At 43.1% G+C, this 144179-nt stretch overlaps 1 protein-coding gene across 2 annotated transcripts; it reads left to right on the forward strand.

Annotated features, from left to right (window-relative positions):
- The first annotated feature begins 6290 nt into the window (after positions 1-6290).
- On the forward strand, positions 6291-107469 carry SYT9 (synaptotagmin 9). 2 transcript variants are annotated; one of them, XM_066632700.1, is made up of 7 exons: positions 6291-6438; positions 61844-62189; positions 66661-67207; positions 96834-96954; positions 97918-98089; positions 99490-99619; positions 106824-107469. In XM_066632700.1, exons 1-7 carry the CDS (start codon positions 6291-6293, stop codon positions 106896-106898), a joined length of 1539 nt encoding a protein of 512 aa, XP_066488797.1. In that variant the 3' UTR covers positions 106899-107469. The 2 variants fall into 2 exon arrangements, with proteins under 2 accessions (XP_066488797.1, XP_066488788.1); XM_066632691.1 differs by lacking the exon at positions 106824-107469 and adding an exon at positions 100191-100792.
- The last annotated feature ends 36710 nt before the right edge of the window (positions 107470-144179 follow it).

The raw sequence follows: 144179 nt of genomic DNA on the forward strand, positions 1-144179 counted from the left end.
TGGCAAATTCAAGCAGAGAACAAGTATTTCTACACAAAAAGTTGGTCTTTAGCTCACAGAATTTTTGGTTAGCAGATCCCAGTAGAGCTGGCCCTTGGCCATTATTTTACTGATTTGTTTGGTTAAGGTTTTTTTTTTTTTTTTTTTTAGTTCCTTCACCAATTACCAGGCTAGACAATATAAAAATAATTTTTCTTAGGCCAGATACTCATTTCTCTGATACACCAGTGCTATGACAGCACTAACATTCAGGTGTCCAGTCTCTCTTACTCACAGACCAATCCTATCCTATGCTTTTTATTTGCATAAAAAACTGTTGCTCATGACTTGTCTTCTCAACCAAAAGGGCTCTTTGTTTAATGTTGGAAAATGTGCAGATTTTTTATGCAATAGTTAGATGCAGGCTGTCTGCATTGTTTATAGAAAATAATTGCAAGACAATTAGCTGAGCAACTGTAATGATTTTTTGACTAGAAGTACGTAGCAAGAAAACATATGGTATTTTGCTAACTGTTTATAAATATTGTAGCAAAATTGTATAGAAGAACAGTTACTCTTCTAGGAGACTTAGCAAAGAAAATTACTGAAAGTTCTTCTTTTAACTGCAACAGTGGTGTTATCAAGGCGTATTTGTTGCATTTCACAGCGTGAAATGAGATGTGGAAAAACCTAAGCATATAATGAACTGCAGCATCTCTACTAAAAACTTGAACAGTAGCTACCCAACTTTTCCCCAGCCTCATTATTATTTATTAAGAATACTTGAAGTCCTTTGACTGGAATTGTCATGACATTTGTCCAGATTTCATGAGTTACAACATGCACTCTATATTTGAGCACAAAGTTCCAAACAACATAGTCCTGGAACGTGCTGGAATCCCTAGCACGTATGCACTGCTGAAACAGAGATGCCTGCGTTGGCTCGGTCATGTCATGAGAATGGATGATGGTCGGATCCCAAAGGATCTCCTCTATGGAGAACTCGTGCAAGGAAAGCGCCCTACAGGTAGACCACAGCTGCAATACAAGGACATCTGCAAGAGGGATCTGAAGGCCTTAGGAGTGGACCTCAACAAGTGGGAAACCCTGGCCTCTGAGCGGCCCACTTGGAGGCAGGCTGTGCTGCATGGCCTTTCCCAGTTTGAAGAGACACTTGGCCAACAGTCTGAGGCTAAGAGGCAAAGAAGGAAGGCCCATAGCCAGGGAGACAGACCAGGGACAGATTGCACTTGCTCCCAGTGTGGAAGGAATTGTCACTCCTGAATTGGCCTTTTCAGCCACACTAGACGCTGTTCCAGAACCACCATCCAGAGCGTGATACCATAGTCTTTCGAGACTGAAGGTTGCCAACGCAACAGTGTTATCATCTTGATATTTTGTCCTTTGTGTATGTGTTTCTCACATACACTCATCACCGAATCCTACCTAAATCCCTGTGTGGCACCACTGTGGCTTCCTCTGCATCATGCAGGGTATTTTCAGCTGCTGGAGTTCTCCTTGGAGTAAGGGGACATTTGTCCCTTTGCCCTGGGATAAGCCCCAACAATTGATATGGGGAACTTGGACCTGCACCAGCTTGGGTGCCACCACTGTCAAACCCGCCCTCTCCCAGTCCTGTTCTACCCACCTAACCCTGCCCTCTCCCTGTTCCACCCACCCCCTGGCCCACTCAATCCCCTCCTTGCACCCCTCCAACCCCCTGCCTGGGCTTACTGCTGTGGCCTCCCTGCTGGCAGGCCTGATGCTAGTTGGTGGAGGCTGCTTTATGACAGCTGTAAATCTGCTGGCACCATGCTAGTTATACTGGTGGGGGGGGGGATAGGATCCGGTCATCATACTCTTTCTGTTTGTTTCTGCCATGCTTGGCCTGGCGTGACATGTAGGCTACAGTTTTAGGTTGTCCTGAATATAATACTTAAAAGCCTTCCCCTCTTGGCCTGCCCCTCTCGTTCCAGGCACTGAATACCCATAGATTTAAAGGCCTTTGAGTATCTGTATCTTGTGTATCTGGCTGTTTCTTGTCTCCTCTCACATCCTAGCTGGCTGCCTTGCTCCCTCCCCATCTCAGCTGCTTGGGCTGCCTCAGCCTCTGGCTAAGCATCTTGAGCCCACCCAGGCACACATTTCTATCTCCTGGAGGCTTGGCTGCTGGGCTGCAGAAGCCAGCTGAGGGAGGCTGATTTCTTGAAGAAAAGTCGATCACAAGGTACAAACTGTGATGGGTTTGTGCAACCTTCTGGTTTTAGAAGTAGGCTACCTCTAAGTGCAGTACCTCTAAGTCCCCTGCCAAGTGCAGGCGTGTGGCAACAGGATGCAGGTATCTTGTTGCCTTGCATGCTCCCAGAGGCATATGGTAGGCCCCTGTGAGATACAGGAAGCTGCACTAGATGGGCCTTTGGCCTGACCAGAGGCCTGGAAAGCTGTGAAAATATGCCCACACAAACACCCTTTGCACACCTCATCATTCAATTCAATCACTGGCTGCGAAAAGTGCAGAGATAAGGCGCATGATAACTGAAGAACTACTGAGCCTTGGCCCAATATCAGCATAAAGGAACTTTAAGCGAGCACAAGTGGAGAGTGATTAGCTAGGACAATGGCTGTTGCAAGGGTATCCTGTCTTCGTAGCCTGAGGGATTGATGGAGTCTGAAAAGTAAAAGAATAAAACACTGACCATCCTGGGCATATTTTAGCAAGGGGCAAATTGTATTGCTAGCACTGTACTTTTGTACAGTGTGAATAGCCTGTGTGGAGTTCCTTGAAGCTATTTCACAAAATGTGGGGGCACAGAATTGGATGGTGGATCCCTTTGGACATCCCTTGATGCTCAAAAGAAAAGCTTTACTCCATGTTTGCATGGTTAGGAAGCCGGGAAATACTGACCTATTTTGTTCACAGGAACAGCAACCTCATTGGCTGACGATTTTACCTCAGTTTGATTCCTTTGCATTCACCCACTCAGCAGAATAAAGCTGTGAAATCCACTCCTCTTTACAAAGGAATGTATGTCGATATCCCTTCATCTATTTGGGAGCGTATGGGCTGCCACAAAACAGCTGCAGGAGGAAAAAAAAATATGAGAGCATGAGGTGATCCAAAGATGGCACTGGGAAGAAACCAGGTGCACTGCTATGAACTGCAATCCAATGCCCTTGTGTCACTTCTAAAATACAAGATCTTGCACAGTAACTATACACCAGCGTTGCTTCCGCCAGGAACATGAAGTGAGGTGATGCTCCATGCCTTTCTCCTGGCCTGGCTGCCTGATGGCCGGCAGCCCTCAAAACAGGGTTAGCTGAATAGAGGGAGCATCTGATACCCCTACTGCCTGGATGATCTAGGTTCAATTCCCTGCTCAGCCGTGAAGCTTTCTGGGTGACCTTCAGCCAGGCACTATCTCTCAGCCCCACCTACTTCACAGGGTTGTAGTGAGGACAAAAGGAGGGGAGTAACCATGTATGGTTGTGCCTAGGTACCTGTTCCTGGAACCCCTGCAGGTCCTAAACCCATGATAAATCAAATTGATGGGTCTTGGCACCCAATCCTCTGAATGTGATTGGAGCTGTGCTCCAGATGAGTCCAGAGGGTGTTCTGAGGGCCAGGGAGACTGCATGTGGCCTCCCCGGCCCTTACAGCACTCTCCAGTTGCATTTGGAGGTTTCAGGTTGGGCCTGGTCAGGGCTTAATGTGGGCTGGGGGACTGTATTGAGTCAGATCTGTGGATGAAAAATCCGCAGATGATCAGGCACCACCTGTACACCACCCTGAGCTCCTTAGAAGAAGGGCCATATGAAAATGTGAAAAATAAATAATTTCCTGTTATCAAGCTGGATGGATTGACTTGGACCCATGACCAGCAGGGGGATTCACTCAGGTCACTGTTTCCCTTGGCGATACCAGAAAGAAAGGCAGCTTGTCTCACCACAAAGCCCAGTAAAGTTTCCCTTTGTAGGTGCAGCAGAATGCTGGCAGAAGTAACCGGCTCACTCCCAAATCAGAGTCAAGATACGCAGGTTGGGTTGTCCATTAGGAGAAGGATGCCTATTCACTGCAGGGGGCAAAAAAAATAATAATAATTAAAAATAGTTTTTAAATGAATGCAGGGTTGTTTTGTTCCTCCTCCTGTGTGCTCAGAACAAGGATGAAGGAACAGAAGCCATTTCGTTTTTCTTCTTTCTAGCTGGAAAGTTTGTGCAGGGATGTGCCCTTCCTTCCTTCCTTCTTCCTTCCTTCACACCATCCTGCTGGGGGAGAAGGAAGAGGGCAGAAGTGATGAGAATGGTAAATTATGGGCACAATCCTAACCAACTTTTCAGCACCAGCATAGCTGTGTCAGTGGGGCATGTGCTCTATCCTGTGGTTGGGGGGCAGCTGGAGTTGGGGGGCAGTTACAGAAGCCTCCTCAAGGTACGGCAATGTTTGTTTCCTTACCTCAGAGCTGCTTGCCCTTACCTTGGTGCTGGAAAATTGGTTAGGACTGTCCCTTAAAAGCATTTTCTCTCAGGGCAGGAATAATGTTAAAAGGAACTCAGGGGCATTGCTAAGAAACCAACATGCTGGTAGCTGCATAGTTTCAAAGTGGCTGTACTTTCTGCTTGCGCACCTTGCGAGGCACCCAGAATGTGCTTTGACTGAAGATGTCCCTGTCACCATTCTTTCCCCACCAGGGTGACCAGATACAATGGAGGACAGAGTGCCTATACCTTTAACCATTGTAGAGAGGAGAGAATTTTGGCAGCTTTTTCAACCCTTCCATGCTGAGCTGCACCTGCCAGAATTCCCTCTTCTGTTAAAGCCGTGATTTTCATCCTTTTTCATCTCATGGCACACTGACAAGGCACTAAAATTGTCAAGGCACACAATTAGTTTTTTTTTACCATTGACAAGGCATACCATGTAGTCTTGTGTGCTCCCTGAGGCATTTGGCGGGCCACTGTGAGATACAGAAAGCTGGACCAGATGAGCCTTTGGCCTGAGCCAGCGGGGCTGTTCTTATGCTGCTGGTAGGGGGTTCAAATCCCCCAATTACCCTACACATAAATGTCTCTCCTCAAACCTCTGTGGCGCACCTGTGGACCCTCCGTGGCACACAGGTGTGCCACGGCACCGTGGTTGAAAATGCCTGGGTTCAAGGTATAGCCACTGGGTCCCCCCATTGTATCTGGTCACCCTGGGGGGCTCCTCCCCACACATGGAAAAGGTGCAAAAGAGAGCGACTAAGATGATTACTGGGCTGGGGCACCTTCCTTATGAGGAAAGGCTACGGTGTTTGGGCCTCTTCACCCTAGAAAAGAGACGCCTGAGGGGGGACATGATTGAGACATACAAAATTATGCAGGGGATGGACAGAGTGGATAGGGAGATGCTCTTTACACTCTCACATAATACCAGAACCAGGGGACATCCACTAAAATTGAGTGTTGGGCGGGTTAGGACAGACAAAAGAAAATATTTCTTTACTCAGCGTGTGGTCGGTCTGTGGAACTCCTTGCCACAGGATGTGGTGATGGTGTCTAGCCTAGACGCCTTTAAAAGGGGATTGGACAAGTTTCTGGAGGAAAAATCCATTACAGGTTACAAGCCATGATGTGTATGCACAACCTCCTGATTTTAGAAATGGGTTATGTCAGAATGCCAGATGCAAGGGAGGGCACCAGGATGAGGTCTCTGGTTATCTGGTGTGCTCCCTGGGGCATTTGGTGGGCTGCTGTGAGATACAGGAAGCTGGACTAGATGGGCCTATGGCCTGATCCAGTGGGGCTGTTCTTACGTTCTTATGATCAGGGGGGTGAAGTGTGCTCAGAGTTCTGTGGTGGGGAGACACGTGTGGTGCTTTCTGTGTGCCTTGGAGACGAGTGTGGCTGCGGGGGAAGAGGGAATCTGACTGGGAAAGCCTGGAGGGGGCAGGCAGGCGGGGGGGGGGAGGGATGACCCTGGGAAGAGCCGAGTGCGCCGCCCTGAAGCAAAGCAGGCGCCTCTTCGCCCCCCTCCCCCCGTGGGCGCGCGGCTTCTCCAGCGCGCGCTGCTGCCGCCGCTAGAGCGCACTGTTCGGCGTGGCTGCCTAGGCGCCGAGCTTGGCGCGCAACTGGTGGGGCCGCGTCTTCCTCCCCTGGGCGGGCGGCGCTCTCCTTCGCCGGCTCCTGCACGCTGCCGAGCCCTGCCGGGGAGGGAGTGGCGAGGAGGAGCCGCGTTGCCGCCGCCGCCGCCTCTCGCCAGCATGCGGGCGGCTCCCCGGCGGCTTGGGAGGCGCGGGTGAGGACCTCTCCACTCACAAGGATGCTGGGGGGCGATGCCTGGCGGCAGGGAGGACGAGATTTGCCAGAAAGCGCTGCAGCTGCTGGCCGAGCTCTGCTCCGTCGGGGCGGTCGAGCACGAGCGCTGCCTGGAGTTCAACTACTACCTGCGGGACAGCGCCAGACCCCGCGCCACAGACTCCGGTAAGCGCCGGGCGGGGGGGGGGCAGGATGCGCGGGGAGGCCATTCCCACGGCAGAAACAAGCAGGCGCTTCTCCCTGGCTGGACCCTTTGGAGAGGTCCCTAGCATCACCGGAGCCCTGCCTCTCTCTGTGCTGGGGGGCCAGATCTTCGCCCCTCGCCGATTTCCAGCGTTGCACCAGCGCTGAGTGATGCTGGAGTTGCTGTCAGTGCAGCCAGGAAGCGTGGCAACGACCCACCACCACCCCCTCCACTTTGGGCATCACTCCTCTTGGTCTTTTGACGGGACCCGCTTCCAGCTGTGCCTGCCTTGGACGACTGACTGTCAGTGGATGCTTGATTTGAACAGAACTCACGTCCAAGTTTTGAGTGTAGGACAGAGCCCTGCAGCCTGTTTACTCACAGCCCAAGCCTGTGCATGACTGCTCAGAAGTATGTCCCATTAGAGTCAATGGGGCTTACTCCCAGGAAAGTGTGGATAGGATTGGGATCTCAGAGCAACTCGGGGGGGGGGGTTACTCCCATGTAAGCACACATGGGTTTGCAGCTGTAGGCCGATGTAAGGTCTCTGGTTTTAGATCCTGCCTGCTTTCCCATTGCTACTGTTAAGGCTTCCAAGGTTAAGAGGTCTTAACAGTAGCAATGGGAAAGCAGGCAGGATCTAAAATATACTGTGTATTCAGAGTGAACTGAATAAACATGTCTCCCATAATCGTATTGCAGGCTGAGCTACACTGTGAGATCAGGATGGTTTATTTGTTCTTTCTTAAGAGATCACATTTGAACTTCCCTCTTTATGAAAGTAACAGAGAGCTTAGGGAACTCCTGGACAACGGCCTCTGTCCTGGTCTTACATAGCCTGACTATCAAGCAGATTGATTGCAGTCAAAGTGTTAAGTAGCTGCTTTATATTTCCTAACAAGATTCTAACCAGTTTTGTTAATAGTGTTAGGCTGCAATCCTATGCACACTTTCCTGGGAGTCATTGAACAGAATGGGACTTCCTTCTGAGGAAACATGCATAGGCTTGTACTGTTAGACTGCAAACCCTATTCCTCGGATTCAGTTAGGACTGAACTGATTGTGAAAATCACAGGGCAGCAAATCTTGTTTTCTTTAAAATGTGTTTCTTCAAGAAAACAGGATTGGGTTGGGAAACTGCCTGAGCAAGAACAATGTAGGCAATGCAGTTCAATTTGTTAGTATCCCTTTTCCTTTGAATGGACAGTACTTAGACTTTGAAAAGTTATTTGCTTCCTGAGTTTAGCTAAAACCTAACTTTGGTACGTTGATCTGGCAAACATCAGGGGATTCAAGCAACATGTGCATGCTGAATTATTATACTGATAAAAGTATCTTTTCCTGCTTGAGATTATTCTTGGCCTGTGTGATCCTGAGCATATAATTTGGAAGGAAATCCCACTGATATGGAGACTTGCGGCCAAGTAAATGTGCATAAAATTGAGGGAAGGGAGGTTGAATTTTGCAGCAGATGGCTTCTGAGTTATTGTTTTCTTTAAGTACAATCCTGTTGTGGTGTTTTTAATACATTGACAAGCATGATGAGTTTCCTGCCTGTGCTTCTCTATCAGAGCAACTGAGCATACCAGCCTTTGGGAGTGATTATGGGATTTACATTGGATTATGTCTTCAGTCTAGCATCTTTGGTTTCTTATCTTTTTGATAATTTTCTGATGTAAATGCTTCTTCCTTAAAGAAGAACCTCAGTTAGGAAACTGTGTTGTTACCATTCTGCTATCTACAAAGATATTAAAACATAGATCTTTGTTTACCTCCAGGGTCCTGAATAGGATTCAGCCATTCAGGGTTCCCCCTGATATATTTACAGATTTGAATTAGCTCGAGGGAATAGTTCCCAGATGAGTAACTGGGGACCTAAGGTGCATCTGAGGTTGTGTGTGTGTGGTTGTACATTTAACCTCCGACATCTCAAAGTATACACAAGTCATCCCATACTGCTGCCCACCCAGTTGCATTGGGTGTTTGGAAGGTTAGCATGAGTTGTGGAGCCAGTACAATACAAGACACACAAAGCTTTTCTGTGCCACATTATACCTGCTTTTTCTTTGTCCAGGCCTGGGCTTCTGGCTTGGTTCTCTAGCATTAAACCATTAAGTTGGAAACTCTCAAGCAGTGCATTTTGTATTTACGTTCTTCTTGAAGCCATGTTGATAGTCTGTTCAACTTGAATATCTTTAAGAATACTTCCTAGAAAAGATGTACCATTGAACTCATTGAGATTTACTTCCAAAGAAACATATTTTGCAACAAACACATTTTACAGTGCAATCTGAGGCAAATTTCCTGAGAGGTAAGGCCAATTGGGGTATACTTCTAGGAAAGTATGTATAGGATTGTTGCCCTGGAGCCAAATTCTTAACACATTTACTTGGGAATAAGTCCCACTGAACTCTGTGGAACTTACTTCTGAGTAGTCATACCTAGGACTCTATTTATTTTCTGCATATAAGCAGAAGTGTTGAACCCAAGTCATTATGAGTTCATATGTGGTGGACTGTGCCCATTGTTCAGTGATGTTCACCTGATGTTCAGTGGCTGTTGCTCGGTACAAATCAGTCATTGCAATTGACTGTGAATATAATTTGCATGTCAAATAATTAACCTGGAAGAAAACTAAGGAAACTGGAAGAAAGCAAGAATAGAAAACTGGCCACCTTTTAGCCTTGCAAATAAGGCCACAAGTTATGCTGTTTGGGCGATACATGTTACCTTTGCCATATCTTCAGACATCTTTATTTTTTTGCATATGGAACTTGCATGTTCTGAGGTCAGCTAAAAGTCTGCAAAGGACTTTGGCCTCAAAGGAGTCCATGAGCAAAACATACTATTTATTCCAGAATTACAAGAGTTCTGTACTCATCTCTTCGTGTGCTACCAACTTTAGTAGCATCATGAGCTGTGTACTCTGAGTAATACTGATACATGACTGTTTAAAAAACCACACACACAGCCCAGTCCTAAGTAACTTTCCAGCATCGCTGCAGCTGTGCCAATGGGGTAGATGCTACATTCTGTGTTAGAGGGCAGACTTGGAGGCCTCCTCAAGGTAAGGGAACATTTGGGTCTGCGTTGCAACTGCATCAGTGCTGGAAATTTGGTTAGGATTGGGCTGATAGATTGCCAGAATGGGAGTTCTTAGACATCCTCTGAATGCATACCACAACATCTAATCGAATGTGAAGATAGCATCCCATGGACACCCACATTTGATTGAATCAAATAACTATACAAATTTCTTGTTGAATACAATCCAGTTTGTGGATTATTATGGAATTATGTAAACACTATCTTTGATAGAAGGACTGCCTAGATCAGGGGTGCTCAAACTTTCAACTTTAGGGATGCTGGACCTTTAACAAGTGTATAGTAGAGAGAATTTCAGCAGGTGCAGCTTGTCATCTGTGGGATGACAAGTTGCACCTGCTGAAATTCTCTCTTCTATACACTTGTTAAAGGTCCAGCATCCCTAAAGTTGAAAGTTTGAGCACCCCTGGCCTAGATTATTGGGGATTGTACTAGCTCCATCCTTTGAAGATACTATGAGTACCAAGAAATACTCCAAAGGGCCCTTGGCTTGTAAGGAAAATTGCAGGACGACTCACCAGGTACACTGAACATAGAATCCTTGTAAACTTTCTCAGTAAATTAGCTTAATTGATTTAGAAGTACAAACTGTGTTCATGTGTCTTAACAGCCATTCTCTTTCAACACCAGCTCTACTCCTGCATGGATAACAATTACTAACCCATAAAACCTATTCACCTATCCACACATAAAGCCTGTCAGTCATTTGTGGCAGATTAACAGCCTAGAAAGAATCAATTTTGCACATATGAATCTGTCTTACATTGTGGCAAACCATTGGTCCATTTAGCATTGTTTACTCTGACAATAGAGAAAGCAGTTCTCTAGAGTCTCAGGCTGAAGTCTTCAACTGCTACCTGAATGGAAATTGTGAGCTTTGAACCTGGGACCTTATGCCTTCAAAGCATGTTCTCTGCTACTGAGTTATGGACCCTTTCTTTTCTCCCCTTTTAAAGAAGTGTCTTCATCTGGTTTTCTGGAGACAAATCTTACTTGCCACTAGCAACCGAGTAAATGACTATTTACAGACCTACTTTCAGGAGCAATTTCCCGTGTCGGTTTCATAAGGACACAAATACATTATAGTTAGACTTACACAGATTTTCATACATGTTAATGTTCATTTTAAAAGATTTCAAGCATTTAAAGTGAGAACTTTTACATGTAAAGCTAAAAATAAGTTGACAGTTATAAAAGATTTAAACATGAATTTCACAAGTTAAACTGCAGCGCTAAATTATACTTGGTGCGACTGATGGATGACTGTCAAAAGGAATTTATAAAGTGATTGTTCCATTCTGTCTTTGTCATACCCTCATACCTTTGTCTACAATCCTCAAAGTTCTTGTTCAAATATAGTCTTATTAAGGTCCTACTGAGGATGTTGGTATGGTTTCAGTTCAGTTGCAAAATGCGTTGTGAAAAATGAGTGTGAAAGCCACTGATTTTATGAAAGCTTTTGGGATTTTTTTTTTTAAGAAATCACTTTTACAAAAATGATATTCAGGAAAAGGCTAGTGTAGAGGGTTCTAAAGTTCTCGATGCCTCTGACCTTTACTCCCCTTCCTGTCTAGCATATTGGTTAACTCTGGTAGTTAACAGAGCAGTGTGCCTTTATGCATCTATATAGCATCGCTGTCTCTGGCATGCACAATGATGCCTACTCCAGCACTGGTATAATCTTGAGCTTTTTCTTTCCATAAGCCAGTACTTTTCAAACTTTTTAGCACTGGGACCCACTTTTTAGAATGATAGTCTGTTGGAAACCACTGGAAGTGATATCATTAACCTGGAAGTGACATCATCAATTTAGGCTCAAACCTAAGCTGCGATCAGCCAAAGTTCACATTACACAGCGCACTTGTACTGTTATTTTGCATAGCTCAGAATTCAAACATTCCAGTTTGAAAGTCAAAGCAGAATGCAGACTTCGATCCTCCTCCAACCACTCAGCCCTGCCCCCTTTCCAGCATCCCATCTTCCCACCTATTCAGGGTAAACGCCCAGCAGCTCTGTACCCTGTATTTTCAGTTTTGTATTTTCAATAGTGGCTGAGCTAGGTGCTACATGATCCACTTGAAATTGGCTCATGACCCACCTAGTGGGTTCCAACCCACAGTTTGAGAAACATTGCATAAGCTGTTTTCCATCTGCTGCTAAAATGGTATATTCTGGCTATAGTATTTGAAAACACTTCATCTATATTGCTCTTTTATTTTTATTTTCGTCCAAATTCTTATCGTTTTGAGGGGTAGGTGGGATGGGGCATATAGTTACCTGCAACAAGTGTCCCATTGGAACGATAAGATGCAATACCAAGTTTATAAATAATAAACAAGATAATGTGCTTGTCCGGTAACATGAAGTGCAATAACTGTTCTCCATGACCCTCCATAACAGATGGAGAGGTGTAATCCAATCTGCACCTGGAAGTAGATGTGAAGGTGCAACTCAGTCCACATTTTGCCACTAATAGGGCAAAATAATAGTGGACTGACAATCTTCAGTTGTAATTTTGCATCTGTTTTTTGTGGACAGATGTGTTAGAAGCTGTGTTCCCTGCTTGCAAGCCAGTATTGAAAAGTGTTCATCATTAGGTGTTTGCCATCATTAGGTGTTTGCACAGAGCAGGAGCCAGCAAGGGATCCATGCACAAAGCATGCTCCACACCCAGTTTTGCTGTCAGTATTGAGGCTTAATAAGATAACATATAACTGCGGTGCAGTTGAGTGGGTCATAACATAACACTTTCCTTAATAATGGAATACATTTCTCTTTTTCAGTGAATTCTATTATTTCTTATTGTTTTATATTTGCTGCTCTGCATGAAGCAATTGTCTGCATGAAGACTGCACTCTTAACTCACTTTTCTGTGGCTGAAATATCATCCTATGAGGAATCCAGGTTAAAAGATATTCTCTTGCTGGTTGCTTTTCTGGTGATGAAGTCAAATGTCTTATCCTAGCTGAAAAACTCTATATTGAGTTTACAAAAAAGAAAGGTAGTGCTCTGTGTGGCTTTGCAGAAACCCATCAATAGGAGACAGGCCAAAGACAGCTTGATTTATTCAGACAAGCAGTCTCATTGAGTTATTAGTGGAAGGCAGTTAATGGGCTCTGAAGAATGTCTCTTCAAGTTTTTGAGGTCTAGAAGGATGGTGGTAACAGCATGGAACCAACAAAGAAAAAAAATTATTCCTAATTAGTATGGCTAACTTGACACTGACATTGTTCATATTATAGCTTAATTTGTGTAAAATGTTTGTATTAGTGAATGTGTTATTATGGGGAAGGTTCCTACAAGATGGCAAATGGTTTAGAAAAATAAAATAAATGGAAAGCAAACATTAGTTTATCCTTTTACATACTGCAAATAGTGAACATTTGCTGGAATTAATAGTTAAAGCCAGGGATCTCATCGTGTGAGATGGCTTTCATACAAGCAATCAACCCAGTTCAGTAATGTTCTATAAATACATGACCACAATGAGCAAATTGGAAAAGAATGGAGAAGCAGTTCTGTCTATCATGATAATCTACCTTTTTCTTAAAGTTGGAGAGAGTGCATAGCTAAGTATAGATGTTCTTTGATAGCCACATTACAGAGTGTGGCTTTTGGCCTTAGCAGCAAACAACGCCCCTCTATTATGGATTGACTCCAATATCTAGGGGAAGCAATATTTCATTCCTATTCCAACCACTGTCTGGGTTGAGCAGTGGTCTTCAACCTTTTTCATGTCACAACCCAAACAAATTATGAGACTGGGGACCCCACTGCCGATCCTGCCCCTTTCCAGGACCCTATCAGCCCACCTCAGTCGGTGCCAACTTCCAGCTCCTGTTGCACCATCCCAGCACTGCACTGTAACAAAATATTAGAGAGAACAAAAATTTTTCCCAAGAAGCCTAGCACTAGCAGAAGCCATTTTAGCACAGTTGCTAAGAATCTGAGCAGGATTGGGACATAATCTGCTTTGTACTTTAAGGGGTATGCTAGATTCCTTCCCCAGTGGCGTCCCTGGTGTTAGAGACAGGGGCCCCACATAGTACCAGGCAAGGCATCCCATGTCATCCTGGTGCGCTTGGAAAGCCATCTGAGCCTCTGGAGGGCCCTTTAAACAATACTTCTGGTTTTCCAGAAGTACTGCTTAAGGGCCTGTTGGAGGCTCAGAAGGCTTTCCCAGCACTCCGGAATGCCATGCAAGGCTCCAGAGTACCCTGATAAGCTAGGGGAGGGGGCACCGGTCTGGGGTGGGCGCACTCTGTGGTCATAGCCCTGGGCATGACATCACTCAGGGTCACCACTGGCCTTCCCTTTTACCTGGTTGTGCTCTAGTCCAGTGGTCTTCAACCTTTTTCATACCCTTAAGTTGCCATGGCCCCACAATGGAGGCTTCACAACACCATTGGGGTCCTGACCCAAAGGTTGAAGAACACTTTGGTCCCTCACCAAAGGCTACTGAAAAAACTCCACAGTCAGGGAATTAGAGGACATGTCCTCTCATGGATTGAGAACTGGTTGAAGACCAGGAAACAGAGTGTGGGTGTCAATGGGCAATTTTCACAATGGAGAGAAGTGAAAAGCGGTGTACCCCAAGGATCTGTCCTGGGACCGGTGCTCTTCAACCTCTTCATAAATGACCTGGAGACAGGGTTGAGCAGTGAGGAGGCAAAGTTTGCAGACGACACCACCAAACTTTTCCGAGTGGTGAAGACCAGAAGTGATTGTGAGGAGCTCCAGAAGGATCTCTCCAGACTGGCAGAATGGGCAGCAAAATGGCAGATGCGCTTCAATGTCAGTAAGTGTAAGGTCATGCACATTGGGGCAAAAAATCAAAACTTCACATATAGGCTAATGGGTTCTGAACCGTCTGTGACAGATCAGGAGAGAGATCTTGGGGTGGTGGTGGACAGGTTGATGAAAGTGTTGACCCAATGTGCGGCGGCAGTGAAGAAGGCCAATTCTATGCTTGGGATCATTAGAAAAAGTATTGAGAACAAAACTGCTAATATTATACTGCCGTTGTACAAATCGATGGTGAGGCCACACCTGGAGTATTGTGTCCAGTTCTGGTCGCCGCATCTCAAAAAAGACATAGTAGAAATGGAAAAGGTGCAAAAGAGAGCGACTAAGATGATTTCTGGGCTGGGGCACCTTCCTTATGAGGAAAGGCTATGGTGTTTGGGCCTCTTCAGCCTAGAAAAGAGGCGCCTGAGGGGGGACATGATTGAGACATACAAAATTATGCACGGGAAGGACAGAGTGGATAGAGAGATGCTCTTTACACTCTCACATAACACCAGAACCAGGGGGCATCCACTAAAATTGAGGGTTGGGAGAGTTAGAACAGACAAAAGAAAATATTTCTTTACTCAGCGTGTGGTTGGTCTGTGGAACTCCTTGTCACAGGATGTGGTTATGGCGTCTGGCCTGAATGCCTTTAAAAGGAAATTGGACAAGTTTCTGGAGGAAAAATCCCTTACCAGTTACAAGCCATTATGTGTCTGTACAACCTCCTGATTTTAGAAATGGGTTATGTCAGAATGCCAGATGCAAGGGAGGGCACCAGGATGCAGGTCTCTTGTTATGTGGTGTGCTCCCTGGGGCATTTGGTGGGCCGCTGTGAGATACAGGAAGCTGGACTAGATGGGCCTATGGCCTGATCCAGTGGGGCTGTTCTTATGTTCTTAACACTGGCTTTGAGCATTTGTGCACTGGAAAGGAGGCAGTTCTACACTTAGATTGATGACAGTATTTCTCCTTGCCAGTGACAATGGAGAAACTCCCTCTTTACCTCCCTGTTGTTTCTTATATTCCTTCCTTGATCTTTTACATGGCATTTCTTGCTCTCCTTTTCTTAATCTATGTGATCTAAAATTAAATTTGATATTGGGAACTGCCGGGGGAGGGGGGAACATGTTTTTTGTTTGTTTTTAATTTAGTTCTTAGTTACATTTGGAGAGACTCCCTGTAACTGCTGTTTTAAAGCAAACACAAAAAAAGCCCGCTTTGGGTATTAGAACTCATTTCAATGATGCAGAAGGATCATTGTAGCATTCAAAATAATAGGTGTTTAGGAAATGCCTCCTGGTGCTCACAGAGTCCTTGTTCTCTGGAGAGCTGGAAATAGGGGTTGAATAAGCCAAACACTCCAATATGGCTTCATTTTTAAAACTGGTCAATTATCTGTAAATCTGGGACCAACCACTGTTTGAAATATGATAGCAGTCTAGATGCAATATAACTGGCTTTTCCTATTATCCGTTTTAATCAAAGGGGCTTTTGTTTGTTTTTAATGTTAGAGAAGCAGAGTGGCCCATAAGTCTTGGACATGGAAAGACTGGGTTCAAATTCCAGTTTAGCTGGTGGTCTTAGGTAGAGTTCTCCATCTGTGTAGACCAGGGTTGTCCAGAGTTTTTGGCAAGAGGGCCACATCAGCTCTCTGACACTATGTCGGGGGGGCTGGGTATAAAAAGAATTAATTTACATTTAAAATTTGAATAAATTTACATAAGTTTACATAAGTGAATATATTAAAGATGAACTTATATGAATGAATGAAGGTCTTGCAATAGCTCAGGCTGGCCTTTTCTTTGCCTCCGCTACTGCATCACAGACATGAAAAAACAAACAGTGGAGGGAGCCCTCATCCCATAGCTCACGCAAGAGGTCAAACAGTCGCCCTCACGTTGAGAGCAGTTGCATCGGGCCAGTGCGGGCTCCAGCAAATCTCTGGAGGGCCAGAGGCTCATTGGAGACTGGGGGTTCCCTGAGGGCTGCATTGAGAGGCCTCGAGGGCTGCAAGTGGCCCCAGGGCTGGAGTTTGGGCACCCCTGGTGTAGACCATCCATTTTCAACCACTCTGCCGTGGCACACTGGTGTGCCACGAATGATCTTCAGGTGTGCTGCAGGAGTTTGGGGGAGGATCATTTATTAGTAGGACTGTTGGGATGTGAGCTCCCACCAACAGCATGGCGTGCCTTGTCAATTGTAAAAAAAACCCTGATTTTTTGTTTAAAAAATTGTCAAAAAACCTTGACAATTTTAGTACCGTGTCAGTGTGCCATGAGACAAAAAAGGCTGAAAATCACCGGTGTAGACTATAACTTTTCAGAGTTCAGCCATGGCAGTGTAGTACAATTGTTGCCGTTTATACGTCCCACCATGTATCATAGAATATATATAAGAATGGCAGTTGTGAGTGCGCATGTCACTAATATGTCACTCCGAATTGCCAAAAAATTGCCAAAACAAAAATATGTTTTGGAAGTAGCTATACACCATGTTTTTCATTCAAAAAGATAAGTGGAACCTTTCCCTGATAAGCAAGTTAAGGATATGACCCTAGGAACCTATCATAAAAAATTCATAAAGGCCATAGGAAACTGTTGTGAAGCTCCAAAATAGATGAAAAGAGAGATCAGGAAATACTTATGCAGATAAAGATGATAAATAGAAAGGCCAGACCATTAATCATGGAGAATTTCATTAATGCCACTCTGAGTAGAAGAATGACACTACAGATATTATGTGGAGCTTTCTGGTCTTTATTGCCATGATGGGCTGTACATTTTGAAGCCCAGGAAATAAACCCATGAGCTGCTGTTGCTGCTACTTATTTATATTAAAAACAGCTTCTGACAAATTGCGGTATAAGTTGATATTATTGATATTGATACAGATGATATGCCAAGAGAATCAAATAGCATCTCATAGTTAACATTTAGTTTTATGTGTTTGTTCTCAACTTTACTTCTGTTTCTGCATGTAGGAGAAAAAGCTAGTCTGAATGCATAAATTATCAACAGGAAAAATAAAAGCACAAACACTCTGAATGAAATTTATCTGACATGTTCTCTTGCCTGCTACAGGTTCATATGTGTGCATATGACAATTCAGTTCTGTGTACATGTATGTACACTTGATACTTAGTTATGCTTTCTGTCCTTCCAAGGAACAAGACAATTTTCCTTTGAGGGTAGGGAGTGGATGTGTTTTGCTTAGATGACATCAGTCAGTGTATTTGTCATAGGGAATAACTTTTCCCCCAGGTCTAACTGGAGGTGGTGCATCTCTCTGAAGGTTGGATGTGACTAGGGTAAAGTGTTTCAGCCCGGTGAATTGTGTACTGTACCTCAGTTATTTTTTTGATAGTACAGCCAACTCTTGTATGGGATGCCTTGTTTGCTTCTGCTCCTGACTTGTTTTTTTCTGAAGCTGTTTCTTGCGGTGGAAACACTGCGTAGCACAAAACTGCCCACTTTGGATTTCAAAAATATTCGTTTTTTCCTTTGCATGACTGGGATGGGCATGGCTGCCTCCTTTGCATGACTGGGTCATGATCAGGGAGAAGGGGTACATGGTAAATTTCATGGTAATTTCATGGTAAAGCCATTCAAATAAGGGCTGTTTGGTAACACTGTAGTGCTGCATATTGTAGTCTGGGTTTCATAGGTTATTCTGTGGGAGACTGATGGTTGGATGATTTTGGAGGCGGTGGTAACCCTGGATTCCTTATTCTGTGAGTACAGTACATTTTGATGAATATTTAAGGGGTTATTGTGATGATGTTCCACACAGGATGTGGATGATGTTCCACGTGATGATGTTCCATGCAGGAAGTCTGCGTGACTTCCTCTTTGCCGACGATGCAGCTGTCACTACCCACTCTGCCAAAGATCTCCAGCAGCTCATGGATCGTTTTAGCAAGGCCTGCCAAGATTTTGGACTGACGATCAGCCTGAAGAAAACACAGGTCATGGTTCAGGATGTGGACTCACCTCCCTGCATCACAATCTCTGCGCATGAACTGGAGGTTGTCCATGACTTTGTGTACCTTGGCTCAACGATCTCCAACACTCTTTCTCTCGATACCGAGCTAAACAAACGCATCGGTAAAGCAGCTACCACGTTTTCCAGACTCACAAAGAGAGTCTGGTCCAACAAGAAGCTGATGGAACATACCAAGATCCAGGTCTACAGAGCTTGCGTCCTGAGTACACTTCTGTACTGCAGAGAGTTATGGACTTTTCGCTCACAACAGGAGAGGAAACTCAACGCTTTCCACATGTGCTGCCTCTGACGTATCCTTGGCATCACCTGGCAGGACAAAGTTCCAAACAACACAGTCCTGGAATGAGCTGGAATCCCTAGCATGTACACACTGCTGAAACAGAGACGCCTGTGTTGGCTCGGTCATGTTGTAAGAATGGATGATGGCCGGATCCCAAAGGATCTCCTGTATGGCGAACTCGTGCAAGGAAAGCGCCCTACAGGTAGGCCACAGCTGCAATACAAGGACATCTGCAAGAGGGATCTGAAAGCCTTAGGAGTGGACCTCAACAGGTGGGAAACCCTGGTCTCTGAGTGGCCCACTTGGAGGCAGGGTGTGCAGCATGGCCTTTCCCAGTTTGAAGAGACACTTGGCCAACAGTCTGAGGCTAAGAGGCAAAGAAGGAAGGCCCATAACCAGGGAGACAGGCCAGGGACAGACTGCACTTGCTCCCAGTGTGGAAGGGATTGTCACTCCCGAATTGGCCTTTTCAGCCACACTAGACGCTGTTCCAGAACCACTATTCAGAGCGCGATACCATAGTCTTTGAGACTGATGGTTGCCAGCTACTAATGTGATGATGTTCATGTACAGTATATGAATGTGTGAGAGATCTTGTTCTTGAATGAAGTGATCAGACTAGGTGAATCCCAGATTGTTTCATTCTGCTGCTATGATTTTGTGAGGTTTGCAAATAAGGACAAGTTTTTAGATAATTTAGCTGAAGGGCTGAATAAAAACGAAGGTACCCATTTTGTAAAGACTTTGCCCATATGGAAAGGGCTTACCGTTTCAAGGAGACATAAAGTAGCGAGCCAAAACATTTTGGCACCTGAAGCAAAGTGCCAAATGCCGCCCCATCCCTCCTCCCATTTACCTGACAAAAAAATAAGAAAGCTCTGCTGGATCAGTCCAAAGGCACGTCTAGTCCAACATTCTGTTTCTTACAATGGCTCACCAACTTGCCTCTGGAAGGTCCACAGCAGGAGAAAAAGGCATGCTCCTCTCCCACCATTACTCCCTGCAGCTGGTTTGCAGAGGCACACTGTTGCTGAACCTTATGATGACATAATGGCCATGTGTTATGTCCAACTAGCAAGCAGTCAAACAGACATACTTCCTTCCGTTTACATGTTGAATTTCAAAAGGAGATGAGAGTGCTGCCCAAAAATTGAGCTAGTCTTTCTCAGCATTTGTCTCCCGCCATACCTCTCCTCAGAGGTACAATCAAGTGAATGGCAGGTAGGATGCCTCAAAATATTGTGTCCATATCCTCAAAATTGCCATTCTATGTTCAAGTCATTGCATGCATCTGTTGGCTGGGGCAGGAGGGGTGACTGTATTGCATTTTCAGCTGAGGAATGCCTCTTTACAGTGGCAAAGCACTTGCAAACTGCCACGTCAAGGGAGGTAATTTCCAACATGATCTCCCTTGCCTCTCCTCAACGTACAAGAGATTTGCCTGCACAGAGAGCTGTTGAGGATCACTGACATGACCAGTCCAGGAGCATTGTTTTCTTAGTCATTTGCCTACAGTGATCTCATCACACTCCTTCTGTGGTCCCACATTGGCTGGAATCCCTCTTGGAAGTACAGATCAGAGCCGTTAAATGATACAGCAGCAGCCATGCAGTTGTAAGGACGGCTGTAAATTGTTCCATGGTTTTTAACAAAATGGATTTTTAAAGGAACTATTTTACTCCCATGTTCAAAAGTGCAAATCTGCCCTGAAATTATTCAAATGTAAATATTTAGTGTAGCCCTACTTCAGTATCATATGCCTTCCTGGAATACTGTGTATTTCCTTAACTGGGACTAAATCCCCAGCAAGTAAGAAGTTAAATAAAAGAAAGAGTCTCTTCTTTTGAAAGGCAGCTTAATTTTTAAAGAAGGCACATATATCATACTTTATGCTTGGATAACTCAAAAGTGATTCAACTGATTTTGGTCAAACATTTTCATAACGGCTTGAAGTTTTAAAGATTAATTTAAGCATGAGAAATTTCAGCCAAAGGGGAAAAACATTTATAAAGTCAGGATAGAGTAACTGGGGATTATAGGTGCCATCACTTCTCCCCCCCCCCTCAGTACAGTTTGTAGCAAGTCAGCTCTGATGTGACTAATTCTAGGACACATTTACCAGCATTTTGCATCACCCATTAAGGTGCAAAATTGTCTCTGACTGAATGATGCAACCATTCTGATTTGGTAGCATTTTATTCACACCATGCGCAATTGCAAATTATCCCCTGAAGTAACAAGTGGCAGCAACTTGAGCACTCTGACAATACTTTTAGATGAGCTAGTAGGTCTAAAATACACACATCAGATTATTTGTCCTATGCTTTGGGGGTAATAATTACTGACCCCAAATGGCTAAAAAACTTGTATAGTGTCTCTTAATAAAGGTGCTGTTCTGTACTGTTTCGCTCCATTCCCTTTTGTATTATTAATTTAGGGATTCCAGCAATTAGACCCCCAAGCAAGGTGAATTATAGTGAATGAAACAGTACACATCTGCAGCATTGGTGGGGTCTAATTGACCCTCTTTGACAAGTTTCTTTAAGCTATTTCTGTCCAACGTTGCATATATGCAACAGGGGTCAAATGTGTACCCTTGTGTGGGCATTAGCAAAACAATAACTGCAGTATGCACTTCAGGCTGACAATCAGCCTGAAGAAAACACAGGTCATGGTTCAGGATGTGGACTCACCTCCCTGCATTACAATCTCTGAGCATGAACTGGAGGTTGTCCATGACTTTGTGTACCTTGGCTCAACGATCTCCGACACTCATTCTCTCGATGCCGAGCTAAACAGGCGCATCGGTAAAGCAGCTACCACGTTTTCCAGACTCACAAAGAGAGTCTGGTCCAACAAGAAGCTGACGGAACATACCAAGATCCAGGTCTACAGAGCTTGCGTCCTGAGTACACTTCTGTACTGCAGCGAGTCATGGACTCTTCGCCCACAACAGGAGAGGAAACTGAGCGCTTTCCACATGCGCTGCCTCCGACGCATCCTCGGCATCACCTGGCAGGACAAAGTTCCAAACAACACAGTCCTGGAACGTGCTGGAATCCCTAGCATGTATTCACTGCTGAAACAGAGACGCCTGCGTTGGCTTGGTCATGTCGTGAGAATGGATGATGGCCGGATCCCAAAGGATCTCCTCTATGGAGAACTCGTGCAAGGAAAGCGCCCTACAGGTAGACCACAGCTGCGATACAAGGACATCTGCAAGAGGGATCTGAAGGCCTTAGGGATGGACCTCAACAAGTGGGAAACCCTGGCCTCTGAGCGGCCCGCTTGGAGGCAGGCTGTGCAGCATGGCCTTTCCCAGTTTGAAGAGACACTTTGCCAACAGTCTGAGGCTAAGAGGCAAAGAAGGAAGGCCCATAGCCAGGGAGACAGACCAGGGACAGACTGCACTTGCTCCCGGTGTGGAAGGGATTGTCACTCCCGGATTGGCCTTTTCAGCCACACTAGACGCTGTGCCAGAACCACCTTTCAGAGCGCGATACCATAGTCTTTCGAGACTGAAGGTTGCCAATACATACAAGTATGCACTTTGTATTGATAAAGCAGTTAAGTTAAGGAGATGTTAAACATCTCTCATGCATGCACACCCACACACAGACCCCTCCAGGTGATTTTGTGTGTTGAAGAGAAAAGTACATGAGTAAGGTATCAGAAGTCAGTTAGAGCCCCATAGGAATTAACGTTTAAGATTTCAGATACTGCTCCTGAATAGCTGTACTCGTGCACTGTAAACAATAATCCTTAATACAATTTCATGTTATAACACTACATTGGAAATACTGTCAAATACGTTTCACAGTTATTTAAAACTATCATTAAATCTGGATCCTTTCCTGAGCTCTGATTAATAATACACCTTTTACAGGCATGGGAAGATTAGAATGCAGAGATGAATGCATTTTAAAGCAAATCCTAAAACATGATTCTTTCTCTACAGACAAGTGAAGAAGGAAACGTTTTGAGGCGTTTAACAAAACATCATACAAAACATGTAACTTCCCTAAATAAAGATGTAGTTGTCTAAGTAGCTTTAATGAATGTTAACTGTAAAGGGACAGGCTCTTAACCTTATTAGTGTCAGTTTATCATGTTTTAAGTGTTGGAAAAAAGTATTTTTCAGCTGCAGGTTTTCAGTATTTTTCAGCTACTTGCTAAGTAACATTGAAGATGCAAGTTTAAAGATGCCTGTTAATAGGGGCTACAGGCTTCCTGCAAGCAGGTTTGGACATTTTTAATTGCTATTTTATATAATAGCAGATGTTAATGTATCCAATGGGTATGAAAGCAAGAAGTCTGAGGTTCTTCTGAGACGTTATAGAAGCCATGTCAGTCTTTGTGAGAAGTGCTGTTTATTTGTTGTTTATGCCTTTTTCTCTCCTCTGTGGGTCACTGCTTATTTTCAGTTAATCCGTCTCAAAGCTCTCCCATTTCCTTATGGCAGGGCTTTTCAGACTGGGGTATTGCAACAGCCCAGCCTGTGGGACCTGGCCTGTTTCCCCTTAAGTGGCGGGGGCAGCCAGGAGGCAGGGAGGAGGCAGTGGTGCAATCCCAGGATCACACTGCTTAGGGGGGCTGTAGGGGCTTCAGTACACTTTGCAGAGCCTCCTGCAGCCTCCCAGGGGTGCAGGGAGCCCTGTGCGGCTGTCTGCAGGGCTCCCCAAAGCTTCACAAGTGAAAGTGGAATGATCGTGCTCCGCTAAACCGATTGCTCCACTTTCACTTTTGAAGCATTGGGGAGCCCTGCTGACAGCCATGCAGGGCTCCCCACACCCCCAGGGGACTGCAGGAGGCTCTGGTAAGTGTACCCAAGTCCCTGCAGCCCTCCTGAGCTGCGTGATCCTGGGGATCATGCCACTGCCTTTTCCCCACTTCCTCCCCCCAACCCTGCAAGAACTTACTACAGCTTTCAAACTCTCTGGGAGTTTGAAAACCACAGCCTTATGGGTTGGGCTTAGGCAAGCCAATATTGCTCCTTCACTAATGGGGTACCTTCTGGGGTTGTAAGGACTGAGGTATTCAGTATGTGCATCAGAGCTCCCAGGAGTATCATGAGGCATCTTGGGGGGAAAGGTGGCCACAGCTGCTCAGCTCAGCTGCACGTGCTGCCTCCCTACTTGCTGCTTTTCTGTGGCTATGAAGGAGGTGGGTGGGGCATGTGAAACATGGTGGGGGGAGGTGGTGGAAGGCTGAAGGCTGGCTGGGCAGCTGCTGCATCTCATCAGCACACAGCACGCTCCTGGCAGGCTTCAAACTGGAAGGAAAGCCTGACCAGTAAGTACAGGCAGCATTTTCCTCCACTTGGGAAGGAGGGAGCCCAGCCTGCTCTTGGGAGGGGTGTCCAAATGCCACAGCTTGCATTCCTCCATCTTACCTGGGGGGAACAGGGGTGGTATCTGCATGTTGGGGTGTCTGTATGTGAGCATGCCCCCATCTACTTTGGGGGTGAGTTGTAATCTTACTTTGTGTGGCTGCAATCCTATCCACACTTTCCTGGGAGTAAGCCCCATTGACTCAAATGGGACTTACTTCTGAGTAGACCTACATAGGCTTGGGATCTGTGTCAGCTTAACCAAGGATCTTCACCTTTCTCTTTTTCCTCCCACTTCAAAAAAGAAAAAAAGCCACTTGATCAGTCAAGCTTTGTCTCCAAAAATTGATTAAAAAATAAAAATGCCCATTCCTTTTCAGCCATCCCCCTATTTCCTCCTGTCTCCTAGGGGGAGAGGGAGGAGAATACTTCCCATGTTGGCTGCTATTGTAAGAGAAAAGGCACAATCCTAGCTAGGCCTACTCAGAAGTAAGTTCTCTTGTGTTCAGTGGGACTTACTCCCAGGAAAGTGAGGTTAGGATTGCAGCCAAACGGTCTCTGGGTCTCACTGTCACATCAGTTTGCAATTAGCAGATACACACAAAACAAAGTCTTCCCCTCCCCCAGCAAATTCATCACTCCCCCCCCCCTTTCCAAAACCCTCCAGGTGTGCTGCTACAAACTCAGGGCACAATCCTAGCCAGATCTACTCAGAAGTAAGTCCTATTTTGTTCAGTGGGGCTTACTCTCAGGTAAGTGTGGTTAAGATTGCAGCCTCAGAGTGCTGGCAGCTGTTTTTTTGTTTCTGGTGTATAATTATAACACCTTCATCCCCATTTGGGGGGTAATTGAGGTGAGGTGATGTAATGGGGAGCTGTGGCCAATGGCCACAAGGATCAGGGGAGCTGGAAAAGGTCGAGAACCACTGTTGTAAGGATGATATATATGACAGTGCTTTGAGCATTTAAGAAAAAGATGCAGCGGACAAAAGAAATATGGCTGTAATTAACACAGATTCCAAGAAGAGCTTTAGGGTGCAATCCTAACCAACTTTCCAGCATCAAGGTAATGGCAATACAGGACCGAGGTAAGGCAACAAACATTCCCTTACCTTGAAGAGGCCTCCATGTCTGCCACCCAACTGCAGGATGCAGCACATGCCCAATTGGCACAGCTGTGTCAGTGCTGGAAAGTTGGTTAGCATTTGGGCCATAGTGGCTAGTGGTGGTTTAAGGAAGGGGCTAGTATAAATAAGTCTCATCTCTCTTACAGCCCTTCTTCTTTCATAAGTGCAGCAGGAAGAAGAGAGCCACCATTCAGGGATTCTTATGGTTTCCACCCTCTTAAGCTAACCGGATCTAGAAAGCCTAAGCGTCATTGCTGAGCACTATATGTCCCACTCCATGAACCTCACTTCTGTGGGATGTTACCTCAGGTTAAATTTACAAAAGGATAATGTACGTATTATAGTGCTTGCATGTCTGCTGTCCCACAGAAAAGCACAGTTTGCCCAATAGCACAGAGCAATCTGAAAGGTGTTCCAGTGGAGCTGTGCAATATACTCATTATAGCCTGTGGCAGTGATTTTCAATCTTTTTTGTCTCATGGCACACTGACAAGGTACTAAAATTGTCAAGGCACACCATCAGTTTTTGGACAATTGACAAGGCGCACCTTGCTGTTGGTGGGGGGTTCATATCCCCAATGGTCCTATTAATAAATGACCCTCCTTCAATCTCCCGTGGTACAGCTGGGGACCATTCATGGCACACCAGTGTGCCACGGCACAGTGGTTGAAAATGACTGGCCTATGGTGTTTTGTGTAAAATATTTTGAATCCATATTTGGGAGGTCTGTCTGGACACTGGTTCTTTGGGTGACTTTGAGGAAGTTCTGCCTCCGTATCCTGCCAGTAAAATGAGACTGTAGGAATCCTTTTTGGCACATTATTGCATGGACAAGCAAATAAAAATTTACAAGCAATTTGCACATTTGTTGCCTGACATGTTTTTTTTACAAGTTGTGCATGTATATGATGCTGAGCGTATGCCAGGAGCTCATGACCCAGATCAGTCTTGTGGCATCTGAGTTGAATTGATCACCAGAGGTCCCAGGTCCCACAGATCCCAAAGAAGGTCATCACTTTGGTTCATCAGAGCAATCCCCACCCAGGTTGGCTGCTTAGAAGAAGCCTTTTTTTTTTTTTTTAAACTTTGGGAGAATTTTACAACCAGATGCACCTTACTTGCACAACAAATTTGAATCCATGAACAAAAACCCCATCTTGGAAGATTCCTGACTTGGAGCAAACAAAGTTCTTAGCTCTTAATGTCTAAGTAATCCTAAGGAAGTGCCCTTATTCCCACTTTCCTTCACCAACTCCATAGCCAAATCTAATCAAGGATTGCACGCTAATTGAGGCCCTGGGCTCCAGAGCAAGTCAAAAGTTCATTGCCACAGTCCTAGCTAATTAGCTGGCACAGGTCTGCATGGACATGTACCATGTAATCAGTTCTGGGAAGTGGGTTCAGATTCAGCTTTGCACACTGTCATAGCACCTTTTATGAGAGGTGCTGACTGCTTTACTGAAGTCAGTGCCAATGATGGCTGGAGAAGGTAGGATTGGGCCATAAGACTACTGCCTAGCCCACTTGTCATACCTTTTTTGCCTTTCTCCCTGAGGGCCACTTCATCATCTTTGCAACCATAGATGTTCTGACACCCTTGCCCCACAATCTCTGCAATGCTTCAAACTGTTTCAACAAATATGAATATGTAACTGATCTTTGGTCCCCATAACCCTCCTGATTTCACAGGCCAACACACATTTTGCTGCCTTAAACGTTACACCAATTCCTGGGTATATTTGGGGTGCCGTTTCCAAAAGTGGCATCTGTGTTGCCCTATCTCATCTAGTTTTGGAGACACAGCATAGCCTCTTTAGTGAATGGTTCAAGTAACTTACTCATGAGGAAGCCTACACCATGGCTTCCTCGTGAGGGAGCTGCTTGAACCATTCACTAAAGAGGCTATACTATATCTCCAAAACTAGATGCGATGGGGCAAAATGGATGCCATTTTTGGAATCGGCATCCCAAATTCATATCAAATCTCCATAAAGTTTGGGAAAAACTTTTCTGACCCTCAATTTTGAGTTTTCCTTTCATTACTTCTCCTTGTAAGGATTTCCTTTTCTGTCTATAAACTGCTTATACTTGGGGCCTATTGTGTGAGTCGTTTATATTGAATTGCATTTTATTTTATTTTTTATTTTGTTTAATTGAATTTTATAATACAATAATTTGTATTATTATCTCTACACTAAATGCTCTTTATTGCTACACTTTTATCAGTCTTCCTCCTTGTGTATTCCATTCTGATGAGTTGTGACATTGGCTACTGTACTTGGTTCCTGTACACACACTGGATTTTCCCTGTGTGTACGTGTGACGTGTGTCTTTAGAGCAGGGGTGTCCAAACTTTTTGGCAGGAGGGCCACATCATCTCTCTGACACTGTGTCGGGGGCCAGGAATAAAAAATTAATTTACATTTCAAATTTGAATAAATTTACATAAATTAATATATTAGAAATGGAACTTATATAAATGAATGAAGGTCTTGCAATAGCTCAAGGCCTATGAAAGACCTTACACAAAGCAAGACCAGCCTTTCCTTTGCTGCTGCATGAAAGACATGACATGTGGAGGGGGCCCTTGTCCCACAGCTCCTGTGAGAGGTCAAATAGTCGCCCTCACACTGAGAGCAGTTGCATCAGGCCAGCATGGACTCCAGCAAGTCTCCCGAGGGCCAGAGGCACATCGGAGATTGGGTGGGAGCAGCTCGCAGGCAATATTGGGAGTCTGTCCCATCCAAATATTCCAACTCCCTTCTAATGCCCACTTTTGGCTAATTAACACCCTCCTTTTCCAAGAACAACAGCTGTGGTGTGCAAAGAAATGCAGAACTCCTTATAAGTTGAGCAATTAACAAGAATTTATTGCTACAAACACACTCCCAGCAATTTCTCTTGTCCAGAGGCTTTTCCCTCCCCAGAACTCCACTTAACTTAGTGGGTTTTACGGCTTAGTGGAGGTCCAAAGGCTCCAGTCTAAATTCACGGTCTAATCTCCAAAGCACAGTCCACTCTTCCCAATCTAGTCTTCTGCAGCAGAGTCCCTTCCCTGTGTCCTCTCCAGCAGAGTGTCTCCTTCAGCAGGGTCCTGGCAGTCCTCTCTTCTGTGTCCTCCAGCAGAGTCCTGGCAGCCCCCTTCTCCCATAGGTCTGGGTCAGGTAGTGTCTGGTCTGGGGTCCCTCTGGTGAGGTAGCTTTGCTCCTTCTGAAGCTGCCTTGTATGTCTCATAAACCAAAATGCAACTCACCTGTGAGCTACCTTGTTAGCCCCTTGTTCAGTCCAAATTAGGCTCAGGTGAGCCATCTCTCCAGTCCATGTCTATTCAGTCCCATCAAGGTCAAATGAAGCTCAGGTGTCCATCAGAGTCTCCATTGTCCTTGATTGATTTCAGCTATGGAGCCAGCCCTGCCCTTCCCAGAGCTGTCAAACTGCTGTCAAAACATGGAATCGCTGTCAGCACCACATCATCCACCTGATGATCTTCTGATCTTCCATTACAGAGTCCTCAAGGGCCGCAAGTGGCCCCTGGGCCGGGGTTTGGGCACTGCTGCTTTAGAGCACACTCAGTAATGCATTAGCATGATAGGCAAGGAATGGTGTCCAAACATTGCTGGCTCTGTGGTGTTCCACATAACCCTGTGATAATGCCAGAATCACTTCCAGTGCTGCCCTGACCCTGCCATTTCTCTCTGCCCTTTTCTTTGCTGTCTGCAGAATTAAAGACAGTCTGTTGCGCTGCAGCCTGTGGTTCTTTTGAAAACAACTAAGTTGAGACCATGGGAGGGTGGCTGCGATAAAGGAATTGTAAATATTCATATTAATTATTCATTTCAAAAGTCCAAGCAAATGTCACAGGACGTTAATAAGAGGAGTCAGACTGTAGGTCATTTCTGTTTTCAATGTTTACTGGAGAGCATCCAGAGGTAACTGTGTCAAGGAGGATTTGGAGAGCATCACATTTCAGAATTTTGTTTGCACACTGCAAACCTAAATGTGCAAATGAATCCCAAGAAGAGAACCAACTGCAGTAAAATTATGATACCTTAATTTAAAAAGAAGTGCCAAAGTCTTCCGTTTAACAGCACCACAATCAGGGTTGTTTTTATCACTACCATGGTTGTTGTTTAGCCCCAATTGAGTGGTCCTTGGAACAGGCTATACCCCAAATAAGTGGTGTTTGCCACATGAGCTTTATGCTTTATTCTTGATTGTTAGATGCAGGACTTTTGCTATCCTTTGATTGCCTAAGCTGGAGCAGAGCATCCAATTTCTGCACTTTCAGGCCTCTGTGCAAAGAGGACAGCATCAATCAACAAGACAAGGGTTTGCTGTTTTATCACACCAGTAAAGGTTGGATCGTGAAGAACCGAGCTCCCTAAAAATATTATTGAAAGAATAGGTGCTATGACAGTGAAGATAGTCTGAGTCTTCTTCAAAATTTGTACCATTTTGTGCATAACTGAAATTTTCTTTTATTAGCAGTGCAGTGTTGACATTTCACCGAAACATTCACTTATTAGGTTGTACAAACATTCAATGGAGAAGCTAATTCCAATGTACATTTTTCTGCCTGCACTTGTTGACTGATAGTCTGAAACTATCCTCCTCTGCCCTCATCTGTGACATCACATGTGAAAATCCACAAATTGCAGTGTTTAAGATCTGAATCTTAAAGTAGCTTGTGCTTTGGTGTTTCTTTTTTTTATTTACCAAAGTGGTTCAATCTGTATGGAAAGCGATACATGATGAAACTTTCACCTATCTGCCTGGCTGGCATTCTACAGCATAAATATTTTCAGTGTTATAAATAGAATTTGCCTGACATGTCACCTACATTTCCATAATTTAATTTAGTGCCATTAGTCCAGTGCTATTCTGGGCATGATAGAGCAGTTCTGATTTATGTCCAGCAACTCCAGGTAGCTTAGCTCAAGAGTATAGCTGTACCATAGCCAAATCCTCTCTAATTTCAGTGTCTTTCCCTTGTGATGAGGGCCAAACTGCACATTATGTTACTTCCAGAATTGGCTATGACAGACTTAACGTTTAGAGGGGAGGAATTGGATCAGGACCATGGAATGGGGGGAGGGGGCTTTAGTGCATTGTTCTCATCCAAACCAGTCAAGCATGCAACTGCTACTTATTCTCTAAAAATGTTCCATGGGCATCAATAGGTGCTTCCCTCCAGGCCAACTGCAGCTAAAGGGGGTGGAATGAAAGATCTGATTCAGTTTTGTTTTTTTTAAACCCTCTACTCATAATCTAGTTTGCTGCCCTCCCCTTGGCTACAATTTAGTAAAGAAAAGTTAAGCATACCAGGGCCAATGACATGTTCAACATAGCATGTAATTTTGCCCTGCGATAACAAGTAACCCAAGAGCTGATTATGTAGTTCTCACTAGATCAAGCCTGTTAAATCAGAGAAAAGGACATTAGCAGTAGAATCCTGTGTGTTGATCTTACTGAGTTTAATGAAACTTACTCTCATTGTAAGTGTGCGTAGCAGTAGTTCCCAAGTTTTTAGCACCAGGATCCACTTTTTAGAATGAGAATCTGTCAGGACCCACTGGAAGTGATGTCATGACAAGAAATGACTTTATCAAGCAGGAAGAGTTTTGACAATCCTAGGCTGCAATCCTACCCATACTTACCCAGGAATGAGCTCCATCATTGTTAGAAGCATATACGTAGTTAAAAGTTCAGATCTATAACATTTCTCCAAATGCAGTCACATGCCTGGTAGCATCAAGTCTAATATATTAAAACTAAAATATTGAAATGAATGGGGACCCACCTGAAATTGGCTCATGACCCACCTAGTGGGTCCTGACCCCCAGTTTGAGAAACACTGGTGTAATAGGATTGCAACCTTAGAAACCAAATTTTTTAGGATATTCATCTGCTGAGCTTATGTTTGCATAGTACTATTTTTGTTCTAAGATCTAGCATATAGAATCAGATGTGGAAATTCTGCAGCCAGAATTGGGGAAATAAGAACTGTCCCTAAGTTCTGTGGCACCCAGAGAGCACTGCGTATGCAAATGTGCCTTGCATTTGGTTGATTTCCAAAAGTAGCATATTTTTCATTTCCTGCTCTTTCCCTGGAAGGCTTTTGTAACTTGAATATTCTCAACAAAGCCAAGCTATATTCTAATTGCAATTATATTTCTATCTAGTTTTTGGGTCAAATTCAAAGTAGCATTCCTGTTCATGGAGTGCATTTCCATTCACATAGACACCCTCTGAAAAAAGGAGTGTGCTTCTTGCACTGTGAGTCTTTGCACTTGTGGAAGGGCCCTTTATGTGAGCAGCATGCTCCTTCTGTTCTCAGATGTTGCTTGCCTTCATGGAGTGTACTCTGACCCAAAGACTCCTCTTTCAACATAATATTTTTGTTCTATGCTCTGACCCCTGCCCTGGGTAAACAGCCACAATTCGTTTTGTTTGCTTTGCACAAAGGTGTATATTTAAACTTTTGATATTATTTCATCTGTATATCTGCCATTAATCTAAGCTTTAGAGTGAACAGGCAGCAACATTTGAGGTTTCATTTTGCTTTGACATTAATTTTGTGAGGTTTGTTTTTAAATTGATTGTGAGGGAAATCATCAGGTGTAAAGGACTATGCAAGAATCTTAAATCAGTTTTAAGGAAGGGGCAATACTCTGGTATGTCTTCTGTAAAGAGGGACCTGTTTTCCTCTTTACCTGTGGTGTGTTTTGTTTGTTTTTAACAAGAGCTTGTTTTCAAAGTATTGTTATTTAGATTTTAATTTATTTCTAAATCAGGGGTGGCCAATCTTTCAACCTTAAGGCTCCTGGACTTTGTTGGCTCCTACACTGTTAAATTGCGTAGAGGAGGGAATTTCAGCAGCTGCAGCTTCTCATTCCCTCTTCTACACAATTGTTAAAGGACCAGGAGCCTCAGGGTTGAAAGGTTGGCCACCCCTGTTCTAAATGAATGTATTTTCAGTTATACTGTGTTGATATATGAACACCCTCCAGCTGTCCTTAGTCTGTAGTCCTATACATACTTACCTGGGAGTAAGCCCTATTGAATTCAGTGAGACATACTGCTGAGTATACATACATATGTGCTGTTAGTTTCTGTTGATATAGTATATTAACTACCCTATTAACTGTCTCTAGCTGTCTTGCCATTTGGGGATATGTTGGATTGATTATTTCTGTTTTGCTAGCATACGTTAAGGACTTGCCTTTAGAACAGGGGTGTCCAAACTTTTTGGCAGGAGGGCCACATGATCTCTCTGACACTGTGTTGGGGCTGGGGAAAAAGAGAATTAATTGACATTTCAAATTTGAATACATTTACATAAATGAATATATTAAAGATGGAACTTATACTCATATGACTGAATGAATGAAGGTCATTCATGCTGAGAGCAGTTGTGTTGGGCCAGCATGGGCTCCAGCAAGTCTCTGGAGGACCAGAGGCTCATTGGAGACTGTGGGCTTCCCACGGGCCAGATTAGGCATCCCCAAGGACTACAAGTGGTCCCTGGGCCAGGGCTTGGGCACCCCTGCTCTAGAGGTTAGGTTCGGAATAGTGGGCCTAAACATTTTGATTCTGATGCGTAAGCATACAGGTCCAGCAAAGCAAACTCACATTCCAACCCCTTTTTGTTTCTGCTTGCACATTTGTGCACATGTGTCTCCCTGTCATAGCCATCTCCTCTGACACTTGCCACTTCTTCAAAACTGGAACTGGAAAACTTGATGGGTATGTGCAACCTCCTGCTTTTAGAAGTGGGCTATCTCAGAATGCCAGATGCAAGGGAGGAGACTAGGATGCAGGTCTCTTGTGGTCTTGAGTGCTCCCTGAGGTATCTGGTGAGCCCCTGTGAAATGCAGGGAACTGGACTAGATTGACCAACGGCCCAATCCAGCAGGGCTGTTCTTGTGGACTCCCAGCCTCCTTCCCTCATGGGATGCTTTAAAGCAGTGGTTCTCACACTTTTAGCACCGGGACCCACTTTTTAGAATGAGAATCTGTTGGAACCCACAGGAAGTGATGTCATGACCAGAAGTGACATAATCAAGCAGGGAATTTTTAACAATCCTAGGCTGTAATCCTGCCCACACTTACCCAGGAGTAAGAAGCATAAACATAGTAGCCTGTTCAAAGTACAGATCTGTCACATTTCCCCAAATGCAGTCACATACCATGGTAGCATCAAGTCAAATGTTTTAAAAATAAAATATTAAAATGAATGGGGACCCACCTAGTGGGTCCCGACTCACAGTTTGAGAAACACTGCTTTAAAGAGTTGCTGGTAGACAAGGAGAGTGGGAGGTGGCAACAGTCTTGATAAGGCCCCACCCCCACTTTTACTCACACTCCAAATAAATCATTGAGAAGAAGATCAGCAGAATGGAATGACTGGGTAAGTGGTGGAATGGGTGAGGCAGTGGACAGGTGCAGGGTGTAAAGCATCCCCAGCCAGTTCTTCTCTTTCACCAGCTCACCGCTTGAAGCATGTGCTTTTCTGTCCCTCCTGGGTTGGCTCCAGTACCTGCATCTGTATGCGCATTAGCAGCTAAATTTTTTTGCCCCCTGTGTTTTGTTTTTAACCAAGGGACTCATCTTTTTACAATTTGCCAATATTTTTCTAGTAGTACAGTGTGCTGGTTTAATTATACATCTATAGCAGCGGTGGCTGATCTTTCAACCTGAGGTCTCCTGGATCTTAAAATGTTAGAGCTCCCAGATGACAAGCTGCACCTGTTGAAATTTCCTCCTCTGCGTAATTGTTGAAGATCCAGGAGCCCTGAGGTTGAAAGGTTAGCCACTCCTGATCTACAGATATGGGGTATACAAAAAACTTGTACTGAAAAACTGTGGTGATGCAGAATGTTTGTTTTTTTCACATTTCTAAATTTTGTTCAGTTTGTGACTCACAAGCTTGTGGCTCTTTCCCAGCCATGGCATTGCATGTTCTCTTAAGAGTCGTTATTTCCCCTCCCACTACTTTTATGATTTGTCTGTCTTTGTGGTTTTGCTCTTCCTCTTATCTCTGTGACACCTGATGATGCCATTAACGATGACTCTTTTTTCATTAAAAAGGTGTCAGGTATAGCTGGAAATGTCCCAAGTGCCTGATTGTTCTAGCACTCCTGAATTTGAACTGACGTTCAATCCAGCACCACATTCTACATTGTGGTAGCAAAATATTTAAAATAGATTTTTATTTTGCATTCTTTTGTGAATAACTGTCCGATAGTTCCAAGTCACTGCTACAACATTCAGTGCATAATAAAGTGTTCAGATCCTTTTGATGTTTAAGATTTCAGAAGACAAAATTGAATGCTTTGCCTGCCGTCATTTGCTAATTAAAAATTGTGTTGAAGTGCAAGTAGTCCAGTCCTCAAAATTCTTGTCACAAACCTTATTGTTTCCTTGCATGCATTTGTGATTTGTCTCATATCACTTTAGTGATGATAGAGTAGAAATGAGGCCTCTCACAATTTTTGCTGCCTCTCACTTTTTCTTATTTCCATCATGCCTTCCCTTTCTTTGAAACCTTCTCACATAATTAAATACTGTAATTTTGGTTTATCCAGAAGCCTTTCCCAGTGCAGTGTTTAAATGGGAACCTGAGTCAGGAAAATTGTATGTTTTATTGTACTAACTTTGGGCTTTCAAGTGTTGCATGTTTTTGACTGTGATGTCATATTCAAGACAACATGCCTGTTCATTGTAATAATATTTACAGTGCAATAATATGGATGTCCACTTAAAAGTACATCCTCCTGAGATCAGTTGAGACTTACTCCAAATAAGTATGTATAGGACTTCAGCCTGACGTTGTAATCTTTAGGCTATAATCTTGTAAATATTTATTTAGGAGTATACTTGATTGAAATGTGTTAGTCAAGACACACACACACACACACACACACACACACACACTCCTTACAACCATTGACATTAGTCAACCTATTACAATTGTATCCCCATTTGACCTAGAAGTTCATTGAAAAAGTAAAAATAATGGATTCTACCAGCACCCTCCTTGTGACTATGACAGGCTGACTAGGTGTTATGGAGTTAATAATTAGTGCTAAGTTATCTTAGAAGTGTGAACTCTAAAAGAAAGTTCTTATATACGGTTGCCCAGAGCAAAAATCAAATACTGTACATTGGAACATTTTTTATGATGATGCTAAGCCTTAATGCATCTCTTACAGCATTCACAGTACTTGACATACATTTGTGAGGTAAATCAGAATTAATTCTCTCTCATCCTCCATCTGCACTATTGAAATAAGGAGACTGAGATTGTGAGTTAATAGTGGAGGCCAGATTCAAACCAGGGACATACCTTTTTTGTAGCTGTTGATTTTGCCCTAGTGTCCATATATGTTCTCTTGTTCTCTCTCTCTCTCTCTTTGGGGTGCTGTTGTTTGAGAATCTTCCTAAGCACTTCATGCAGCACAAGTCTATGCCTGTTTACTCAGAAGTAAATCTCACTGTATTCAGTAAAGCACTCCCAGGAGAGAGTGGATAAGCAGCTCTTGTTTCATTCTGTGTTGCTTTCAGAACCATTGAATTCCTTACCCATTTGCCTTCTGTTGGTAATGGGGAGGAGGCATTTGCAAGAGACTAGTGGTGGGCAGGGAGTGAGGGCTTTATCTGCTAGTTCTTTCCCCAGCTCCTTCCTCTTACTGGGTTTTCCCTACTTTTTTCACTAGCCAAGTTTTCAACAGAGACTGCAAATAAGCCCTGGGTGGGAAAAAGGCCTGGAGGAAGGGTTTGGAGGTAGGTGGAGGAGAATTGGCAGGCGGGAGAGGATTAAGCACTTTCTCTCACCTGCTGGTTCTACCCTACAAATGCCATGCCACCCCCACGTTACTATTAATTTGTATGCCCAGATGTGTCATTCTGCCCAGCACTGGGCTTGAATGTAGAGCTGTTCCAATGAGACAGACTTTTTGTCCAAATGGGTCAGTACCACCTACTGTATCTGATAGCAACTCACACTGGTCTCTGTCTTACCCAGCTCTGAGAGGAGATCCTTGCTAAACTGGAGATGCCAGTAGCCAGCAAATGTACAGATGTACAGGGCCACTGAGATGTGGCCCTTCACCTGGTTGTATTGGAAAGGGGTGGGGGAGAACCTTAGGTAGCCCTCTTAAGCCATTTCTGCCCAACATTACATATATGCAACAGGGACCAAATATGTACACCTGTGGCTCGGGCAAAAATGGATTAAGTATGACTATCCTGGGATTCCTAAGTAACTTGGAATTAACTTGGTCAGCTTACAGTGCTTTTATACAACACAGAATGGAGTTGGCCAAACAGCACAGTTTTGCGTTTGATTAAAATTTATTGGTTTGGTTAAAGACACTAAAGACACAAAATGCTCTCATTTTGTGGGGCAAACATGATGTCTGTTAGGCACCTCACCATAAAAAAAGCCATGGCTTTCGCAAAGATCTGTGCCTTTTTACTACTGTTGCAACTGCACCTCAAGACAAATGTTAAGTTTGCTGCTTGGGAGAAACATGTAATAAAGTTTGAGGCGGGCCAGAATGCTTTGATGACCTGTGAAATTTCAGGGTTGGGTGGTTAGAAATGGTCCCACACAACTTGCTGTACTTTTACATTAGTATTGTTCTCTTCCTTCATTAGCTCCAACTCTGTCGCATCAGTAGAGGCTGCACAGGCAATTCAATACCACCTCAGGTGTTGGGAGGTAACTATATTTTCAGCCGTAAAGTAATACTCACAGGTTATAAGGCTTTAGATGCAGCTCTTGTTGTTGCCTTTGGTTAGATGTTTCTTGTATTAGTGGTGGTGTCACATCACACCTGGACTGAGCAATGGCTAGGCACTGATTGGCCTCGCCAGGTGGGCCCTCTGTTGAGTGTGGGCCACTCCTGAGTGTATGAATGGAGGTTTTATCCCATTATCTACCATCACATGGTAGATATGAAGTTCTCACCATTACATGGCTGCCCTACATTCCATTAATTCAGCTGTATTTGGAGCTGTAGCAGACATTGGTTACTTTTGTCACTGATGGAAGTTTTTTGCTCATATGTGCAATGTCATGCATAAGATGAAAGTTCACATAACTCAGCCATTATAGTTCTCGTTAACTCTGAAATCTACTTCCCAGAAAGTTGCTGTAATGAGAACCATTAGCACCCATTTTCCATGTTATAGTGCTCCCGTGAGTGAAGGAAACAGCTTAAGCTTATAGTGATTTTTTTTCTAAACTGAATTATGTTTCTAAAGTGTTGCTTGTGCTCTTAATAGATGTACAGAAAAGCAGAGTTGTCAGTCTGTGGAGTTGCTGCCAATAATAGGAAACATAAATGCAGAAAGGACAAGAATATAATTGATGCCTTTTTGCCTAGCGAAATCCTCACAAAAGGCAGCCTGCTTGAGTCTTTATTTTTAGAATGTTACCGGCTGCACTGTTCTTGGTGACAGAACTCCATATGCAGAAACACTGACCTCTTCAGGACTCCTGACTGTCAGGACTAATACACTGGATTTTTAAAAACTGAAAATGGCTATTTCTTGGGTGCTGGGACTTTATTCTGCAAAAAGTTTCTCTGAGGAGTATGCTGACTCAGGCTTAAAAGATCAAATAATTGAATGGCAATGACACTTTCTGTTTTAGATGAAAAGGAAGTATGAAAAAGCACTTTTGAATTATAAAGTGTTAATGCATTCCTAATTGCACTAGAACTGCTTTTAAGAGGCCCCGTGAATCAGATTCGGCTTGTTATCACAGTGATACACTGCCTCTTTGGTGAGCTTCAGAAGAGACTGTGTGCCTGGCACAGAGCTTCCTAAAATATTATGCCTGACAAAATGCGAGTAGGTGTGGAGGCTGTAATGGGTGTGGGACAGATGGGAGGGGGGAATGAAGCTCCTTGGCTGTTCCACAACAACATAACTGTGTCTGGAAGTACTGAATTATATAGATGGTTTTTCAGCATAAGTGTTCAGCAAAGTTTGGAAAAATTGCTGTGTTTAACCCCTACCTCCATCTTCTCTGCTGGGATTATAGTGGATATAATCTTGGGTACATGTGAATGTGAGCTTCTGTACTATTGCTAATGCTTGGTAGCTTATGGATTCCATACAGCAGTATTTCTCAAACTGTGGGTCGGGACCCACTAGGTGGGTTGTGAGCCAATTTCAGGTGGGTCCCCATTCATTTCAATATTTTATTTTTAATATATTAGACTTGATGCTACCATGGTATGTGACTGCATTTGAGGAAATGTTACAGACCTGTACTTTTAACAAGTTACTAGGTATATTCTTTTAACGATAGCAAATGGGATTTACTACTAGATAAGTGTGATTGCAGCCTAGGCTTATTAAAAATGTTCCTGCTTGATGATTGATTGATTGATGTCATCATGACATCACTTCTGCTGGGCGCTGACAGATTCTCATTCTAAAAAGTGGGTCCCAGTGCTAAATGTGTAAGAACCACTGCCACAGATGAGATACCAGAGGATCCATAACTGGATCTCCTGCAGCTGATTTTCTTTTAATCCAGAGCAGCTGAGAGAAGGGGTTTGCATTAAATAAAGGGAACAGGAGTAAAAGTGTTTTCCCTTTTTCCTCCATGCAGTTTTTCTGATCTAATTCATCAGGTACATTATATGTTTTCTCCTGCAGGGCACATAGCTTGTTGAAGAATGGCCAAGATGATTGAGAAACTAGCTCATGGATAGAGGGTTAAAAAATTCTCTCCCCACCCCCATATCACCTCCTTGATCCAATTCTGGGAAGGTATGTAGCTTCTGATCTAAAAAGAAATTGCTGAAGATCCAGTCACGGATCTCTCAATGTTCATGTAGTTGCATCCTCACTTTTAGCCAAATCTCAGTTAAGGGGAACTGTAGGTAGGAGACGTGGGACCAATCTCTGGACTCCTGCTGTTATTGGTACAAAGCAGGGGTGTCCAAACTTTTCGGCAGGAGGGCCATATCATCCCTCTGACACTGTGTTGGGGGCCGGAAAAAAAGAATTAATTTACATTTCAAATTTGAATAAATTTACATAAATGAATTTATTAGAGATGGAACTTATAGGAATGAATGAAGGTCTTGCAATAGCTCAAGCCCTATAAAAGGACCTTTTCTTCACTGCAGCTGCTGCAAAACAGACATGAAACAGCAAGCAGTGGAGGGAGCCCTCATCCCACAGCTCACGTGAGAGGTTGAACAGTTGCCCTCATGCTGAGAGCAGTTGCATCGGGCCAGTGCGGGCTCCAGCAAGTCTCTGGAGGGCCAGAGGCTCATTGGAGACTGGGGACTCCCTGTGGGCTGGATTGGGAGTCCCCGAGGGCCACAAGTGGAACGGGACAGTGTTTGGGCACCCCTGGTACAAAGGATAGATCAAGTCCTAGACTCTCACGCACACTTGCACAGCAACCACATGAAAAGAAGGAGCAGGGAAGAGCCCTGAAGGATTTCATCAGTTTACACACAAGAGAGTAGCAAGGCCAGTGATCACTAGGACCAAGTTTACCTTATCCATTTCTGCTGGGGTGGTTTCATTATGACATGTGTTGGTGCATCAATCATGGAGCTGGATAGCCAAGACCCAACGATCTCCTGGTTACAAAAACAGTTTCAAATGTGCAAGAATAAGAAGAGAGGGTTTGATAAACAAATTCAACTGGACTAGACATTAGCATTAGTTCTTTTGTGGGAGGCACGGTGGATTCCTGAGAAGAGTTTCTTGACAGGCATCTCAGCGTTTCCCTTAGTGGGAAGAAAGCGTAGGGAAGAGGAGAAAGGGGGGGGGGGGAAAGCCAAATAAATGCTTTTGTACCAACAAACCATGAATGTAATGTGATCAATAATACCTGAGGAACCAGCAGCTTTGACTTTAAGTGCAAATAAATCAAGGCAAAATAAAGATTTGTTGTTAAACTCCATCAAAATGTTCCAATATGTAGGTAAATGCCTGAAGTTTTATTTTCAAGCAGGCTCTCTTAAATGGCTCCAAGCTTTCCATGTGTGAACACCCCTTGAGATAACTGAAGAAAGGCAGCATTACTAGCTTAGCTTGCGACTGAGTGGGCTCATTTATACTCAGGGTTTTCTTTTAAATATTTTTGAAAATGTAGACTACTGAGTGCTTCTCCTTTTGAACATTGAAGCGACGCATTGTAATTTGGTTAGAAATTTTGTTCTATACAAATAAAAAATCATCATAATTCTGCCACTTGGCAAGACATTTTTGCTCTCTTAAATTGCATTAGTCTGGTAATTTGTAGGACTATTTCCTGTACTTGTCCTGCCTGATTTATGATGTGGTTTTATCCAGTCTCTGGGCTGAACACAGCTTGTATTTTTGATTCCATTATCATTGTCCCCACTTACATCTAAATCAACGATGGCGATTGTTATTCCTGATATTTATCCTGCTGTCTTCCAAAACCAGTACATTACAGCACCAAAGAAATTCTCTCCCAACAATCAAAAGTATATATTTAAAAAGTTACAATAACTTTAAAAGTTATAGAATACCCCCTTCCCATACACACACGGATGAAAGTCAGTTAAGAAGCTCTCTCATCCTCTCTAGACCTTTCTTGCCCTGTTCCATTACCCAGAGATGAGAAGGATAATTTGTTGACCAATGTACCCCACCAAGCCAACCAAAAGTGTTAAAATATATAAAAGTTCATCTTGCCCTAATGGCTGCCAATGAGAAACAATCATGAATCCAAGAGAGGGTGAGTCTAGGAGCTGCCTTCACTTGTTCTTATGTCGGAAACTGTTTAGCAGGTGAGATTCAGGGATGCAAGAGCAAGACAGAGAGAGTAGAATGGTGCAGAAACAATCAACAGGGGCAAGGGTGTGCTTAATGTCCTGTTTTGTGTCTCAAGAAGGGAAGCTGGCCAGGCAGCACGCTGGAGAATGCCAAGTTACAGTTAGGGACCTGGTCCAAATACCTCCCAGGGTCAGGTCTGCAACATGCCAACCCCCTCTAGGGAACAAGCTGCCCTCCCTACCATACTTACTTGGCCGCACAGAGCCATCCATGACCTTCCCCTTAATAATAATAATAATAATAATAATAATAATACAGGTATTTATATACTGCCTTTCTTGGTCTTTATTCAAGACTTTATTCAAGGCGGTTTACATAGGCAGGCTAATTTAAATCCCCGGAGGGATTTTTACAATTGAAAGAAGGCTCTATCTTTCAAGAGCCACAACAAATTCAGATGTTTCGTTCTGATCTGGCCTCCATCCTCCCACGCTCAGAGCAGATGGAAATAGCTCTCAGCTTGTCAGCTGCTTCAAGGTCGCACGATGCCGGTGGCCTCGAACTGGCAACCTTGTGGATGTTATCTTCAGGCAAATGGAGGCTCTACCCTCTAGACCAGACCTCCTGCCCAGACCTTTTAGCACTCTAAAAGCTGTGTTGAGACTTCTGGAGTTTTCTGACAGAAAACCTGAGATACTGTTAAGGGTGCTCCAGAAACCTCAGGTGGCTTTTAGAGAGCCAAGGGGGAAGTTGCGCTGGGCTTAGGGTGACCAGATGTCCTTGTTTTCCAGGCCATGTCCTCTTTTTTAGCCTCATGTCCTGGAGAAAAAACATAAATGTCCTCCTTTTCCCAGTGAGCAGGCAGCACGTAGCCTTCTTGTAATTATTGAATTATTATTTAAAATTAATTAATTACCGTAGATACTCAGGTATAGTACCTGAACTTTTTGCCAAGTAATCCAGCTCCAATTCTCACTTTGCCTGATCTCCAGGTCAATCAGAGGGCAGAGCCTTTCAACTCTGAACAATTTGCTTCTGCTGCAGCCTGGTTCTGGTTCTGCTTTGCAAAGCAGGTCTGTTTTTGGAAACACCAGGATAGGACCCTCCTTTCCAGACTACAATTCAGTGCACCATTACTTCAGAATAACACCCATGGAAAGCAGTGGGTCTACTTCTGAGTAAAAAGGGTTGCAAATATCTCATCTCTCTGCTGTGAATTGAATTGCACACTCAGTTATGTGTTATGGGTTGTATGTTGTATGTAGAGCTTCTGGCTTAACACACCAGACACCTTAAAGGTGGATTTGATTCATGGTTCTCCTCATGTCCACCTTAAAGGTGAATTTGATTCATGAATCTCCTGCAATGCTTCCCAACCTTTTTCACTTGCATATCCCTTGGCAACCCATTTCCATAAATTGTACCCTTCCTATTAGCAAAATGTTTGTAATTAATAATACAAGCCTTCATCTCCCCCATATGAAAACCCAGACTTCATGTATTCATCACAGTGTTTTCTCTTTTTATCTGTTCGAGGAACAGAAGACTGCCTTTGCACTGTTTTGCACCAGAAGCGTGCTGAGAAATTCTGGGTGTTTGATCACTTTTCATATTACGTTTCAGTTTTTTTACTGTGCTGGTTTTCAGTCACTGGTGCATACATGAATTGATGACCAAAAACTAGCTATTGGTGGGGCTTTCATAGCCAACTAGCTACCTCCCTTCCTTACTTGCTGGTGCTTGCAAGGCATTCTGGAGCACAGCCTGCCTTTTTCTGCCATTATTTCATTCTTTTTCAATTACCCCTAAAGGTCCTGTTGAATGTCCCTGGGAGTACATGAATACCAGGTTGGGAACCACTGTTTTACAGTGCACTTACTCTGATAGTGTTTACAAAAAGGTGGTGAAGACCAGAATTTAAAAAAGAATAAAAATGTATCTCATGATCTTTTACTATGTTTTTAATAAATTAGAGACTACAGTTCTTAGGTAACAATTAGTGGTAGGCTATTTTTCAGGATCTGGCCTTGGGTAAAATCAGAAAAAAACTATAGTCAGACACCCCCCTAAGTTTAACTTATCCGAGGGTCATAGAAAATTCCATGATTGTTGGCTCAAAACCTGCCCTCAGCTTATCTGTGGGGTCGACTTATAGGCGCGTTGCTATGGTGTGTATGGTGGATCATATGTACAGGTCCTGCCTTGTTATACACGGATTTTTTATACATGGATTTGACTGAACACAAATGGCCCCTGCAAATGAGAAGGAATGTTCTGATCCCTGGAGAAGGGAAAAATGCACCCTTTTAAAATCAGTTTAAAAAACTGAACAGTCCTTTAACAATAGCCTCCTTAATGAGAGAGGGGGGGGCAGCTGGCTGACAATCCAACAATCCTTCTTTCTCCAGGTGACCCCTCCCTTCCTCCTGAGCACGTGAAAGAAAGGTGATCACTTTGCATTGGTGAAGGGAGGGGCTGAGCGAAGCGCCTTTGTAAGCTCTTGGAGGACCACTCATTGATGGATTGTCTTCTTATTGACTCTTATCTTACAACACAAAGGTCAGCAAGGCTGTTTTTAAATCACTGGAGCAAAAAACTTTGTTTTTTAAATTGATTTGCTATAGTGCGTTTTTTGCCAGCCACGTGAGTTCTGGGAACGGAACCCACGCAAATAATGAGTCTCAACCTGTAATATTGTTTTAAATTTAATAATAAGTAATATAGTGTTTAAATTAACCGCAATTTTGTGATGTCCTATATTTTTCTGGTATGTCCTACATTTTGAGGTACCTTGTCTCTTTTGCGGTTATGACATCTGGTCACCCTGGCTGGGCTTCGCCTGCCCCCAGAATGGCTCAGGAGGGCAAGCTGAGGCACCAATGGTGTCGCGTGGGTGGAGGCAGTGCCGTGGCGGGCACAGAGGTGCCACCCCCATAGGGCCCACGGACCTGGCACCTGGGACTTTTGCCCCCTCCCCCTCCAGGCTCACCTCTGCTGAATTAGAAACTTGCTGTAGCAAGAGTCAGAGGACGAATGAGGACTTAAATACTTCCCAGTATAGACAGTCCTACCCAGCCACCTGTGGCTTGCAACCTAGGTTCAAAACCTAGTTTCACATCTGGCTTTGCTGTCTGTTCACTAACCATGGCTTGTCAATTCATATGTCACAACAAGCACAGTTAGCTTTTCAGATTTTGGTTTGGCGTGGTATCTGAAAAGGCTAAGATGTTCTGGAAGAAGCAAGAGAGCTATAACACCATAACTGTGTTGGTAAATTTTGTCTGCATCAACCCGCTTACCGTCTAAGATCACTCAAGGGGGGCTTGATGCATTTGCTATTTCTGGCTGAGGCTAGGTTGACAGCTGCAAGGGATAGGGCCTTCTCTTTAGTGGCCCCTCACCTTTGGAACTCCTTGCCTTTTGAGTTTAGATCAGCACACCCCACTGCTAGTCTTCTGGTGGGTGCTAAACACATTCCTCTTCTTTTTAGCATCCCCCAGGCCTTTTTCAATTACTGTAACCTGGGTCCTATGCTTTTTTCACCTGCTACTGTTTTTTATTGCTCTGAATTTTAAATGCTTTTATGATTTATTCTTCTGTTTTTTAGCCAGTTTGATTTTTTTTCTTGTATTGTATTGTATTGTAATTCTTGAATTTTAATTGTTCATGTTATCCACCTTGGATATCTTATTTTTATGGGTGGAAGGGTGGGATATGAATATTTTAAATAAGTAAATATTTCCATTTTATAGCTGGAAGACTGAGTCAAAAGATACAAAGACTCCATCACCAAAACAATCTCTTTCCATAGGCCGAGAAACCGTTCCTAAAGACCCAAACAGACTTTTTGCAGGCAATGTGTTCAGATTTCCCCAAAAAAAATTTTCCCCAAGGAATTATCTGCAGGATGAGATGGAGAGGCGCTGCCACTAACAGGGAACAGCAGCTCTAGGAGAGGGGGTGCTTAATCCTTTCTCCCATGCTGGTTTCTGTATTAAACCTCTCCCATCTCCCAGCTGTATTTGTTCTGCAGGATGGAAAAGTAGCTATGCCATGCCTGCCTTTTCCTCAGCAGGCTTAATAACACTGTGAGAGAGGGAGGAGCAACTTCAATCTGGGAAACTGTACACTCTGTTCCAGGACTGCTGTTTTGAACAGAGTTGGAAGTGTCCCACCCCACAATTGATTTTAAGTTAAAAGAGAAGTTGGGATTGGACCCATCAGCTTCTTTCTTCTACTCTAGTCTAGTTGAAATTCTTATAGTCTCAAGTGCTTCTTGGCTCTTCTCTACTGGCATTCCATTATGATCTAACAGGGGACTGTCTGCATTACTTATCTAGAGAGAATGATGATGTTCTCGAGAATATTCAGTGAGGGATGACAAGCAGCTAAAAGCAATTGCCATAATCTTGAGGGTTGCGGTTGTCTGAAGTATTAGGGCCCAGTCCTATCCAATTTTCCAGCACCGGTGTAGCCGCAGTGCCGCTCCAAGGTAAGGGAACAAATGTTCCCATACCGTAAGGAGGCCTCTGTGACTGCCTTCCCATCACAGGATGCAGTGCATGCTCCATTGGCACAGTGCACTAGCGCTGGAGAATGGATAGGATTGGGCCCTCAATCAGTATTGAGCCATAACTGCTGCCCCAATTTTTGTTAAATTTACTGAAAGGAAAGCAATTAAGGCAGGCTCATTTATGAGGAGTTGGTGTGGGGGGGGGGGCGGGTGTGTTGGAGCACAGACACACCTAATATTATAGGCCATTACAGGCCCAGTAGCTGTGAATGAGTATCAGTGGCACCAAGGTTTTTGTTTCCTTTTGTGTGCCTATTCTGTAGATTCTCTCTTTTGTCTGTGATCACACAGTGTTAGTTAACATTCCCTATGGGAGCTCATCTGTCTTAATGTGCCACCTTCAACGGGGGAAGCATTTATGTTAAGTTTAATTGGAGGCATATTTTAGAAACAGGACAAAAAGTTAAAAGATGTACAACAAATAAAAGATGAAGGCATTTTTTTACAGCTCTCAAGGTTAGTTGCCTCACTTAGTTTTCAGCTCTCCAGTTAGTGGCCTCCCTTATTTTGCATTGCTTTTTCTAGATATTTTTTCATAACCAGCTGTTACAGAGCCAGGCAGCGAGATTCCATCCCTGCCGATACTGGAATAAAGTGGTGTGAGGAGACTATTTCAAAAGTGAAAGCTACTTTGGTCCTGAATTACAAAGTAAGAATCCCATGTACTTGATTTAATTTCAGATTCTGAATTCTGGTCCGTCTCTCCTGCCTATGCTTGCCAGATTTCTTAACGCGCTTCCCAGAGCTTCCAGGAAGGTCCCTTGTGGATTCTATCACTCACAGTCTCAATCTCCTTCCCAGACTGGGTACTTAGCATTGATTGCTTTGGCTTTATGTGGCATTCTGAGATTCAGAGCCTAATCAAGTATTCATAAATATTGGTTTTCCCCATAAATTTTGCATTTTGATGAGGATCCAGTTCCTGTCGTCTCAGATGCAATAATATCACGTAGCATCTGTGAATGTGTGAGCACACAACATTAATTTAGCATTTTATAATCATTCTACATAAATGATTTATTAGAAATCATTCCATAAATCCTTATTGTTTATTGCTTGGACATGAATGGTATTCAAGTCAGCTTTAAAGGTATTTCCATTTTGGGGCAGCAGATGATCATTTTTTTTCTATTTCTGTTGGTATCCCTTCCATCTCAAAGCTTGCAGCAGAGAAAAATAAGCTTAAACGTATCAAATACGCTATAGGACAAAAAAGTAAGTTGGAGCAAACAATGTTGTACTTAAGTCAGTGGCAGAACTCCCATAGATTTATACCCCTTGGCTGCAATCCTACCCTTTTACTCACTTAGGAAAGGAACAGTAAGGGATGGGGGATAATCCAGAAGGAACAACAGGAAGAAGGTGATATGTTGGACCATCTAGTCCGCTCTAGCCTTCTGTGCAATAATTAGATGGATCATAATAATTGTGAACTGAAATAATGCATCACCACCTCCTGTCCTGGCAATCAAATACTAGCTCAAACAAGTCCCATACACTTCTGGAGATATTTAGGCTTGAACTCTGGGGCAATATGTGATATATAACTGCCCAATCCTGAGCTGCCCAGTGTCCAGGGCTGCAGCAGTGCCGAAAATGGCTGCCACTGCATCCTACATACTAACCAGGCAGTGCTGACAGCTCTTTGGGAGAAAGGAACTTTCGTCCCCTTCCCCTGGGTAAGGCGAGTAGCAATGGGGCTAATCGATTCTAAGGTGACCCAAGGGTCGGCATAGAATCAAGAGCCTCCGTGTCGGCTCAGGATTGGTCCCTCCTGCCCTGCTCCCTTCTTGGCATGTCTCTTCCCCACCGTCTCTCCACCCAAACTCTGCCACCTCCCACCCTGGAACATCACCTTCCCCTCTCCCCACACCCCCACCTACCTCTCCACTGCTCAGTGGTCCGCATGACTGCCAAGCAGCAGAGCACTGGCCTTCCACCTGCGCTAGCCCAGTCAGCACTGAGCTAGCACTGGCACTCCACTGGCACTGAGGGCCACAAACGTGCTGTATGGCACGTTTGCAACCTCACCGCCGATGGTGAGAGCTCAGGATTGGCAGTGTGACTGGGCCGATGGCAGTGTGAGCTCAGGATTGGGCTCTAAGTCAATTGGACTGCTCTCAATTAGTACTAGATGCTGCTGTAAGAGAGGTAATCCTCACTCAGTATTCATGGTAATCTGGCAGGCATGGGCCGGCAATAGAACTTTGTGTACTGGTGGAACACTAACCAATTTCTGATGAACCATTGCTGGAGTTCTTGCAAAGAATGCTGGACTTGCTGGGCCGTGATGTGATCCTGCAAGGTTACTGATTCCTTTTATGAAAATGTATATTCAGGATCACAGTTATAATTATACTAGTATAAAATCCTGAGTATGCATTTTGACTTTGTAAACTCAAAAAATATTGATGGACCACAAGAATTCCAATTTTTTAAAAGAAAGAAAAGAAAAGCACTCTGTGTAAGACCAAAGTCAGCCCACTCCTGTTCTTTGGAATAGGAAGTTATAGCTTTATGAGTTAGAAATACTGTACTGCTTTAAAACTTATAGGAAGCCAGTTATAGGAAGCCAGTTATAGTTATGGTTATAGGAAGCCAGTGGAGCAATGCTGCAGTATGCTTGTGATAATTAATTGCACCTGCTTCCTCCAAACAATCTCCAAGGGCATCTCCACATATAGTTGGTGAAAACAGAGTCTCTAGGTTACAGAAATTTGTGGGTGTAGAAGGGAAAGACATAGATGCACCATGTGTGTATGGGTACATGATGTTATAGTTATTCAAATACAGGTGTGCACCACTTAACAATGGGGATACGTTCGCCAATCCCCGTTGCTATGTGATCAGGTCATTAAGTAAACATTCAGACAAATCTATTGCCCTTGTTGTGTAAACAGACACTCCCTGCCAGACACTAGCTGGCTTCACAGGCTACTGGAGATAGAGTGCCTCTTCTTTGCATTAAGAGCCTCTCTGTTATGTCAACAGACACTCTGTTGCAGGCTGTGGGAGTTGCAATTGCCTCATTAAGAGCATCACTTTATTGTGCTTTGACCACCGTCATATATGTGGTATGTTGTTAAGTGAATGGTTGTTAAGCGGTGCATGCCTGTAATATGATAGGCAAAAATGCTCATATCTTATTTCAGTAGGAAACCAGAAAATTCCAGGAAAAGACCTTCAGCTGGTTAAATTCTGTTGCAGCAGTGTGGAATTTAATATTTTCAAATTAAGGTCTATAAATGTTGCCATGTTTGTGTTTTTAATTAGCGTAAGGCTGTTTCAAGGTAGCCCTCTATTGTATGATTGAATTACCCTAAACAACAAAATGTTCTCAGGTTAAGGTGTTTGCCTAAAAATTCTGTTCTATGCATTCATTTGAATGTGTTTGCACTACACTGTTATTACTATAATTATGATGTTTGGGGCCTCCATTGAGATAAAATTTATACAAATTTAAGGTCCTGCTTTGAGGACAAGCTTTTAAATATCTGCAAGAAAAAATGATTTCAGTATTCTTTTTATTTTTCCATCACTAACTGAATACAAGTCCTGGCATCCTGTCAATCCGCTGAACAGGCATAATAGCATGCTGTCAATCACAATTAACTTTCCGTCTTCTTCCAGAAATCCACATTGCAATCATTTGGCCACTGAAATTGAAGTCGGTTAACTAACGTAGTTATTATTTGAATAACTCATCTGTAAATAATCAATAATTGCTGTTCTGTCTCCGTTTTGAAAGTCCATGACTGTCTTTCTGTGAACAAGTTACAAAGTGAAAGAGTAAATTGGTTGTTAAACTGTTCAAACGATAGTGCTTCTTCATTCCTTCCTAACTAACATGCAGTATTTTGTCCAGTAGGAATTTGTCTCTGAATCTGTACTGAAATGTTTGTGTATGATTGGTTTCCTTTCGTTGCAATGGAAACATGTAGATGATTGACACAAATAGGTGTACCCTTCACCCACTTGTCATTGCCATGCAGCAATTACATAGGCCTCTACCTTAAATGCCAGTGAGAATTAGAATCTAAAAGAAGAACTTGAAAAATACAGAATCATATTGTAGAGAAAAAAATCAATAAATTCTGTAACCCATACATAATACAATAAATTCCAACCAATCCTATAAACTGGTTGAGAAGCATAATGTTCTCCTAATATTATTTTTAGACATATGACACAAAAGTTTCTGCTGGAGAACATCCAGAACACTGAGGTAAACAATAGGTTAGGGAAAATAGTATTCTCTTTACATAGTATTACTGTGTTGTGGATTATAACATACAGATTTTCACATTTTGGCTTAACCTGCTATGGGGCTGCCTGGTGATATTCTCTTTCCCAGGCATTGGAGATGCCCTGGGAGATTCACCGGCTGGTCACCAAGGCTAGTAGGCAAGGCCACCACAGCTGTGAAAAGAGACCTTGTGAAAGACAGAGCTGTTCTCATAAGGGGAATCTTCGGATGCAATCCTAACCACACTTTCCTGAGAGTAAGCCCCATTGAACAAAATAGGACTTACTTCTGAATAGACCCAGTTAGGATTGTGCCTTTATTCTCATGGAACTTTAGGGCTTTTAGGCACTATGGAAGCAATGATGCTGAGGAGGAGACAGGAGGAAAAGGCTGATAGTTCAGTTTCTTGGGAAGGGATGAATCAAAAGGACTGACTCCTAAGGAAACCCCCATCTCCTCTTTTTGATTCAACAATTACACTCTTCTAACACCTGTCGCATCCGATTGGATCGCTCAGGTGCCATGTCAGATAGTATACCCGACAGGGATGTATTCTTGCTCCTTTTCTATTCAGCCTTTATCTTGCTGATCTTCCCTCTTTTCTCCCTTCTTTAGGAATTTCTTCCCCCTCCCTAAATGGCACCCCTATTCCGCTCCTTTTATATGCAGATGATGCTGTGCTACTATCTATTACCAAGTTAGGTCTTTGTAGATTGCTGATCTCTTTCCAAGAATATTGTCTCCTTAATCTTTTGTCAATCAATTCTGAAAAAAAAGATTTTAGTTTTTTTCTAAATCCTGGGCCCCGTCCCCCTTGAGGTTTGATAACTTAATATTCCAACAAGTTAAATCCTTCAGATACCTAGGAATTATTTTCCATTATCGACATTCTTGGTTGTTCCATCGTAGATCTGCTATCTCTTCAGCTCTGCTATCTCAAAATGCAATTGCCTGATTCCATTTTTACAAGGGCAGCCAGTACATCCCTGCTGCCATTCTTGCTCTCCAAATTCAAGTTTTCCCTCAATTACTTTATGGAGTAGCTGTTTGGATGCAAGCAGCTAATCAGGAGATAGATAAAGTAACTGCTAAATTTCTGAGAAGAATTCTTGGAGTTCCAAACTTAATTAGGTTGTCCACTATGGTTTTGGAATTGGATATCCATCTCCCCACTACTATAGCTTGGACTTTTACTTTTTGGCTTAGACTCCAGCTTAATATCCACTCGAATTCAATTCTCTTAGATCTATTAAAAGATTCTTTTTCATCCAATTGGTTTAAACTCATTGATGCCAAACTATCTTCCTTAGATCTTTCTCTTGAACTCTTAGCTGATATGGATGTTCAAAAAGCACATCATCTCATTAAACTCAAACTTTGGGAGCAAGAGTACGCGATTTTACTGTCTAGCTTAAATCCGACTTGCTCGCCTCTCTTTTTTTGGTCTGTCCCCTTCTCTTGGCCGTCCTGCGAACTATTTTACCCAACTTACTAACCCTAGTAAAAGACGGGCTTTTATGTTGGCGAGACTGAACACTTTTCCATCGGCTTTACACCAAGGGAGATTTTACAGATTATGTTTATTTTGCTCAGTTGAACCAGACACTCTGGATCACATCCTTCTTCTGTGCACTGCTCATCACAATCTCAGGTTTCACTTACTTGATTCTTTTCTTTCTTCTCTTCCTGTTTCCCTTGTTGATCCTTTCCCAATTCTTCTTAGTGATTATTCCCCTCCTATTACCAACTTGGTGGTGGAATTTTTAGCGGTAGTCTCTAAGGCCAAAGTTCGAAGTTAACTTCTTTAAAGCTGTTCTATTTATTATGTTATTTATTCTCTCCAATTTTAAATATGCCAATAAAGGTATTGAAGTGTGTGTGACTCCTAAGGAAATAGGTGACAGTAATTCTTCTCCCCATCTGAGGCATTCAGGGGCAGTCTTTAAACTGACCTTTGGCCACTCACATTCTATCAGCCTAACCTACCTTACAGGGTGGTTGTTGTGAGAATGAAATGGGGCCATTTCTGTGCTTGTATGCCACCCTGTTCTCCTCAACTTGGAGTTAGGATATGAATGTGAGAAATAGATAAATTTGTAGTCACAACTGACCCTTCTCCTCCTCCAAGTCCCATGGACATGACATAGATTTTGGGGATGGGGAAAAGGCATCTCTCTTACCACACTGCACTTTGAAATAAGGTCAAAACAGGTTTTGTACCCACTTCCACCCCTACAGTGTAATGTAGAAGATCTGTACTGGGTCTGTTCTGAACTCTCCTGTTAAGCTGCAGTGCAGATGAACTGCTCAAAAGTCAATACAACACTAATGGAAGTACTTCCTACCTTACAACGAGCTCACATTGTTTCTCTCTTTTATTGACACAAGGCTCCAAGATTAACAGCCCAATCCTATCCAATTTTCCAGTTCCAGTGCTACTGTGCCTATAGGGTATGCACTGCTTCCTGTGTTGGGGGTGCAGTCACAGAGGCCTCCTTAAGGTTTGGGAACATTTGTTCCCTTACCCCAGGGCTGCATTGCTGGAAAGTTGGATACGATTGGGCTGTTAGTTCCCAAACCTTTTCAACTGGCGGCTCCCTTGACCTACTGGTCCATTGTCTATGGCTCCCCATTAGGGCTACAATCTTTATATACATTGTATAGGGCAGCAGATTTTTTGCAAGGATTCCACAACTCTCCTGGCTGGTTTCAGTGGCTCCTGGAGAGCCATGGCTCACAGTTTGCGAACCACTGCTATACAGCCATACAAGGAAGGGTTTAATTTTACACTCGCATACAAACCATATGGATATTGAAATTCAGATTTGAATGTCTACTGGTTGTCACATGATGAACCTCAGTCAAGACAGGGCTGTAGTAATATGACATCAGAGCAGTTAATCCAATTGTATTCTAACAGGGCCATGATTTGTCTACCAACCACTGCAACAGCAGAGCAGATAAGCCAATGAATTAAGATAATTGTGGCGAGGCAGAGGAGGAGAAAACAAAAAAAGATGGTTGGCCAATCAAGGGGATGAGGTAAGAGATTGAACAAGGCAGTGCAGAGTGATCAGGTGAAGAAGTCAGATGACTAAGAAAGGAGTGCAAGATCATCAGGGAGGATACCAAGCACTCATAGTTATGCTCTTTGCAAAAATTACTGATAGCGGAATCATATAAATGGGCTAGTTTAGTTATTTGTCAGCTCTTCAGAGGAAATGCCTATTGTTCTTGACCAATGGAAAAAAAAATCCTGATTTTTGCTAACAAAGCAATGGAAGGGATTTTCATGACATATTGCCGAACTTTGGATTATCCCATGTCAAGTGTTCGTATTTTCAGTCTCTTAAAGCCATCTTCATCATTACGCTTCTTAGCCTTTTCATTTAATGGCACATAACCATTTGATTTTCATTTAATGGCACATGACCAGATTTGTTCATTTGCTGTTTTGCCAAGCATCCCAATGTATAGTTGATGCAGGTTTGTTGTCGCATATTACATAGCAGAGCCTCATCCTCTTTGTTTTCTCTTTATAGCCTATTCCTGTTGTTGGCTTTATGCAAAACAAGATTACAGAATAGTACATAAGTGACTTTTGATGTTAATGGTAGTTGTGGAAGGCCAGAAGCACAGACAAATGGGTACCAAAGTGACAATTGTATACCTTTTTTTGGATGACTTTCAGAACGGCTTGATTTTGAGAATATTATGAATTGAAATGATTGAAGTAGTCTTTCTCTTAGCAGCAGGAATACACTTCACAATGCTTGTACTGTTTACTTTGAACACAGCAACAATTCTAGAAGCTGATATTTGTGGAAGCTAACAAAAATGTCAGTCACAACTTTATAATTTACAATCAACAATCTTTTTTTAACTGCAGCTAGTGATGATATAGCTTCTCAATTGCCTTTGGTTCCTTTCCTCAGATTCTTCTTTATGAGTTGATAATCTTATCATAGTAGGAGCACATTCATTGAAGGCAGGAAGTTCTCACTCTGACTTCAGTTTATTATTATCATCAAAATGACAACACAGCTGATAATGATCGTATATGTACACACAAAAACCACAACATTTATCAGCTGGTAAATCCTCATCCACACGAACATCTGTGTGACGTCTAGGTGTAAAAATTATTATTATTTAAATGATAATGATAATAATAACAGTGTTTATATACCACTTTTCAACAAAAAGTTCACAAAGTGATTTACGGAGAAAAATCAGGTTTTCATAAGAAAACAGTAACAGGGCATTTGAACACAGTTTAACTGTTAGTTTTATAGAAATCTGTAATTTAGGAAGTGTGGTGGGTATCGTGGAATATTATTTTGTGGCTATATGGACTGAGACTAACATTCATCAGAATGATGAAAAACAGCTTCTATGAACTTTCTACCCTTCTGGAAGGTAACGTTCTAGAACTGTTTTCTCAGAGGAGAATGCTGCTTCTGTAAGACCATCAGGGCAATCGGGACAATCATCAGGACCATCAGGGCAAAGCAACATGGTGAATTGCTCCTATTTCTTGTTTTGCAGTTTCTTATGTACTACCATTTATGCAGTGGAATGACAGAGGCAATTAGCTCACCTTCTCTTTTCATGATTTGCAGATAAACGTTCAAAAACGTGAATGTCCTGATTGAGAGCATCATGTGCTCTCCAATGTGTACATGAAGCTTCCTCTTCATTTCAACAGAGGGAAAAAAACCTACTTGCATACTGTTTACATTTGATGAAGAGAAATTCATAACCCAAACCTGCCCAACTCCTCCAGTGCTGATGCAGCCTTGCCAGGGGTGTGTGCACTGCATCCCACAGGGGTGTTTCAGGCTCTGGAGATGTAACGTCCATGGCGGGAGGAGGCCCCTGCCCTGGGGTCTGTACCGAGTGCAAGGGGCTTACCCGGTCTAGGCGCGGTGGTCGGCGTTGAATTAACGCATGGGACGCAGGTAGGGCAGCTTTGCACAAGCGGTTTAATTGAGTCAACCTCTTTACATTCATGGGGGCTCGTTACTTCACGGCCCCCCTCAGTCTAGGCTGACTGGTGTCATCATCGTCAAAGTGGCTCAGGCCCCGGGCCTTCCGGTTCTTTGGAGCTTGTAGTCCTGGCCTCCCGGCCCGAATCCCTCAGCCCTGCGCCCGGGCTCTGGAGGGCACTGCCCTGGCAGTCTGGGGTCAGGCTGGCTGGCCTTGGGAGGTCCCACGTTACCTTGCTGTTTGCTCCCTTCTCCCTTAGTCCCCCTGGGTTGTGGTTGGCGTCGAGCATCCCTCTCAACAACCACCTTTCTCCAGGGTATGCTCTCTGGGTCTGGGCAGGCCCGGGGGCAGGGAGGTCTCTGCCAGAGATGCCCATAGCCCCCTTCCTAAGGAGGCCTTTCTCCTTTCCCTTTGGCCTGGGTCGCCTTCTCCCTCTGGCCTTCCACCCCTCCGGAGAGGAGCAACCTCCTTCTTCCCCCTCCAGCTCCCTTATGAGGCTTACCTCAGGTCTGCCTAACCCCACCCTTCCAGCCCACGTGTCTTCCTGCTCCCAGCTGTTCCCTGTCCCTACTCCCGTGTAGGTGTCTGGCACGGGCCTCCAGTCCTGCTGACACTCGGGGCTTACTCCTGAGTAGGCCTTGACTCCTGAGGAGACCCTTGTGCCCAGAGAACTTCTGGCCACCTGGGCTGGGTCTAGGTGACAGGAGGTCACCTCCAGATAAGGGAAAAAATGTTCTCTTCTATGGGGGTAAGCACTCACTGTCCTGCTGGGTCTACTCAGACCTGTGCTAGCTACTTTGCTGGTGAAGTCCAAGTGAACTCAGGTACAAGGCTAGGAAGGGGGGTGGAATACTGCCCCTTCCCAGCCTCAGCTCATCCCCTACCTGCCCCCACCTCCACCTCATTCTTCCCCTACCATCCCTGTTCTGCCTACCCACAGCCTCTGTCAGTGGAATTCCAACACAGCTGCCTCCTGTGGCAGTGGTTGCAAAATGGCTTTCAGCAGCACACTGTGCACACCATCAACAACCATTTTACAACAGTGGAACACTGTTCTGCTATCATTAACCTCTCCCTGTCCTTGCATCTGCCCAATCTTAGGTAGGATTGGGCCACAGGTTATTGGTTATGGATGATTGAATTGTAATTCTGGCTAGCTGTATGTAAAAGAAGACTGTATCTAAAAGCAATGTATTTTGCAGAGCATTCATTGCACATCCAAATACCTCCATAGGTACCATTAAAAAAAATCTTTACATTATTATGCTTGTTGCAAGATGAGTGGGGGTAAAGGAATATAACCAAATATTAGCATTAATCCCACCTGGTGGCCCATTCACTCTTTTCAGTAGAATTCTAGAAAAAAAGATTCTGTGTGAATGAAGCAGTTGGTCATGCATACGTAATAGTGAGTATTCCCGTTACTCAAGTTCATGGCAACCTATCAAATTTTTATATTCTAGCACTAGTGGAGATTAAAGCTTCTTTACCTTTTTCCATGTAAAAGTGGGTAGATGTCAGAGTGCCGTTTCTTTCTTGGATAGGTTGGCACACTCATTTGACGTTTTCTGACATATGCATCTTTTTTCAAGCTTCTAGAGAATACTTTAAAGGTCTCTTCTCACAGAAATCCCTGCAGAGGTTTGTGTTTGGTGTCTTTTCTGTCTTTTTTAAAAAGAGATGTGTAACACTTCTGTGGTATATTCAATAACAACCTGAATCGAGCAAGATACAAGGTGAATGGCAGGTGAGGAGGCATGTCCAGTGTATACTTTTTCCACTCTTTGAAAACCAGCAGCATTGTTCTCCATGTAAACTCATATAAGAAACAACTTGCAGACAATCACTTCTGTTCCTGCAGAACAAGGAAAACCAAAGAAGATCCTCAGATTTACAGAAAAAGGATTTTTTTCTGTGCCATTCTTTTAATGCAACATTGATGGCTTCTGTGTTCTGCACCAAGATAGTCAAAACAATTATAATATAAATTTTGCATAAAAAGACAAAGCACTGGTTTCTGCACTTCTAACTTTTGGAAAATACCAAAATCCATGAAAAAATAAAACTGTTTTCTCCCTTCTCTAACCATGGTTAATCTAAGCAGTCACATGCAACTTGTTAAATTAAGCAAAGGCAGCAACTTTATGTGGAAGGGAGCTCCTTAGTCCTTTCTCATTTTGCGGTTTTGTTTTTTTCACTTGCCTCACACAGACACACAACTGATTTATTCTTGTAAATATATAGGTACCTGTATCTTTTTTTTGTCACACAGGAAAAAGTGGATGGGGTGTGATTTTGAGTGGGAAAATAGCTGGAGACGGCAAGGTTAAGCAGCCCCCATACACAAGTTTTCCACTTAAATTTGCAGTTCTCAGGTTGCAAAAAAATGGGTGAAAGTTGCATGTGAAGTTTCCATTTCAGTGTTGATGCTAGAGGCGAAAGAGAAACCATATCAAGCTAGACTAGAAATTGTTTAATAATGCCTCACAGCAGTATGACTCTTGGAGCAAAGGAGACAATTTGCCTGCCATTTAAATCCCTTGACCTAAGTTGCTCAGAAGAAGCTGTGAAGGAGGAACTTGCTTCCACTTTCAGAGTTACATGTAAAGGGGGAACAGCTGCAAAATTGTTCTTGCAGCAAAATATCATACCTTGGGGGATATGCACAAGGCCCCACTTCGCATGTTATACCGGAAACACAAAGTCCCAGAAGGTTGAGTCACTCAGGTTTCCATTTTTTGCCACTCAAACATGTCACTCAGTATTGAGCCAGGATACAGGAAGCGGTTGCCTCTCATCTGGTGAGGTAACCCTAAAATATAATCATTCAGAATTTTTAAGACCAAGTACACTTGGATGTGCTCTTGTGTGAGATGAGGGGTGTTTTTTTTCCTAGATAGCCCCCCCCCCCCACTTCCTGGTCTTTGCGACTTTGGAATGGTGGCAGCAGATAGATCAGCCGCTGCCACCACGAACCCAAACTACTTAGCCTCCTTAAACACAGTGAATAGAAGATAAGGCCATAGGTTGGAGACATGACTGTGCACACCAGTTTTGCTGACCTTGATATACTAGCAGAAAGATACTAGTATATCAAGATGTTCAAATTCAAGATGAATAGTATATGCTAGTAGTAGTAGTAGTAGTAGTAGTAGTAGTAGTAGTAGTAGTAAAGATGCTAGTATATCAAGCTGTTCAAGTTCAAGATGAATAGTTTATGCTAGTAGTAGTAGTAGTAGTAGTAGTAGTAGTAGTAGTAAAGATGCTAGTATATCAAGCTGTTCAAGTTCAAGATGAATAGTTTATGCTAGTAGTAGTAGTAGTAGTAGTAGTAGTAGTAGTAGTAGTAAAGATGCTAGTATATCAAGCTGTTCAAGTTCAAGATGAATAGATCCAACAGAAAGGGAGGATATGTAAGGAAGGTTTGCACCTGTACAGGAATCTAGGAGTCTGAGCAAGGAGCCCCAGTAGATAATCTCTGGGTACAAATAAAATGAGAAAGGAATAAGAGTGATGCATCATGGGAGTCTGCTATAGAATACCTTGCCAAGCAGAAGTTGTAGATGATGTTTTCCTATACCAGATTACCATGCGTATTAAGGGGCAAGCCATAGTGGCAATGGGAGACTTCAGCCATCCTGATGTCTGCTGGAAGTCTCATCGGGTTAACTTTGGAAGGTGCAATAAATTCCAGACTTGCCTTGTTGACAATTTGATCCTTCAGGAGGTGGAAGAAGGAAGTGGGGGTTGGCTGTCCTGGACTTAATCCTCAACAAAATAGGAGAATTGGTTGAAAGGGTGAAAATACTGTCACTTTGGGACCACATCATCTTGAAATTCTCAGTCCTGAGGGAAGGGAAAATGAAGGGTAGTCAGTGTGTAGAAGGAAAACTCTGATCCCAAACCTCCACTGCCTTGTGGCTACATCCAGTTATGGAAAAGGCTTCAGGAGTCAACCTCGAGGCAAAATCCGGAGCCGGAGTCCCTGAGGCAGTTCATGGCTGAACACGGTCACGTTCTGGCAACTCCTGCGACGCCGCTGGAACCAACCGTATTGGCCTCTGCCTTTCCATTGGACCATTTCAGCGACGTGGAGAGGGTGGATTTGCTGCATGGGTAACAGCCTATCCTCCATACCTACTTTACCCAGGCTTCACGCACTGGAGAGGACACTCTGTTCCAGAACCACCATTCAGAGCGTGACACCATAGTCTTCTGAGACTGAAGGATGCCAACAACCCTGGATTTCAGGGAAGTTGATTTTGATGGTTCAGAGGAAGATGGACTGTCTAATCCTACGCAATGCAGCTGTACCAGTGTAGCACCACTGAATCTTTCGGGGATGTTTTGGCTTCTAGAGGCCTTCTTGTGTTAAGGGTCTATGAACACATTGCCCCAGGGTAAGCTGATGCAAATGCACTGGGTCTACTTGGACTTGTGCCAGCTGGGTCCATGTGGACGCACCAGCTATACAGCTGAATTTTCTCCTCATATCTAGACTTAATTTTAAAGAGGGTGGGGTCACAGAGCAATGGAAACAGACCTTAGATAATTGCAGCTAGCTATGGATTCATTTTCTTTTCATTCTGCAACAGTTTCTATCTTTAAATACTATATAGGAGTTTTCAATATTTGCAAACTTCAGCAGCTCTCATGCCTGAAAAATGTCTCCATTGTCCATAGAGTTGGGCAGCAGCCTTGACAGCTGTGCACTGCTGTGTTTCTTTTGCAATTATATCTTATTAGAAAGGTAGGCAGTCCTCTGAGGGTTGACAAAAAATCTGAGAACTGCGAGAGCTATTCACCTGCAGAAGCTGTATCTTGGAGTTGCAAGGGTTAGTTGCAAGGAAATAGAAGTTGCTGTCTCCAGGTCAATGAATGGCAACAAATATATTTATGTACAAATGTACCAGGGATCTAGACAAATGTATTTATGTCTAGAGATAAATAGGTTCTGAAAAATCAGACTGCAGTGAGAGAGATGGAGAAAGATGAGTGTGAAATCACAAGTGCAAATCACAAGGGCAGCTCCATAGGTGTCCAGCCCGTTAAAATAGGAGAGAGTTGGAATGCTCATTACCTGAGGCTTCTCTAGTCCTAGCTATTCATAGTGTCCCCGGGGGACTTTGTAACTACATATAGTGAAGGAAGTTGGGCCTACCTCATGCAGATCAGATGTTCTATATGCGAAGGGATGCTTTGTCTGTGTTCAGCCTTAGTGAACTGCAAATGCACACAAATGCATGTACACACACGTGAACACAAAAGAAGCTGGAAATGACTAGGAAAATTAAAAGTAGGATGGTGCAAAGAAGAACTGCCTTATTTTGTTGAATGAAAAGTTTTTGCCTTTAAACTACAATGTATAAAATAAAAGGCCAAGCCCAGCTGAGCAGCCCTTGTTCATGACTTGCTAACTTTCCATGGACAGGGAGAGCTGTCAGTGGTGGTAATGGTGGTTGTTTTTAATGCAGAGGACCATTGAAACATACAGTCTTAAGTGGGAGCAGTCTAGGCTGCACATTCTGAACATGTCATTTGGCTCTAAGCACCTTTAAACGACTGCTTGTTCAGCAGAGTCTCTTGCGAGCCAATCCTTAATCTGACTCTCCACTACCATCACATCCTTCTCTGGTTATGAAAGTCACATTTTCTCAATCCACAAAATACAGCATTTCGTAAGTGGACAAAAAAGACATTCTGTTTTCTCTGTTTCCCAACAAGCAAGCAGTTAATTTGCAATTGCGATTGTTGTGTATCATATGGTTGTACAAGGTTGGACAGCGCATGTGAAATCATTTGGTGGTGAGTGATGGACTCCTTTCTCCTGTACCCATAGCATTTTGTGAGTTCTTCCTTTAGAAATTATTTTGTAGTGTAGAAGCTGACATCCTTCTCTGTGCTGCTTAAGCATGGGAGCAGTCACATAACCCTTAAAAAAACCTAAATAAATAAATAGCAATTATCAGCAAGGTTTATTTCTCTGATCCCCCAGCAGTGTCTCACTGATTTTAGAATTTTTCCTTTATTTAGTGGAAAACACATTTAAGAAACTTTTCAACAGTGCCAGACTGCTGTTTGTTTTCATCTCTTTCCATTGTTCCTCTCTCTAGTAACCTGGATGCGTCAGCACACCTACAAGATAGTAGTAGAATTTTGTGAAAGGCTCGCAAACAGCCTAATTGATTAGTTCCCTTATGACTAGAAGGTGTCATGAAAATAACCACAGCTTTGAAAATAAGAACAAAAGATGTGTGCCATTTGGAGATTTATGGGTTAAATGACAATTAGGAGGAGAGATTATTTTTCCTCAAGTTATAGTTCATGGGCTTGTCCAGTTGACATGACTTTGTAGACATGGAAATTGACTTGAAGGGTTTGTGTGATACACCCATCCTGTCAGCACACACCCAAATGAAAAAAGCAAACGGGCTTTATTATTTGCTTATGTAAATGGTTTCTATTCTTTTATTATTGATTGTAAAACAATTGTGCTTTTCTGTTCAAGTGGATCCACAAGACAGCAGAAAAGCAATATATAAGGCAAAAGGTTAAAAATAATTAAACCACAATAAAGTGGAAGCAGACACATCAACTTTCCATAAAAACTTTCTTTTGATTTTCCTATTCCAACAAGAGTCTTCCCATGCCACTATTTATTTAAGTTCATATAGTGATCACACTGCTATTCCGGGTGAATAAAATGCAATGATTTTTTAAAGATATCATAATTAAAATAAATCAGATTTTAGATGGATTTTTAAAAAGAAATGTTAGTTATATTAAGGCTACAACACCCCAGGAGTATGCCTCATTAAACTCAGTGGGTCTTACTTCTGACTAGACATGCATAGGATTGCACTGTAGATGTCTAAAAATGCGGGTTTACATTGATTCTGACTTTAATGCAATTCAACATATTGAATTCTCTGTTTCTCCTTACTTGGAATGCTGTTGGAAACAGGAAGAATGCTAGGCTAGATGGACCTTTGGTCTTCTGAAAGGTGAACATCACCAATCCTGTGCCTTATTTCAGAAGGCACATACTTTTGTGCATAAAAGAAATGTAGCATTGCTTGTCTTAGAACCACACCACACTCTGTTCTGCTGATGCTGAAAATAAAACAAAATTTTAACATGTCTTTGTCTTCTTTTCAGATATCACAGTGAGTTTACTGTCCTTAGTTGTCACAGCCTGTGGACTTGCTTTGTTTGGGGTTTCTCTGTTTGTGTCCTGGAAGCTTTGTTGGGTTCCTTGGCGAGAACGCAGCCTGCCTGGAAACAAAGACAAGCAGGAATCACTGAACTATACAGACACAGAGACCAATGGCCATGAGTATAGCGAGGATTACTTGGGACAACCTACTTCCTACCCTGATTCCGCCATGAAGATTAGCCACACCTCCCCTGACATTCCATTGGACGCTAAAACAGGGACCAAGGAAAACTGTGTGCACAATGTCCGGATGCATCGGCAAATCACAGAGCCAACCCCTTCTGCCCGGTCAGTAGCTTTCATTTGTTTGCAAAAGAGAAAATAAGAAATAGAGACGATCAAAAGAACATATACCAAAGGTGACTTTTATCCAGCTAGCTTTCTGATCATGCAGAAATACATTGGTGGGGGAGCCCTCGGGGGCTTCAAAAAGTAGGCAAACTCAAAGGTGCTGAAAAATTGTTTTATTATAAAATACTCTAATAAAATACACACACTGGCTGCATTTTGAGGAGAATAGCCCTTCCTCAGCAGCAACAGTTATTGTATTGTTTTTAATGTATTACATTCTTCCATTCTTAAGGAAACCACCTATCTTACAGAAGACCCCCAAATGCTGCACTGGGGTCCACGATGGAGGTGGCAGAAAAGAACTGAGCAGGGTGGGAGCTTATGGGGGAGGAAACAGCTCTGCCATGGAGGCAAACAAAGAACACTTTTTTTTCACAACAGCATTTGTTGTTGTGTCAGCAAGACAGAATTGCCAGGTTGTTGAAGTTCTATAGTAAGTGAATGTGGCTTTAATTTAATCTTGCAAAGTATGTTCCTTGGCACTTATCTCTACTGCTTTAGGTGCTGATATGTCCTGCAAAGATTTCAGCAAAAATAGAACAGGTTAATAAAACACTTGTGAGAGTTAGAAATAGGAAGCGCTAGGTTTTTGCCACGGCTTTGATAGAATGAGTGGGTAGGTGAGATGTGAAATCACCAAGGGAGGACTGTACGCGATGAAAAGTACAGGAAGGGGAATGTGTATGAAGGATGGGAACATGAATGGAGGAGGACAGAGTGAAGGACATAAAAAGAGCCGTACTGTATCAAGCCTACAGTCCCCCCAGTTCAGTGCTCACTTGCCAGCCAGCCAGAGCTCTAGTAAACTTACAAACGAGGTGTAGTGGTGATTACGGTTCGCTCTTGCCTGTCCCTAACACCTTGGAATCAAAAATATACTATCTCTCCAAAGTGCCATGTTTTACTGTTGCAATACTCGTGACCATTTATCCAGCATAAATTAATCTCCATCTTTTTAAAGCCACTTGTCTCATAGTAACTACACCACATATTGTCACAACGGACCCCTTGAGTTAATTGTGCATTACATAGAGAATAACATCCCCTTATTTATCATTCTGGAACTATTTCATCCATTGAAAAACCACTGTGCTACTTGGTAAGGTTTCTTCCCTATCTTCCCCATCCTTCTTGGCTGGCTCGACAGATGGCTTACGTTGGTGGAGGTAAGAGGAATGAACATGGCAATGAAGGTTTCTCTAGTCACAGCAGAAGTTGTGCTACTCCTGTGTGACCGCGTTGCCATCTTCCACCTCCACCAGCTACAGAAAGCTGTGCTGCTGATGACGTTGGGGTAGAGAGTACAGGAATGCCTGGCTAAGAGATTACATTTTTCAGCTAGTCAGATGTTCAGCTTCTTCGGGAAAACACAAATATGAGTATACTCCAGGACCTATGGCGGAAAGGTTGTGCTTCATGAGCTTCAAGCTGTCTGTTTGATGAAAAGTGAATAATTGGCTACCCAATTTTGGAGCAAGTGCAGATATACTATAGCTAGAGAAGCTGCAATTCTAAGGAGTTTTGTTTGTTTGCTTTTAATGGCTAATCAGAAACCTCTTAGTTGTCTGCCGTGGTGACTTTTTCCAAAAAGCCCCTTGCCTACAGGCTGTATTTCTGAGATTTAGTAAGAATGGTTCTCCCAGGAATTTTGCATGATGATGCATAAGTGTCAGTGAGACTTACCAGAAGACTGAGTTCAGAGATTTTGAAGCCCTGTTCAAAAAGGTAGAAGGATTCTACCCCAAGAACAGTGATAACTTCTATGTTTTCCAGAGATGGGAGAGAAAAATTTGAGAGAGACTTGGCCTCAGTGGTGTAGCTAATGGGAGGGGGGCAGTGCAGTAAGAACTGCATGTGCTGCAGCATACCATGTAAGTGGTCCCTCCCACTTACCGTTGGAGCCATTCCAGGAAGCACCAACAATGCTCAGGCGCTCGTGGAACCAAACAGTGCCCCCCTGTGCATTGTTGTCACTGCTCAGAATGGTAAGTGGGAGGGGCCAGTTACACAGCACGTAGTGGTGCTTGCAGTACTTACGGTGCTGCCGCCCCCCTTTTGGCAACACCGCTACTCTGATTCTTTAACCTGGAAGAAGTCAAGACCATACTGATAAGTGCTGGCTCTGTGCAATCATCCAGTGTACAAGTGAGTATGTGAAGGGAAGATTAGGATCCCAATCTCCACATGTTTAAAGGCCTTCTTTGCACAGGATAAGGACCTGTAGACTCCAGGTTTGCACAGCATGGTAGGGAGCCTGTGAATATCTGGGGATAGGAGCATAGATACCAGTGCATATGAGATCTTAAGGCAGTGGAAGTTGGAGCCATATACCGTGTAGCTTCCAGTCACTACGGATGAGAAGAAAGAAGGCAGCACTAAATACAAAATGAGAGGAGAACCTCAATAAGTTGCTTGAATGAAACATTTTCATTAAAGAAGCCCCGCATATTTGCTGCACCTGTCAAATTTTTCATTTGTAATGACCCTAGTCCAGTGGTTCTCACACATTTAGCACTGGGACCCACTTTTTAGAATGAGAATCTGTCAGGACCCACCGGAAGTGATGTCATGACCGGAAGTGACCTCATCAAGCAGGAAAATTTTTCGCCATCCTAGGCTGCATTCCTACCTACACTTACCCAGGAGTAAGTCCCATTTATTATCATTGTTAAAAGCATGTACATAGTAGCTTCTTAAAAGTACTGGTCTGTAACCTTTCCCCAAATGCAGTCACATACCATGGTAGCATCAAGTCTAATATATTAAAAATAAAATATTGAAATGAATGGGGACCCACCTGAAATTGGCTCGCAACCCACCTACTGGGTCCCGACCCTCAGTTTAAGAAACACTGCCCTAGGCATTTCATGTCTCCAGCGGGTGCTGTTCCGTCTTTGAATTGGTATTTTGAACTACTTTCCTGTGCAAGTAACTTTTCAGATTCTGCCTCTTGTGGTACTGTGGCCCACTATAAATTCATTTAAGGGTGTTGAAGAGGGGGTGAAAACTAGAGAAGTGTTCGGTCCCCTTATTCAAATCAAATTTTCAAAGAGGAAGCCTATCATAGCTTTTTTGTCTCCATCTCTCACTCATTTGGCCTGCTTTGCGCTTCGGTACTACCTTGCACCATTCTGTCACAATAATTTTCATTCTTATAATACTTCTCATGGTCAAAGTCCCTTATAGTCATTTCTTCTGACAACATCCTGTGATCTGGGCCTCTGAGAGGAATTTAATTAGGAGGTACAAAGTTTATTTTGGAACCCTTTTGGGGTACAAAGCTTATGTTGGGCCCCTTCCCTTCACCATTGGATCATAATTTGATACAATTATTTGATACAATCAAATTACAATATATAAACCTTTGTAGGCTTACACAAAATATGAGTGCTAGTACACAATATATATAAACATTTTCTGAGATCCCAGAAAATTTCCAGCTTCCCTCCTTTGGCTTCCATGCCCACTTTTTTACCCTGGACCCAAATATGAGGTACCCCCTGCACCCTTCTCATGGGCCCTGCCTGTGAGGTAAGTCACTGCGAATCCCACCAGAATTCTGCTACTTTCCCACTAGAATCACTAGATTGTTTGAACTACTCAGAAGCATGCTAAGTCCTCTTAGATTACTTTGGAGGATAGTTTCTTTAAAATCTTGGGACTGTCTTTACTATGCATCATTGCATCATCAGCCTTACTATGCATCATTGCACTTTGGATTCCTACATGAGCAGAAACTATCAGAAAGGTCTGGAAGCTTTAATATGCACAGCATGAGTCAGTAAGTGTGCAGAGTTTCTCTAACACTGTTCCTACTTCAAAATAATCTCCATAATTGGAAGAGGGAGAGAGTTAAAAATTTTCAATTTCATACTAAACTCAAGATTTTTTGTAGGCACTTTTTTGTGTACTTATTGTGGTCAAACGATGAATCAAATTAAGAGGCAGAACAGGTAGAGGTCAAAAAATAGTGATTTTTGTCAGTTTCCCAACACAAAGTTACAGAAATTTATGCTGAAAAAGACGTGCTTTTAAATTCTTCCCTGGAACAATGACAGCCTTGTGTTGCTCCAGTCGTTTTCACGTAGGTTGATTATTTAATTTGAACCACTGCCAGCTTAAGTCAGTTCACACTGCCAGCTGTGCTAGTAACAATTCTATTTAAAAAATGTCAAGTGCAACAATTAAGATGTCAAAAAATGAATTATTGTGTTAATGTCTTTGTATGTCTGTAAAATTTGTTGCTTTACATTTGTATTAGCCAAAAAAGGAGGAATCTTAACTCTCTATACTCATCCTAATTAAAGATTATTCCTAAATGAAGATTCCTAATAATAAAAAGCAATATAGTTATCTGACATTTCCACCAGTGTAATTATGTCCATCTGTTTTCTTGTTCTTATTTAAGGCATAATTCAATTCGAAGGCAGCTCAACCTCTCAAACCCTGATTTCAACATTCAGCAGATCCAAAAGCAGGAACAGCTAACAGGGATTGGGCGCATCAAGCCAGAGCTCTATAAGCAGAGATCTGTGGACACAGATGATGGCCGGAGAAGTAATAGCAAGTCATGTGGGAAACTCAACTTCATTCTAAAATACGATTGTGATTTAGAACAACTGATAGTGAAGATCCACAAAGCTGTCAACCTCCCAGCAAAGGACTTTTCTGGGACTTCAGACCCCTATGTCAAGATCTACTTACTCCCAGATAGAAAAACAAAACACCAGACTAAAGTGCATAGAAAGACCTTAAACCCAGTGTTTGATGAAGTTTTTTTATTTCCTGTTCCTTACAATGATCTGAGCACAAGAAAACTTCACTTCTCTGTATATGACTTTGACAGATTCTCCAGGCATGATTTGATTGGCCAAGTGATAGTGGATAATTTTTTAGATTTGTCAGACTTTCCCAGGGAATGTAATATTTGGAAGGATATTGAATATGTCACTAACGTAAGTATGACTCCTTTTTTGTGTGTGACTTTATGTTCTGCATTGTTTGTTTGCATTGTTAACCAGTTCAGCTGCTACTAAAGTGGAAGACTTATGCAGAAAATAGCATTCTCTTTACCTGGAATTAACATAGCCCAAAGACTTAAGTTCTTAGACTTACTATGCTCTGTCTTGCATTTGGGTGATGTGCCATTGTGTGCCCTGTGTCTGTATAGCAGTGCTTTGGTTTAAACAGTGGCGGACCTGGGGTGGGGGTAGGGGGGGCAAAAGCCCAAGTGCTGTTCTTGTTGTACCACTGCCACCTCCGCCCCACCTGCCTGGCGGAGTCGTTCCATAGGCAGGAAAAGCCCTGCATGGCACTCGGCAGGGCACAAAAAACCTTCTGAGGCTTCTCGCACGGTCTTAAGCAATACGTGGTTTCATCAGGAAACTGGAAGTGTTGTTTAAAACCACATGAGAAGCCTCACAGCCCAATCCTGAGCTGCCTGGGGCACCCAGGCTTGGTGGCACCAAGAAGGGCTGTTGCTGGATCCTGCGCCTCCCGAACTACCGCGGGAGGCGCCTTGGGAGAAGGGGACTTTTGTCCCCTTCCCCCGAGTAAGTTAAGCAGCTCCACAATGGGGCTACTCACTTTACCAGTAGCACCAGCAGGAGCCCAGCGGTGAGGCTGGCAAATGTGCCTTATGGCACATTTGCGACAGTGCTCGGCGGCATGGAGTCGTGCCGCCAAGCACAGGATTAGGCTCTCAGTTGGCTTTTCAAGTTGTGATGGGAGTCACATGTGGTTCTGTAAGCCTCAGTGAGTATCCAAGGGAAGGGTGTGGTTGTGTGATGGGGAGCGGCATGTCAGGGGGTGGCATGTCGTGAACCTGCCCAGGAGGAGCACAATGGGGGCAGGTCCAGTACTGAGTTTAAGTAGTTGCCCTCCTCCAAGTTGTTGCCCTTTCGATTTTTTTTAAAATTGCATTATATATTGTACCTTTTTAATCTTGAAGTGTGATCTACCTTGAGCATTTTCTCTGGCAAAGAAAAGGCAGGATACAAATCTTCTAAATAAATATAAATGGCCCTGCGATGGTGCAGATGTAATGCTGCCATTATACTCAATGAAGCCACTGGTGTTAAATGGCCTCCTTGCTTGCGCCAGAATGGTCCAGATGTTGTGTGCAGGCCCACATAAGGTACAGAGGTGTAAGATTCGGGGAGGTTTGGGGTAGAGCTGGAGGGTTGGATATTGGTGGCAAAAGTATGTACTGGATTGTATCCCAATTTTTCAATCCACACTGCCCCTTTCCTCTGCTTGGACTTACGCCAGCAAAATAGCTGGCATGGTCCAAGGAGACCCACAGGCAATCAGATGACCTTCCGCAAAGTAAATAAAAGTTTCTTACTTGCATCTTGCTTGCTGCCTCACTGGCCATTGGCATGGCTGCATGCTATGAAATGGTGGAGGATAGGATTAGGCTGTTACTACTAGATAAAAATGCATAGGATTGTATAGGATCCTTAAAGACGTAAATATTAAATACGCCCTTCTTGATGTATACCAAATCTAACCTTTATCTCTGAATTTCACTCCTGAATATTATTTTTCTTTGCCCCACCTGATTTTTCCAATGTTTTATATTAACACACAAAATTGGCCACTCAAAGATTTTGCCAGACCCACACATTGCTCAAACACTGCCAAGAAGATATAAGGTAGTTGGATAAAATGTAGTTGGATAAAAGTTGTAGTTGGATAAAAGAATTTATGAGACAAGGTAGTTGTATATTAACTTTAACAAACTTCAGTGGGCTCTAACTTGCCTGACTCTTCTAATGCAGGCTCTTACCTTGGAGAAGATGTCTGCATGTGCAAACTGTATTCTTGGATGCCACTATATGAAACTGCTAGAGTCCAAATATTTGAGAGAATTAATTTTGTACTGCTTTGGTGTGTGCCACACAAAGAGTTGAGATTGCATTTACTTTGAAGAGAACTATCAGAGGCACACATAAATAAAATTTGCAGAATTCTCAAATTATGCTGGTAGTATTTACTTTGCTGTGACTGGGTTGTGGCTCCAGGTGGAAGTCATTTGCATTGAAAAGGAATCTAACAATTGGAAAATACATTCATAGGTGTAGATCAGTGGTCTCCAAACTGTGAACCCCTGAATTAGGAAAAAGCCATCCTGGCGTAGCGCTTTCCCTTCTGCACTGCAACCTCCTGTCTTTCCAGTCAATCAGAAACTTGCACTGGGCAGCTGCTTCTGCTGCCCATTGACCTAGCAAGCTCTGCACCCTGGTTTCCAAGTGGAGATGGTTGCCTGGTGTGGGCTTCTGACAAGATCAACTGAAAAGATAGGAGGCTGCGGTGCAGGATAGAAAGTGCCGTGCCTGGATGGCTCTTTCCTAATGCCAGATCTGGCCCATAGGCCGTGGTTTGTTGGCTACTGGTATAGATCATCAATGCAGTTTCAGTAGCAGGTCAATCCATACATTAAAAAGCAATGGTGTGTAACACAAATCCAAATAAACACAAACAACACTAGTCCAACAGCCAGTTATTCACTCTAAAGCATCTTCTGGGGACGGGGAGGGGGATGTATTATTTTTTAGCCCTAAGCCCCACTGAATAGCATTTGATGAACTATATCATTTTTACAATTGTATCAACAAATTAAAATGTGTTTTGTTTAGGAAATACCTGAAGAACACATGGGAAATTTGATTTGAATCAGTGATTAAAATTGGCTTATTCTCTCGGTGATTTCAGTCTCCTTGATTTAAATCAATCTATTCTGCTCAGCAGGGGGAAAGAGTTCTTACTAGTATTGAATTAATAGCTTCTAGTTCTGTTATTTTATACTCCTATCTCTATTTTCATCAATGTACCATGTTCTTGCTTTTGCTGCAGCAGTTTATTATATAATTTATAAAATTGCTCTAATTCAAGATAATATCCATAATGTAGTTGCTGATTGCAAAAGATTATACCTTGAATGAGTAGCTCACTTTCCCAGTGCTTCTTCTAACATAAGATAAAAATGAGGGAAGTCTTTTTTGTTTGTTTGTTTGTCTTATTTTTGGCAAGATAGTATTTCTTTTGGGCCTTGAATCTTCTTTTTGGCTTTTGGAAATCTGTTTCACGCAGCCAGACTTGGGTATAGCACATTGAATGCTTAAAATAAACATTAGCCTGCTCCAATGGACTGTACAACATGTGAACTGTAGGGTCCTGTCCCTTCTATCCTAAAGCAGGTATTACTGGATAAGCTGCATTCGAACCTGGAGAAGCTTCAGAAGCAGGCTATGCTATGTTGTCGGAGGTGTGAACTGGTGTGTGTGTGTATGTGTGTACTTGTCTACACATGTAAATGTACATTCACACAAGCCTCTGTGTTCACGAAAATGAGCTGTGTAACCTAATCTTATGACCCACCTGAGATAAGTGTGATCCGCTGTTGTGAATGACCGTGCAGCAGTGTAAATGTTGCACTGCCATGGCATACAATGGAGCTCCTGGCAGAAGTGGCCAGTGACTCTGCTGATGCACCAGGCTCACCCAAATGCTCCCATTGGCCCAGGGAAGTTAGTGGAGGAAGCAGTTCATGGATGGTTCAGGAGAGGTTTGAGAAGCAGGGCTTTGGGGAGTGGGCTGGAGGGGGTGGATCCTGGTGGCAAAGGTGCACACTGGATCCTATCCCCAAGTTTTCATTCTGCCCTGCCCCCTTCATCTCCTTGGACTTACACCAGCAAAATAGTTTGCCATTTGATTGCTCACTGAATGGAGTTGGTTCTTGCCCCAGATCAAGAAGCTGATGACACATTGTATGACAAAGGGCGCAATCCTAACCCTTTATGTCACTGCTTTTCAGCACTGGCATAGCAGTGCCAATGGGACATGTGCTGCATCCTGCAGTTGGGTGTTGCTCAAGGAGGCCTCCTCAAAGTAAGGGAATGTTTGTTCCCTTACCTCAGAGCTGCATTGCCCTTAAGTCAGTGCTGGAAAGCACTGACAGAAGGGGTAAGGATTGTGCCCTAAAATGAACACAGCAGACAACAGAAGTGGACTTTAATGAAAGAAGAAATCTTTCACCTGGAGATAGGATGAGATCTTGAAGAGTACAGGCAGTGCTGTTTGCAAATGCTTTGCAGCAACTGAGAGATGGAGGAGGAGGCATCTGGTTCTGAGTTCGCTTGTTTATCCAATATTCAGGAAAGGTTAAACAAGGTCTTCCATCACTAGGTAGCTGTGCGACTGGAAAGTTTTGAATATCAAAAGGAGTACATTTTTCAAGGAACAACTCGCTGTTAAGAGGGGGAAAAATTGCTCTTCACACTTGGCACAGAAAAACACTTTCTGTAGCACTTCAACTGTTTCACTTCACTATCAATTTTTTTTTTTTACAACTCATTTAACATTATGTGATAACTCACATTTTCCAAGCCACTTTTCCAATACTGGAAATTAGTTCCCTTTTCTTTTTAGAGATTATCAAGTTTTAAAAATATGTGTTAGAAGAGTTCCTATTAAGCTAGAATTAAGTGATCTCAGCCTGAAGGCAGGTTATAGCTTTTTCAGGAGGTTGAAGGTGACATGAGAAAGACTTCACTTACCCCCACTGAAAGCACTGTTCCCAGGATTTTCTGTAGTTTGGGTAGCCCTTCAACACCTGCAAAATCAATTTGACAGGGACAACAGTGGGACAACAGATCTGTGGGTAATGATACCTCTGGTCACTGCTACCTTCAGCTCTCTTTGTCTAATTCCAAAACTTACCAGCATGCGACAGTGTTCAGAAGATGGACATACATAGCCTTCTAATTGGAAGACCTCTGTCACACACTACTTTAGAAGCATGATGAAAGCAAAGGACCATGCTTCTAAAATAGTGTGTGATGGAGGTCTTCTAATTAGAGGGCTATGTATGTGAAAGGCTGACTTGTATGTTTCTCGTTGAAGGGTGGGGGGAAATGAGCATACAAGTGATGTGCAGCTGCATTTGTAGTCTTTTCATGGAGCACATTCGTAGCACACATGAACTTTGTGTGGAGAAAGAAAGAGGTGTGCACCCTATTCTCCATCATACAAAAATGGTTCCATATGTTTGAGCTGGGAACCGTCTATCATCAGTTACAGATGACTGACTTTATACGGCAATCAAGGCAGATTTGTAGATTATTGTCACTAAATACTTGTTCAGTAGGAAATGTAGTTCTAGTAAATTGACTTAATTGTTTCACTGGGACTCAACAAATAACAATCCAGTCCTATGTTCCAGATATGCCAGTGTATCCCTGCATCAGCGTTTCTCAAACTGTGGGTCAGGACACACTAAGTGGCTTGCAAGCCAATTTCAGGTGGGTCACATAGTACCCACCTCAGCCACCATTGAAGATACAGAACTGAAATACAGGGTACAGAGCTGCTGAGCAGGGCGGGCTCTCAGTGGGAAAGAGGCATGCTGTGCAATGCTGTGTGTGGTAGAGGCACATGCATGCTGTGTAATGGGACCTTTGGCTGATCGTGGCTTAGGTTCCAAGCCTAAATTGATGATTTCACTTCTGGTCATGACATCACTTCCAGGTTAATGGCATCGCTTCCAGTGGATCCTGACAGATTGTCATTCTAAAAACTGCATCCTGGTGCTAAAAAGTTTGAAAACCACTGCCCTACTTACACCTGTACAACAGCAGTCTCACTGGTATAGAGGTCCACTGATGGGTGCACCATGGATGCTGGCACAATGCCCTGTCCACTTTGCTGTGGTGGAGCATAGGATACAGACTATATCTGGTGGCCAGTACTAACCCCAGTACTAATTGCTTTGGCGTGGCATCTGAATAAGATTGGACCATAAGTCACAGAGAGATCCAGTGGCTAGAAATGGCTAGAGAAATGGAATTAAGTATCAGGTTTCACAAGCGTTTCTTATAGTTTTTATTCTGTAGCTTTCTCAATTCTGAGAAAAGCTTCATCTGTTTACATTTCTACCTGTCATGCAGCTGTGGAATTAAAAGGAGACCTTTCACAATAAAACTGGCAAGGATAATGTAGACCCAAGTTAAACTAATTTAAGATACATTAATGCCTTTATTAGAGTCAACTAAAAAGCAGGAAAGGAAAATATCAGGCTTTCAAAACAGAACCCTTTGTCAAGCCGATGGGAAGCAAAGGGACAGGGGGAAAGTGGGGTATGTTGTAGGATCTCCAACACTCTGATGCTGCTTTAAAATCTTAAGATGGAACAAACTGTCAGATCACATCTAACACAACAGTTGGGTTCTTACGTCATGTAAGGCGGAATCGTCTATAGTCAAAATTACCCTTAAATCTGAAAAATATGTATTTTATCTGTAAAAACTAAAATCACACCTAAAATGAGTGACACGAAGGAACTGCGACAACTGAAGAAACAGCAGATTCATTCTCCGATCCATCCTATGCTCCCTCCAGGGCATATATAGTGAGAGTGAGTGGAATGGTGGTCAGAATTGCACACATTATTTGAACGGTCTCTCTCTCTCTCTCTCTCTCTCTCTCTCTGAGTGCATGTACAATACTTGAATTCACACAGGTAAAATTGTATATGATGCAACCTGGCGGTAGAGGTTTTCTTGAAGATTTGAATAGGCCACTGAACCATGGGAGACCATTTCAATACATGCGCAGAACTGCTTAGACAAAGGGGGGGAAAAATTATTGAGCTCCCAATTTTTAGAAATATAAAATCTGCAAGTTAATTCAGTTTAGTCTGCAGCACCACTTTGAAACTCTCACCTATCAGAGACTGAATTTGAAAACTGAGTGTTTGATATTTTCTTACTTTTGGATTGGCCATTGGAAGACACCATGCTGAGGTGAAGTTCTCTCACCCTGCTAAATAAAAGAGGACACCTCTTGAAAAGGTGCCTCTAATTTGGCCTTTAAAAATAGAATCTTTGCAGTGCTAAAACTGCAAAGCATTTTGTGAAGATTAATTTGTGAAATGCAGGCCCCTGTTAATGGTGTTAATTGCAATACCATTTTTAGTGACATATCGATGTTCCCATTTTTAATAGAAAAGCATAATATAATTCATGCATAGTCTGGGTATCTATATAGGCATACATCTGCAGGTAGCGCACATGCAGTCTCCTCTTGCAGTTTTGGTTCTTGAATTGAGGCAAAATCATTTTAATTGTGGCTCCTAGATTGATTATGTTTGCAGTTTTCTCCCTCTGATTGTTCTGAGCCCTAGAATTATCTCCATGCAGTTTTACACACAGTTGGCCTGTCTTTTAAATCCAAACATGTACTTAAGCCATGTGAACAAAGCCTTCTTGTTTTCGTTTAATTTGAAACTATTTAGAGAATTCCCTTTCCTTCTGTATATAAAACTATGTACTTTACTATTCGGAATAAGTTGTCTCAAAAATTCTAGTAGTATGGATGCTAGGTTCAATTCATGGAGTCTAGCTGGAATGTATTAGTCCTACTGAACTGCACATACTGAACTTATTTGAAGTGCTTTGAGCTATTTTTAGCTTTTAATCCCTACAAGACATCAAAACCATCCGTCATCCTCCTCTGTTGAACAGTTCTTCTTTCTAGTTTTTAGGATTTCACATATCTTGTGTCAAGTCTGTGCTTGTCTAATTTTTTCATTCCCCCTTTCTTTTGGAGGTTTTCCATTTTGGAATCATAAATGTTTTCTTCTATTTTAAAAAATAATTTAATTTTATATACTATTATATCAGGGTTGAGTGATGCCTGCAGCACTAGTTTGATTTATCATTTATTCTAGATCATGGGGGACAAAAAGATGTTGGAACATCAGATTTAGTTGATGTACATTTATTTCCCCTAGCACAGCAGGTCACGACAGCAGAAGAGAGGATAGGTCCTTTTTGGCAGGGTCATGTTTGATTTTTTACTTTGAAAGTCTCTTGAGTATATCACAGTAGTTGCTTTGGGCAGGGAAGTCTTCAGACGCTATGCATCTGCACAGAGATGTATGTACATGAAAAAGAAGAGAGTTGCTCTGGGAGGTGAGGACTTGTTTGTTTTCTTTTTAAAGTTTTTCAAAGGCACAGGCAGGCTGTCGGAATTACATCTTCAAACTAGACTCTAGTCTACTTATTGCTTATATTGCTTATACTTCCTCTGCTAATGTCTGTAATCAAAAATCACCCACAAAAAAACAATGGAAGGTTCTGGGTACTTACTGAACTCCAGGGGCTTGCAGAAGTTAGGAACTCTCAAAAACAGAATGCTAAAGGGAACAAAAAAAACCTCAAAAATGTTTTGCTTCATAGGAAGCATTAGAGCTAATGTGAGAGAATCAAGATTCCTAGGGAAACATCACATTTTTCCTGCTGACCAGCAGGAGAGAGAGATTCAGTTTACTGAATATGCTTTTATCTGTTTTTAAATTATGTTTTTAATCTGTTTTAACCTGTTGTAAGCCGCCTTGAGTCCCTTCGGGGAGAAAGGCGGGGTAAAAATAAAGTTGTTGTTATTATTATTATTATTATTATTATTATTATTATTATTATTATTATTATTATTATTATTACATTTCCTTTTCAAGCAAAAATTTGTCCAGCATTTTAATGCAGAATATTTGGTAACAAGGTGGAGTGAGGGGGTCATATGAACATAAAGCCCTGCAGGATCAAGCCAAAGGCCCATCTGGTACAGCTTCCTGTATCTCACAGTGGCCTCATCAGATGTCCCAGGGATCCCATTTGTTTTCAGGGCTGCACCATTGTGACAGTGGAACAGCAGTTGAACAATGGTTCATTTCAGAGTTTCTCTCTCTCTTCCCATAGGAGAGAGAAAGGTGATGCCCCAAGCCACTATGCTCTTGCCCCCTACAGAGCACCCTTGCAGGTACACTCTGGTGGAACCACCATCCCTCCCAAACAACAAGTATGCCTAGAGCAGGTGTGGCTGATGCTGTTGTCAAGTCCCTGTTACTCGCTTCCTTTTAGCTTGATACCTTGCAAAGATACTATGCAGACCTCCAGGAAAACCTACTCCCTGCCACAATGATGATGTGAGCCCAGATGCTACTTGGTGAGGTTGTTGATTTACTTGTTGCAGTCAGGCCTCTGTGGCTTTGCTAATTCCATGGCAGACCAACTGATGCAGCCAGACATCATTGGCTCATGATACTTGGCTGCCTTTTGGATAACTTACCGTGGCACAACAGCCCTACTGGGAGGAGACGGTTGGCAAACTCACTGGTATGTTTCTCTTTATGTACTTCTTGCCATGGAGGGGCTCATGTGTTTGTTTCCCATGGCTGCCCTCTTCCAGTGGAGCTTCTTTCTACCTCGACTGCTCTGCTCACAATTGTATTCTTTGGATGTGTGAGTGGGATGAAGGGACTTGAACCCTGGTTGATGGAATTGCTAGCAGATCTTTCATTTACACCTTTACTGCTGACAACACTCTAGTTCCTGAGTGGGAGTGCTATGGCATCCTTGTGTTCTGTTTTGTGTTTGTTTGTGCGTGCATTTCCCCATGGTGGACATAGTGCCTGTGGCTGTATAATTCATTCCTAGTGGTTGGTGGGGGGGTCTGCCCCCACCATTGGTTGCTCATTACTCTTGCACCTGCCCCCACTGTCTGCTCAGTTCATCCTGGCAGCATTTCCTTGGCTGCCATATGGATAGCATGCTGACTTCATAGCGATGACAGTTGAATGTCACACCAATGACAGACCAATGTCATAGTGATGACACATAATATCACAGCAATGACATGCTGCATCAGGATGCTAGTCTGTGGATAGCAGGCTGTGTCAGTGTTTCTATGAATGCTGGGGTGTGACTTGGAAGGGTTATGCCAGCATTGCTTTGCCAGGACAGGCTTGGCATTTGGCCCTTGTTGCTCCTGTATCAGTGTGCCATCAGTGTAGCATTCTCTTGGATGGTTGTAGGATATGACAGATGTCAAACCGGCATCAGTGTGATATTGGTGCTGTGTCCAGACAAGATTGAACTGTTAATCACACAGTTTTTCATAGAGGAAAAAATCTTATTGTTTGTTGTATTATAATATTGGAAATACAGAGTCAGTATTCTGTGCCATTAAAATTCCTCATTAGAAAAGCTTTCTCTTGGACAGGAGGCAGATATAATTTGTCATCATAAGTGTTTAATCATACAAAGGTCCTTTTGTCAAGAGACGAAATGAATCAGTCTGAAAAAGGGAGCCACAAAACACCTGCATGTTAGCTATTGAAAGCTTAAATGTGATAAATAATGATATCAAAAGTGATTGTTGGCATTTCTCATGTATGCACACGCTGGCTATAACATACATTCTCTTAGTGGCATTACTAGGGGAGTGGGGGGGGTGCGGGCCTCACCTGACATGCATGGGGAGTTTACACCATACACGTCACAGTTTTTTAAATCTTTGTATTATAGAATAGTGCCATTAGGTTATGAATCAATTGATGCTTAATGTCATGCAGAATACAATGAAACAAACCACATTGAAATATCTCTATTCTATCAGAAGTTATAGCCAAGAAACCAGCAGAAAGGGGCCATTGCCCAAGGGCATTGCCCCACCCAGTGCATGGGAGGAGGTCCGTCATAGAGGTGATGTGCTGGCCTCCTGCATTAGGTGATGCAAACCCTAGTGATGCCACTGTATTCTCCTACCCATAACCCTCACTCAGAGGCATAAACAGAATCTAGCACTTAGGGCCCAATCTTATCCAAGTTTCCAGCACAGATGCAGCTGCAAAGCAGCCCTGAAGTAAGGGAACACATGTTCCCTTGAGGAGGCCTCTGTGAGTATCCACCCTCTGCAGGATGCAGCACATGCCCTATCACAGGGGTGCTCAGTACTTCGATCGCGATCTACCAGTCGATCGCGAGGCAAAATGAGTCGATCGCAGGCTTCTCTCCCGTCCAGGCATCCCTGGGAGTGAGCCCCGCCCTGGGAGTGATGCTCCCTGGGAGTGACGCGTCCCTGGGAGTGAGCCCTGTTGACTCTACTGGAGCTGACTCGTGAGTAGTCCTGGAGAGTGAGCTCCCTGGGAGTGAGCCCCTGTTCACGCATCCCTGGGAGTGAGCCCTGTCCTGGGAGTGAGGCATCCCTGGGAGTAATCTCCTGTCCACACATCCCTGGGAGTGAGCCCCATTGACTCTACTGGGGCTGACTCATGGAGAAGAGCCGCTGGCAGGCTTCTCTCCTGTCCACGCATCCCTGGGAGTGAGCCCCGCCCTGGGAGTGATGCTCCCTGGGAGTGAGCTCCTGTCCACGCATCCCTGGGAGTGAGCCCCATCGACTCTACTGGGGCTGACTTACCTTTCCCCTGTTTTTGCACTCGTATGTATGGAGATCTGCCCCCCCCAACTTCCATCTGTTGGTTCTGTGTGCAAGGGGTTTTGCACTGGTCTTGCTGTGATGTCTATATAGAGATCTTCCCTCCCCCACACCTTTCCCCTGTTTTTGCACTGGTCTGTATAGAGATCTGCTCCCCCCCCCCCACTTGTATTGGAATCGAGGAAGATCTGGTGAGGAGGTAGATGTGGTGTCAGCAGTGGCCCCTTTAAGGGTAAGGCCTGGGCATCCAGCAGAGTGTGCTGCACAGCTGCAGCCACTTGAAGGCAATAGGGCCCTCAGGGATATAAGAGCATCTGAGGCAGGAAGGGCTCCACTTATTTATGTGAGTCAGCCTTTTCCTACATGAAGATCATTAAGTCCAAGTACCCTTCCACCATGACTGATGAACATTTGGAAGTGTGCTTGAGGCTGGCTGTCAGCAGCTACTGTCCGGACTATGCATCCTTGGCTGATTCACTTCAGTGCAGGTCATCAAAGTAAACTCAAGTAATTACAAAAAATGTTTATAGTTAATTATGTTGTGTTGTGCAATATTGGCTCATGCGGTTATGCAAGGTACACCAACATACATTGTACACATAAATGTTATATGTTATGATGGCGCGAACATTGTAAAAAAACTCTGGTAGATCTCTGGGCCTTGCTGGGTTTCAAAGTAGCTCTTGAGCCAAAAAAGTGTGAGCACCCCCGCCCTATCAGCATGTCTGCATCAGTGCTGGAGAATTGGATAGGATTGGGCCCTTAGGCTCTTACTAGACATTGCAGGGATAAATGGCTGCAACTGACCTATGGCACCACTATCATCCACAACCTCTTTCCAGTAACATTTGGTAAATGAAATGTGTGACATGACATCATCTTGATCAGCATTTCCTTGCCCTCACTACTATTCATCAGCTTCCATTTGCAGGGGGCAGTGCCATCATATTTCATATTTCTTGTACCAGACATTATCAGAGAGAGTCGGGGGGAAGCACAGGTTGGCAGCTGCCATACAAGTGCTGGAAAGTGTGTCTAAGCCCTAAAATTATCAAGTTAGGTAATTTTTTGCTTGTTTTCGGCAATTTTTAAATCAGCCTGCAAGAAGAAGGCGAAATTACTGGTAATCTTCATAACCAGTAGTCTAGCTTGCTAGTGTCATTTTTTTCAATTAAAATTGTATGATCTCAGTTGCTGCAAGCATCTTCCTTGTCAATGAGTGGAATACTTGATTCTTCTGTGCACCTCTGAATGTGTCTGACACTTCAGGAATGCTTTGAGATCCAGTGTTAGAAAATATTCTGTCCACTGCTGGTTTGAATTTCAACTCCAGAAAGTAACGAAATGCAAAACCCAAACAATTCCTGTCCTTGGTGGTCAGCATGGTAATAAATGGGTACCATCCAGACTGCAATATGAGGAAATGACAAAGCAGTCACACTGCAGCTCCCTGATCTTTTTACACCCTGTGTGAAACTCTAAGGAAGAATTGGTCTCACTGTAGCAGTTCTTGCTTCAGTTCCTTGCTGAACCAGACGTGGAACATCCATAATTAAGAGCTTCAATAAATACTTTTTTAAAAAAAAAAGCAATTAGCAGCCCTACATGACTGCTTTGAAGATTTGGAATGAGTGGATTTCCTTCTCCTCCATGTCATCCTCCTAATCTGAGTTCCCACCTCCCACACTCCAAGGACACACACCTGACAGGTGTAAATCAAGTACTGTATCTGAGGTTTTTTTCTAGAATCTCAAACACCATTCAGAAAAAATGGAAGTAAATTAGGGTTGTGAGGCTTCTTTTTGGACCTTCAGACTGTTGTCTGATAGACTAACATCCCCCAAACAGCACCCCATCATGCTTAATTGTAAATTGGTTGTCTCCAACTGTAGATGTTTGAGACTCTGGTTTGCAACTACATTTCTCATAGTTTATTATCATTATTTTGTTAGTGCTAAATTTTACTAGGCACTTTTAATACAACTCATGCCCACAGACTTACAATCTAATAGCACAATATGAAAGGGGGAAAAGTACAGGGAAAGAAGAGACTGGCAATTTTAGATAACTATGCTTGTGAAGTTAAATCACCATTAATAATGTCCAGAGAAAATGCCAATCAGGAAGGAAGGAGAAACAAGGCCCTTGTGTCCGCCAGACGCATGGATACATTCTGGTCTTTGGTAACTCATGTTCTTCTGAGCATTCTCTACGAATATTTAAATATGTGAAAATGTGTATTTTTTTCTCTCTCTTTCCTCTATCTGCTGTCAGGTTCATGACTTCTAAGCTTTGCAGGTAGCTATTGTTTGTTTGATCCTCTTAGCATTGAACAAAAAGGTAGCTTGCCTTCTCCTGTGCTATTTTTGTAGAATAAATTTGGAGGAAGGGATTTTTGTTTGTTAAGGTAAATTTCTCTGCTTATCTGGCATTTTAAAGCTATTTTCCTTGAGATTGTGATGAAGGAACAGTTGTGAGGGATTGGTTCAGTTTTAACCAGAAAGGAAAGAGAGAATGTTGCCTTTTGGAGATTCTGAACAAGTTCATGAATGAGAGTCCTTGCAGATCAGTCCTGAAGTAAACACTATTGTCTTCTGTGAAGTTGACGGCCCTGTTTTTATCTGGCAAAATGCACAACTACTGCATTTGAGCCCCCATATACATGTGTTTGAGGAGAAACAGGTTTCATAATGCACACAAACATGGTCTACATTTGATGTGTCATTTGTGACTAGTCCAATCACGTTTTCACACTGGAATACAAAAGCACTGTCAGAAATTAGTAATTAATGTTGGTTCTCAAGAGTGCAGGTTAAACATTTCATAACTTTGTTTAAAAGCCATGGATCATTTTCATTTTCTTAGGGAACACATTGCTGGGAGAGTGAGAGCCACCCAAGTGGTTGATCAGGACAACAAAGCCATATAATGCCGCATTACCAGACATCTGTGGTTTTAAGGATTGTCTTAGTCTGAGCCTTGGCTCAGTCCTGAAACTTGTTCTTAAAGTTGGGATTCAGTCCTCAGGCAGAGATGAAATAATGAAGGCAAGAAGGTGCCTCTGAGCTAGCCAGATAAAAGAGAATGGCTTCCTAGGCAGAGGGCATGGTTCTCAAGCAGTCCAATCTTAGCAGTAATTAACTCCTGCCTTTATCCCAATACTTCACAGCTCCTCAGAGCATTTAGAAAAGACAGTTTGGTACATTTTTGTTCTTTGCAGGATTCTTCTGCCTTTTTTAGCAACTGCATGCATGACTGGTGAGACCTGGCAGTGAAGGATTTCCCATTATCACATCTCCATGTTAAGAAAATGTTCTCCTGTTCAATTCCTGCCCGTCATTACGGGCATACAATAAAGCATTAAGGATGAATGTTCTTTATTTTGAACACTAGCACATCAATGTTTTTTTATGAATCAGGGTCTTGACAGCCCCTCACATATGCAGTAAGAGGTGTCATCTCACATAGTCAGTGGCTGCATAGACACATCACCTTTCCAATCTTCCAAACCATGGTTTGGAGCAGCGATTTTCAGTGTTTTTCTTCACGCAGCACATTGACCTCTGTGGTCTTCTCTATGGTCTTCACCTCTTGTGATGTCACGGCTTTCAGGAGACTCTTCCGGGTTCTGCAGCTCTGTTCCTAGGACATCTGTCTGTAGTAACAAATTGTCTGTCCCTCTTCCTCCTCCGGCTCCATGGGAAAGACAATTCTGTTTGTTGCCCTAGAAACAGAGCAGCAGAACCCAGAAGAGTTTTTCAGTAATTTTCAAGCACTCTTCTGCAAACTCCCACAGCACCTGTGGACCTTTCACGGCACATCATTGTGCTGCAGCACATTGATTGAAAATTGCTAGTTGAAGGATTAGACTAGACTTTTCCTGTACAGATATAAGAAATACAATGAATGAGATTCATAACAAAACTTGAAGGAGACATCCTTTTTGCTCCCAGAGTTGTCCAAGTGAGCTCTCTGAACCAGGTCAAACCATAGTTCGCTGATTTAGGCATAATGGCAAGCTGTGGTTTTATCAAATCAGGAAACATTCAATTAAGGTGAGTGTATGAGGCAAGAAAGATGGGGAATGAGAGAGCTTGTGAGCATAGTACTCATTCTCACCAAAGATTTAAATTCCTGTTTCATTTGCATAATATCTCATGCTCCTCATTTTACATTTCAATGCACATGTTTAGCAGCTGCATGCATGACAGGTGGAGACCTGGCAGTTGAAGGCTTTCCCATTTTTCAGTCAGAGTTTAAATAAGTTGGTAGGGTATAGGATACCCCAATTTCAATTAAAACAAAAAAATAACAATACAGAATAAAACCACAGATATGTACCCCAAAGTTATTTTGTAAATGTACAACTGCGTCCATTACCATAGTGTAAAACTAACTTTTAGAGTTTTGTTTAGACTTTTAGAATTTTGTTTAGTTTTGTGCATGCAAATGTGAGCAATTTTAATGTGCTTTCCACTGGATACTCTTTGTTATTGTTGATATTGCTACCCACTGAGTAAAATGTCAAAGGGTTTACTTCAAAGTTGCTTAAAATACAACACAGCATGAGCTGAACTGGCATCGTTCTTACAGTCATGAAGATCTTTGATTTTATATCTGTTACCTGCATATTCCAATATTATATCTTCTCTGTAGTGTGTCTGTGTATTCCCTTACTGTTGGAAGAGCATCGAGCATCGAGAGTGTTTTAAATCTTAGCATCATGTGCTGTGAAGGGGCTTCTAAACAGGTTACAATGCATTCTAAAAGGGTAGGTGCTTCTATATTTGCAGATTATCCTGACACTGATTTCTGGTCTAGTCACATTCAATGAGACATACTGGGCTCAGTCCTGTGCAACCTTCCAGCACTGATGCAGCTATGCCAATGGGGCATGTGCTGCATCCAGTGGGAGGGGGGCAGCCATGTAGTCCTCCTCAAGGTAAGGGAATGTTTGTTCCATTATCTAGGGGCTGCATTGCGGCTGAATCAGTGCTGAAAAGTTGGATAGGATTGAGCCCATACTCGACTACAGGTACAGCCTATTTTTACACGGATTTTTTGTACACTGATTTGACTCAACAGGAATGGCCCCTGCAAATGAGAATGAATGTGCTGATCCCTGGAGAAGGGGGAAAATGCATCCCTTTAAAATCAGTTTAAAAAACTGAACAGTCCTTTAACAATAGCCTCCTTAATGAGAGAGAGAGAGAGGGCGGCTGGCTGACAATCCATCAATCCTTCTCTCTCCAGCGGCCCCTCCCTTCCCCCTGAGCACTTGAAAGAAAGGTGATCACTTTGCATTGGTGAAGGGAGGGACTGAGTGAAGCTTTCTAAGTTCTTGGAGGAAGACTGGTTGATAGATTGTCTTCTTAATGACTCTTAAGAGTCAAAAGGTCAGCAAAGCTGTTTGTAGCAAAGAAACTTTGTTTTTTAAATTGGTTTACTATAGTGCATTTTTTGCCATCCATGTGAGTGCTTGGAATGGAACACACACGAATAATTAGTCTCAACGTGTAATGTTTTCCACTAATTCCTATACATAGAATTTTATAAATCTGAATGTGTTGTAAACTGTAAGCAAGTGCTGCCAGGACATGCATGTGTATGTTTGTGTACAGGGCCTCTGAGAGGAAATTTGTCAGGGAGTACAAAGTTTCTTTTGGGTCCCTTTTGGGAGGAGTACAAAGTTTCATTTGGGCCCCTTCCATTCTCCATTGGAACATAATTTCTATGAATTACATTACAGTAGGCTTACACAAAATGTGAATGCTAGCCTTCAGATAATACAGTATATGAAAACTTTTTCTGAGATCTTAGGAACTTTCCAGTTCCCCTCCTTTGGTTCCTGGGCCCCCTTTTTGATCCTGGGCCCAGGTAAGATGTACCCCTGCACCCCACCTCTATGGGCCTTGGTGAGATCAGAAAATGTAAGATCACAGGAAATTTTTGGGCCCCCTTCTTTGGTTCCTGCAGCCCCTTTGTGACATCAGGCCCGGGAACAATTTATCCCCTGAACTCTCACTCATGGACCCTGGTTGTCTCTGAGGGTGGCGTATCATGGTGTAATGGTGTCTACTTTTGATTATCATTGGTGTCTCATTTATAACACTCATATAAATATAACTCATTTATAACATTCATTTATAACTAGTTGAAGCTTAGAAGATAAGACTTCCAATTGTGTTTCCAGTATAATAAGGATGGTCTAAGGTAGATTTCTATTTGTGGGCACTGTGATCTTGTGAAAGGAAGAAAAAGATCTGTAAGTGGGAGGACTGGAAGAAGGTTTGGAGGAGCCAAAGATGGCTTTATTCCCCTTCAAAACTCCATAACCTCAAAACTAATCTATCATCCAGTCCAAACTGGGCTGTTCAACAACAACAACAACAGTATTTATATACCGCTTTTCAGCTAAAAGTTCACAAATCAGTTTACAGAGAAAATCAAATAACTAAATGGCTCCCTGTCCCAAAAGGGCTCACAATCTAAAAAGATGCAAAAAGAATACCAGCAGACAGCCACCAGAACAGACACTGCTGGGGTGAGATGGGCCAGTTACTCTCCCCCTGTGAAAAAAAGGAGCACCCACTTGAAAAAGTGCCTCTTACCCAATTAGCAGGGGTGCACAATGCTAGCAGAAGTGCCACGGAAGTGGCAGCAAAAGTAAGTTAGCGCCAGTAAGTTAGTGGCAGGAGCAGACTGTGGAAGGTACAGGGCAGGGAGAAGAGCAAGGGAGTGTCTGAGCAGGGAGGGGGCACGCAGGAGGTGGAATGGGGTAGGGAAAGTTTGGATCTCAGCAGCACCAAGATCCTAACCCCATTCCGTCCCCGATCCCTCTCCCTTACTCTCCTTGGGTATGCACCAGAAAAATGGCTGATGCAGATCTGAGATCTATTGGGACAGCAAGGATTTGTCCCGGGGTAAGGCGCAAAATTTCCCTTACTTCAAAGAGGCCTCTTGGATTGCCCTCCCACACACACACACAGGATACAGTGCTCTCCATTGATGCAGCTGCATTGTCGGGGATTTAGGGCCCAATCCTATCCAACTTTCCAGCACTGGTGCAGCTGAAATGCAACCTGGATGTAAGGGAACAAATGTTCCCTGACTTTGAGAAGGCCTCTGTGACTGAAGCACTGGAAAATGGGGTAAGTTTTGGGTCCTTAGGTTTGGGTGGCATGTGTTATTATCATGTGGAGGTCATCTTAACATGATCTGTGTAACCACTTCCACCATAACATATAGCACCAGTCTCCGCTCTTTAGTTCCTTACCACGTGTAGGAACTTGGTTCTGAAGCTAGTCACATCAACGACATGAGAAGAGAAACTAGGAAGCAGGAACTGGTTGCTCCACTTTGCAGTGGTTAGCAGAGTAACCTTCAGGCATCTCTGCAAGGAGATTTCATTTGTCGGTCAGCAAGTGAATCTAATCAGCTAGCTAGTCCAATAAAAGATAGCTCCCTTTACTCTGTGTCATTTCTGTTTGATTTTATTTTTCCTTTCTCTGTATTAATGTTCTTCTGTTGATTTAGTGTTTACTACTATTCTAAGAATCTTCACAGATTCACATCTTTTAACCTACTAACCTAAACCATTCACTGGATATTGTTGGTAATCCAATCGTCTCTTTAATTCTGGCTGCTCTGTTTTAAAATACTGAAAATGTTTTCTCTATAGACCATTGAAGCTTATTACTTAAAAGTAAATGAAGTCCTGATGGAAATTGCTTGACTGTGATTAAAAGTGGCTTATTTCAAAAGACTAATTCTGTTGATAAAATGAATGTAACATTTAATTCTGCTTATGGTCTCATGAAAGCTTTGCCCTGGGACGCTACTGGCTATGTTTTCAATTTAATGGTCCTGCTGTCCCCTTCTCAACCCTTAAATTTCAGTCAATTAAGCATTTGGAGAACCTGTATGAAGCCACATAATTTCAAACAGCCCATTTATTTTCATGAGGCTACTCATGGCCCCAACATTGCAATCTTAATTAAGGATAGTATCCAAAGCAGTAAAGTGTTGATAGGGTTCACCATTGAATTGCACCTACGTGAACCATGTCCACAGATTCTGGAAATGTGCAAGGCCATGATATGACATACGGTCAAGGCGTTCTTTAAAAACAAACAAAAAACCTGCAGCTAAACTGAACTACCCCTGCACATTTGAGGAAAGAGAAGTCCATACAAAGCATCACTTTATCAGCTTTTTAAAGTCATTCCTGTCTTAGATTTGTGTAAAGAAAGAAAAAGAACCATTTGTGCATCCCTTATGTAAGCTTAATGGTACATAATTTTGCACTTACAGAAGTTTCTTCTACAACTTGGAAAGGACATTTTGAGCACTTGCTGTTGCTGCTATCTTACTCACCATCAATACTGCCTAAGTGTTTCGCTTCTGTCCCTTTCAATATGATCTGATTAGAAGTAGAATCTCATGCTCAGTGCAACCATATGAGTAGACATTCATCTCAGCTAGTAACGCACAGGAAGAAGCTATTTAACGCTTAGGAAAGGTGAATGACTGTCAGGTGCAGAGCCCGCCATCTCTATTTCATCAAGGTATAGCAAGGTAATGTTTTCAGCGTAGAGTTCTTTTCCTCCTCTGTCATACCATTAGATGGGATTTAATCAAGCCTGACTGTGCTCTGTTACCCTTTCCTCTCTCCAAGTATTATGGGGTTATTCCGGTTACCTGCTCATCAGTTTTGGAATGAAAGTTGTTAAGAGCCACAGTGAATACAGAACATTACAGGCAGGTATGTGAATTCTTACAAAGAATCAGATTAAGATCACAGAATTCTCCTGCACTTGTCCATTTCTATTTTTCATGTAACTTGGCATTTCCACTTTGGCTTCTCCTGTTTTATAAGTGACGTGCTGGATGGAAAGAGCTTGAGCGTATTAAGATTTCACAATTAATTTGCCATCTGGAGCACAAGGGAGATTTAAATATTTATCCCCTTCTTCTTTGGAAAAGAGAAGGTACTGCCAAAATGTCTGAACTGGGATCAGATTTTAAAACAATCAGACACGCTATCTGTTTACATCTGCTAATGCTTGTAGCTCTTTTGAAAAAGTGAGTGCTTGTTGTTGGATTAAACCTGGAAAACACTCCAGTGGCCTCTTTCACTTGTGCGGCCATATGTTGGATCGCGCAAACGTATTTATTTGAAACATTTGTGCCCTGCCTTCCTTGTCTTGGCCATTTAGTGATCTGTAAAATAACTGTTGGAGTGAAGAGATGTCAGAGTTAAACTTCAGCTAAGAGAGGGACTTACCCTCGATACTCAGGTATAGTACCTGAACTTTTTGCCAAGTAATCCAGCTCCAATTCTCACTTCGCCTGATCTCCGGGTCAGTCAGAAGGCAGAGCCTTTCAACTCTTTGTTTGTTTCTCAGCTGAGCTGTTGCTCAGCTCAGGCAGGCACCTCCTTACTTGCTATACTTACTTTCCAGGGACATTCCAGCCAAAGTTAACCTTTTATTCTCCTTCCTACTGCTGCAGCCTGGTTCTGCTTTGCAAATACTTGCAAATGCTTGCAAAGTAGGTCTGTTTTTTGAAACACCAGGATGGGACTCTCCTTCCAGGCTACAATTCAGTGCATTACTTCAGAATAACGCCCATGGAAAGCAATGGGTCTACTTCTGAGTAAAAAGGGTTGCAAATATCTCATTCTCTGCTGTGAATTGAATTGCACACTCTCAGTTATGTGTTATGGGTTGTATGTTGTATGAAGAGCTTCTGGCTTAACACACCAGATGCCTTAAAGGTGTCTTTCATTCATGGTTCTCCTCATGTCCACCTTAAAGGTGGATTTGATTCATGGATCTCCTGCAGTGCTTCCCAACCTTTTTCACTTGCATATCCCTTGGCAGCCCATTTCTATAAATTGTACCCTTCCTATTAGCAAAATGTTTGTAATTAATAATACAAGCCTTCATCTCCCCCATATGAAAACCCAGACTTCATGTATTCATCACAGTGTTTTCTCTTTTTATCCGCTTGAAGCAGAAGACTGCCTTTGCGCTGTTTTGCACCAGAAATGTGCTGAGAAATTCTGGCTAATTGATCACTTTCCATATTATCTTTCAGCTTTTTTACTGTGCTGGTTTTCAATCACTGGTTCATACATGAATTGATGACCAAAAACTAGCTATTGGTGGGGCTTTCACAGCCAACTAGCTACCTCCCTTCCTGCCTTGCTGGTGCTTGCAAGGCATTCTGGAGCACGGCCTGCCTTTTTCTGCCATTATTTCATTCTTTTTCAATTACCCCTAAAGGTCCTGTTGAATGTCCCTGGGAGTACCTGAATACCAGGTTGGGAACTACTGTTTTACAGTGCACTTACTCTGATAGTGTTTACAAAAAGGTGGTGAAGACCAGAATTTAAAAAAGAATAAAAATGTATCTCATGATCTTTTACTATGTTTTTAATAAATTAGAGACTACCAGTTCTTAGGTAACAATTAGTGGTAGGCTATTTTTCAGGATCTGGTCTTGGGTAAAATCAGACAAAACTATAGTCAGACACCCCCCTAAGTTTAACTTATCCGAGGGTCATAGAAAATTCCATGATTGTTGGCTCAAAACCTGCCCTCGGCTTATCTGTGGGGTCAATTTATAGCCGGGTGTCTGCGGTATTTTGCATAGCAGGCAATAAGCAGCTTTTTTGAGAATTGTGCAGCAGTGCTGAACCTCAGGTAGCATTCCAGGTTGCATTCGATTGTATGAAATATGCTCAATGTGATCCATCAAATTCACTGTTAGTTGTCACATGAGTAATTCTTTTGTCTCTCATTTTGAATAAAGTTTGCCAAGAGCAATAATTGATGTGAGTGGGGCAAACTAAACCAATGGCTAATGCTCTAAGGAGTCAGTCTGAGCCTCTGTTTGAGCTGTAAAACTGACTTTGGAGAGTAGGCACATAGCATGTTTTCTAAACTGACAACAATATTGCCTGGGGCAAAATTGTACATCTGAAGCAGTACTGAGCCCAGTGCATATTGCTAGCATAAGGTTTCAACTGCTCATGCATTTCCAAGTTTGTTTTGATCCCTTCCTTTTTAATTACTTTTATCTGGATGTATTTATTGATTTTGGATAATCTCTATAGATAGCTGTGCTTTTGCTTGAACACCTTGCACTAGCTTGTTGTTTCTTGTTGTTTTTTTTCTCCCCTTGGATGCACGAAGTTGCACTAATGGAGATGGACATTGTGACATCCAGGCAAAGGCTCTGCAGAGCAACTGCTTTAAGAGTTTGCATTTGCTAGGCAAGTGCTAAAGAGGATATTCCAGTAAAATCCTCTATTACTACTGAGCCCTCAAGAATCTCTATTATCATGAAAACAGGCATTTCAGAGAGTGTCGTGCATTACGACCCAGCTATCCCCCACCATCTTCCACCATGCAGCTACACTGATGGAGCATGCACTGCATGCTATTGTGGGGGGGGGGGCAATGAGAAGGCCTGTGAGAGGTAAGTGAAAACCAGTACAGCACCTGATTGCCTATGGAAGCGTTATTCAAACTGTGAGGTGCTGCTCTTTAGGGCGGCGCCAGGAACTCAAAGGGGAGGCGAGGGATGTCCTCTCGAAGCGATACAGTCATACCCCTGGGCAGAATACGAAGCCGTTGTCAACCCCTCTTCTGTCTGTTGTCTGCGCTTTGTTTTTAAAGCAGAAGAAACGGAGTTGCTCAGCTGCAAGAGTGGCTGCTGCCACCCCGCCCTCTTCCGAGCTTGCAGTCCTTAACCCTCGCTGATCCTTGTCTGGTTGGTTCCTAGTTCCCAGCCTGGGATCGCTTCTCATCAAAGTGAAATCTCTCTTTTCAACCCCCTCCCTCTCTCACTCGCCCCTTTCAGTCTCCAAACCTTCCTGCTTTCCTCCCTCTCCCCAAATAAAACGCTTCCTATTTTACCAGTCACCAGGGGTCTTAAAGTTGTTTCCATGCAGTTGGCAAGTGGGGGTGGGGGGAGAGAGAGAAGCACACACTTTACTTGACCGGGAGCAGAAAAAGGGTACTGTTTTTAAAGTGATTTATTAATCTTGTTGTTTGACTGAAGAGCAAAGGCTGTATTTTTATAGTAATGAATCTTGCTATTTGAAGGGAATACTTATCAGCCATTGATGAAGTGATTGCCAGCCCAATCCTATCCACACTTTCCTGGGAGTAAGCCCCATTGACTCTAATGGGACTTACTTCTGAGTAGACATGCATAGGCTTGAGCTGTGCATCTCCTAGTATAGGAGACAAATCAGCTTCCTAACCAAACCCTTATCAGCTCTGATATATTTTCATGGTCTATTTTTGTTTTCCCCACCAGCTGCTGGAAAAATTTATTTTCATTAAATTAATAAAGGGTTCAATCCTATCCAAGGAGAATGGGAGAAATGACTAGTTGGATTGGGGTCCACAGGGGTGTGTGTGTGTAATGTTGGTCAGACTGGTTGTTCACAAAGTTCATTTGATAAAACAATTCTATTGGTATGCTTACAAAGTTAAAAAAAAAATGAGTCCTCCTGGACCAGACAAAATCTACCTACTCCAGCATCCTGTCTCCAACAGTGATCAGCAGCTGATCATTTATAAAGCTTGTATATTGCTGTGTATTAATAATATATTTTTAATTAATGATATGATTAATATAATTGATATTAATATAGTTAATATTTCTGGCCACTTCCTGTTTAATGATGTCACTTCCAGCCCTCAGGAACATGATGGGGAGTCATGGCCAACAGCCACAGGGTCAAGGGAGCCACTGGCTGGAAAAGTTTGAGTACCACTGGCCTATGGGTTTCCTCAGGACCATGCTAGCTGTTTTACTGGCATAAGTCTGAGGAGAGGAAAGGTGTGGGGCAGGTTGAATCAGGGGAAGGATCCGGTGTGCACTTTTGCCACTGAGATCCCCACTTTTCAACTTGTTCCCTGCCTCCTGCCCTCTTTTCTCCCCGCCCTGAACCTCCCCTGAATCGCCCCTGAATCACCTTTTCCACCACCTTACCTTGGCCAATTGAGCACCTGAGTGAGTCCACAAGGGCACAGAGCTACTAACCATTTCCACCAGAGACTTTGTCACATGTGAAAGCAGCACATGTGCTGCAGCACAGCACAGTTGAAGGGCCATTTACCACAGCGAAACAGTAGATCCACTGTGGTAAATGGCACATAAGATCAGGCCATGAGTAAGATTGTTCTCACTGTGGCACATAAAATTCTCATGTATTATGCTCTTGTTTTCATTTTGGCAAAGAAATTAAAAAATGAAATACAGCTTCAATTATGGGCAGCCCAATTCTCTGCAGCACATGGGCCAGTGCAGCATGCGCTACACTGGTGCTGGCCATCGTGAAAGTGCTGTAAAGCACTTCACAATGGCCTAACAATTGCCAACGCTGGTGTGAAGGCCTGCCCCAGCCTGTATGCGCTGACAGTAAGGTTAGCATGCACCGGATCAGGGAAGATCTGCACTGAACAGTGCTGAGGCGAAACAGAGCAGGGGAGGGCAGGGAGGAGGTTAATGGGGCAGGGAGAATGGCAATGGGAGCAAGGGTGGATCAGGTCATGGGTTGGCGGAAACTGTGCATGTCACATGCTGTTGCTCCTCTGGGGCCTGATCTGCTGACCTGGATCCATTTGGATTTGTACTAGCTATTTAGCTTATACAAATCCAGGTCCAAGTAGACCTGTTTTGCAGGCTGGGGTTCACTCCTGGCCAAGAGGACAACTATCTCCTTACCTCAAGGAGACCTCCAGCATTCCAACTTCCTCCACAAAGATGCAGCATGGCTCGTAGTGGCACAGCTGCATCGGCATGGGGGGTGAGGGGTGGGATAGGATTGTGCTGTGAGAAAACAAGCTGTCACTATAGTTATCTAAAGTCCAAAATATAGGAACAAAATGAGTGATTATAAAAAACAGGCCATTCAAACTTTCCATCAGAGCTTATGTGATTTCTGCAGATAAATTTGCTTGAGGCATTAATGGTAGGCCTTTATTTTACTGCGACTCATTATTTTGATTTGATGTACAGTGTCATAGAAGTAGATTTTCCAGTTTGAGTTAACTTGGAGAGATGGAAATGCACACAGTAAGCATTTTTTTCCCTTGTTAGTCCAAATCCAATTACAATCAAATGGTTCTAAACAGAGTGTTCTTTCTTAGTATAGTTTTTGATGATCAAACCTCATGGGAAAGATCTACTCTCTAATGATTCAGAAAACACTAATGTGGAATGACTTAAAATGTAATTCTCTTGCACATGTTAGTAAGGCAGCCTATCCTCTGGGATTGCGCCTCTCTTGGTAACTGGTATACTGTAGTTGCTAAGGTCCCATTTTTATCCCCTGCCAACCCATAGCTTGCAGCACAGCTGATAGAGCATGCGCTACATGCTATGGGGGAGGAAGGATACCAGATGGCCCAGGAGAAGTAAGTAACATTTTTTCTTGCTTACCACCCTGTAGGCCACCTGACCTCCAGTGAGTCTCCTCAGACTTATGCCAGATCTTTTGCCAACATGAGGAGACTCCTGGGGTGGGCCCGGGCCGAGAAAGGGATGTAGGATCTCAGCATGAGCTCGTGAGCTGATCATCCAGGATATGTAAGAGATCAACTATAATTTCTTGCTCCAGTTCCTCACTCTTAGGGAAATGGGAGAACCCTCTGCTCTTTGAATCCAAACTGGTTTGGAAGTGCCTCCCAAACATCCTGCTACTTGCACTTTCTGACAGTATAGCCAACATAGGACACTATGGGCCCAATCCTATCCTCTCCTCCCCACCACCAATGCAGCTGCCCCCAAAAGGCACATGCTACATCCAAACAAACAAGAAGGCAACAAGAGGTAAGTATAAAATATTTATACAGGGTTTACCTCCCAGTAAACCCTGAGACAACCTGTGTGTCTCCTTGGACATAAGCCATCACTCCCTCTCACCACACTCCGTCCCCACTGCTGACTTACCTAATCCGGCGGGTTTGGCAGCAGAGCTGCAGAGCCACAACCTCTTGCAGCAGCATGTGCAAAATGGCAACTGTGCACGCCATTGGCAGCCATTTTACAACAGTGGAAGTCGTTTCCACTCTCATAATGCCCCCCAGCAGCCCAGTTCTTCATAAGATTGGGGCCTAAGTCCTGTTTGGCCAATGCAGGGTGAGTGCCTGTTGGATGAGAAACTTGTCAGAAACCCTGGACAGGCATTACCATTCTGAATAGACAATGCTGACTTTGATGAACCAGTGGTATATCTCAATATCAGGTTGCTTCATGTGTTCAGCTAGGATCACATGTGACAACATCACGAAGCCAAATCAGAGTGGGGGCAATGCTTTTTTCCCCCACTTCATAAAGTGTCTTCAAACTATTACCAAAATTGTCACCACTCAAATTTGCTCATCCTTAGTTCAAACATTTCTCTTGCTGTCTGAGGGCCCAATATTATTCAACTTTCCAGCACAGTGCAGCCACAATGCAGCCCCAAGGTAAGGAAACAAATATTCCCTTATCGTGAGGAGGCCTCTGTGACTGCCTCCCCACCACAAGATACAGCGCACGCCCCATCGACACGGCTGCTCCGGCACTGGAAAATTGGATAGGATTGGGCCCTAAGTTTTATACAACCTGCAGAGCAAGTACGTTTCATCCATAAAGGCACAGTTTCTCTGAACTTGATGATGCCACTTTTGTCCTACAGGGCTCATTAAGTATCATCACCTTGTCAGAGCAACAAAATTTTGATTCTCAAGATGAGACTGTGACCTGTATGATGTGGCTCCCATCCACTTCTTAATATCATTTGTTAGAAGGAAAGTATTTAACATGGCAAGTTATGTAACAGAATTAATTTCACAATATTAATTACCTGTAACTTTAGTTGCCATCACAATGAATCACTGTGGCTCAGTATTGACAAAATATGACAATTAAATTAGAGGTAAAAGCATTGCATGCTAACTGGCTGAACCCCTTAAATGACATCTTAAAGTCTATGGAAGAATAACTGCATCATCTCCTTTTATTGCACCTGAATTTCCTTTTATCTGAATTTTCTGGGGGCCCAATCCTATGCCTGTCTACTCAGAAGTAAGTCTCGTTATAGTCAATGGAGCTTACTCCCAGGAAAGTGTGGATAGGATTGCAACCTGAATCACTTCCTCTGTCCAAATGCTTATGCATGCCACTCGTATATTTTTATATGCACTTCTGATTTTTAAAAATAGTTATGTTTTGAATCTTCCATTGTCGTAATTGAAGGGGTTGTGCAAAATCGGTAAACATCACTCAGCAGTTGCAATTCTGACCCTGAAAAATCTGAGAAATACATAAGAACAGGCCAACCTGTGCTGAAATGAGGTGAAGCAGCTGCTTCAGACAGTGGACTGGAGTAGGCAACAAACTGTATTAGTGATAAAATCCAGAATATAAAATCCACGACAACAAAAGAGAAAAAAGGATGAAAAGATCCATAATATAATAGAATAATTTGCCACTTTTTCTGGCCTGCTGCCCACCTAGCTTGTTCACCCTGTACTCGAATCCTCATTTTGCTTGCTGAGTGCAAACAAGAGACAAATTGGGGCAGTGACAACTCCTTTTATGCTTCCAGCACTGCTACTGGTGTGTAATTACAGTGGCAGTGCTAGAGAGAGAAGCTCCAGGGAGCTGAAGCAATCCTGTTCTGACTGCTCCTCTGCCAGGAGAAGGATAGAAACAGGTGACTCTGCTTCAGTCACCTCTTTTTTGTCTGTCTGGCCACTTCTGCAAACAAACAGGCTGGGGGGGGGGGGTGCTCTTTGTTTAAAGAGGTGTCTGGGTAGGCAAGAAGGAGGTGGCAGAGGCAGGGCAACCATCCCATCCCTTATCTTCTTCTCTGCCTATACCAGCTCCTTGTCCCCACCCAGCCACTTCATCAGACCAACAGGCTGGGCAGTACATGCTGAGAGTGGAAGAGGTCTCTGCTCCCAGGATACTCCATCCAGCTTGTTTGTTTGAAGAAATCGCTTTCAAGGTGAAGGCAGAGGTTAAGTAAAAGGGGTAGAAGGACAAGGAGAAGGCAGAGGGTAAGTCAGAGGGGTGCAATGCTCCAGTATTGCTGTGCTACCACTCCCCCCTCCCTGCCTGATTAGCTGTTCACTCAGGCTGAGTGAACATGCTCAGAGCCCAACCTCTTCTGCAGAAACACTTGAGGGGGGGGGGGGTTAAAGCATAAAGGGAGGGTGGAAAATTAAGACTCTGGTTTGGGTGTCCCTTCAGCTTGGGTTGGGACTACATAAGAACAAAATCCCATGTTGTTTTAGACCAGGGATGGCCAATCGGTAACTCGCAAGCCATATGTGGCTTTTTGACGTATAATGTGTGGCTCTCAGAAATATATTGGCTGAGCTCCTTTTTCCATCACAGTTAATATAAAGGGTAAATAAGAAATTTTCAAACTTTATAATTATTTACTGGGTATAAATTGAGAGTCCACTGGATTAAAACATAAGTTTAATGTTCATGGTGAGTAAACGCATTTAAGAATTTAAGTGCTTCTTAAATATTGTGGCTCTCAAACATCTCTGTTGCAGTTCTCAAATGTCTGAAGTTTGTCACATGTGGCTCTTACATTAAGCAAGTTTGGTGATACCTGGTTTAGACTAAAGATCTATCAGATCTGCCATTCTGTTTCCAGTTGTGGTCTGACATCCAAAAGCAATTTTTTAAGGAGATCGCTCTCCCCAGGATCCAGTATTTCTCATTCTTGAGAGCCATCGAATCTAGTGGACATCATGATAACTTGTGATAGTGAATTCCATAAATTAATTATTTCTGTAGAACTACCAGAGGAAAATGTATCTCTGCTTGTATCCACACAAAAGTAAAATACGGAGCATGTCAGGGATTTTAGTATAATTATATTGACAAAATATAACTACAGCAGAAAACAAACTGCAAAATCAGCTCACTCCTTTGCTGCCTGACAGCCCAATCCTGTCCACACTTTCCCAGGAGTAAGCCCCATTGACTCTAATGGGACATACTTCTGAGTAGACCTGCATAGGATTGGGCTGTAATTCTGGTGTCCTATCTTGGTATCCAGATACAATGGTACAAATTGTACAATGGTACAATGTACAAATTGGTACAAATACAAGGATAAACAGTGCCAGGGTGAAAAGCAGACTAAAAAATGTTGTGTCTCTTTAAAAACCATTTTACCTCCTGTAAAGGTACATCCTAAATTCATTCAGGGTATTTTATCAGATGCCGAGAAATGTTTTTAGTATTGCCTCAAATGTATTTTATGCTTTTCAGGACAAAGTGGATCTTGGCGAGTTGATGTTTTCGCTTTGCTATCTTCCGACAGCTGGTAGACTTACTATTACTATAATAAAAGCTAGAAATTTAAAGGCAATGGACATAACAGGAGCATCAGGTAAGAATTATCTCTCATACTATTCATAGGGTACTTCATTTAAAGCACTCTTTGTAAAGTGATCATACCTCTAAGATTGTACAGAAGGTACAATGGATAGCAGATGCCAATTCTATGATGCTCTTGTCCGTGTTTCATAACAACTCAGACAATCTTTTTTTCGTAGCTACTTCACTATTGAGAGAACAGACTTTCTAAATAAAAAACGTGAGAAAATCCCAAAGACAGTGTAGATGTGCAAAACTAAATGGGAATATCTTTATATGTTTCTGAAGTCCTCACACCTGTGCCAACAGAAATGTAGTCAAAAATGGGGCAACCCACAAAGAATGTGGAGGTTTCTGGACACTTATGAAATCCAGACGCACACAAGCATCTCAAAACACTTTGTATTCAGGGTAGTCTAAAGTGAGAGAGAGAGAGTCTGGATTTCTAGAGAGACATCCTTATGACTTGAAACTTTTTGTCAAGTAGGCAGGAAAGGACTTTCAGTTTCAGCATTATTACAGCTAGATTTAAAACTGCATTTCAAAGCTCACTGTGTAAAATGTAGGGAAAGGGGGAAGATTTTGGAGACAGAGATTCAAACAGGAAAGCCTGGGAAGAAGAAACAGAGGATAGGGAGACAGTGTGAGAGAAAGATAAGGCTGCTTGTACAGTAGTTGATACTACAACTAGCCCCTACAACCTAACACTGTGGCTGCAATCCTATCCACACTTACCTGGAGGCAAGCCCCATTGACTATAATGGGACTTACTTCTGAGTAGGCATGCATAGGTTTGGGCTATGTAATGCAGTGGAGTCTCTGAAGTAATTCCTGTTGAGTCCAGTGCGACTTACTCACAAGAAGATGTACATGCTGCAATATTTCATTGCAGGACTCATCTTGAGCCTTTCTATTTTGCTTTCAATTTGCAGTTGTTTTTAAATAAATGAATCTGTTTGTTGTATCTTTTCCACAGATCCTTATGTGAAGGTTTCATTAATGTGTGAAGGAAGACGACTGAAGAAAAGGAAGACTTCCACAAAGAGAAATACGCTCAATCCTGTTTACAATGAAGCCATAATCTTTGATGTCCCTCCAGAAAACATTGACCAAATTAACTTGTCTATAGCTGTTATGGATTATGACCGGTGAGATACCTGGAAGTCTAACTAATAATCTGATTCAATGACAGGCGTTCTTTTAGGCTGCAATCCTATGCACAGTTATGTGAGATTGAATACAGTGGGATTTACTTCTGAGTAATTATCCATAGGAAGTAATTATCCATATCCCTTCTCAAAAGGGACCTCTGAAACTCCTCTGAAACGCCAGAAAAGTCAAATTGACTAAACATCCCCTGTGTGTGTCAGCAGTGTTTCTCAACATTTGTCCCCTGCCGCACAACTACCACGGGATGTAACTGACGATGGTCTGGATTCTGGGTTGGGTGGCCAGATGCAAGGTGACAAACACCGATAAAAAGCTCAGGGTGGACAGGAGGGCTTTTATGAAAGGCACATGCTGGAGCTCTGCCTGCTAAACTGAGCCTTCTGCTGCTGCTTGTCACATTGCATTGCTGGCTTCACTGCCAGGCAGCAAGGATCTGGGGGTCCTGTGTGTACCAACGGGCAGCACCATACATACCGTCGGTGGTACCACTGGTTGAGAAACGCTTCTCAAGACAGATCAGAGGCAGTAACTGGAGCACTTCTGTACATCATAATGTTAGCTCCAGATTTACTCAATGAAGAGGTGTCTCAGGTTTAATTGGGAAATGTGCAGTTAGCATAGGACAAGGCACATTTGTGTTTCTAAGGATCATGGGCTGAATGTTTTGTGTCCTTATTCATTCTGAGGGAGGGAAAGTAAATTGCAGGCGGTGGCGTAATATTTTTAATAGAGCTACTCCACATTTTCTAGAGACTGTACCAGAACCCAGGATAGCTTGGTTTTATAGACAAAGGTTACATTTCTAAGGGTGCAATCCAGAGGGTACCCTGAGCCGATGCAAGTCCCTTGCACCTGCCCATTATCGTCATGAAAGTGCTGTAAAGCACTTCCATACTAACATTTGAGGAGGGAGGCCGGTGCATGGACCTCCAAATCGGGCAACCGTTGTGATGCTGGATAGGTACGTATGCGCCAGCCTTTCCAGGCTTGTACAGGGGTTGGGGGGGTGTGGGGAGGTGGGAGGAGGTGTTTTGGGGTAGGGGAGAGCAGGCGGCGAGTGGGCCCATGGGCTGATAGGCAGGGAGCCAAGGGCGGGGCCAGGATCCAGCACTTATGTTGGATCCTGGCCCTGATTCCAGGCAGCCTGGGTCAGCCCTGGGCTGCTCGGGTTTGCACCACAGATTTAGGTGCTGCTGATCCGAGTAGTCCCATTAGGGCAGCTGCAGTGTTACCTGGGGTAAGGGGAAGAACAGGCCTGCCTGTTCCAGTGCAAGTTAGGATTGCACTGTAAGGTAATTATTTCCTTGAAGTGAGGTAGAATTACATGTTTCCTGTATGTAAAATTTTAAGAAATAAATATTATGGAACATTTTCACAGTGTAGGTCACAATGAGGTCATTGGAGTGTGTCAAGTAGGCAACGATGCAGAGAGCCTTGGACGAGACCACTGGAATGAAATGCTCTCATACCCTCGCAAACCCATCGCTCACTGGCATCCACTTGCAGAGGTAAGGCTCCTTCATGTCACAATCGTGGAAGCTTCTTAGAATGTCACTAGCACTGGAGAAAGTATCTTTTTTTCTCAAATCAGAATCCATTTGCATAGAGAAAATCCTATCAAGGCACAGTGGAATCCTAAGGCTTAGTGAGATTGATATAGAGTGCAAGGGAAATCTGGTTCTCAAAAGATTTTCTTTTCTTAGTGCAATGTAAAATACATCCAATTTAAAGTAAAATCCAGATATTGTGCATATGAGGTTTTTTTTAATAGCTACAAATTTGGGCAGTCACTCGTGTACCCTGCCCAACCAGATTCCATTTTTCTTTTATCTGACCATGTCCACTGGCTTACCAATACTGAATTAAATTAAAAGAGATTATTGTTTATATCTATCTAGATACAAAACCAAAATATAGCTTGTTATCATGTAATAATGTAATTCTTCTGCGCTGTCCGGAGGGAAGTCACATTTATGTTGAAACTAAAAATATCCGCAGAGAATAGGGTAAGAGACCATGTAGTCAAAACCACTCCTCAAGTTACAATTAGATTGCTCTGTTTCTTTTGTCTTCATTTAGGGCCCTATCCCGCAGAAATGTTATGCGGGCCTTCTGCGCATGGATGGCTGCCGAAGAGGCTTCCTCACACTTTTAACCTATTCAGCAGAAATTTGGCATTCCTGTTGAACCCTTTCGTAGCCATTTTCTCAGGGGCCATTCCGCAGAGAGTCCAAAGGGGTAAAGACATCCCTTTAATCCCGTTATTTAACCCTCACCCCTTTCCCAACCCCACAACATAGTAATCCCAAATCATAACTTACAAAACCATGTTTGTTAGATACAGATGTACCTTTTTGTTTCTGGAGATTTCTGCAGTTTAGTCCTAACATAGTTACCCATGTCTATCAGTAATGGCGAGTCATTTATTCCCCTTAAATAATTGCACTGTTAGCTGTATTGTCTAAATCCGGGTGATAACCTACATAGTATACCGTTTTGAAATTAATGAAAAAGAATGTTATTTTTATTATATCTACTGTCAGAGTTGGGATAACATGCGGACTGTTTTATATACCTTACCTGTCCATTAGTCCAGCGGTCCAAATAGGCAGCATTTGTATCCATGGTGTATGGATTAGACTATAATAGAGAAATGGAACTTTCAGTGAGTTTTATGTGCCATCCCTCTCTTGCTAATCCGCTAGTGGCTTCAACTATCATACAAAGTTGAGAGTGCCATAATGTACTTTCTCTATGATTGATTGCACAGTATATCTTAAAAGTTATACTGGGACCCACTGAAGTGCAACATGACTACGCTCTAGTCCTATCGTGGCATTCCTGGGAATTTGGATTTTCTCGTAAAAGGCTGTGAAATGTTGTGAGTCATACTGAGTATATGATGGCAGAGAAACAATCCCAATGGAACTGCAGAAACAAATATAAGAGTGAGATCCAGAGTAGGTCAAAATGATACCTTGCATTAGACCTGCTTTAGCAGCTTAAAAGTATTCCATGAGCAAAGTTGCAAACTTCATTCTTCATAAGGCATGCATGTTCAGATCCAAAGGGGGAATTCATGGGTTTGCATTCTGATATCCAGTTTTTGTTTTTTATTATAGCGTAGTGTTTGACCAGCAGTGGCATACCTAAAGGGGGGCAGGGCAGTAGGTACTGCAGGTGGCGCATTGTGCCATGTAAGTGCCCTCTCCCATTCATCACCAGAGCCATTCCAGGCAGCGATGACGACACACCTGAAAAGTCTCCAGTGGTAAGTGAGAGGGGACGCTTGCAGGGTGTATTGCACTGCCTGCAGTACATTCTGTGTCACTGCCCCCTGTAGGTACATCGCTGTTGACCAGACTTTGTTATTTGGATTACAAATCATTTGGCCTAATTCAGGTGTATTATATTTACTTTGCAGAACTGTTCCTAAAGGGTTTGAAACCCGAGGCCTCGGTCGTCTCCCTTTGGGCAAGGCCGAATAAAGTGTAGTCCAATTAGCAAATCTTGGAAGACTTCCCAAACAACAGGAAGCTTCATCTGGAAAGAAAAAACACAAACAAACAAACCCAAACCAATAAAGCCCTTTTTACATGGCATGTGGCAATTACAATAAACCAAAATGCGGAATGACTGTCAGCTTTTGTTGGAAGATGCATAGACCAACCCGTCTTGCATTGCATCTCAGAGCAAGGAGTTGAGTGCTTTTGGCTCAAATCCTAATCAGCTTTCCAGTGCTGGCACAGCAGTGCCAACTGTGCTTGTGCTACATCCTGCAGTTGGGCAACAGTCTCGGAGACCTCATGGTAAAGGGATATTTGTTCCCTTACCTAGGGGCTGCATTGCCCTTACCTCGGTGCTGGAAAGTTGGTTAGGATTGCACCCTTTGTCAATCAGATTCTGAAAAGACATTGTTGAAAATATCTGGCCTCAGCCATATGAACCATTCAGGCTGCAATCTTGTACATACTTTTCTGAGAGTGAATCCCATTGAATACAATGGGTCTTACTTCTGAGTAACTAGTATACGATTGCACTATAAATGTAAAAACCCGGTCTCTGGCTTGCAGATAAATTCCCCATTTTTCTCTCATTCCCATTACTATATGTAGAAGTAAATGCCTAAACCAGTTTGTTTGAACTCAAGATCTTCTCTGATCTTAAAAACAATATCAGAACAATACTGTATATATAACCATCAAACAGTAAGAAGAGCTTGCATTCAAATAAAGATAGAATCTTCTGGTTTGGACTTTACATTTCATGTACATGTCCAGACACATACATAACCCAAACCACTGTTGCATTCAACACTGTTGCAATGTTGCATTCAGAATGAGTAGTTAAGAGTACATGCCAAAAATGCATGTATTCAGGCTTGAGTACTTAAAAGTTTTGGCCAAAGTTAGGAAAACACATCTCTGTTATGTATGGACTTCCAGGAAATTTCATTAAAGGGAGTTCTCTGTATTAGCCAGCATGAAGCATAGTGATATTTTTGTGTTCTGTCATGCATGAATCTCCAGTGTGGCAAAACCTGTGCTCAGGCATAACTCCCATGGAAAACATTGACTGGATGAGCATAGAAGAACTATTGTGATTTATTTTGCGTCCTATGTTGTTCCCAGTTTTTATTATATTGCTCCTACAATATTTGTTTATGTATTTATTTGAACCTTTACATACATTTGTTTGTGTATTTATTTGAACTTATCCTTCCTGTACATCATTTAGGTACCCAAAGCAGCTTACAAACATAATAGGAAACAAATTCAAATACCCATTTAAAAAAAAACAATTACTCCCAGGTAAGAGTGTATAGGATTGCAGCTTTGATTTCACACAAAGTATTGCACCTGTATTACCATTCCATGGTTACCTATAAGAATCCATAATACTTCATCACTGTCTGGCTGGCCTTATCACTCTATACCATCAACAATAAACACAAATTTCTATTTGGTAAACATAGAATTTTAGACAAATTCTATGACAAACATAGACAAATTTAGACAAACATAGACAAATTTCTATTTGTCTCTTTTGTGACTGTATCCAACAACTATGACAGTAAATTACCCATTAATTCTCATGCATGGGGTTATTTCAAGTAAATTTCATTTGCTTTTGTATGAACAAAATTTTGCCAAATAATATAGAAATCATTGCACAACTCCTTGAGACTAGCAACAAGTAATGTGTGCCATTTCATGAGGGCATTTGGGGGGGGGCATTGCACTCTTTCTGCACCAGAGCAGTAACCATTCTCCAAAATAAGGTCTCTGTGGTGATTCAATGTTCATTCCAAGTGCAGTATCAGTTGCATCTGATCAAGTGGGCTTGGTTTGTGCCACAAGAAATGTATTAGTTTTTTTAAGATAACACAAAACTTTTTGCTGTTTTTGCTAAAACATATGAATGCAACTCATACTCTAAAATCTCCAAGATGCAATATGCACATTTTTTGAGTAATTGTGTAGTCTTTCCCATTTAATGAGACCCTGCAAACATATAATCTCATTGCTAATTATGTTTAAAAATACGTCTATGACCCTTATTACATTTCATTTCACAAGTATTTGTCCTTCTTCAGCACACGTTTTCACCTTTTCTTTATGTGGATCTGGGACTGAGGTTTTCACTGGAAAGGCAGAGCATGTCAATGTCCAGAATGAGAAACATATCCAAATAAATATGCTTTAGTGCACACAAAAACACTTTATTTAGAAAGATTCGGTTCAAACATAAGAACAGCCCTTCTGGATCAGGCCATAGGCCCATCTAGTCCAGGTTCCTATATCTCACAGCGGCCCACCAAATGCCCCAGGAAGCACACCAGATAACAAGAGACCTGCATCCTGGTGCCCTCCCTTGCATCTGACATAGCCCATTTCTAAAATCAGGAGGTGGCACATACTCATCATGGCTTGTAACCCATAATGGATTTTTCCTCCAGAAATTGGTCTAATCCCCTTTTAAAGGCATCTAGGCCAGATGCCATCACCACATCCTGTGGCAAGGAGTTCCACAGACCAACCACACGCTGAGTAAAGAAATATTTTCTTTTATCTGTCCTAACTCTCCCAACACTCAATTTTAGTGGATGTCCCCTGGTTCTGATGTTGTGTGAGAGTGTAAAGAGCATCTCTCTCTATCACTTTATCCTTCCCGTGCATAATTTTGTATGTCTCAATCATGTCTCCCCTCAGGCGCCTCTTTTCTAGGCTGAAGAGGCCCAAACGCCATAGCCTTTCCTCATAAGGAAAGTGCCCCAGCCTAGTAATTCTTAGTTGCTCTCTTTTGTACTTTTTCCATTTCCACTATGCCCTATAATGGCCAAAGAATGTTTTGACATTGGTAAATGGGCTTCAAGGTCATGTACTTCTCCTTCCCCCATGCACTATAATTCATATGAACATATGGAGTTGCTTTATGTGAGTCAGGACATTGGTCCATTTAGCTCTGTATCATCTACACTGAATAGCAGCAGCTTTCCAAGTTTCAAAGGGTGACCATTCCCATTGTTCCCTTGAGATGCCAGGGATTGAATCTGGAATCTTCTGCATCTAAAGCATGTGCTCAACGCATAAGCTACTGCCTCATTCCCATCCCATTTCCATATGTTAAAGGTAGTGCATGAGGAAAGGAAGAAGCACATGAGCTCAAGGCTCATTAATGATGACCAAACTGTGGTTTTAGCATTACAGCTGAACGAGGTAGCTGAATCCTGTTATGTATGTTATGGACTTTTGACCCAATGCTGTGCTTCCCGGTGCCTGCTGAAGCAGTGGCGCCAAAGCAGTTATCGTTGTATCCAGTGGGCACTGGGAGTCTCCCTGGGGGAAGTCTCCTTTCGTATCCTTCCCCCAAAGAAAGCCCTGGCAATGGGTCTCCTCATGTCTGTGCCAGCTATTTTGCCAGTGCAGATGCAAGAGTCTCTGTGTCAGGCCATTCAGGATCTGATGGAGCAGGACTCCGCCGGTCCCACCCCCCCACCCTGGTTCCTCCCCCACCCTGCCCTCGTTCCACTTTCCCCCTGCCCTCCAGAGGCCGCACCACTGCCCAGTGGCTTCACTTACCCTTGGTGATGGCATGTCCTCCTGCGGCACTGGGCTGAGCACCTGTCATGCTCAGGCCCAGCACTCCCTGCTCTCTAAGTAATGTAAATGCGCTTTATGGCACTTTTACAGCACCCAGCGCCGGCTCTAGGTAAGTATAGGATTGGGCCCTAACTCTGCTAACATTTGCTTTGGGTTAACAAGCTGTAGTTCAGGTATACTTTAAACCCACAGCTTGTTTAAACAACATGTAAAACCAGGATAACTCACAGATGTGCATGGTATCCACAGAGTTCTAGAGGAAGGGATACACCTAATGTAAGGAAAGCAGCAGTCAGAGAGGTTCTTATAGTTCTTAAAGCTGTCTTCAGACCCATTAGTTTAAATTGCTCTCACTAAACCTGAACCTACCATATATACTTGTGTATAAGTGAAAAAAAATTGGTACTTGCACATGAATTTAGATTAATTTTGGCATTCTCCACCACTTGAGGAAGGGAATGAAGAGCAAAGACATGAATTTAGTCTTCATTTACATCCTTAACAGTGCAAGCCTATGTTTGTCTACTCAGAAGTAAGTTCAGTGGTACTTACTCCCAGGTAAGTTTGTATAGGATTGCAGCCTTAGGTTTGCATTGAACACTCATAAAAGCACACCACAGTTTCTTTAAAGCAGGGACAATACTATCACTGGAAAGTTCCATTTAAAAAAAAAATCCAAATATCAGAGCATCTTTTCTCAAAAGTATAAAAATAGCAGGATGTCAGCTAAAGTTGCAGGAAACTACTGTAGGCTGAAGAAGTCAGTGGACTGTTCATTTTAAAGCTCCCTTTTTCTCAATGTTCTCCTGTTCAAGACCACTTAGAAGTACAATGTGGGGACTTTGTGGTTTGATTTATTTATTTATTTTTAGTGTAGCCAATACAATGGGCCGGAAGAACAGTTAAAAGTAGACATCACGTAAATTTTTGGCCCAAACAGGCTGGATTGTTCTGAATCATCTCAATGTTCTATCGTTTTGTCAAGCACAATGTACTATCAAATGACTGTGCCTCAGAATAAAATGGGAACATAATGGCACTAGCATTCATAAGGAAAGAATTGAGTTGTGCAGACCTCTTTTATAAAATAACTTGTTCTGGGAAAGATTATAACAATGTCATAATTCTTAACCCCCCCTCCAAAAAAAGGAAACAGAAACTGAAGAGCAATGTTATCTAATACACTGTGGTTCCCACTATAATTAATGACTGCTGCCTTCTTCATAATTCTGCTCTGTGGTGTACCCCCCCCCCAAAAAAAAAAAACAATTAAAAGACATAAGCTGGGCAGTAGTGTAGCCAGAGGGGGTGTGGCATGGTAAATACAGCAGGTGCCGCAGTGCGCCATGTAAACCGCCTCTTCCACTTGCCATTAGAGCAATTTGGCGCTTGGTGCCCACACATTGCTGCCTCTGCACCGAATGGCTCCAAGGGTGAGTGGGAGAGGCTGCTTACATAACGCATTGTTGCAGCTGCTATACTTACCACTCCACACCCCCTCTGGCTACCCTACTAAAGCTAGGTCCGGCTGAGACATGATGTCAGTGGAATTGTGCATTCCACGCAGTATATCTTCAAGCATGGCATTAAAAGGTGATTTTTAATACAGTGGGTTGGGCAAGGAACGACAGCTGGAAGCACGCCAGGCTCCTGCAATTCTCTCAAAGGGCCTCCATCTCCGTGAAGAAAAATGAACTGTGTAAATCCAAATAACTGTGATGGGACTGCACTCAGGAAGGATAATGGCACGGATGCACACCTCAGCTGCTCATTAAGCTAACAAACCCAATACAGACGAGGCACGTGTAGAAGATGAACTGTAAGCATCGGGGTTCTTGTATCTGTTTGTTTCCCATTTGTTTCCCTGTTTCTGTTATTCTTTGGCCAATAGCAAATAAGAATGGGTGACCATTCACCAAGTGACCCCATGCTACAGTGTGCTTGTAACCCACTGGTAAACCTGCAGTGCCTTGCCAGATGAAAGGGAGAATTTTACTAACCTTCTGCACTTGATCAGTTATCTGGGGAGGCAGAGAGCAGCAAACCATTCTCAACAGCTTGGGATGCCAGTTTACCTAGTGGTTCCAAGTACACCATAGCAAGCTGCCACTTGCTAAAGAGCCTGCATTTACCTATAGCAGTGGTTCCCAAACTCAGGGTCGCAACCCAAACAAGGGTCGCAGGGATGTTCTGGAGGGTCACAAAGGAAGGCCAAAAATCGGTCAATTTTCAAATCAGCCACAGAGAGAGAGAGAGAAAGATGCATGCATCTCTCCTCCCCAGCAACATCTAAGCTGGGAATGAAGGCAGGTGAGTGCATGCTGGGATCCCAGAGAGGGAGGTGCCACTTGAAGACTTGAAACCTGCATGCTGAGAACATAGGATGGAGGCTCTATTTTTGCAAGCCTCTAGCCCAGGGGTGCCAAAATCCTGGCCCACGAGCCACTTGCGGCCCGCTGCGGGCCCCCAGAGGGTCCTGCCACCTCCTATGGGCACTCAGCCCTCACCCCAGCCCGCACTGGCCCGCAGTGTGAGCTCTGCGCCTTGCCTTCCCTCACTGCTGCTAAGCTCAGTGGTAGCAAAGGAAAGACAAGCCCAGCGTGTGCTCAGGGTCTTTTATAGTGGGAAGGTAACAAGGTCTCGCGTTACTTCCCACTATAAAAGACCCTGTGCACTTGCCAGCTGGTCTTTTCCTGCCTTGTCCATGGGCTCGGCTGGCCTCGGCTCCCCTCCCCTCCTGCAACATGAGCCAGGGGAGTGCAGGAGAGAGAGAGAGAGATTCCCTGGGGGGGGGGGAGGTCTCTCCCTGCCTTGCCCAAGGGCTGGGCTGGGCTGGGCTCCGCTCGGCTGAGCTAGGCTCCCCACCCCTTTGCTCCCCTCCTGCAACATGAACCAGGGGAGTGCAGGAGAGAGGGGGGGAGATCCCGCACGAGGGAGGGGAGCCCAGCCCGGAGCACGTCTCCGAGGGAGGGAGGGCTGGTTGGCTGGCCGGCCAGGAAGGCAGGCAGGCAGCAGCACATGCCGCCCTAGCTAGCGAGGAAGGGCAGTTAGGTGGACAGGCAGGTAGGCATGCAGCTGGGTGAGCAGGCAGGCAGCCAAGCAGATGAGTGGGTGGTCAGGCAGGAGAACATACCGCCCAAGCAAACGAGGGAGGGAAGGAGGGAGGGCAAGGGGGCAGGCGAGCAGGTGGGTGTATGTGTCTGAAAGTGTGGAAGATCCCCCCTCCATTTGTGCGTGTGAATAGGATCATAAACTGGCATGAAGATCTCTCCCCCTTATTAGGGTGAATGGAATCATAAACTGACTTGAATTCACTCATTTATTTTCTGTCTCTAATATATTCATTTATGTAAATGTATTCAAATTTGAAATGTAAATTAATTCCTTTTTTTTCCTGCCCCCGACACAGCGTCAGAGAGATGTTGTGGCCCTCCTGCCAAAAACTTTGATCACCCCTGCTCTAGCCTTTCCACACATGGAAAGCTGGAGAAGGAGGGACATGTGCCTCTCTCTCTCTCTTTCTCTCCCTCTGTGTGTGTGTGTGTGTGTGTGTGTGTGTGTGTCTGTTACTCTTTTTATGTATTTGGCTGGCTGGAAAATTGGTAGACTTGGCCCTTCCCCTGATCCTTGCCAGTAGGAAGAGGGGCGCCTGCCTGCCCGCCCACTTCTCTCTCTCTCTCCCCTCTCTCTGCCTGTCCACCCAGCTATGCAATTATCCTGACTTGCCCCTAGAATTTACAAACCACCCTCTATGCTTTTTACACAGTGTCTGGGCTTCTCCTGCCTGGTTGTGTGCATGCATCTTTTCTTTGCGGTGAATGCCTGCCTTGCAACCCCAAGAACATCCCTTATTCAACACGCTGGTTTAGCGACCATTTGGGAGAGGAGGTAGGCAAGGAAGCAGAAGGATTGGTTGGCTCTGGAAGAGTGGGAAATAGACATGAAAAAGGGAGCCTGGGCCAGAGACAGGACAGAGTAGTATAGAGAAGCTGAAAAAGAGAGAACATACTGGGACCAAAAGTAGAGTTAAGGTGCAGACGTTTCTGTTGAAATTGGGGTAATCTGCTGTTGCTTGCAAGGAGTGCTCTGGGCAGTGGAACATGCAAGGAACCAAGGCAGTGGAAGTAAAAGGGATGCAGAGGAGAACCTGAGAAAGTCAACTGCAGGAGGAGAATGAGGAGCAGGACGAAAAAAGAGGCTGCTAGGGGATTGAGGACCCAATCCTAAACTGGCCCGACATTGAGCCCTAGCACTGGCACTGGGTGCCATGAATGTGCAGTAAACCATGTTTATGGCTCCCAGTGAGCAGGGAGCGCGGGCCCTAGGCCTGCGCCAGTCAGTCACCAGGACCAGTGCAGGCAGGAAGAGGATGCGCCACTGCCGTGGTAAGTGTAACTGCTGGGTGGCAGTGTGACATCTGGGGGGTGGGGAGGGCAGAACAAGGGCAGGAGAGGGCGGGGTGTAGGAGGAACTGGGTGGGAGGTGGGCGGGACAGAACTCTGCCATATCCTGAAGGCCCAACATAAACTCTCTCAAATCTGCGCTAGCACCCACTGGGTACAGCTGTAGCCACTTTGCTGCCGCTGCTCCAGCAGCCACCAGAAAGCTCAGGATTGGGTTGCCCAATAGGAAACAGCAGGAAAAAAGAAAAGGAGGAGGCCCGCTGAAATTTTAATTGGAAGAATGGTCCAAATGCAAATTACTCTATAAGCCTGTGTTTTTGCAATATGGTTTCACTGAGCTCACTCACAAAATCAAGAAGCATTGTGGTAGCTGCCAAGTCAACCGGGTAATTTTCATTTTATTTAATTATCAAAATTAACTGTGGATTTTTATAATATGTACCAACTCCATGGGTCACCAGACTGAGAGAAAAACTATACATAGGATCACGGTCAAAACAAGGTTTGGGAAACACTGACCTATAGTCATCTCTCAAAGGAATGCTCTATTCAGGTGCATGCTGGACAGTCATCCTCTTTTGTCTTTATTTATGACTCATCACAAATATGTAAAGAGACCTGTGTTACTTAGATATATGACTTTGTTTTATGACACACGAATCTTGTGTTATGCTTTAATATTTGTTGTTCAATGAATAGTCCTGGTATACATCTATGTTCAATGTCTAATTTCGGAGGTAAAGCCACATCCTTGTCAGGGCATTGTCAGTCTGGTGGACCTTTTTCTCTGTGTTCAATAGAGGTAATGCATGATTCATTTGCAGTAACAGTTTGAGGGATGAAATAAAGTTACATTTCTTAATTTTATATAAAAAAAGTATAACGTTCTTATACATATGAGTAAAATGTACTACTGTGCTTTTATTTCTATAGATCTAGTCTGTACGAGCAATTTTGTTCTTAATAAAATGATGTAAGAAATTGTGAATTGTAATTTATGCCTATTTTGTATTTATATATTAAAGATGAAGTGAATGTTTAAAGAGTTCCCCTTCCATGCTTTAAAAGTGTTTTAATTCCATGTTCCTCGATAGCCACCCATGGGGTAACGTTCTGGGCTGCAAGGCCACAAGTTAATGCTCAGAGCAGAATAAGCGAGTGCTTTGTGCAACGCAGAGAGGACAATATAGCAAATACATTATTTGGGTTCCCTATTGGAATGAAAATCGGCTGGATAAAAAACAGTTTCTGCAGAGTTAAGTATTATTTCCTTAAGCACCACTGAGCAATTTGAGGGCAGTATTGTGATTTGGCTCAGACGCCCACCGTGTTTCACATTTTTATGTAATTTTTCCAAGTGACAGAGTATAATTTTCTTTTTCAAATGAGTGTAAGACTGACTTTCTATCTTCCAGTGTTTGACATGTCATTCAGGGAAATTGGTAGGTGTGCTCAGGTAGAGTGTGGCCATGTGTGGAGAAGAGAGGAATTGGGAATAACCAAGTTTCATTTGGAGCATAACCATCCCCATTTCTTTTGCTCACCAAAAATTATTGCAGTAGAGACAAATGCTGCAAGTCTATGTATGCTTACTGGAGAGGGATATTCCAGTATTCCAACCTGAATATTATTGTGTGAATGGTTTGTGTGTTCTATAAGCTCATTGACCCAGGAAACTCTTGGTTGTTTGTTTTCTGTGCATTCTGCAGTGATTGTCAGGGAACTACACCAGTCTTTGACAGTGCAATCCTATGCATGTTTATTCCAAAGTAAATTCTAGTGTGTTCAATGGGGCTTACTCCCAGGAAAGTGTGTATAGGATTGCAGCCTGAGTCATTCACACTAGGCATGTTCATATGCATTTGAATGTGGAAAGTGTTAGTGTTTTCCAATGGTATATATTGCACATTTCACAAACCAATGGTTAGCGAATGAGCTAATATAAGCCTAACCCTAATGTGTGTATACCCAAACAAAGCTAGAGCTTACAGTAACTTTGGCCCCAATCCTTTCCAACTTAACAGTGCTGATGCAACCACAATGTAGCCCTAAAGTAAGGGAACAAATATTCCCTTACCTTGAGGAGGCCTCAGTGTCCCGTCCTGTCCTCACCACAGGATGCCCTGTTGACACATGCCCTCTTGGCATGGTTTCATCGGTGCTGGAAAGTTGGGTAGGATTGGGCCCTTTGTCATATCTAACTGAGCTGTCATTTTCCTGGTGGGAATTTTGCACATTCACAAGGCATCTGTAAAACTACCAAACTTTCTAGTTTTAAAAACAATGTCTCCATGTGCATTCTGGTGTGAACAAGGAGCTTCTCTGGGTACACACATGCTCCATTGACTTCAATCCATATTACTTTGCCCTTTGGCTTGACACTTCAGTAAAGTGCTTACAGGAGTACGCTCAGGCAGAGAAGCTTCATGTGTCCATTGGAGACTTGCACCTGAAAGGGATCATCAGATTGGTGCTACTCGTGATATAGTATGTTTTCATATGCAAAGGGCTCTCCTTGCCAATTCATGATTGCAGCACCATATCTTCGCCATTGCTTGAAAGTTCATTCCATCAATTTAGACACAGTTCAGTAATTATTTGTAGGCTCTCAATCTCAGACTTACAATGCAGGATCCATTCAGTTCTTTTGGATAAATTTGTGCTTTGTTCATGTGTGTGAGGGATGCATCCATTCCATATAGCCATGCAATCAGAATTTGCTCCAAATTTGACTGAGAAGAATCATCAGGGTCATATAGTGAGTCCAAATGAAATCCAGGCCCTTCTTTCTTTTGACTTCCTCCAGGGCCATGTAAAAATGAATCTTATACTGTACTATATTCCAAGACTGCCATGGAAAGCAAAACATTTTAGGGTTCATTTCTGTGGTTCTCCCCGAGTTCATATATAAATATAAGCCTCTGGCTTGACAAATACAAAAAAAAAAAAAATCTATAATCCATTTGATGTAGAGGTAAAATAAAATCACAGGCTTGTTTTTCCTATCATACACCAATGAGATAATTTCCTCTTATCTCCATCTGCCCCTGAGCCATTAATGCCTAATTTATTTATGTCATAAGAGAAAAATGAGAAAAGAGATAAGAGAAGATAACACATTTCAGTCAAACAATAAAAAAGGTTGTGCTCTTCAGTTAAATGCCATTTTGTTATTTCTGTTGTGACTTACAGTGACATTTTGTACGAAATACTCTGCACTAAATGTCCTCGCTTGGATTCTATCCCCCCCCCCGCATTTGTTTTCTATGGGTATTCCTAAGCGTGCATACCTGAAGTCTTTTCATCCAGTCTAGCAAGCATAATCTTTTGTGCTTTTTTCTGGTTTTAAAATGCCACATCTAGTTCCAAGGATTGTTTGCACACTGACTATTGTTGGGCCGGAACGGCAGGTGTTTCCATCACGTATTCCAGGAAGGAGGCAAGGAAGAGAGGGAATGCAGAAATGCCATTCTCAGGCTACAATCCTACCCACACTTTCCTGGGAGTAAGCCTCAGATACTACAGTGGAATTTACTTCTGAGTATACGTGCATAGGATTGGGCTCTTAGTCTCACCCAACTCACTCACAGTCCTCATCCACCAAGCAGGTGATCAGAAGCCACAGTGTTATCTAAACTGGAGTATCTTTTCTCTGCCTAACAGCACAATTGTAGGCAAGTCTCCTCAGAAGTAAGTTCCGCTGTTTTCAATGGAGCTGACTCACAGGAAAGTGTGTATAGTATTGCTGCTTAAATGCCCTTTCCTATAAATGTTCACTCTGAAAAAGGGGGGTGATGGATGTGCATTTGCTCCTTCCTTGTCTCAGTAAGCCTGGGGAGAGAGTGAATGTGTAGGTGTGTACGCACATGCATTTCACGTGCACATGTACGTGCACTCAAGACTCCTTTGCCTGCCTTTAATGAGAAAAAAGTGCATTTCAGAGACCATTTAGAATCTCTTTTGTCTCTGTCTTTGTGCTGATTTGCCCTTTTAACACAGTGATCAATAATCTACGGACTATAAATAGAAGTGTTTGCCATTTCCAATTTAATTAAACCACAAGCCTCCATTTCATTCATGGAGTCACCGAGAAGGTCACAGATTTTAATTTATGTGATTAAAGTTGGAAAGTTTTAACATTTTGCCATTGCAAATTGATTTATTCATATTTCACAAAACAACTGTGAGCTTGGTTTACAGTTCAAGAAAATTTGCGCTTGTTCTAAGGCAAGAGTGTCACACTCGTTTAATACGGTGGGCCGAACAGCATTCATGGTGCCTGCTGAGGGCCAGAAGTGACGTAATTAAGGAAGAAGCGATGTCATTAAGCAGATGAAGGCCAGAAATGAGCACTTTATTCTCACATAGAAATTCATTAGCTGCAAATGAATTAGACATAAGCAACAAGGTGGCCAAGTCTGCAGATGACTTTTCATAACTCTTCCATGTGGTAGTCCAGAAGGGATTGCAGAGAGCTCCAAAGGATCTTTTACATTGGGGGAATGGACAGCAAAATTGCAGATGTGCTTCAATATAAGTAAATGTAATGTGATGCACATTATATATATGTTTTTAATTTTTTTGTATTGAATAGTTTGATTTTAATTGCATTCATGTTGTGAGCTTCTTGAGTGCTTGCAGGAGAAAAGCGGGATAAAAATCAAATAAATAAACGGGCAAAAAAATCAAAATTTCACATATATACTGCTCGGTTCTGAGCTGTCTGTGATGGATCAGGAGAGAGATTTTGGGGTGCTGATGGACCCTTGATGAAAGTTTCGAACTGCAGTGTGCAGCTGCTTTGAAGAAGGCCAGTTCCATCCTCAATATCATTAAAAAAGGAATTGAGAATAAAACAGCCAATATTATTATGCCATTGTACAAATGGATGTTAAAGCCACATCTGGAGTACTGCATCCAGTTTTGGTCACCACATTTCAAAAAGGAATAGTGGAACTGGAAAAGGTGCAGAAGAGGGTAATCAAAATGATTAGCAGACTGGGAGCCCAATCCTGGGCTCAGCATGCCAGCTCACCACAGGCGCGCACTGTTGCAAATGTGCCGTAAGGCGTGTTTGTGGGCCCTACCGCCGGTCGAGTGCCAGTGGTAGCCCAGCGCTGGCTGGTGCCGGGCTATGGCCAGGTGGGCACCTGGCCTTCATCACTCAGTGGTCGCACGGACCGCTGAGCAGTGGAGAGGTAAGTGAGGGCATGGGGGGGCAGGCGGTGGGTGGAGAGAGGGCAGGCAAGAAGTGTTATGGGGAGGCAGGAAGAGGGGGAGGGAGGGAGGGAGGGAGGCAGGACTGGATCCAGAGCCTCTGTGTTGGGCTCACTGCCCTACACAGAGGCTCTTGATTCATGTGCCCCATGTAGTAGCCCCATTGTGGGGCTACTCTCTTTACTTGTGGGAAGGGGACAAAAGTCTCCTTCTCCCGAGGAGCTGCCAGCGGCTGCACAGGATGCTGTGGCAACCATTTTCAGCGTCACTGTAGCCATGCGCCCCAGGCAGCTCAGGATTGGGCTGTGGGACATCTCCCCTACAACGAAAGAAAACAATGTTTAGGGTTCTCCAGTCTAGAAAGAAGGTGCATGAGGGGACATGCTTGAGACATAAAATTATGCCTGGGATGGACAGATTGGATTCAGGGAAGTTCAACACAACACCAAAACCAGGAGACATCAACTAAAATTGACTGATGGGAGAGTTAGAATAGACAAAAGGAAGCATTTCTCTACCCAATGCGTAATTTCGCATCCTGTGAAACTCCTTGCCACAGGATGTGATGATGGCACTTGGCCTAGATGTCTTTAAAAGGGGATTGCATAGCTTTGGGAGAAAATGCCTTAGGGTTGCAAGCCTCTGTGTTTTAAAGGTTGCCTTGTCTTTAAATGCAGGATGCAAAAGCATAGCAATAGACACAGGTGTCTTGTTGTCTTGTGTGCTCCTTGAGGCATCTGGTGGCACTGAAAGATACAGGAAGCTGGATGGGCCTTTGGCCTAATCCAGCAGGGCTCTTCTTATGTTTTTATAAAATCTTTAGCCCATCTCAGAGAAGTATCTGATTGTTAACAACAAACAAACAAGCCTTGTAATGCCTTGCTGTCTATTCCTCTGATGCAGTGCCAGGCAAGAAGACTGTGGGATAAGCCAAAAAGTGAGACTGGAGAAGAATGATACGATTCCTGTGTTTCCACAAAAGAAATGACATTTCACTTTTCACCTATCACTAGGCAGTAGAGAGACAGGTTTGATGGAAGCTGCTAGCAATTGTTCAAGCCCAAGGAGCTACAAAAGTCTGTGTAGCTACTCTTAAAAGCTCTGCTTCTCCACAGAGATGACATGATGTTATTCTGTGCCACATCCTTGCATTTTCAGCACACTTTTCTTTGTTGTAAAATCCTAAACCAAAAGCAATAGCAGGAGTAAATGCAGGAATGTATGACATGTCAACATGTGAATAATGCATCTGATAATGCATTTAACAGAGATACATATGCAGAGTGATAAAGCTGTTCATGGATATGAAATCACTTATTTTATATTCTCTTATCTTCTTTCATTTAACCTCCTGCTATGATACCTCTATGAATATGCATCAATATAAATATTCATATATCAATATGTCATTTTAATCCACAATTTTACAGAAGGTACACAGTTCAATAGGGCTGCACTGCTCTTTCCAAGTCTGCTTAACCGAAGGTACATAGGGCTTATTTGTTATCAAGTGTTGCCATTTCAATCAGTGCTTATTTGAGGAGAGGAGATCTGGGAATGCAAATTTGTGTGGATCCACCACTTTCTGATCTGGGAGCCCTTCCTGCTAATCTCTGATATATCTGTATGGCTATATGTCTTTGCTCAGTGATGGAGGTTTGCACTTATTCAGGAAACTTGTTTCTTTATGTGTTAAACTTCAGCACTAAAGTTAAGCCTGAACTTGGGACCTCTGCATGCAAAGCTGGGTCTCTGCCATGGACCTAAGGCTTATATTATGTAATTATATTATAATCAAGCGCAGCATTGAATGCCCTCAAATTAAAACTGCCTCTTTTCTAGCCATCTTCTTAAATGTACAATCAAGTTAGTAAAACAGCAATTGTGACCACAAATAATTGTCAGTTGTTAATTTCCTTTTGTAGTCCTCTGCTAGTGAATCATTAGGAGAAACTTTGGCTCTGAGGGTTGTAGGATTTCTAAAGTGCGTTTAATTACAATGAATGCGATCCAGCCCAAGTTAGATTTTGGCCAAATTAGATACAGTTAGATTTTGGAAGAGTTCAACTCATGCTCAATCTCTTCAATTGAGATGAATGAGGCTTAAAAGTGCTTAACTCTGGCTGGATTGTGCTGTAAGTCATTTGCCAATTGCCAGCACGTCCATTTCTGCAATGTCACTTTTCTGTGCCACTTAGGGCACAATCCTAACCAACTTTCCAGCACTGATCTAGCCACTATGAAGCCCCAAGTTAAGGTAACAAACATGTCCTTACCTTGAGGATACCCCCTTGACTACATCCCCACTGTAGGATGCAGAGCGCCACATTGACACAGCTATGTCAGTGCTGGAAAGTTGGTTAGGATTGTGCCCTTATTTGCCTTTCTTTCCCTTCTTTTTCACAGTCTGTTTTTGTTTGTTTTGATATTTGGTGCAATCCAAGGCACTTTGCCTAAAATTGCAACTGGTTTGTAATTACTGTCTGAAACACGATTAACAAGAGCTCGCAGCCCCCTGAAAAGATATAATTAAGGAAATGATTTTGTACGAACATTTCGCTGCACAATCAACCATCAATTAAATCATTACCCTCTAATCCTATTCTCAGAATGGGACATGTTCTGTGAGTCAGTAGTTCCTTAAGCCACCAGAAGCTTGCTTTCAGATGGTTTTAAAGTTAAATTATTGAGCTTATCAAGTGAATTAAGTTAAGTACATTTCTACTATGGAAATGAGGCTTGCGGTGCTGTTATCATTTTGAAAAGTTGAAAAAGCAGCCTTTTCATGACTAATAGTGCTTACTTGACTACTACTAGCTTAGGTTCAATTTTATCATTATGGTGATGGGATGGTTGCCACCAAAATATGTTTCTATGTGGTTATGTCTCCATTCAGCTTTATGAACATGTGTAATCTGTGTCCTACAAGGGACTGCCATATTTTAACTTCAAAAAAAGTTTAAAAAAGACCCATGAAAGAGATACTAAAAGGGAAAGTCAAGGGGATAAAATGTCTACAGAGTGCATGGAGATTATTGAAAACTGTAATAAGAAAAGGTCTGCTAGAATATATACTACTAAGTAGGAAAGGCAGCACCAGATCCAGGAGGATGCCAGCATGGCTTATGAGTCAAGGAAGCTATAAAAGGCAGCAAGGCTTCTTACAAAAAATGGACATCTTGATGAAATGAGAACAAAAAGGAGCATAGACTCTTGACAAAAGAAGTGTAAGCTGACAGTAAGAGGTGTGAAAAAAAGAATACAGCTAAAAGCATCATGGCAATAAAAGCTTCTAATTTATCTAAAGGAGGTGGTTGGAGAATTAGGTAATGAGACAATAAAAGGGAAGCTTATGGCCCAATCTTTCTGGGCTGCCTGTCGTCAGTGTGCCTCTTCCGCTGGTTCTTAGTTTTATAGAATCAAAAAGGTGCTCTGGCAGAGCACTGTTGAGATGTTGGCCGGAAGGCCAGAGCCTACCTGCACTTGCTATCAGATCCAGAGTCACCTACCATCGAAGGTAAGGTGGCTGGGGGAAGTGGGAGCGGGTGAAAGAGGGTGGAACAGGGAGAGCAAAGCCACACAACAATGGGGGAGGGAAGGGTGGAATGGGGCAGTGATGGGGATGGGTGGTTGCCAAATCCTAACCCTTTTCTGAGACCACTTTCTGTGGTGCAGATCCACATGGACTTGCACCAGCTATTTATCTAGTGCAGGTCTGAGTAGACCCCACCCTTGGTTGAGACTATCTGAAAAACAGACTGCTGAAGGTGTCAGATGAGAGAAATGAGGAGAATGGAAGGCAAGGGAAAAGAGCAAATTGGCCTGCTCAGACAGCCTATACTGTGTCCTGCTGGGCAGATTGGTTTTGGGGGGAAAATGTGTGCTTTTGGGTCTAATCAGCTGGGACATGAGATGTCCTTCAAGGTTTCCATAATGTAGAAGTTTCTGTCTTACCTTAGACTGTGGGGAATTCTTTTTGTAGGGGTAAACCTCAGCAGCATGGAGTGGTCAACTCAGACCTGTGTTAGTGAATTTGCCGGTGCAGGTCCAGGTGGGCCTGCGCTGCAGGATCAGGTCCAGGAAGGGGGCTAGGATTCAGCAGTCACCACTGCACTGTATCTGGCCCTTTCCAGCCTTGAGCCGCCCTTCCCTGACCCCCCACCCCATTCCACCTTCCCCTTACCCCTTGCTACCTTGTTCTGCCTTCCCTTGCTCCCATCCCATTTCCCCCGCTATCCTATCAGTGGATGGCTAGTGATACCTCAATTGCGATATCCATTTGTGCAGATGGATCAGGGCTGAGAAGCTTCTCTAAATTGTCTATCAAATAATTTTTTGGCTCTGGCAGTGCACGAACATACAGCTTATGCTAGGAGAGCATAAGTTTTATGCTGATTTATTTATGTGCAAATAAATCAGATAGAATATGGGCATGCTTTTTGGAATGTTATGTTAATTAGTAGATTCAGTTCATTAATCTGTCCAAGTCACCGAACCACATGGGCGTGAGCTTGGGTGCTCCAGTTTGAGATGGTTTGGACCCAGCTCCAGAGGCTCTTCAAACTTATACCAGCCAAAGAATGGGAGGAGACCCATTGAGGACCAGGCGGCCAAAGGGGGGGGGTACCTTTGAAAGCCTGGGCTTGCTTAGAGGCAGAGGGTGCTGTGTTGCCTGGGGAGCTGGGGGAGCGGCCTGCTACTGACCCTGCCCATCTGCTTCACCTGCCAGGTACCTTTAAAAGCCTGGGCTTGCCCAGAGGCGCAAGCCTAAGGGCAAGAGCCAAAGGGCTCTTTGCCTGTGGCTCCTGCGGATTGTAGCCTGGGATTTGCCAACTCAACCAGACACCAGATTACAGCAGAGATCTCCTGATAGGACCTGGAAACGACCCTAAGATCACCGCAAAGAGACTATAGTTTACAGCAGCCAGCATGCATTTGAAGATCAAGCTGTACACAACGGAAAGCTCTGTGGACTGCTTTTGACTATCCCAATAGTGACAACCAATCAACTAAACTCGTTGCTTACTCTTTGTTGCCTCCCCACCATGTCTCCCAATTTTGCTTGTTTCTGGGAGTTATAGTGAACTCTTTTTTAAATCCTAATTACTTACTGAGAAGGAACCTGTTGGCAGCTTTGTGGTTTTTGTTTTAACTCCTATGGGACAGCTCATTAGTTTTAGTGAGAACGCAGGAGGTTCTGTCCCTCCCAAGTTATTTCTGTGCTGTTGGAGATCTTCCTGGCATTTTTAATATGAGCTACACTGTTCCTGTGGAGTGTTTACCTCCGAGGTTTGTTTTGGATTGTAATCATGGGCAGAACCCCACAGTAAGGGTGTCTCTTGTGTCGGAGCTTTTACTCTATGTATTTTTATCCTGGTGAAATTTGAAGGACTGGAGATTAAAGGACTGGAATTATCATCTTGTAGCTCTGTGGCCTTCGCTGGGAATGCTTGAAATGGTTCTCACTAGACAAGCAGGTAAAAAGCTGGCCTTCTCTCCTCCTATATTAGATCTCCCTCAAGGGAGAAAAAGTAAACAAACAAAAATTACATCTTATTTGCCTGTAAATGAAGAAAGGAGGAAGGCTGTGGATGAAAGTTATACTAGTCTTTTCGATTGGACAGTAAGATATGTAAGGAAAGGTCTTGATGTTGACTTGAAAGACTGGGAGGAAACAGAATTCCATGCAACAGATCTTGCATCTGAGATTACCCATGCTGAACATTCAGTGGGTTCAGTTAATGAAACTGAATTGCATGCAACAGATCTTGCTTCTGGAATTGCCCATGCTGAACTTTCAGTGGGTCCAATTAATGGAAATTGTAGGATCCTTCAGTCTGGTTCTGAAGCCAGTATGCCTGAACCAGATTTGGGAAGTCCTTCCAATCATTACAATGAGGAAAGAATCCCTAAGGGGGCTTTAAATGTATCCTGTGAATCAGGACTTAGAGAGGAAAATATCTTCACCCCAGTTATATATTCCAGCCCTGATTGTAGAGATAGTTCTTTACAACAGGATAATGTGGATAGTAGATTGGCAAAATACTTGGCTATCATAATTACAGAATTGGATTGAGTTAAGGATTATCTGAAGGAGAACCGTGGATGGTTAACCACTCTGGTAGAACTTTATAAGAGTAAGGAGAGCTCTACATTTAGGAAGGAAAACAATATCAGAAGTGAAATAGAAGCAAAAGAAAAGAAAATAAATTTTGGTCCCAAGAATGGAGATGAAAGCAAAGAATTTAGTAAGAAACTACCAAAAAGGAAGAAAGAACCTGCTAGGGAAAAAAGTAAAAACATTCAATTCCCTAGGAAAGGTTCAATATTAACCAAACAACAGAAGAAATTCAATTTTAAAAGAATGTTTAATCTGATGGAGGCACCTCATAAAAAGGACTCTAGTGTCTCAAAAAAGGAGGCTCAAGTACTGAGAGATAGGAAATATACAGTCTCAAAGAATAAAGAACCTTCTAAAGATTTATCTGTTTTTGTGATTGAGGAAAAATTAAGATCACATTCCAGTGAAACACAAGACCCCAGACAATACGAAATACCTGAACAAACTTGTTTAATAGATAACCACCAGGAAGTTGACCAACATCAAATTAAATTTAAACCAAAACTTCAACAGAAATGGGACTTAGTGTTAAATCGCCAGAAGCTGGTTTTTCTCAGTTTTCCAAAACCTAAAGGTAAAATTGCTCTTCTGCAACGTAAAACTCATTTTTTAGAATTATTAACTGAAGCAGCCCTACAGTTTCTTCAACCTGATGATATTTTTGATATAGAATACCTATTTTATAATTATCATTCTCTTCATGCAATAGTCACATTTAGGAGCTGGATGACTGCCAATAAATTGTATAAGGCCAGGTACAAGCTTCAAAATGTGGGTCTTAAAGTGACCTGTTATCTGAAAATTATACAACCACCACACTGATTCATCAACAGCTAAGAAATAATAGTAGTCCCAGGAAGGATGGCCCACCAAGCCATCCTTGGCTATACAAACTAATCAATGCGAAATGCCCAATAAGAACTCGGAGTGGCAACAGCAACAGAATTCGTATGAATTAAGGGCTGAGTTTGATCCGGAAGAACTGAAACTTTTAAACTCCTATAAAGCCCTGCCTCTGCATGCACAAGAGGAAATAATTGATAATCTTTTTTCTCTACATGATGCTCTTTTTTACTATAAGAACATAGATAAAAACGTGAGACCTCAAGGGCAGGTTAATGATATAACCACTGACCAAACAAAAGAGTATATTAAGAAAACCCCTATGACTAGTGAGGAATGGCTACAAAGAAGGTACCTGGATCCTGAAGAACTGGGTCAAAATGCCCCCATGTCATCATCCCAACTGATAGCACCTAAACAAGAGTCCTTTGATCCCTCAAAAGGAACTGGGTGTGCTCTTCTGGATAAGGATGTTGAACTGAACTGTATTATGGCGATAGAATGACAGAGATTACATCAAGATGCCCTCACTGTTAAATCCATCTCTCCAGTACCCTATAGTTGTCTTGGGGTTAAATGAAAGATTTTGACTGAGGCATCTGAGAAATTTAAAATAGTCTCATGGAATATAGCAGGATGGGCCTCTAAGCAAAACGATGTTAAGGTTTTGGAATACTTAAAAGCCCATGATGCAATTTGTATTCAAGAATCTTGGGCTATTGGAAAAATCTATTTAAATGGGTTTCTAACAAATGACATATTTGCTGAGCCACCTAAAGGAAAAGGTAGACCTAAGGGAGGTTTAGCAATATTGATATCAACAGCCCTGCAAGCATCAATTAAACGGGTTTCTCCTTGTGGGAAAATAGCAGTGGCCAGTCACATAGATTTTGGAATCAAATCATTTTTGTTGATTAATGTATATATTTCTCCCTTTTCAACTCAAAATTTTCTATTAAGCAAGCCTGGGATGATTTAGAAAATTATATAATAGGATTAGAATCTAGGTTCCCTAAGGCCCAATTACTTGTAATGGGTGACTTTAATGCTAGACTAGGCCCAAATAATAAGGTGCTCTTCTGCTTTGTGGGGGGCAGTTGAAAATGAGATTTTTATGCCCACTTATGATAGGATTTCTGAAGATCCTAAGGTGAATTATAGAGGCATTTGTCAGACTCAAATGGTGAGTCGTCTTGGCCTTATAATTTTAAACAGAAATTCTTATTACGGTAAGCAAGCAGAATTTACTTTTTTATCCAGACATGGAAGCAGTGTGGTGGATTTTGTACTGATTTCTCACTGCTTATTAAATGGATATCTGAATTTTCTGTAGGATGTAGGCTTGATAGCGATCATCTCCCTCTTACTGTTACTCTTTCTTTGATGCATGCTGTCCACATAAATATCAAATCTCAATTTCAAGCTAAATTTTTACTTTCTAAACATAAAAGGATATATTGGACTGAGAAAAACAACATTAAGGTGAAAGATTTTTTTGGCTCTTCTGTGGGAGAAGCTCTGAAATATTATAGGAGCAAAAACTGCTTCCTCTTTTTTAAAGAACTATGCTTCTTTAATTAATGCTCTGAATATAGCCTTAACTTCAAAGCAATCTGATACAGGAGTAAAACGACGAATAACTGGCCCAAAATGGTTTGATGGGAACTGCCATGCACTCAAAAAACAGTTGAGAGAGATATATAATCATTACAGAAAGGGAAATTTGAATGTATTACCACAAGAATATTATGAAGTTAAAAAGAAGTATAAACAGATGATAGCTTTTTAAAAAGAGACAAGAAGTTCATAAGAAATGGAATATACTGATAGAATCTTCATTGAATAAGAACTCAAACCTTTTTGGGGCTTTAGTTACATATACTTTGGCCGCCCCAACAAATTTGCTTTGTTGCAACATATCAACAGACGTGTGGGAACATTATTTCTCCAGCATGTTCAGGGACATAAAAGAGGGTCCAATGAATAACCTTGTTACTATGGATCTAAATGACACTCTCCCCTGGGATCCAGTTACGCAAACTGAAATAGAATTTCTGATTAATTGTATTAAACCAGGCAAGGCTCCTGGGCTAGATAATATTCTTCCAGAAATGTTAAAAGCAAATATAAGCTGGTGGGCCCCTCCACTGACAAACTTGTTTACACATATTAATAGCTCTGGAAAATTCCCCATTGCCTGATCTGAGGCCATAGTAATACCCATCTTCAAGAAAGGGGATAGGGAAGATTCATCAAATTACAGGCCAATCAGCTTACCCTCAGTTGTGGGTAAATTGTATGCCAGCTACTTAAATCAAAGACTCTTCTCCTGGATAGAAGATGAGAACATCCTGGGAAATGAACAAGCAGGTTTTAGAAAGAGTAGATCAACAATAGACCATTGCATTATCCTAAATCATCTTGCCGAGAAATATATGAATGTGTATGGCAATGGCCTCTTTACTGCATTTATAGATCTAAAATCTGCTTTCGATTCTATCCCAAGAGACAATCTATGGCTAAAGTTGTCTCAAACATGTATAGACAAGAGACTCCTCTATCTCATTATGCATCTCTACCAGGGCACCACACTTAGAGTAAGATGTGGGATAGAAGGGAATTTGACAAAATCCATTTCTGCCACCAGAGTCCGTCAAGGATGCATACTAGCCCCTACGTTATTCAGTCTTTATCTAAACGATTTGAATGAGTGTTGCCTTGCATCAGATTTCCATACACCTAAGTTGGGAGATACCAAATGCCCATTACTATTGTATGCAGATGTTGCTGCTCTGTTGTCATTATCTGAAGGTGTCATTATCTGAAGGTGAAGATGTTGCTGCTCTGTTGTCATTATCTGTCATTAAGGCCTTAAGCGCTTAATGCGCACATTCATGACTTATTGTAAGAACAAGCTGCTGACCATAAATAATAGTAAAACAAAAATTTTGGTCTTTCGCCGGCATGGAGTTTTTAAAAAGTGGAAAATTAATGGCCAATGTTTTGACCAAGTTAAACACTTTAGATATTTCGGAATTACTGTAGATACTCAGGTATAGTACGTGAAATTTTTGCCAAGTAATCCAGCTCCAATTCTCACTTTGCCTGATCTCTGGGTCAATCAGGGGGCAGAGCCTTTCAACTCTGAACAGTTTGCTCAGCTCAGGCAGGCACCTCCTTAGTTGCTATACTTACTTTCCACGGACATTCCAGCCAAAGTTAACCTTTTATTCTCGTTCCATCTGCTGCAGCCTGGTTCTGGTTCTGCTTGGCAAATGCTTGCAAAGCAGGTCTGTTTTTTAAAACACCAGGATAGGATCCTCCTTCCAGGCTACAATTCAGTGCACCATTACTTCAGAATAACACCCATGGAAAGCAGTGGGTCTGCTGAGTAAAAAGCGTTGCAAATATTTCATGTCTCTGCTGTGAATTGAATTGCACACTCTCAGTTATGTGTTATGGGGTTGTATGTTTTATGTAGAGCTTCCTGCTTAACACACCAGACACCTTAAAGGTGTCTTTGATTCATGGTTCTCATATCCACTTTAAAGGTGGATTTGATTCATGGATCTCCTATGGTGGTTCCCAACCTTTTTCACTTGCATATCCCTTGGCGGCCCATTTCCATAAATCATACCCTTCCTATTAGCAAAATGTTTGTAATTAATAATACAAGCCTTCATCTCCCCCATATGAAAACCCAGACTTCATCACAGTGTTTTCTCTTTTTATCTATTTGAGGAACAGAAGACTCTGCCTTTGCACTGTTTTGCACCAGAAGTGTGCTGAGAAATTCTGAGTGATTGATCACTTTTCATATTATGTTTCAGCTTTTTTACTGTGCTGGTTTTCAGTCACTGGTTCATACAGTGAATTGATGACCAAAAACTAGCTATTGGTGGTGCTTTCACAGCCAACTAGCTACCTCCCTTCATTCTGGAGCACAGCCTGCCTTTTTCTGCCATTATTTCATTCTTTTTCAATTACCCCTAAAGGTCCTGTTGAATGTCCCTGGGAGTACATGAATACCAGGTTGGGAACCACTGTTTTACAGTGCACTTACTCTGATAGTGTTTACAAAAAGGTGGTGAAGACCAGAATTTAAAAAAGAATAAAAATGTATCTTATGATCTTTTACTATGTTTTTAATAAATTAGAGACTACAGTTCTTAGGTAACAATTACTGGTAGGCTATTTTTCAGGATCTGGCCTTGGGTAAAATCAGATAAAACTATAGTCAGACACCCCCCTAAGTTTAACCCCTGACTTATCCAAGGATCATAGAAAATTCCATGATTGTTGGCTCAAAACCTGCCTTCGGCTTATCTGTGGGGCCGACTTATAGGCGGGTGTCTGCGGTGCATTCCAGCGTGATCTCTTGTGAGATGTCCATAGGAAGTCTGCTATACAGGCAGCCCAGAATTCTACCACGGCAATCACCCGTTTCTTTTTTACTAAAGGAGCTCAATTTATACCCGCTGCAATTCAAGTCTTTAAGGCCAAGGTTCTCTCTCAACTTTTATTTGAGTGCCCAGTTTGGAATCTGGGATTTCATTTAACTATTTCATTTAACTATTGGAAGTGTTCTTACTACATTTTTAAGATCTATTCTTGGTCTACCAAGATGTGTCCCAGCAACAGGATTATGACTTGAGGCAGGTGTTTCATCATTAGAGTGTATTGCCTGGCTATATGCATTTAGGTATTAGATAAAAGTGTTATATGCTGATGCTTCGGCAGGATATTTATATGCGTTACAGAATGATGTTTACACCGGCTCCTGGTTTAAAACTTTCTCTGTCAAATTGCATTTTCTGGGCCTATTTGGGGATTCTATCTATGGTTATGAGTTTAACATGCTTAAGTCCATTATGGAAAAATGGATTAAAGATATTGATTTTCAGCATGCCATGTCAAGCACCCGCAAGACTTGCTCACCACTGCACTTTGGTTTGAACTTTGAATTTAATCAAAGTGCTAGATATCTGGACAATTTAACTATCCCAAAATATCGGCAAATCTTTTCAAGAGCTAAATTTAATTGTCTTCCATCTGTAGTCTTGGAAGGACGCTATAATAATGTGCCATATGAAAATAGATTATGTCCCTGTAATAATATGGAAATAGAGACCTTGGAACATGTTCTTCTTGTATGTAATTTTTACAGGGATGAGCGTTCAAGATATATTAACCCTATTATGTATAATCTCCCAGGTAGGACTCTTACATGGTATTTAAAATATATCCTAGCTGATAAGAATAAGTCCATAACTGAATCAGTAGCCAAGTTTCTTTTTTCAGCACAAAGAACATGAAAGAAGATTCTTGCTTCTTTTTTATAAAAGTTTTGTTTAAAATGTTTTTATGAATGTTTTAAATGTTTTACAAATGTTGGGTCTGTGACCGTAAATAAAGGATGATGGTGATGAAACCTCAATACATACAGGAAGGCTCCAGCTTTCCCACCAGCACGCTACCTGCCACACTGCCAAAAGTGATTTTACAGTTGCCGTAAGACAGATATCACTGGTGGAAAACACTTGTTCCGCCAGTCATATGAGCCCATACAATTGGGCAGAGCACTTCGCACACTGCCAGAAGTGTTCTTAAAACTGCCATAAAGCAAGTAGCTCATATGCTACAAGCCCATATGCTGCATCAAGTTTCCATTTAGCTGAAAAATGCTTTTCATAGGCGCAAGGAGCATTCACAGGTACTTTTTCAGAAGCTTCCCTCTTCACCTCTTGTCAGAAACAATTTCTACTAAGAAAACAAAAGTGTCTAAGAAAGTAAACATGCCACTCAGCTCTGGCATACCTGGTGCCTCACTGGCTTTGCTCCCTCTGCTTTCTGCATCCTGTTCCTCCCTCCATAACTGACAAATATGTTCATGTATCAGTACATTTAAACTTAAAAATTTCAATTCGGTGCATCGTTAACTCCAACACTTCTCAGTACTTTATTTTCCCTTGGTTTATTATTTGAAAATTGTTTTCTTGGGGCGAATGCAGTAACTGGAAAGAAAAAAAAAATCCAACGATTAATGAGTTTGAGAAGTGGGGTTTGTTCACATAAGGTATAAGACAAGGTGAGGGCATTGGTAAGAGGCCACAATTTGATTTAGCATCCAAACAAATTGCAGCGGGTGCTCCCTAACTAGGAAGAGGTGGTCCAACTTCTCTCAGCCGGGAGACCTGCGGTGGGGCTTTCGAGGTTCACCAAAAAAGGGTCTCGCAGACCACATGTGACCTATAGCCACATGTTGGACCATCCTCATTTAGCCACTTTAGTGCAGGCTTCTAATTTGGAAAAGACAGCTCCTCTCTGATGCAGCACATTCCCCTTTTGTTTGGTCATTCTCAGCCTGGTTTTGAGCTGCAAATTGTCTCATGAAAATCTCGGCGTATCACTACTGATTCCTACAAGGAGTTGAGGGAGCTCGGCATTGCCTGACCCCACCCCACCCCAGTTGATAATCCTTTGAAGTTGATGCCATACTCATTATTTAAGGGGGTCCGCTCCTGTTATTTTACTTTCACCTACTTGGCAATAAAGTCGTCCTCAGAATGGTGAATCATGGGAAAGCTGGTGGGGAGGCAGATGAAAGAATGACTATCCCTGAATGTCTGAATGGCTTCCCCTGAACCCACCTCCAGGAGATGAGAGCCAAGCACTTCTTCCTCAGGTTTTCCTGGATGGAGATATGCATCCCTATTTGGTACCAAAAACTGTTGTGTGTCTCAAATTGCATGGAATTAATGGAGCTGGATTGGGCCCCAAAATTCTAATCATTGTACATAGTTGCGCTGTTTGTGGGTAAATAACAAAAAAGAAGACATGCAAAAAACAGGGAAGAGGCAATCAGATGCAACTGCTGTTTACTACATTTCTAAATCCTATTCAGTTAAGTGTTTTTGTCTGTCGAGGATAGCTGTGCTTTCCAAAAGCATAACTGAAATTATTGCAAGAGTGTAAATGTAACAAACATCAAGCAGAGTACATCAGAACATACAATCTATTTTTAAGTATACAAATTCCTGCTATATTAACTCTTGCAATAATCAAGAAATACTAACATATGCTTAATTATGACCCTTCGCAATCAAAACACTATTAATGTTTTCTTTTTAAGATGGGCACCATTGAGTGAAATGTTAAAAAGTATCAGGGGTATACTGGGAATCTTTTTTACATTACATTAAAAACTAGTTGCGCTTCTACCAAAGTTCATGCATCCATTTAGCCACAGTAATAAAAGCAAACTCTGACATTTATTAAGAGTGTTGTTCTGAATTATCAACTTTGATGCAGTATAAAAATTACCACCTTGAAATGATAAATCAGAATGATAGGCACTTCACAATTGGATGCTAATTGGAGACAAGACAATCTCGTTCTGCATGAAATTGAATTCGAAACAATTGAAGATGTGCTTGTTTTTATAAGAACTGTGAATTTGTGATCTGAATCGGTGATCATGCCTCTAACGTGAATCCCCAGTCCCCAAATAAAAATAAACTGTATAACACAGACAAGGATGCAGAATGAGATGCGCTGTTTTGTCTTCTTTTAGACAAAGTACTTGTTTACAGTCTTCATTTCAATAAAGGCTTTAGTGTTTTCTTTAAAAAAAAAATCCTTCAGGTGCCATTAAGTAACCAGCTACTGATATATGCTAAGAAGTTTTTTATCAAACAAAAAGGGCCGCAGTGCTCATACATCTGGACAGTGTTTTCTCCTTGTGTGGCTCTATTAAGCTCAGTAGGTTTCAGATGTTTAACATGGAAGTGCTCAAATGGAGCTCTGTGACACTAGAAACTCTAGCCAGACAAAAGCAGCCTAGTCATGCAGGTACAATTGGCTACGTCAGAGAAATGGTGTCTCAGAAACTGGAATTTGGGTTAGTGTGTTGGACAGTACAGAGCGGGAGCAGATCAAGTTGATCCATCACCCAAACCAACTGCAAATGCCACTGCACATTCCAAAGCTTATGCTTCCAGCAGCACATGTGCACCTAGTATGTGCACACTGTCATCCTCCCCCACCAACAACTTGTGAAACATGCATACACACCTGTGTGCACCTCACCATCTTCGTTCACCTCTTCCAGCTTTGCCACCACTGTTTATACCAAGCACGAAGCCTCAGGAGGCTGGTTGCAAGTGTCGTGAGCCTTGGCTAGTACCCTGAGGAGGGGAAGTGGCATGTCGTGGACCTGCCCCAGGGCACAATGGGTCATCAAGGAGAATCCTGGGGACAGAACCCCTTAGCATTCTCTCCGCCTGCTACTTTACAAGAAATATTGGTGAAGCTGGAGGAGGAGGAGGTAAACCCTCACCATCTTCCTCTCTTGCATTTTCCAAGCATGTGAGAAGAAGGTGGGGCAGCCAGATGGTATGACTGGACAGGATGGAAAGTGGTGGGACATCCCCACCCCGCCTCCTGAAACAAGGGGCTCAGCTGTCCTCATGACTGAGCCACCCAAGAATTGGGAAGTACAGCAGATAAACAGAACTGCTTTTCAAGCTGCCAGTCCAACATTCAGTGAATAAACCTTCAGCTGATTATATAAAGCTTAACTAATGCTTCACTTTCTCTGAAACAAGTTTAATTCTTACGTTAGAACAGGCAGTGACACCTGTTCTAGGTGTTCTAGGGTTCGTGTCACCCGGTGCGGGATGTCCGTGCATTACCACCCATGCAGTGGGTGGGGCAATACCCCAGGTGGTGGGTGTGGTGATGTACCATCACTCCGCCCCCACTGGTTTTTTGGCTGTACTTTTTGATAGAACAAAAATAGAACCCATTCTGCATGAAATTACGCATTGATTGATATATAACATGCTGGTATTATTCCTCCAAACTGTGATTTTGGTGATTTTGGACACTAATAATGTCACACACACACACGCCCCCGGGTGTCCACTTACTAACAACTTATTGGAGCAGTTCTCAAACTTTTAGCACAGGGACCCACTTTTTAGAAAAACAATCTGTCTAAGACCCACCAGAAGTGATGTCATGGTGGAAGTGACATCATCAGGCAAATTAAAATAAATAAGTATAAATAATTAAAGTAAAACAAATAATTAAATAAGCAGAAGCCAGCCCTGTTCCACCAAGTGAATTTCCTCTGTAGCCTGCCTGCAATAACACCCCCCCGCCTCCAAAGCCAGTAAGGTCTTCAGTGCCACCCAGTGCCCAGTTCAATTTAAGAACTTCTGTTTAAACCAGATCACTGTCAGGATCCACCTGGCTTTGCAGGTCTCAAAAAAGTTCACCTTATCAGCTGAAGCCTCTGTTTTGATCCTTTTTATTTGGGGGGGGGGGCTGCCTTCTGGAGCAATTGTTTAGCTCCAGGTGCATAGTATCAGGACCATTCTGGTAGCCTTGCACTCTCCTTCACCTGATCTTCCACACCAGCCAAGGCACGTTTGCTTACTCACAAGTAAACGCCACTGTGAGGCTTAGTTTAGCTTTCCATAGAGCTCAATACATTCATCTGCCCTTCTCAGGTGTTTTTGGGGGCTACATACATTGAATCAGGACCATTCTGGTGTCATTGGATTCCTCTCAGCCTGCCCTTTCCGAAGGACTAAGGCAAGTTCGCCTACTTGCAAGTAAACACACGATACAGCTCACTTTCACTTTCCATAGGGATCCATGGATTTTTTTGTTCTCTGGTTTTTTGCATTGCATTCCGCTTGAAATTCCACATCCAACGGTATAGAATATGATGGGGTTACTTTTAACCACCACAATTTTAGTGTGTCACCCCCCCTAGTGTACATCACACACACACCCCGTGCGCATCACTCGGTGCGGCCCACACACCCCTAGCAACGCCACTGAGAACAGGCTCCTTTATCACCTGGAGTGTAACTAAGGGGATTCTACACTACAAATGTATATCTGTGTGACATCATTTCTGCTGTCATGGTGTCTGTCCTCAGGGTGAGATCGTCGTGGGCTTAGGCTCAGGCCAAGGGGGATTTTTTGGAAGGAGTCTTGAAGGGGCAGGCAGGCAGCCCAGAGGGGCCAGCTGTAGCCATTTGGTTGGCCTCAGACTGGGTCAGGGAGGGGGTTTTGGCACCCAAGATCCTCCTCCCGAGGCCTAACTCCTCAGACTAGCTTGTTGTACTTTTTTCTACTCTCCTTTCCCCTATTGTTTCATTCCTTTTATTTTTGGATTTTTAATAAACCATTTTTATTTTGATTCCTTGCCTGTCTAATTTGTGTTCATAGGTAGTGAACTGTCACACCCAGTCACTTGGGGTGTTATTACAATTTGATTTTTAAGAAGAACCCCTGGAATTCTGTGCTCTCCTTTCTTTTCCCAGCTGGCCCTCTTCTGCCTGGTCTCTTTAGCCAAGGATGGAGGCAGTAGATAAAAGCAACCCGTTTTTCCTCCTTCAGCTGCTGACCCAGTAAAAAAAGCAAGAGGAAAGCAGGAAGGCAACATGTTCATGGCAACATGTTTTAGTTCTTCCAGTCAGTGGTGGGCTCTGGCATTTGCCTAAGGTTGGTGGTTCCTGAAGCCAACCCAGAGTACACACTCAACTCTGGTCAAACTCTTCTGACAGTCAATCAGGACCCCATTATCGGAGTTTAGTTCCCATTGGTTTCTGATGAAAATTGTCCAACATAACAATGCGCTATGACACTTTCATCTCGTCATGCTTCTCAAACCGTTTCTCCCCCCCCCCCCTTTTCAGTACACAATGTATAATCTCTGTCAGGCATGTGCTGCATTCCTATACAGCAGGGAATTTGAAGGATACAGTCTGTGGCTTTTCATATAGCATGAGAGCTTTAATATAGTCCCATGGTGGCTCATTAAACTGCTTCAGAATCAAGGAGGAATGCACATCTCATGCAAATTATGTTTGCGCTTCGCTTCCCTCATGATTAAAAAAAAAAGACTTCATAAAACAGCATGTCACAAAGCTTTAGAAGGAAATATCTCATAAATTGCATATACTTAACAGAAGGAATAAAGCCTTTTTAAGGCTTAGACTGTGTCTTACTCTGAATAACAAAATGCTTGGCCTTTTATAGCTTCCCTCTAAGGAATCTTGGGAATTGTAGTTTTTTTAACGGTGTTATAAATTAGCAGACAGATCTTCCCTAAGTCATGGCTGGCCGGTGTATCAAGCAAGCAGCGTGGCTCTCATCAAGCGGTGGGTTGTGGGGAGCAGTGAATGAATTTGAGGTGCCTTTTACCCAGAGTCTGCCACCACCTCCCTCCAGCTCAACCCAGAAAAAGGTGCTCCAATCCACTTCCTGCTTTCTAAAAGCAAGCAGGATCAGAAGGCTGTCATCCTGACCTCATCACATTATTCCTTCTCATGCAATCCCTTCAGCATAACAGGAAGTGCAGAACATGTTGGTGAGAATCTGCAGAAATACCACATCTCTTCACGGTAATATAATTGCCAGTGAGGAATAAGCAGGACTGGTGGCAGCCATGGCTATTCAACCAGATTAAAACAAATTGGCGCTTAAATTATTGGTTTCGTATTACTTCCCACAATCACCCACTTTTGAACTTTTCCTACTGTGCAGAAAGTGAAATGGTTTCAAACCCTTTACAAGAAAAACCAGGCTCTGTTGCTTCTTCTTTCAACATATACACCCAAGCCTGGCCAAAGCCCAACTGCCGCCAGGGGTTGCCCAGTTCTGCCCCCTTGTTTGATCCTTGGATCAAGAACAAATAACACCTGCCTGATTTGTGGTTGCTTCTGCTGGAAGCTTGGATGACATGCAAAACAATGATGACCACACAGGAAGGAAACATCTGGAAGTGAAGAGTTTCTCACGGAACATTAATTGTAAACACTCCATTTGTAAAAAAATTTTTTTAAAAAAAAAGGGTTTGGTGACAGCCTGCTGACGTTAACCACCTTGGTCTGTAAGACTCTCACTGTGAGAGTTGGTGAGAAAGGCGGTATAGAAATACTGTATAACAACAATAGCCATCATCTCCTTACTTCCTTTCCCACCTGCGCTTACATAGCTTCTTCAAAACTGGCCAGCCTGGGGAAGATCATGGAAAAATCTCCCTTGTCCTAGCCTGTTGTGGAGAGGAAACAGTAAGCCTAGGAAATGATCTTCCTGAAGGCTCTCCTCCAGCTTGGCCACAACAGTTCTTAGAAGTTGTAGGGCTAAGCCACTTCCCTCATTTTCTCACTCGCTTTCCAAGGACAGCAAGCAAAAATGTGGCTGGGTGGCATGGCTGAGCAAGTGGTGGACCAAGAGAAGGGTTGGGTAGGCATGGGGTGCAGGATACCCACCTACCAGTTTGCTGCCTCCCTCAACCCACTGGTCAAACCAAGACTTTCTCCTCTCCAACTTTCTAATTTTTACCTGCAGCGTGCAGAGTCCTGTGGTGGCTTTGCAGAGGTAACTGTGGAACTCTTGGTGGTGACATCATCTTCATCCCCAAGCTCCAGAATGCTGAGAAGGAAGCAACATGGGGCTTCAATTACAGATGTACAGCTGAGCAGCTTACATGGAAGACTGCTTATGGCAGGGCTGCCCTTGCGTGCACTCACAAAATGCTTCACAATGACATATATGTTGCAGTGGTTTGATTGGATCCTGACCATTCCTTTAGCCTTAATATCTTTTTAGCTGCAAACAAGTGACTGTAGAGTGGCAATGAGAAGCTGGTAATCATTATCACCCTGAGAGACAAGGTGGTGTAGTAGTTTGGGAGGTGAACTTAGACCTGGAAGATCCAGGTTCAAATCCCCTCTCAGCCATGAAGCCCCTTAGGTGACCTTGGGCCAGTCACTTTCTCTCAGCCTCACCTACCTCACAGGGTTGTTGTGAGAACAAAAGGAGGGGAGTAGCTGTGTACACCACCCTGAGCTCTTTGAAGGAAGGGTGGTATAAAAATGTGAATAAATAAATAAAATCACTGTCAGATTTCTAGTGAACAAGCCAAGTGCAATTCCTACCACCTCATAGTTTTAATTGTTAGCCATTTACATTACTCGCCATGTATATTATTCCATTACTGCCTGAGTCCATCAATATAGGAAATGACAACAGCAAACAAAAAGCTAATTGACTCTAATCCCTAGGGCTTATCCCTAGCAAGCTTGATTTATGAACTAAGGCTACCTGGATTGCAATTACTGAATGATCATGCTGTAATTATGCCACTCATTTCATCACAATGGAAGTGAATTATTGTCATGTTTAGACCAGAGTAAGGAAGTAAAGACTGGATTAGTGGACTCTGTGACCCATAGTAAATAATTTCTTGGATTTAAATAAGGCTTTTAAGCCCTGTAGCATAAGAAATAATGGAAGGCTCCATCAGCTCAAATTGAGATGAAAGCCAGGTCAGCATTGGCTAACCCTACTTGCTGATGAAGCCAAGCATTGAAACCAACACTTGATTCATATGTAGGAGGGAGTGACTGGTCGCATCTGAAAATCAATTTCTGAATTTCCATCTTTTAGTATACATTGTGATTGCCTTCTTGCAGGCTCCCTCATCCAGCCCACTGGTCAGATTTATGATGTGGGGGGTGCGGAGAAAAAATAGATTGTTCCCTTCTTCATAAACTTTAGCAGGTTTGATACTAATCCTGTAAAGGGCCAGCTCAAGGACTGCAGGCACCAGAAACAGGGTGCCATCCACTACTACTGCACTTTCCTTCCTGGATTCTAAAAGGAAAGAGGGGTGGAACAGGAGATGAAGTATGAAAGAGGAGAATGATGTGCTAGAAAGCAGGAAGAGGAGGAGCTATGGCCCCTGAGTAAATGGATGACCTGCCCTCCCTCAGCCCCAGTCCAACCCATGAGATCCTGGTGCTGACTGGGAAGCACATCCCCATCTATCCCAGACTGCATATCAAGCAGTACGGACAGAGCTGAATTGAATCCATGACTGTCATGGCTTTCCACATGACATAAGGACCATCACAAGCCCCCCACTCACCCATCCTATTTAAGGCACCTACAAATATCTGAAATACCCCTTCTGAGCTCTAAGAATTTGAGATGTAATCACAGTTTAATCCATACTTATGTACTACTTTTAAACTGCATGACACTTTATTATACTGACTGTCCTTTCAATCAGAGAAAGGGTTTCCTGGCTATATCTTGTATCTATGCTGGAACTGGCTATCTTTACTTAGAATAGGGCTATCCAAAGACTGTGTCCTGGCCAAACTCCAGTTGTCCTACAGATCATTGTAATGCACCTCACTTGGAGGCACAAGATAGAGCTTTATAGACATGTTCTGATTTAGAAGTGAAAGAAATATCTAGGAAGTCCTGCCTGTCATTCTCCATCATGTGGACAATAACTTTCCACCAAGCAAAGAATCAGACAGCAAAGCAGCAGAAACTATAAAGGGGAGACAGAATGAGTGAGCATTAGAATTACTGGCAGTGATGTAGAAAACTCTGGCAATTCTGCTAGACAGCAAGAAAAAAATACCTATGAGCATCACAACTAGGACACATAAGCAACAGCTACGTTTACACAGATCAATGGGAGTGAAAGAAGTCCCATTTTACATAAGTCTCTGAAATAAGCTTCTGTATTGTTTCAGGGTGCTAAATCAAACTGGATTTCACATACAGATGACCACAGTGCACTACGACAGGGCTTTCCAGACTCCGTCCTGTGGGCCAGATCCAGTGCCTGGTTGAATCCCTCCCTCATGTGAATGGCGCTTACTGTTCCACAGGGGAGCCTCTCGTTTGCACTACAGAGCACCTCCAACCTTCGTACTCACTTTGCACTTCTGGGGTCTTTCGCCCAACTAGCTTTTCCCCCAAATTTCCAGGCATGCAGAGCTGGCCAGCGTGAAGGTCAGGGGTGATGCACCAAAGAGAGGCCCCCAGGTGGAATGGTAAGTACAGTCCATACCAGGGACTGGTTTACTGGCATGCAGCACGGGGTACAAGCCATGATGTGTATGCGCAACCTCCTGAATTTAGAAATGGGCTATGTCAGAATGCCAGATGCAAGGGAGGGCACCGGGATGAGGTCTCTTGTTATCTGGTGTGCTCCCTGGGGCATTTGGTGGGCCGCTGTGAGATACAGGAAGCTGGACTAGATGGGCCTATGGCCTGATCCAGTGGGGCTGTTCTTATGTTCTTATGTTCTTATCGCTGCACGAGGACATACCAAGCTGTGTTAATATTTATTTATTTATTTAAATGTTTATCAACTTATTTCACCAGAGGTTGCCCACAACAGGGGTGAGCCAAAGGGAGATCATGGTCCATAGGGAAACCACTGGCCAATTTCTGGTGGACCCAGACCTGATTTTAACTATTGGTATGCTTGGGTATCTGCTGGGTTCCACAGGCCAGCAGGGAATCCCGCACCAACTACTGGATACTGCATATCTGTGACTTTCATTTTTGTGTACATACCCCATGTGTATCCTTCTGCATATACCGAAATGTGTGTAATCAGCTCCCCTGGCTTATCATGTTGTATGATCAAAGAGTACAGAGAACGCTACAGAAGCAAAGGTGGTTACCTAGCCATAAAGGGCATATTCCCCATTCTTCAAGAAAATGAGTTTGCAGAAGTAGCAATCTCAAACAACCGACCTGTGCAATGGGAGAGGCTTCTTAACCCCTCCTCTGCTGCTTGTTCCCTCTCACCCTCTTCCAAGCTGCTAGTCACCCCAGAGAAGAGAAGACCCTCCGCTTTCACTACAAAAACCACGGCTGCATATTGGAAATCAGCTGCCCGTGACTGAGCACCACCTCAGCCCTACATGTCAAAAGGGCCTGCACCGGTTTCCAGGAATCATTCAAGTGGCTGTATTGGGAGCAACATTTAAGTATCGCAGAATAGCTCCACCGTGTCAAAAGTGTTTTAGATATCTCTGATGTGCGTCATTACCATAAACCCATCTAGTAAACATGCTGTACTTTTCATTCAGCACAATGCATTAAGCCAGCGTGAGCGCATAATCTTTTTTAAGCACATTCTGCTTCTTTGAACAATTACAGGGTAAAAAGTTGCCTTGTTTCAGGCATTTCCAACTCGGGTGGTGAAAAGCACCCAGCAACCCTGGACTTGCAAGAGAGGGGGATTGCTTGCTCTTAGCTTTACAGCATTGCTCCCTGCATTAAAGAGCTAGTTTGCATGTGATGAGTATTTTAATAAATGCATTTATATGCGTAACAGGCAAATGTACCAACTTTGATCTATTCCCTGTGTTCCAAAGCCTGGCCACTGACTAATTCATAGAATCATAGAGCTGGAAGGAACCTAATAGGTCATTTAGTCCAACCCCCTGCCTGTAGCAAGAAATTCTCCTAGAGCATCTCCAAAAGGTGCTTGTCGAGCCTCTGTCTGAAGATCACCAGTGAGGGAGAGTCCACCACTTTCCTTGGCAATCTGTTCCACTGCCAAACTGCCCTTACCATCAGGAATTTTTTCCTGATATCCAGTCGGAATATCTTCTCTTGCAGTTTGTACCCATTGGATCTAGTTCTGTTTTCAGAGGCAGTTGAGAACAAATTTGTTCCTTCTTCCATATGTCAGCCCTTCAGGTATTTGAAGTGAGCTATCATATCCCCTCTTCTCCAGGCTGAACATATCAAGTTCTCTCAACCTTTTCTCGTAAAGCTTTTTCTCCAGCCCTCTGATTATCCTGATCATATGCAGCCTGATCATATACAGGCATCACCCCATCTCCACAGCAGGGCAGTTCCAGGCCCCTCCCACCAGCATTTACAAAAACCACAGATATGAGGCAGCACTTTAGGTGCAATGCTCTACGGTCCCCTGCTGCCTGCACTCCCCTGCATGCTAGCCTGCACACTAGAGAGAGGAGACTAAGCAAATGTTAACAGGCAGCAAGACAATTCCTGCTTCCTGTTAAAGTTCTGACTGTGTCCCCTAGTGTGCAGGCTGTCTCCTTGCTTGTCAATTTCCTCTTGTGACATCTGTAGAAGCAAGAAACATGACCCTTGTTAATGAAGAAAGCAGAAGGTAATGAGCACAGAGGGCACAGGAGCCATGGAGAACCACGGAGAACTGAAACCACGGGTATCGAATCTACAGATAGGGGGATGCCTGTACAGGTCCAGCCTTGTTATATATGGATTTGACTCAACACGAATGGCCCCTGCAAATGAGAAGGAATGTGCTGATCCCTGGAGAAGGGGAAAATGCATCCCTTTAAAATCACAGTTTAAAAAAACTGCTTTTTACTGTTGCAGAGAGACAGTCATGCAAGTGATTACAGGTATAACCTAAGTATCCACAGATTTTTCCATAACTCAAAGCTGATGAGAAGTACCCTTTAAGTTAAAGGAAAACAGTCATTTAATAATGCCAGAGAGGGCAGCCGGCTAACAATCCATCAGTCATTCTCTCTGCAGGCTTCACTCCTCCCTTCCCCCTGAGCACGTGAAAGAAGGCTAAATGGCAGCAATTATCACCTTCTCCATTCTTTCCCCCTTGCTGGGGCTCCTGGTGAAGGGAGGGATTGCTACCTCCTAGTGAAGCCTAAGCTCCTGGAGACAGACTGATGGCCTCTGTGTGCATTACAAAGGTCAGCAAGGCTGTTTTTAAATCACCAGAGCAAAGAAACTTTTTTTAAAAAATTGATTTGCTGTAGTGCATTTTTTGCTATCCACGTGAGTTCTTGGAACGGAATCCTCGCGAATAATGAAACTCAACCTGTATTCACCTTCCCAGTAATGCGTATATGTTACATATGTTCATAATTACACTAGGATTTGGGAGAGATGCCACTCCACTCACTCCAAAACTTACCCCAAAAATGTCCTTGACCAATCTCTATAGCTGTCCTAATCCCACAGCAGTGACCTTCCCCAGGGTCACAGCTAGGGAAACACTCACCAGAGCAAGAAGAAAGAATGAGTGGCCAACTGGGGCCCTGGTGCTGGGGGGGGGGCCTGCTTGGGCAGAGCAGGCATCCAGGGATCCACAAATGAATAACCTCACTTTATAGAGGTCCTGGGCACCACAATGTGAAGAGCGGCACAAAACAGGCACCAGAGATCATTATTTATTTGATCAATTTCAGCATATATTAACTCTTGGACCAGGAAGTTTTCATTGTTGTCATGTTCTTTATTACCAAGCCACCTGCATTCTTCATAGAATGAGTTGGAAGATGCTTTGGAGGTCATCTCTAGTTGATCCTCTTGGTCAGTATAGATGATGCTATGGCATCCCTGTCTGCTTGAAACCTCTGCTTGAAAACCTGCAATGAGGAAGAGCCCACAGGCTCTAGTGCTGGCAGCTCTTGTAGTTAGGAAATTCTTCCTCATGACTAGCCTAAATCTACTTCCCTGTAGTTACAACCCATTGGTTCTCGTCCTGCCCTCAGGAGCCACAGAGAGTAAGCTCTCTCCTTCTTCCATGTGACAGCCCTTCAGCTGTGAAGACGGCTATCAGCTCTTCTCGAAGCTCAACATATCAGGGTCTTTAACCATTTCTCATAGATAGGGACAGTCTAAAACAGTAAAAATGAAATACCGCAGAACAACTGAAAATTGAGCTTATAAAACAATGAAACGAGGTATCCTGCTCAATTAACGAAACAACACTGAAATTAATCTATTAAAGTAGCTATGGAGCGACTGCGAACCATTCTGAGGACTTCTGACTGTGTTTCTAAGCTCTTAACTCCGCACACAGCTCTGCTGCTTTCTCCTAACCAGTTGGAGAGTCTTCTGAGCATGCTCGTAAGCTGCCAAGGAAACTGCATGGAATCCCTACACATGCCTGATCTCGTCTGATCTCAGAAGCTAAGCAGGGTCAGACCTGGTTAGTACTTGGATGGGAGACTGCTTGGGAATACCAGATGCTGTAGGCTTATACCATAGTCTTTCGAGACTGAAGGTTGCCAACCAACTAACCAACCAACTTATGGAAACTGAAACTGAGTCACACTGTGCATTTACATGTGAGCAGGCAAACGTGCCTCAATCCATTTGAAGGGCAGGAATGCAACGCCACCAGAATGATCCCAATTCGATGAGTCATGGAATTTGGTTTCCATTCTTCTCACATCTTAGTTGCCCTTCACTGAATTATTAACATTATTAACAGTATTTATAAACCGCTTTTCAACTAAAAGTTCACAAAGCTGTTTACAGAGAAAAATCAAATAACTAAATGGCTCCCTGTCCCAAAAGGGCTCACAATCTAAAAAGATGCCAAGGAATACCAGCAGGCAGCCACTAGAAGAGACAGTGCTGGGGTGAGGTGGGCCAGTTACTCTCCCCCTGCTAAAAAAAGGAGCACCCACTTGAAAAAGTGCCTTACCCAATTAGCAGGGGTAAATGCTAATGCTAAGGTTCACTGAACCTGCTCCGGCTTATCAATATCTTTCTTAAAACATCATGCCCAAAACCGGATACAGTATCCTAAGTCCTGACTAGAGCAGTACAGAATAGAACAATAACTACTTATGATCTGGACTCCATGTCTCTGCTAAAGGAACCCAGCAATGCATTCACCTTTTTCGCAGCCGCAAAAATGCCACTGGTCATGCCGCTGACCAGTGTTCGGTTTGCAGTTACATATGCTGCTGCCATCAGGTCTCCTCCATTCTCTGATTTTTTGTTCTTATATGCAGGACTCCGCTGAATGTCATCTTGTTGGCATAGCCAACTGCTAAAGCCTATCAAGACCATTTTGAACTCTGATTCAGCCTTCCAGGGTGTTAGCTATTTCCCCATGACCAATGTGTCATCTGCACATTTGTTAAGCATCCCCTCTACCTCTTCATCCAAGACATGTATAAAAGTGCTCAACAGCAGAGGGCCCCTGGGGTAGTGTGGACCCCTGGGGCCAAGACCTGTGGCATTCCACTCAATACCCCTCTCCAGGTTAGGTAGAGTCATGTAATATAACTCTCTGGAAACACTTGTTCAACCACCTTTGAACTCACCAAGAAATAGTAGGATCAAGCCCACATTAACTATTTTATTTGGAAGGATGGGAGACTTTGTCAGAAGCACTGCTACAATCTAGGTACACTGTGTCCACAGCATTCCCACAGTCTATCAAAGTAGTTACTCTATCAAAGAAGAAAATGAGATTAGTCTGGCACAACTTGTTCCTGGCAAACACATGCTGGCTGCTAGAAATCACTCTATTATTTTCTAAGTGCGCACAGACATTCTGTGTAATTGTCTGTTCCAGGATCTTTCCAGCTAGTGACATCAGGCTGATGGGTCTGCAGATTCTTGGATATTCCCACCTCTAGCCCTTAAAAAAAAAAAATCAAGTAAAAGCTGCAGCCAATCTTAGGGCCACCTCCTTCTCCCCATTAAAAAAAAAGCGGGGGAGAAGGGGGCAGCCCACAGAGCAGCACAGAATTGCGCTGATAGTGGATGCAAGCTCACAGCCCCATCAGCATGGTTCCAGACTGCACAGCTCTGATGGCTGCACCCTTCTTCCCCCCTTTCCTTCCCCCCAAGAGGCCATCAGAGCAGTGTGATAACCCAGTGTTGTGGATTATCTGGTTATAACCCCATCTGCGGGTTACACTGGGTTATAACCCAGTGTAATTGTGGTAGTGTGATGACGAATGCAGTTACTTCTGGTTGGCGGGGGGGGGGGATTTCATGCCATGGCTCCAGGGTGGCAGGGCAGCCAGGACTGCCAATGCAGCAGCTTAGCAAATAGAGCAGGGAGACAGCATGGTCCCCTGATTATTCAAAGATGCAGCTTAGCACCATTCCTCCTGGTAACTGTAAGCTGGTATCCCACCAACCCAATACTCCCTCCCCTGTGCTGTTTCCCCACTGGTGAGCTGACTGTTATCCTGATATTGCAGTTTACCTATGAGAGGGCCAAAATCTTTCCCCTTCACAGTGAATTTCAAGATTGGCTGCAGGTCCCTGTCAAATGTAGACTTGGGTTTGTACCTGTGTTGTATGTAACAACGTATTCCTCCGACGTATTCTCGGCATCACCTGGCAGGACAAAGTTCCAAACAACACAGTCCTGGAACGTGCTGGAATCCCTAGCATGTATGCACTGCTGAAACAGAGACGCCTGCGTTGGCTCGGTCATGTCGTGAGAATGGATGATGGCCGGATCCCAACGGATCTCCTCTATGGAGAACTCGTGCAAGGAAAGCGCCCTACAGGTAGACCACAGCTGTGATACAAGGACATCTGCAAGAGGGATCTGAAGGCCTTAGGAGTGGACCTCAACAAGTGGGAAACCCTGGCCCGCTTGGAGGCAGGCTGTGCAACATGGCCTTTCCCAGTTTGAAGAGACACTTGGCCAACAGTCTGAGGCTAAGAGGCAAAGAAGGAAGGCCCATAGCCAGGGAGACAGGCCAGGGACAGACTGCACTTGCTCCCAGTGTGGAAGGGATTGTCACTCCCGAATCGGCCTTTTCAGCCACACTAGACGCTGTTCCAGAACCACCTTTCAGAGCGCGATACCATAGTCTTTCGAGACTGAAGGTTGCCAACTAGAGACTAACTGTATGTAACAGTGCCCTGAGGCCCAGTTGAGATCTTAGTTGATGTAATCAACCCAGTAGCATCTAACAAAATCATCTCAGTAGCATCTAACCAAAAAATGCACTTTGTGACATCATCATGCTCAGTATTTCCCTGCCATACCAGACATGACAGTCAAGAAAGTGGTGCAAGGCAGAAAAATGCTGACCAGAGTAATGTCACAGTGGTGTCATGTACCCGCCCGTCCCCCCACCGTGTCCATAATGTCTAGTTTGTATATAAGTTTGTATATAAGCAGGATACTCACACAAACAGTGCTGGGCTTTCTTCATTGCTGTATGAACAGACTGTGGTCTTGTGTTAACTTTCAAAATGAACAGTGACTTGATGGAGCCCTGAAAATATGGAAAACGACAAATGTGAGTAGATTGGAAAAGCTATACATCAAAACAACAAACATGCCAAGCATTGGGCTTCCTTTGTGCCAAATAATAGCCAAAATGAAATGCAAAGGCAATTAGGAAATAAATAAATAAAAGGCGGTTACCATGGAGACATCAGCAATATCCTTGGGTGTCAGGAAAGACAATTAATTTGCAGGATGGCTTTCAAACACTTTTTTTTTTAATTTCAACTCTCCTCATCTTTGCAAGCTGTTGTCTTTTCTTAAATGCAATGAAGTGTTCTGCTGAAATAATTAATTTAGCCCTCGACTGTGTGCCAGTCCTGTACATTTTTAATTCATGTTTCAAAATCCATGATTAGGGATGGGGAAAAAACATTTTGAAATATTGTCAGCTAATGTTTCTCAACAAGTACAAGTTGGCTTTGGCTTTCATTGCTTTATGTTTGAGTCAATTAGGACTTCTTGCCAGCAAAGAAATGTGACCCATTGCCTAGCTATGTTTCGGTCTCTGTTCCTTCA

This window comes from Tiliqua scincoides, chromosome 1 (genome assembly GCF_035046505.1).
Source record: "Tiliqua scincoides isolate rTilSci1 chromosome 1, rTilSci1.hap2, whole genome shotgun sequence".
Lineage (NCBI taxonomy): Eukaryota > Metazoa > Chordata > Lepidosauria > Squamata > Scincidae > Tiliqua > Tiliqua scincoides.

What these genes read in the sequence shown, in the direction of transcription:
- SYT9 (XM_066632691.1), top strand. Translation starts at nt 6,291, where the DNA reads ATGCCTGGCGGCAGGGAGGACGAGATTTGCCAGAAAGCGCTGCAGCTG. An exon ending in GGACATAACAGGAGCATCAG is followed by an intron (nt 96,955 to 97,917) that starts GTAAGAATTATC and finishes TCTTTTCCACAG; the next exon opens with ATCCTTATGTGAAGGTTTCA. An exon ending in GCTGTTATGGATTATGACCG is followed by an intron (nt 98,090 to 99,489) that starts GTGAGATACCTG and finishes ACATTTTCACAG; the next exon opens with TGTAGGTCACAATGAGGTCA.